A 117,610-nucleotide genomic window follows, 5' to 3' on the forward strand; every position below is an offset into this window, starting at 1 on the left:
TAATATGGTTTATATGGGAGGTCATTTACTAAGAGTCGGACCACACGGCTGAAATCAATAACACAATAGAATATTTTACCAGCACTGATTCACATAAAGACATGTAAATGTGAATAAAATGATCAAATGAATGTTTAATGAACTGTGCTCCACTTTTAACACATTAGAAGCAAAACTTTCTGACGTTTAAACGAAGAAATAACAAATTATGTCAAATAGAAATTCAGATTCAGAGGTGATAAAAACACCTTTAACATACCCAGAGTTTGGTTGTTCAGCAGCAGCAGTGGCTAACGTGAGCTAAACTTTAGCTCCATGGAGCTGATACCAGGGAGGCGTTTCACTAACTGTACGACTGTGTTTCCTGTACGACGTTCATCATCAAGTAATTAAATACCTTTTTTTTTTTTTAGCTCGGCCAACTTTACTTGAATGTTTCCATTTTAGACATTAGACAGAAATATTGTATCTTTAGAAAAACAAACAAACACTTGTGTTGCAGAGCTTTGGTTTTTATCCTGTGACCCCTTGGAGGGTCCCGACCCACCGGACTGAAAACCAAACTGTATATAAAGGCCTTAAAAGTAGCTCACAGACAAATAATAATATAATAAGTCGTGATAATATATCTGTCACAGACGACTTCAACAACCTTTTCTTTTGAGGTACATTTTGCTGATAATACTTGAGTAAAATTTTGAGTACAGAACATTCCTTCTAATGGAGTATTTTTACTCTGTTGTACTGGTACTTTGAGTAACAGAGTAATCTTCCACCACTTTACCAACACGATATGGTTCCACTGAAAGAAAACCTGATTATACTGAATTGTTGTATTCCTCCAGTTGTAGTACTAATGGAACTTAAAAGTTGCTGCAAAACTGCACTTCACTGTATAACATCACAAAGCTGTTTATGGGTTTTTTGGGGAGGTTCTGCTGATCCAGATCAGGCTCTAAGGACAGATGTGAAGGCCAGATGTGTTTTAATGCACCACAGTGTTGAACACTTGTGTGATGATGCCACATTCAGTGAAAACACGCACACAGAGACTTCGTTCAGATGCCTAACGAGCATCTATGAGGCGTCTGGGACTGTTATCATGAATCTGCAGGACTGTCTGACAGACAGCACCAATCACCGGCCACCTGATGTGAACAGCATTTGAGTGTGTGTGTGTGTGTGTGTGTGTGTGTGTGTGTGTGTGTGTGTGTGTGTGTGTGTGTGTGTGTGTGTGTGTGTGTGTGTGTGTGTGTGTGTGTGTGTGTAAGTCAGTGAGGTTATTATGGGTTGAATCTGACTTCAGAAGTGCTTTAAACTTATGCATACACCAGCTCTGAACCCCACGCAGAGCTTTTAAATCACTGCTATCACCGTTATGCATTCACCTCCTTCTTGTTAAACAAAGCCATTACTGCAGCTCTTGCTGACTTTTCCCAAACATCACACATGTTCATTGGTAGGCAGCCTCTTTCTTTGATGTACACCCATTAATCCTCATTTAAAAACAGCACAACCAGCTGTTTCACAAGATGCAGAGACGTGCACATTTTTACTCCAGCCCTGCTGCTCGTAGCTGAGCTGATCTTCTCCCCTCAGAGAGACATTTAGATCTGATTCAGCACAACGAGGTTTGAAAGAGCCTTTACTGAATAATGTCAGATCACACCAGGTGATTTTTACACACACAGAGAACATTCGATCAGCACTAATACTGGGTTTGACTCAAATAAACATGTCATTAAGTCATGCTTTATCACCAGTTGCAAAGGTGAAAATGCTAAAATAATATGCCTAATCCCTCAATTGCCCCTTAAATTAGAAATAAACTGATCTTAACGGGACACTACATATGACAGAGCTGCAAAGATAAGCTGATTGATCAATTAGTAGATCATCAGAAAATGTAGCAGCAGCATCAGTTTTGACTATTGATCCTTTGGTTAATTCATTTTCTTAAGCAAAATGGACAAGCATTTGACGGTTTCACCTTCTGTGATGCAACAACGTTTCATTGTTTGATTGAGGAAATAATCAGCAGATTAACACGATATCATATTTTCAAGTCAAATGATCATTTTTAGCTCAATATATTCAGTGTCTCTGGAAAGTTAACTGGAGTTTAAAGCACAGTTTGAACAGTGGGGTTCGCACAATGCTCAGCTGCACAACACGAGTTTGAAATAATGGATCCAGCAGCGGGTCCTGCAGGGCTGAGGAGTTTAACACATTTTAGAAAAACTCTATGCATCCATCACAGCAAGAGACTCTCTGGCAAATTGAGAGAAAGGGAGATTGAGGAGACAGTAATTAGGAGCAGTCAGAGCGGCTTCACACTCTGATAATTTGAAATCTATTTGTGGCACTGATGCATGAATATAATACAATTCTGTCAGTTCTGACACACTGGCAGCTTAAAGCAAAAAGCATTTTACAATTTAGAGGATTAAACCCAAATTCAAGTCATGCATGTATGTTTTGATTAAAGTCGAGCTACTTGTTCAAATCCAGCCTCAGATGCAGTATTAAAGAATGAATCTTAAAAAGTGATATGCAATAAAGTTTTCAAGGGTTTTTAAACGTTGTCTTAATCAAGTGTGATCCTCAAATTATGAATGATATGGCTAATATAGACTCCCAAAGACTTAAGCCGGGGAGGAGTAGAAAATTACCTCGGAGGAAGTATGAGAGGTAATAAAGCAGCTCCTCAACAATAAAGCTCGCTTGTTACTTCTCTAAATCATTAGTCGCTTTCTTATTCGAATGATCAAACTCCACACCTCATCTGGATCACTCCCTCAGCTGCTGAATGAAGCTAATGCTGCACTTGTCCTGAATAAAGTTTGGGATGATTTACACTCGTCATATAATCCTGTGAGTTCCCAGCAGAGCCAAACAAACTGAAACAAGAGTCTTCAGCTCTGTGAGGCAGCTGCCTTCAGCTAAATGCTAATGTCTCTGCATATGAAGCCAATACAGCTGTGGTTGTTTTTTTTAAATCACAAATAAAAGGATGATTAACTTTACTTTCTTAAAAGCTCCACAGACTTAATCCAGAACACAAAGTGCTTGTCAGCAATTGCAATCTGCAACAAATCATTAGATGTGTGAAACTGAGAGTTTTCTCACTCAAACGTTGACTGTGTTCGTTCCTGGCACGATGAATCACAATCAGCAGATATTTGGATTTTCACGAGCAAGGTGCTTCCAACAGTCTGGAGGCTCATCCTGTCTGTGTTTTACCTGGATAGACGTCTGAAAGACAAAGCAAATCCAAATGAATTCATAGTTTCTTCCTCATTTTGCCTCCCGTCTTTGATGGGAGTCAGATCATCTTGAGGTCATTTTTATGTCGTATAAACTGCCAGGTGCTGCGCTCAGGTACAGACGAAGGGCTGCGTGACATCATTTCAGCCAGAAAATTACACTGAAATTTTCGAAGTGACACTTGGTCCCTTCATCCAAAATGTGATTCAGAGAGACGTGTGAAATACTAATAAGCAGAAGGATCGTGGTTTCAGCTCTGCGACAAAAACACTCAAAACAGGGAGGAGATGCATGTCAAGGCTTACATACATGACGCAGACTAGAGGAGATGATACGTTCCCAGACAAACACAGCATGTCTCTGCAGCAGTGCTAACTTACGGGTTGTGACCCTTCCAGAGGTCACAAAGGGTTCGCAGGATTATGAGCAGTAAAAAAAAAGAAGAAGAAGAGAAAACAAAATTACATTAATTATTTTTTGACTTTTCTTGCTTTTTAGCCAGCGGCAGTCTCTATACATCAGCATGTTAGCACTGACACATAACATTTAGCTTGAAGCACAGCTCTGCTGAGCCTCACAGAGCTACTAGCATGGCTACAGCCTGTGTAAAAGACGTATAAAAGATTCATTTTAATGGGTCAAAAGACAAAAAGGTTGCTCTGTAGGACTATAACAGGATGCCCCTTCCCATGAAAACACACATCTCTTTATTTGTCAAAGCTAACAGGTGTTTGACCTGTAGAATGAACTCTCTGTGTCTTTCTTCACACTAATTGGAGGTGACACACATATTTCCATTTTTAGCTCTCGGTTTCATGCTGGGCTGCTTAATTGAGTTTGTTTTGCTCAGGTGGTCATCATCATCAGACTTCAGTGTGACAGGTTTCTGTCCAATCACAATGCAATCAACTCAGCTCATGTGACAAAGGGGTTGTTGAAGGAAGCAGATTTCTGCCTGTGGGCTGAGAATAGTGTCAGTTGCTCTGTGGCCATTTTCAGTCGACACTGCATGTCTTAATCATTTTAAAATGAACACTTTTCCCCAAATTCTGGTCACACTGATAGGTTTATTGCTTTCCAATTATACTCCAAACACAAACAATTTTGTTTTCTCTCACCCACTTGGATCAGGATGGAGAAAGTTGTCTAACTTTCTGTTTTCCTTGCCATTTTCCACCTCGTTCAACATAATATTGTAAAGGATGGCTGTGAGCAAAATTAGTTTTTGGATAATTCATGCTCATCCACATGATTAGAGGAGCTCATAACATTAGTGGAAAAAAAAAAAGATAAGAAAAACTGCTCATGTTTTGAACAGTAATTGTCAAGCTGCTGCTGGGAAAAGAGATAATTAAATTGCAATAACACAGGAACTCTTCACCCCTCCTGACAAGAATATGACAAGAAATTACATGAAGTAGAAGAAATAAAGTAGAAAGTTGTTGTTGTTGTTGTTTCAAACAGTGCATGAATCTCTGATCCAAGTTTACTGAGCGGTCTGAAGGCAAATGTCCTCCACAGAGTCTCCTCAAAGTGTTTTTACTCATTAGCAGACACACACACCTTCCTGATGTTTTCATGTCACTCTCATTGACAGGCATTCCTGTAGCCCCTGATCTGGACCATATCCAACCCCAAAATCAAGTCTTACATAGTCTTAGACCAAGCGAGAACTGGCCAAAATGTCCTCATTCTTGAGGTCCACAGCTGAAATTGGTCTTGTTTTTGTCACTTGTGCAGACTTTTTAATGGAGGCTCCCAACCTTAACCACAACTGCTGCACTATGAGCGTTATCCCAGTCCTTACCAGTAACTGGTAAATCCCTAAAAATGTGACTGAACAGATGTTTAACTCCACAGTGTGACTTGTTTACACATAAAATGACCTTCACTGGAAACTGGTTGTTTCCTTAACCCCTAATTTTCAATGTTTCCTTTCGTTTAGATGGAGGATTGAAACCATGTGGAAAAATTATTTGAGCTCTTGAGATTATTATGCTTAAAAGTCAAAATACCTTCCACTCAATTCTCATTTGTTCAGTAGTATATATCAGACATAGTATCAAATACATGTATTTCTACAGCATTCTGTGTGTCTGACATTTATTTACCGATTTATAAATTTATATGTATTTTCAGAGTCCCGAAGTGTTTTTTGTATCGTGACTTTATTTTAGTGATGGCAATGTCAGTCTAAAAGCTGGTCCACCATTTTGGTCCAGACAGATTAATGTCAACAGCTACTGGACAGCCTGCCATGACATTTTGACATTCATGGACCCCAGCTAGCACCATCATCTGGTCAAATTTTTAATTTATGCAAAAGGTTGGTTTATGACCAAATACCTGCCAAACAAACGCCATTCCCATCAGTCTCAACTGTGTATTGCATTAAGTGCTAATTAGCAAATATTAGCATGTTAACGCAGTAGCCTACATATTAGTTACCTGCTAAATATCAGCATGTTATATTAGCCTTGTCATTTTGAACTTGTCAGCATGCTAACATTGGCATTTAGCTAAAGGTTCTGCGCCTAGCGCCAGTTTGTGCCTCTCTTGTAGCTAACGTTAATTACTAGCATACACTCTGGTTACACAGGCAAAACAAAGATGGCCGCCTGGAAACGTCTCAATAGTTTTTTCAATGGTGTGGCAGAAGACATTTATCATCTAGAGGATAATAGGAGTCTTTGAGGCGTCTGAAAATACCTTCAGGACAGCGGTGAGTTTTCACAACCTTCAGGATTTTTCAAACATTGCCTGTTAATGATCTTTCATAGAAATTCTACCCCTGTGACAACAAATGCTAAGGTAGTAGTAAAATAGTATACTGTCCTGTGTAGCATTATAGCTAATTGGTTTTCGGCTTTTCTTCCAGTTGATTTTTACTTTAGATTCTACAGCCGAACCCTAAAATACACCCAAGCTAAACCTCACCGATCTGAAACTAATTTCTTAAAGAGAAAATGGAAATGATGATTTATCTCTGTCAAGCTATTTGGCCGTTACAAGTCGATGAATACTGTACACTCCCACTGTGCGTGCGTGTGTGTGTGTGTGTGTGTGTGTGTGTGATTGTGTGATTGTGTGTGTGTGTGTGTGTGTGTGTGTGTGTGTGTGATTGTGTGTGTGTCTTCCCTCCCCTTCACGCGGTCCCCTTTCCTCTGGAGCACCGACACGCGACTCCGGCGCGAAGCAGCTCCGCGTCTGTGTTTCTCTCTCCGGTGCTTCGCGCTTTCAGAAACTATACAGCTCTCTTCACATTGCAAAGCTTCCTGTTTATTCCCCCCCCCTTTTTTGTCTTATCTCAGTCTCTCTCATGCCGCCGCTAAGGCGCTGGATTCGGGGCGATTTGTGATCGACCAAGCCGCAGCTCGATGAATATGGCGTGTATCGGGGACGCGGACCCTTTCACCGCTGCGATACCTGCCACCAAAGTTGAACTCACGGTTTCTTGTAGGTGAGTACCGACTGCTGCTGCTTTCCTACACAGTCTGCTACTGTCAAAAATACAAATGGCATGTTTTTATGAGTGAAATTGTTCAGCAGTTTGATATTTGACACCCGGAGGAACTGTGGATTCTCTGCGTTACTACGATTGATGGATGTTGTGGAGATTAAACGCACCAGAAACTCTGTTCGCGCTCGATTTTATTGCCAGTCTAAAGCTTTTTTTTTTTTTTACTATTGATTTTAGTCAAAACTTCTGCATTGTAAGGGTCGACTTTGTAGTCTTTGTCTTTGTAGTGGAAGTTGACTGATAATCCAGAGATTTAAATGAAGAGTTGGAGGGAAATGCAGCCTTTTTGTACGTTTGTTGGCAGCAGTTTGCTCTTGGATGATCGCCAGATGGAGGTCAGAGTTGGCATGTCACAACCCTGATACAGCTGCCACATGCAGAGCTGTGGGAATTTATTGTTTTTGTCACACTAAATAGCCACTTTTAGTTCCTGGTAATGATGTAGGCTCATATTCCACAAATTCAGATCTCTCTCTGAGGATGGATGAAGCACGCATGGACTGTGTTTGGTTCAGATTGTGGCAGCTCTACTACTGAAGCACCATCCTCCTCCGGTCATAATGTAGCACTAATAGCAGACGGGTGTAGTAGATGGAGATGGAATGTAAGGGGCTGGGAGCAAGGGAGGGCGTAATTACTGGATGCTGCAACGGGCTGATGAGATTCACGTACAGTAGTCAGCCCTAATCACATCTTATTTATTTAATTGAATATATTTTCCATATTTATTCATTCTAATTTGAAGTATGTCAATCACTGGCAGCAATCTGTCAGTCTGTCTGTCTATGTTAGATCTCAGATTCTCAATCTCGATTAGTCCATCTACAGAAAATGAATCCACCCATGTTTTGGTGATTGATTTATTGTTTCAGTCATTTTTCAGTCAAACACACAACGATAATCTCTGGTTGCACTCTGGTTGTCTCAAATGTGAGGATTTGCTGCTTGTTTCTGTTGTATTTGACAGTAAACTGCATATATCTGGTTTGTTGATCACTGGATAAACAAAACCTGACATATAAAGTCACCTTAGACTGGAAAACTGTGGTTGTCCGTTTTTTCTGTCTTCTGACATTTCATTGGCTCATTAATCAATTAAACACAAAATAACTGGTAGATGAATCAGTCTGTGCATGCATAACAGTGTTTCCCCTAGAATTTTTTTCAGGCCAGGTGGCACCCACTGGAAAAAACCCTTAACAGACGAGACGCATGGGATGGTGTATTGGCGCAGTTGGATTAAGTCAGGTGGCACAGCAAGCAGTCTGCAATTCTGCAATTATTATATTGGCATTCAAATTTTTGTTCACCCAGACTGTGTTCAAGATCACAAGGAGAGGGTGACTTAATAAAGTGCATTTATTGGATACAAATGGAGCGTGCTTGATTACACATTGGCACTTCAACCACACAGTGTGCATTGTTCTGTGCTGCACTTGATTTTTCTCGCTTTAGAGAAGAACTTCACCAAGGCACTGTGGTAGGGGAATTTCCTACACATAATTGAGATTTTATCAGTTATAAATAATTTAAACATTTAACAAACATTAAACATAGAAGTTTTTTATTTGTTTTATTATAACAGAGTTACATTCATTTGACAATGCCTGTGGAAAAATGACCCCTTAGTGGTTCTAGTGGAAAACTAGCCTATTGTCTGTGTTATTTTCATCATTTTTCATCAGGCCAAAAAAAAAAAAATCAATATGCCAAAAATAAGCCACCTATCCATTCATTCATAAGTCACTAATCATTTACATTTAGGAGTGCCTCTGTGCTGCACAACACGAGTCAACCTGCTTCGTTGGCTAGTAACAATGCAAGTACCGCTGCTGAGAGCGCGGGCATATTTTATGGGATGTTTAAGGTTTGTAGCTAGCCAACTATGGTGCCGCTGAAGAAAAGAAAAAATATCGCGGGCGACAAACAACTGACCCTACATTTACACGTAGCAGGGTATTTTGGAAATGGATATTGTGGCCCCTCCGTTTTCAAAAATAACATCGTGCACACAACATCGTTTTGAAAAATGTTGTCGTTTATATGAACCCGGATAAACACGCTGTCCAGTGTGTAAACGAGAGGCCAATCCGCATGAAATATATGCATCTTCCCTAAGTGTAAACGGGGTCTTAATACACCTTGACTCTGGAGCCAAGGAAGATAGATGAAGGGGGAGTAACAGAGGCAACTCTAAAAAAAATGACAGGTGCAGGTGAGATGGAAGAAAGGGGGGCAGATTGCAGTGGAGAGGGGGGCTGCTCGAGGACCATTACTGCTGCTGACACCTGTCCGATGGGTTCGCTCCAATTGCCAACCCCCTACCGAAAGGTGACCGCGGGCCCGGTCCGACTGGTAACCCAGTCAAAAAAAAGCAAAAAAAACCCAAAAACACAGAACATCTGGCTGGGATCCCGAATGGCTTAATAACCATAAATACAGCACTTGGTTGTTCCACACTCCCCATGGTAAGTTTCCAATTTGTTGTTTAGCTTATATTTTTGTTCTGATTAAGCTTCTTTTTTTTTGGCAAGCAATAGTGATGAAAATAACACAGACAATAGGCTAGTTTTCCACTAGAACCACTAAGGGGTCATTTTTCCACAGGCATTGTCAAATGAATGTAACTCTGTTATAATAAAACGAATAAAAAACTTCTATGTTTAATGTTTGTTAAATGTTTAAATTATTTATAACTGATAAAATCTCAATTATGTGTAGGAAATTCCCCTACCACAGTGCCTTGGTGAAGTTCTTCTCTAAAGCGAGAAAAATCAAGTGCAGCACAGAACAGTGCACACTGTGTGGTTGAAGTGCCAATGTGTAATCAAGCACGTTCCATTTGTATCCAATAAATGCACTTTATTAAGTCACCCTCTCCTTGTGATCTTGAACACAGTCTGGGTGAACAAAAATTTGAATGCCAATATAATAATTGCAGAATTGCAGACTGCTTGCTGTGCCACCTGACTTAATCCAACTGCGCCAATACACCATCCCATGCGTTTCGTCTGTTAAGGGTTTTTTCCAGTGGGTGCCACCTGGCCTGAAAAAAATTCTAGGGGAAACACTGCCTATGATAGTAAATCGTTGTTGAAAGTTCTTTCTTCACCTGGAAACAGCTCACAAAACAATCTCCCCACAAGGTCCATATCAAAGCAGCTCATCAGCTTTCGGTCGTATCTCGTGATCTTCATCAGCAGAGGGAGTTGACTCACTTCTTTTGGACAAAACAATCACTTTGAATATATAAAACTGCAGACTTTATCGACCAAATAATCAGGAAAAGATGAATGGATCAGAAAATTATTTGTTGGTTGTAGCTGTATGTCAGACCGTTCACTGACCTCTGCTGTCCCGCATGTGGAAGCATCTTTGTACTTATTCAGTGAGATTTTTCCTTATTGGTGTAATGTCAGTACAGTATTGGAGACTATTCTATCTGGGATTTTGGATGTCTTCATATTGTAATAGAGCTCAGAGTATGTCTTTACTGGGAAATGCTGCATTACAGTGCATCCACTGATGTATTGAAATCCAAGGCGACCTCTTTAATTTACCAAAGATATTTAGTTTAGTTATGAAACAGAGAAAACGTCCACATATAAAAAGCTTGAACCAGCAAACTTGAAAAATGACTCAAACTAATTATTTTTTTCTACATAGTTGCAGCTTCATTTTCTGTCTATTGACTAATCTATTCTTTGTTTCTTCTGTAAGAGCACCAGTCACCCTAAACTATCATCAGCGATATGATGATTAAAACGCAGTATGTTCTCTTGATGAAAATGTTGAGGTGTATTCAGGAATATTGTGATATTGGATTATTCACTGTCACACAGTTCTATGGGTTTAGCCTCCTGCTGCAGGAGACCAAGCTGCTGTTGCTGTTTCATGGCCGTCTGAGATAAAAGCCGGATAATGGCTCGACAGAAGAATTCAGTCTGTTAATGACCTTAATGATTCTGAGATCAGAGCCTGTGAAGATGTTTCTTCCAAAATGAGGAAGCCACCATCTGGACAAAATAATTGTTCTTTTTGAAATGATGGCATCATGAAAGAAAATCTCTTCGGTTCAGAGTTATGAGTCATCTGTGCTTTTCATACAAATGCTCGTCTTAAACATGCAAACATAATGCGTAAGCTCCGGCTCATGAATAGAGGAACATAGTTAAAGAAAATGGCTGGATGGACGGGCAGTGCAGTGACAAACTGCACTGACATTTCTGTAATGGTTGTAGAGCAGTTTTGAGTCATTTGACCATTGTGTAGTTTTTCCTCCTGGTGTCTTGTCAGCTCTCACAAGGAGGACTGTACATGTTACAGCTCTTTAGCACATACTGTAAACCACCTCTCATCAAACAGAGGACTGAACCAGCTATTGCTATGCAAAGTTGTGGAGTTTCAATGATTTATAATTTGCTCCTTGGATCCTTGAGAATGAGAATTGATGTATAGAATTGACAATTTGTGCAGTGTCTAGCTGCAGTGATTTAAAGGGTCATGTGGACATTGTGTTTGGAGAGACGTTCCTGTTGACTTCACTCAGTGTTCATTTTAAAGCAGCATAGACAAAATCACACTCGCCTCCATGGATTTGTGGTGGCGGCAGAGTTAAGTAAATATCGCGTGAAATGTGCAGAGCTTTCTGTTACTAAGGGTGGGCGAGGAAAAGAAAATCCTGAGAGAAAGCTTTTAAGTTGATCATTAATTATTTTTTTATCAATTGGTCTGCTGATTATTTTCTTGATTAATCGATTATTTGATCTATAAAACATCAGAAAACACTGAAAAATGCCCGTCGACATATCTTAAAGACCAAGGTTCCATATTCAAATGACTTATTTTGTAGGAAAATCAGCAAATTCTCACATTCTAGATGGTGGAACTACAAGAACTTTGTCTTTTTTTTTTTTTGCAAATGATTAATCGATGATTCATCTGATTGTTGTGGCTCAAATATGTGAAGCTTTGAAGCTTCACACGTGTCCATCTTGATCAAAAAAATCTCATTGAGTCATTGAAACATTTGTTCTGAATGCCAGTGCTGTCATGTTTACATCCATAAGATGAGGTTTCCAGTGTTGTTTCCACGATTTTACAGACACATCCATTACTGTCATTTAATTCTTTTAATACAGAGGACAACTGGTTAACACCCTCAGCAGTCTCACCGACACAGAATTTACCAGCCTTGAGCTGGTGGGCTGTGTGATTTTCCCACTTTGGTGTGCATGCATGTTGGCAAAGCTACTGAAGCATTGAGTGTAGATAGATCCTCTCCTTCAGCAAAAGCCCTCCTTCACTCAATAAATCCAAACCATCGCCGCGCTCATCACGTGTGTAGCCAAGCAGAGGAAGTGACAGATTGATTAACTCAAGTCCAATATTGTGCACCAGTGAGAAGAAAATCCCTCAGTCTGCTGCAACAGTGTGTAGCTGTTTGACTGATGAGTGCCTATCAATCCTGATCACATAGCCTTGATGACACACGCGCACAGATGGAGTTTAGTCAGTGTTTCCCACACGTTCATTTATTTGTGGCGGCCCACCACGAATAAATTTTAGCCGCCACAAATACATTTTTCTGCTTTTGACTCGACCTCGCCTCCGGACTGTTTGCTTTGAGAATGACGCGTGTCGTTACAATTCTGGCGCACTGGGTGGCGGTATGCATTATAAAGGCCCCTACACATGATCAGCGGTAAAAACGCTTTGCGCCGGCTGTCCCATTGTTTCCCTACGGAGAGAGTGCTGGCGCCCGACTAGCGGCACCGCTACCCTCGGTGTGGCGCTCAAAGTTCAAATTACTTGAACTTTGACCTCGTTTGCTGCTGACCTTTCAAAGCGCAACCAATAAGATAACAGCTCCAGGCAGCATTTACGAACTACCGTTAAGCTAAATACAATGCTAACGTTAGCTTAGCTGTTTGTGTACGTTTGCTATTCTAGGCAGACGCAGTGACTACTGTGACTACTACTACTACTACTACGCTACTGCAAGGGCCTTCTTTTGCGACAAACTCAGTTAATTTACAAACAATGATTAGCTTTCCAGAGTGAAAGGTACTTGCGTTGCCTAGAAACAGTGAATTACTCGCACTTGTTGATGACGTATACCTGAGCTCCGCCGCCTCCGCTCAGCGCCTCTGCGCCCTACCTGGCGGTGAGCGAAGAGCAAATTTCTAATCATGTGAAGGCCCCTTAATGCCGCCTATAAATTAATAAGACGCAGAAGAAAAAGTCGTGGTGGAAGAGGCCTGGCTCGAACGACGAAGGTAAGACGTGCCAGTACAAAGTGGTCAAATAAGCCCAAAAGTGCTCTGAACAACTCTAACTCATTATGTTATATCAGCCTGTGTCTGTATCATACCTGGAAGCTGAGACATGTGCAGAGACATTAACTGTTAGTGTATGTTAGCCGACAGGCATCAGAGCTGCTGCCGTAATCTTAATCTCTGCTCATTAGTAATTAACTTGGATGTTCACCCCTTTACACAGATGAGTATAGAAAAATGTTTTCTAAAGAATGTTTAGAGAAGACAACAGCAAAACACAGGGTCAGTGGTTTTGACCCTGAGTGGCTAAACATGCCTCAATTTAAATCCTGGCTGTATCACACTATGTATATCTATTAATCTTAACACCCCGGACCACACCACCACAAATAGATCCTTGATCTGTGGGAAACACTGTTAGTTATGTGCATGGATATTAAGCAGCGAGCCGGGCGGGCCTTGAACGAGCCCTGCGGATGGCCCGTCCTTGAGGAATGTTTGTGCACAAAGACGTCTGCGTCCCCGTCAGGGTGGCTGTCATCTGATCTGAGCGGTCCACAGCGGAGAGATAACCGTGACCTTTTGGCACAAAAGGTAGGAAGTGTATCCTGTCGAAGAATTGACGTGTTGTGATGTGGCTGTATTGAAGCTGGACGCTGACCTGCTGAGAGGCCGGTCGATGTGTCACAGCCGATGTTGCACTTTCCATGAGGAAGGTGAAGAAAGAGACAGAAAGACTTGTTGGAGCAGAGAGGGAATCCTGTTTACATGTTTCTTCTGTTTCAGCACTGTACACAAACAGCCAGCATCATTGCAACATAAAGCAGCTTTTTCAGACACACACAAACAAAATACTTACACCTGCAGTGTCTGAATGCTAAAAAAAGCCTTGAAATAAGGCTACAGCTTACAATTCTATAGGTTTTATGATTATTTCATCGTCCATTGTCCCTAAAATGTCAAAAATGCCAGTTGAAAGTTCGCAAAGTTTATAGTTTACAGAACGCTGGGAATTTGTCCTTCTGTCCAACCTCCAGTCTGAAATGCATAAAATATTTAATTCACAATTATAAAAAATGTCAGAAAATCTCGTTTTCGAAGCTGGACAAACGCAATGTTTAGCATTTCTGCTTGAGAATGAACTTGAACAATGGCAGTTAATGAAGTAAAAATCAATGGCAGTGCTTCTTGCCAACACTGCTGATTTGACCCCAGGACCCTGAGATCTGAAAACAACCACGCACACTGCACCAGTATCAACGTGGACTGTCTCATTTCTCTGCAGACGTGATCAAACACTGACTGTGCTGTGCTGTCGATCGATTAAAGTATTTAATCGCGATTAATCGCAAATTGATCGCACATTTTTATCCATTCTAAACGTCCCATTAATTATCATTTTAATACTGTTATCAACATGGAAAAGTGGATAGGCTTGCTTTGTGCAAATTATTTTTAATTGAAAACAACATGTAGTTTTTATTTCACACTAACATTCTCACTTTGAGCAGTCATTCATATTTGAATAAATCCAAAATCACACAATTTAACACTGTCAATAAACAGATGACAAAAAAATAAATACGTGGTTACAAAAAAGCCCCTTCAACAACCCTTTCTAAGGGATCAAAACAGGGTGATCCAAAATAACTTTCCTTTCTTAAGTTTCCTTTGAACATACAAGCAGTCAGACTATAATGCTCTTCAGTTTATTCACCAGAGGCTGATCAATGCAGCCTCTTATTTCTCTCCAGAAAGAATGAACATTACTTGGCTATGGCTGCAATAAGCTTGTTCTTAGTTGTGGTATCCATACACCTCTGTCAAAAGCCATCCATTGTCGCCTGGTTTTGACAAGGAGGTGGCGGAGAATTCGCATTCGCCGTGTGTTTGGCCATCAAGTGGTATTTCAGACTGGATGTGCTACGTTGATAATTCAGTTCACACCGACAATACACACAGATAACTTTGGTTTTGTCAGTCGATCCATCTGGCAACTTTTTGAAACTAAACTTTCCATTCAGAATCTTATTCGCATCCATTTCGGCGTTTCGCGCTTGACATCCACACAAACCGGTAGCCTACACTTTGACAGCTAGTGAGCAGGCAAGACCAAACACGTGCGTGGGCCGTGTCTATTGTTTTGTTTCCGGTTTACAACCGGATCCTGTAGTTTTTCTTATAGCCCTCTTTGCATAGCGCAATATTTTTGACAGCACTAGTTTAGATATGTTTATTGTTTACAGGAACAACTTACTGCTTTATTATTGACATTGACATGAAAATTATTTGTATGATTCTGCCATTTGAGATCCATGAGTGCATTGTAGAGAAGAGCAAATGAGCAGCATATTCATGGTCAAATGAACATGGGACTAAAATGATTTAAAGAAACATGAGTGAATTCAGAAGCAGTGTGGCTCTGTAGCTTTGGACACTGTTGTAATGAAGTGCAAAAAATCCTCCAGATACAGATTGTTTATGTAATTTATCACTTGTGCAATTGATTTATTGTTCTCTGTCTTTCTTTTTTTGCTCTATTGTTTCATACGATTCCATTTTTCCTATTAATTACCAGTTAGATCTACTGACTATTAACTAAAACTGAAGGTGTGACTTCATGTAAAAAAAACGACAAAATGAATTGAAAGCACGCCTGCTTCCCCTCCACCTATCCTTCTCAGTGTTGCTTCATCTTGTAGCTTTGCTGCTAAAGTGTAGTGGTTGTTTTTGCGAATCCTCCTTCATTTTGGTGAGCATAAACCTACAGATCATGTGGTGGGTCCACACCACAGGAGGCCCAGTGGGGGTCACGCAGAGCGGCTGCTTTAATGAGTTGCCGTAACTAAGGCACCAGCCAGCCACAGTAGCTTCACCTGGTTGCCTCTGAGATCGGACGTGGCTCCAGCACATTACTAACCAGCTCACCTCCTGCCCCCTCTGCTCCTCTGCTTTCATCTTTTGCATAGCCACTTTCCTCCATCTCTGTGATAGCTGTGGACAGATCTGAAGCCATTCTCTTGATTAGTAGTGTTTGATGTCCCTCTGCAGAGCACAATATGTGATTTTAATGCAGTTGGTGTGCTCTGAGCTAAAAATATTCCAGTAATTTTAGATTTCCTTAGCAAGCTGTAATCACAGTTTAACATCCAGCTTTATTGTTCATATACAGTATGTTACTGTTATTCATGTGAGGGAGTGTGTTTAGAAAATGTGCTCTTGCAGTGGTTGCAGTTGTATTTTATTGTTTGAGAAAAGTTGATGTGGTTGATCAAGGTACAGATTGTATTAATGCTCGCTGGAACTGGTCAGCTGATGATATTTTCACTGCAAAACAATGATGTGTGGAACAACTTTGCAGATGTGACACTGGACAATCTGTCTTGGTCGCAAGTTTTACCAATACATACACAGTTTTTTGCCTCTTCAATCTTTTGGCAGATCAGTTATTAAAATGTTGCTGCAGTAAATTACTTTAAATCCCAGTCAGTTTCCTAAGATTTCCAAAGCACATGATGCTGTGTGTGAAATGATGAAAGTAAAATCTAATCCTAGTTCTGCAGCCTAGAAAAATAGCACCTTAGTCCTAATTATGTCACTCAATGAAAGTGTGCTATGTGTCCTCCATAGGGCTGGGCGATATGGCTGAAAACTTTATTGCGATATAAGTGTTTTATATTGGTCGATATCGATAATTATTGATATTTTTTATGACCTATTTAAAATAAGGACCGGGAGAAAAATACATTCAATTTAAACATTTTTATTTTAAATGTAACCGTCCTCTGATTATAATCCCCTCAGCTATCAAGGCAGAAAGGAAAGGAAATGTCAACACAACCATGGAAAACACTCAAATAATGAATGTAAAAAAAGTGTAAAAATGTAAACAGAGAGAAATAAAATGTTTTCAGATATGTGCAGTGTTTTGGAAACATAGCAGAAACTGAGGTGGACTTGACTGAACTATAAAACCAGCCTAGACATATGAACAACTTTAGTCACTCTTCTTACTCTAAACATACATGAACTATTCAATTATATTTTATTTTTTATCGACGATTTCTTCGCTCGCTGCAGCGCTCACTTTCTATTTCTCATTTCATCTCGCGAAGCATCAAACACGAGACAACAAGATGGTGCAACCGAACTTGATACTGTTACATGATTGGCGTGTTAGCGTGTCTCTCTCACTGATTAGCGATTACTCCCTACGTTACTCAGTTACCTGAGAGCGAGTGCCTTTGTTCATGCAACCAACCTCGCTATGCAACTTCAGGTTTCTTCCGATGAAGAAAAAAAAATTTATCAAATGTTTTATCGAACGCATTTTTTATTGATATTGATGACGTGTCTATCGCGAGACATATCGTTCTATCGCCCAGCCCTAGTCTTCCAAGTACCTTTTTCAAAGGTAACAAAAATCTATGATACTATCAAACAGTCTGGGGAAAAAGCTCCATCTAACCTTCACCCAGGACTGGTAGGGAAATGCTGGTAACATGGTTTGGCTATATCAAGCAAAATAGTCACAATATAGAAGGCATGTACACTTATTAAGCTTTCTCTTGTAAATCTAATGTAGCCTCATTTTAAATGTCTACAATGGCACTGCGTTTGATTAATATGTCTTCAAAGTAGTTCTTGAGTGACAGAGTGCTGCTGCTGTTGGAATTTATGAAGTGATAAGTCTCTGATCAGACTTCTAAAATGAAAAGTACCTGCCAGAATGAAAAACCTGAAGTCTTCTGAGACGTTAATGGCAATGGATGAACCTACACAGATATTGTTTAATTAAATTACAGCTATTTAATGAAATACTTTGAATAACTCCTGGCTTGTAATGTAATTGCAGTAGTCAGTATTTTCAGAGCTTTCAAGGGTCATGAATGGGATTCTTCAGAGGAAGTAACAAGAATTCAAGTAGAGATATAGCTTTAGAAAGCTCAATTCATAATCTTAAAAGTTGGTGGTCAGAATGGAGGAGGAAGGTTTGATGCCATTGATAGGGATGAATGAAGCAGCATTAAATGTTGTGCAGTAAGAGTTTTGCTCCCACAGTCATGTTGCACGAGTCTGTTGTTCCCGAGTTGCTTCAGCAGTCATTCTACAGTAATTCTGTTGTCAAAGAGACAGGGTCTGCTGATGTTGTGTCTTTCTGTCAGTGAAAAAGGTTTCCTTTAATTCATTATGCACATCACTTTCCTCTGAGCACACATACACCCTGAGACTCTGAGAAGATTGTTGAGAGTTAAGAGAGTGTCTCATGTGCTTCAAAGGTGGATTGATCAGAGCAGCTCAATTGACCTTATTGATCTGGTGTTACCTTCCCAGCAGGACGAGCTTGTGCTGTTCATTACTGTGCCTTCACAGAGTAGACCTCTTTGTTAGGGTCACAGACTGCCACTGCACTAACAGAAGGCAAACTTGCACATTGGCTGGAAGGCTAAATGTCTAGGTAGTGGACTTTGGTGCGTGACGGGAGTGAGCGCCCACGCTACAATCCGGACCTGTCTGACCTCTAGAAGCAAGAAGCTGAGGAGGTTTTCCTGCTGAGAAAGTTTCCTCGCTTTTTGTGCTCCTGTGGAGTCAAGTGAATGGATGCTGTTACAAACACTGATGGGGTTAATGCTTCCAATCCCACCAGAGCCACCCAGGCTAAAAATGTAGGCACTCACATCTTTCTCATAGCATGTGTTAGGTTAGCTGGAGGAAGCTCAATGCCTGAAAATTCTCATGGAAAATGTTAAGGATTGATATACTGTATACTCATCCACTGAAATTAAAAACAACAACTTAATTGTTGGGAACTCACCATTTAGCATTAGTCATTTAGTGTACACAAACAGGAGACTTGGGGAAAAGCTAATATTTATTTGCATCACCTGAGGAACAGAAGTCAAACCTTCACTGTCCTTTTAACTCGGTTTTGGTCTCCACCAACTAGGATAATATCTGGTCATTCAGCAGCTTTGTAAAATAAAACATGAAAGTGGTGTGCTGTAAAACCAAAACAATGAGCTGAAAGCTGCTAAAACCTAAAGGTAGAGATGAGGGGAATTGCAGATTTCAGTGATTGTCTCGATTTCACATTAGACATAATCATTCAACCCATTGTTAATACAAGAATATTGATTAGTGCTTTAAAGGACTGTGGTTATTTTGGATGTTTTACATTATTTATTATTTATTTAAAGTACCACAGTTGTTTTAGATTATGTCTCATTTTCAATTATTTACATCAAACTACTTAAAGATACGGGACAACTACATACACATTTTGGACAGAGGACAGATGATTTGGAAGAAGAGAGGAGGCCATTTTCATAAAAACAAGGTGTAGTGGCAAAAACCGTTTTGGGTTTTCCTTTACCCTCTAAATCCTGTTTCCTAAAAGTTTGTGCCACAAGGAGAAAGCAGGTGATGCAGTGTCAGACTCGCAGCTTGTGTCCTAAAAGAATCCACTGTGAAAGTTTGACTGTTGATTGTTGTCGGTCATTTATTGTAAATTAAAGAAAATACAACATAAAGATGCAAATGTTTTAAAGATTGTGTATTGTTTCTATGGCAAGTAGGGCTGGGCGATATGGCTGAAAACTCACGATATAAATGTTTCATATTGGTCGATATCGATAATTATTGATATTTTTTATGACTTATTTAAAATAAGGAGCGGGAGAAAAATACATTCAATTTAAACATTTTTATTTTAAATGTAACCGTCCTCTGATTATAATCCCCTCAGCTATCAAGGCAGAAAGGAAAGGAAATGTCAACACAACCATGGAAAACACTCAAATATTAAATGTAAAAAAAAAAAAAAAACCTGAGAACTTTTTTTCTGCAGGTTTAGTGCAGAAAGTTCACAAGCTGATTCACCTTCTGCTGAATAAAATGTTTTCAGATATGTGCAGTGTTTTGGAAACATAGCAGAAGGTGGACTTGACTGAACTATAAAACCAGCCTAGACATATGAACAACTTTAGTCACTCTTCTTACTCTAAACATATATGAACTATTCAATTATATTTTTATTGCGAGTGTGTTTAAGAAAAAAAAAAAAAAGCACGTGTAAGAGATGTTCATAACCTGGCTTCTCCTCAGTGCTCAGTGAAGCATGTCTTTAGCTATATGATATGCCGCTGCCTCCGTTACGCCTTCGTGCCTTTTAGATGATTTGTCATCAGGCACTGAAGCTGATACCTCTGCATGGCGGTCTGCTGCTTGTGTGGTGGTGCTGCGGTTGGCGGACGATGGCGAATACAGCTGCGCTCCAAAGAGTGAGCGCAGCTAAGGTGGTTAAATAAGTTTGTGGTTTTACCGGTCTTGGTGGGGACAACAGTCTTGCATAAGTTACAGACCACATTGGTCTAACTACAGTCCGACTTATGAAATCCAAAAAACTCCATACCGGCGAGCTGACTTTCCCTGTTTTATCGACAATTTCTTCGCTCGCTGCAGCGCTCACTTTCTATTTCTTCATCTCACTCCTCGCGGAGCATCAAACACAAGACAACGAGATGGCGCAACCGAACTTGATAATGTAACATGATTGGCTTGTTAGTGTGTCACTCCCACTGATCAGCGATTACTCCCCACGTTACTCAGTTACCTGAGAGCGAGTGCCTTTGTTCAGGCAACCAACCTCGCTTCGCCACTTCAGGTTTCTTCCGACGAAGAAAAAAAAATAATCGAATGTTTTATCGGACGCATTTTTTATTGATATTGATGACGTGTCTATCGCGAGACATATCGCTATTGTTTTTATCGCCCAGCCCTAATGCCAAGACAAAGAGAACAGGCCGCAGCAGGTTTCAGCCCAAGCCACACAGCACGTTCACTCCATACACAGACCAGGCGGTCAATAACGGTATCTGCTTGCCCGCTTTCTCCCCGTCATGCTCTACCAGCAGCCATTTAAAGGGTGGCACCATCATCACCTGTGGAGGATGCACACTCACAAACTCCCACAGATACAACAAATGAAGTAAATAATGTACAACATTAAAACTTTAAATGCGGCTCCTACACAAGGAAACCTTCCTTCAACAGAGGAGGAGGTCTACGTCACCACATATCCCCTACCTACCACACCATCCTTTAATCGCTTCCCAAGAGGTTTAAGAACTTTTCACTGATGGCCTTGTGGCAGTGTTAACAACTGCTGTTCACACAGCCAATCACAACCAATGACCACACAGAGGTTAAATACCTGGGACCCCACCAGCCAGTCAGAACTGTTTCTACAACCAAGTCCAGCTGTGATTCAAACCTCTTTGGATAACCGTGACCTGGATCACTGAGAATCACAAACTACATGTGCTTTGCAACGTTAGCGCACGTGTGTGTGTGTGTGTGTGTGTGTGTGTGTGTGTGTGTGTGTGTGTGTGTGTGTGTGTGTGTGTGTGTGTGTGTGTGTGTGTGTGTGCGAGCAATTTACAGATATACAGTTTGGGGAGGGGAGATATTGGAGTGACTGGGTGCCCCAAGCAATGCCGGTTTCATGCCTTGCTCAAAGGCACCACTTACGCTACCAGTCCAGCCTGTCCTGTCAGCGCTGGATTTGAACCAGCCTCCCTCCGCGTGCCTCACAGCAAGAAAGTTGCTGGTTCAATCCCCGGGCGGGGCCTTTCTATGTGAAGTTTGCATGTTCTTTCCGTGCATGCGTGGGTTCTCTCCGGGTACTCCGGCTTCCTCCCACAGACCAAAAATATGCTAATTAGGTTAATTGGTGATTCTAAAATTGCCCCTAGGTGTGAGTGTGAGTGTGAGCGTGAATGGTTGTCTGTCCAGGGTGGCGGTATAGAAAATGGATGGATGGATGGATGGATGTCCTTGATCTTTACTTTGGATGCACCACCTTCTCTTTGTCTGATATCTGCTTTAACATTCTAAATAAAAATGAGAAAATAACAACAAACCATTTAAAACTCGTCTACAGTCACGCTCCTGTGATGAAATCCTATTTCCTCCTTTTTGTGTTGCAAACCTCCAAAGGCAATGAAATGTTCCCTTTTTTTCCTCAAGAATACATCTTGTTTCATCTCAATTGCTCCCACAGATGGAAGTCCCCCGTCTCCCTTCCTCACATACAGGTATTTAAAGCTCCAGCTGCCATGTTTAGGTGGCTGTGATGTAACTGGTGGGATTTCAAATGTAATTCTGGTGTCGAGGAGGGACCGCTCTCGTAAATGTTTGATGAATGACGAGGCACTCTGCTCAGACCGCCCAGACGTTTCCCGGGCTGCCCGTGGTGGAAAGGGCTTTTTAAAGAACCGCCGTCTCTATCAGGGCCAGGTGGAAGCCCGAGGGTGCACATGAATCAGAGGGAAGTTACCATATCGGTAGAAGTGTGTGGCGTTCTGCCAGCACTCACTCACACACACACACACACACACACACACACACACACACACACACACACACACACACACACACACACACACACACACACACACACACACACACACACACACAGAGTTTCCTGTCTTTCATACGCTCCTTGTACCTTTTTTTCCCTTCTTTCCTCTGCTGGATCTCATTCCCTTCCTCCACTCATACTCCTCTGGGAGCCAACAGAGTACAGTATTGCTTTTTGCTGGACAGTTATGCCATTTGGCAGGTGAAGTCAGCCACTTCTCACTCCTACACAATCTCTCAGACTTGGCGCCAGTCATAAACACAGCCCCGATATGACAAGGCCGGATTCCATCGCTTATTATCATTTATTTAAGGTCTCAAAGCTGGGGAAAGGCCGGTAGGCGTGCCCTGACAGCGAGGCAGCAGAGCGTGGCGTTTTACCATCTGGGCCACACTGGGATCAGCACAACACGAGTGCCTGATCTAGATACATCACTAGCCATCAACGGCTTCAAGACACTCGCTGCTTGTCTTACAGGACAGCACGGGCGACAGAACGCTTGCCCTGCAGCTAGCATGATAGCAGGAGCTCTCTGTCAGCAGAGAGCAGTATGGACGAAGTCATGCTGCTACTGTTATTGCAGCTTAAAGTCAAGCTCTCCACAAAATCTCCCTTTAAGAATCAAAATTGCATCCTGTGGGCTTGGACAGTGGCTGTAAATGGTTTGTTGTGGCTCTTAACTGCATGAAGCACAAAGACTCAATACGGCTGTGAAGAAAACCCGATGTTACGCTGGCTTTGCTCGTTCACGCTGAACCAAATAACACTGGCGTAACACAGCTGGAGCGCTGGCGTTCTGGAATCACGCATGTCTAGGGTGTTGAGTGTGTGTCCCACCCTACCACCTCACCCTTTCTATACAGACAGTGATTCGGCTATTTTACGCCCCTGCTACTGGTTTCAAGGTGTGACAACATTGCACCCCCCACCCCATTTTATACAGAAGGGCGGGAGTATTCCTGCCTTGAACAGGCTGTGTAGAAGGGGCTATTGGATTCAAATAGTGAAATCAAATATAAACGTGTCAGACGTCATCTGCAGCATAATTTGTTTATTTGATTTCCATCAGCACGTGCAGTATGATCCAAACTCTCATCTATTGACCAGAATATGGCTAAATTCATACTGTAACTTCTGTCTAATCATCATCAGCCTTCGTCAGGTTGGGTGAGGACTATCCGTATTCTAATGAAATGTTAGGGACATATGTGCCATAAAAGCATCTTTTTGTTCGAATGCTCCATATAGTGTGTGTGTGTGTGTGTTCACTTCACCAGGACCTCTTGTGGCCACGCACAGTATGAATGTGGTTGGAAGTTGAACCGTTTGTAATCATGACCGCATGAAGGTGGGAAAATGTTCACGTGAATCATTCCTGTAAAAGTCATTTCTAACAGTCATTTTGGAAGATAATGACAAATGTCACATTTTGTTTTTGAGTTTGGAGGACTTGTAAAATGTTCCATCTGCAAACTTTACACTTCGTCCCGGTGGCGGCTGTTCCAAAGCAACTGTCCTTCATACTCTGCAGCAGCCCTGTCTCCCAGAAATTCTATTTATGTACAACTAAGTAGTTATAATTAGTATACTGAGGAAATGTAAAAATGTTGATAGTGAACATATGTTTACTGACAATGTGTTTCATTTGTTTTCCACCAAAATAGGCAGTCTTGCAAGGCACTGTCCACTCGCAGTGACTACAGCATAATCCTGCTTTTTCATGGTTACATTTAGGCACTGACAGCACCTGGTTAAAGAGTAAGATCATGGTCTGTTTTAGCCGCAGTGACTTGAGACATGAGCTTTCTGGTAACATTTAATCAAAATCACCATCTTTCCCTAAACTTAACCACAGTCTGGACACAAAAAGAAACGTTGGATCTTAAAATCAGCGTTAACGCAATTATGAACACAAATTAGTTGTATATGAATGAACTTCCAAGGACAAAGGGTTGTACTGTATTGTTTTAAACTTACAAATTTGAAGATGAATCAGATTGAAGGAATTTAAGTTTTTACATGTTTTCTTATTGTGTCCACTTGATCTGTCTTCTGATTTAAAATGTCAGTTAATAGAGTTATATACCTTTTGTAAAATACTTTCAGCAGCTCCTCCACAGTAGATTTTGAGTCATGTATGCCTGCTGATGGCCAATGCACTCATATTATTTAGCCTTTCGGGGTTAGCTCTATAAAAGCTTTATGGGGTTTTAATGTAGGATTTGGCAGGAGTACAAAACTGAGTGAGTGAGTGAAGGGTTCGCTTCAGCCCCTTTGGGTGTTGTCAGCCTTGTCTTTGTCCTCCGAGCCACCTCCTACTGAGACCTGGACACTGTAAGCAAATGACACACAGTTAAAACCACAAAGCTCCAGCGCTGACGTAGCAGCCGGGTTTCCCTTTTCTGGGCCGGAGCTGCTTCTTGGTTTCTTTCTTGTCGGGTTTGGGCAGCTGTGAGTTCTTGGCTTTGTTTGCATATTTAATTCTGTCAGAGCTGTTTAACCGTGGAGCACCGCAGTGGAGCCGAGCATCTGCTCTGTGATGGGACTCTTTGGCGCATTTATCCCTCCCCCTGCAAAGAGCAAAGACTGGAGTGTCATGTAAGTTTGATGGCAGCCTCCACTGTTGTTGCTAGCACCCAGGGAGTGCAAAAAAGTGAAAAATAGGTCCTCTCCTCTGCTGTTTTTCTGTACGTTTGAAATATAAATGGACTCCACTTTAAGCTCAATTTTATAGTCTGTTTAATGTTGCTGCCTCAATGACTTGATGAAATGGCTTTTGTTAATCAAGTCAGTGGAGGATTACGCTTAAACAAGTTGTCTGGGTTAGTGAGGGGGCTAATTAGTCAAGGTTTTGTGTTTTAATAACTTTCTAACTCTACTTTCTCTGTTGAAGTGGGAGCTTAATTTTTATTTCAATGTGTCTCTTTGCTTTCCTGTTTTTCAGAAACCTGCTGGACAGAGACACGTTCTCCAAGTCTGATCCAAGTAAGCTGTTCTCCCATTAAACACACACACACACACACACACACACACACACGCAAACACACACACACACACACACACACACACACACGCAAACACACACACACACACAGACACGTGCACATTAAATTCTGCAGACAAATGGAAAAATCCACAGACAAACATCCACCACATGCAGGCTGATTTAAACTGTATAAACACAGGCTTGCATGCACTGCTCATGGACAAACACTCACTCACACACACACACACACACACACTCACACACTCACACACACACACACACACACGAGCTGTGCCTCGCCTGTGTGAATCAGTAGACATTTGCATATGTCAGGGGTCATATTCATCACTGTTTTCTGCTCCCAACGTGAGTGAGGGGAACCAGATCATCCTCACACACAAACCAGCCAGTTCCCTCCTGCAGATTAAAGGACACTCACACGCACACGCACACGCACACACACACACACACACACACACACACACACACACACACACACACACACACACACACACACACACACACACACACACAGGTTCACACATACACACTCCTCATTCCCTTGACAGCAGGGGTTCAATTTGGCAACTGGTCCAGTGGTTTTTAAAGGTCCAGTGTGCTATCTAGCAGCAGTGTGCCTGATAGGGAAATGTGTTGGATTGGAGATGTTTTCTCCTTGTAAAGGTGCAAACTGAGTTCTCATTTTAGAGAACGCTTTTGTGTCTAGCTAACATGTCAACACCAAGGCCGGGTATCACCACCTAATTCTTTTCTGATACAGACTGAAATGCATCTGTCGCACCGCAGATTGAACGCTGTCAAACACCAAAAGCTGGAATTTAATGGCTTATGAATCCTGTGAATGACCATCTACAGTATGTGCATCACGCAAGTCATGAACGATGGCAGGCTACGATTGGTTGATTTTTGGTATGATTGCTAAATCTGACTCAGAGTCCATCTCAAAAAGCAAACATATTGTACAGTCTGACCCCTCTATTATTCTTTTGCCAGTCATTTCTGATTTAAATGAGACCAATTTTAGACTTTTTTATCAAAGCAAACTACAGCTGCTTTTTAGGGTTTATATTCCTCAAATTAGTTTTAAAATGTATTATTCAGTTATTGGTATTATTCAGTTATTGGTACCAGATCTGTGGTATCTTACCAGCATGACTGTTGAGAAGGAATCCCTGCCTGACTCAGTGCTGAGAAAATGTCTTCTCACACTCACGTACACGGGCACACGTGCACAGACAAGCTGGAAGCCTGTAAAGTAGTTCCTTGCTGTTTTCATCTGTCGTGCATGCTTTGTTTTCTGTAACAGACTGTGACAGTCCTGTCTGTTAAAAGCTCCCTCTCTAAAAATAAACATGATGGGAGGAAAGTAGTCAGTTACGATGGAATGATAAAGTTGAAACATATGGGGTTTTTTGCCCTCCATCCAGGGTTTGGTTAGCACGCATTCTTTTCAGCATCACCTTGCTTCATTCCCTAAATATTCACCACCTGGGTGCTGTGTGTGAACCCATCGTTGTTTTTAACGTTGGTCAGTGCATGTGAACACATAATTGATGAGCTCCCAGAACTGCGGATTGGACCTTTAAGTGTCAGACAGTGGAAGAGGAGGATGAGCATCCCTGCCCACCCCAACATTTATGCAAGGAGGCACTTGTGCTGCGTCCATGCCTCTGCTCTGCTGACAGCACTGGCCCCAGTCACACAGCATTAGACCGCCTCAGCAGAGCCACACACACACAAAAAGTGCACACATCCAGGCCTCAGGCAGGCTCATGCACCATATTCATATTAGCTTATAAAGCTGGACAACAATCCAGCGTTTCTGTTTTTTGCATGTTAGTGTGTATTTTAGACGTGGTGCAGGAATATGGATGCGCTTTGATCAATGTGCTTCAGCAGAATGGAAAAGGGCATTTAGCAGACAGGAACATTATCAAAGTGCACGCCGTCAGTGTCTCCTACATTCAAAACAGAGTTGGTGTTATTTTCGAGCTCCCTCCCTCATCATCAGCCTGATGAATAGCTGAAAGTGCGCCGGTACGGATGGCGAGGATGCATCGCTATTTGCAGGCGCGTGATTGATGTATCACTTTCCCGCCCGCTCACAAGCGCAGAGACCATGTGTCATCCCGTGCCTCATTGCAAGATTAAAGGATGACTATATATTCAACCAGCTGAGCCCAGGTTCACGTTGCACCATCCACAACGCAACATATACACCATCCAGACTGACAGTCCGCCAAAACATGACAAGTTTGAGCGCTCTGCCGCTGCACCAGACGCCGGGTAATTAGGGTGTTTGTTCTTGTGTTTGTGCTCAAAAACAGTGTGACATTTTCAGCAATGATTTGGAAAAAACAGCAGTTTACTACAGAATGCTAGTCATAATGTTGTGTAACCCGGGCTCAGCACAAGTTTCTTTCTAAAACAACAAATGTCAGTTTTTGTGGAAGAAAAACAAATTGATCAGATCGGCCCTGTGATGAATTTCACTCACAGTCACAACTGTTAATGAATTCATGATTGAATGAGTCATGTCACCTCATCAGCTGGTGATAGCTCATACATTAACTCTGGCATAAATTTAATTCATTAATTTGGTTATGAATGATAATGCATCTACCTCAGAGGAAGGTGTTGCCTTCCTAATCAGATGTGACAAGACAGATTAATGTGAATTACTGTCTTCATCCCTAAAGCTTGTCACAGTTTGTTTTTTTTTTAATGGTTTTACACAAACAGCAGCCATGAGCAGCATCAAGTCAGAAATAATGTTCTGTTTATTATGACCGTGTTTTTTTACTGTACTGTTTGCAATGTAAAGGTCATAAATCCATCAGTTAGACATGGCCATTCAGTTTACATGACCTTTGTCATGTCTGCGAGAATGCCACCGCAGTCCCAACGTCAAAACACACCCATATTCCTTCAAATACTCAAATACTTTTTAATGTAAATATGGAGGAATTTTCAGTGCTGCTGCTGCTGTCACTAGGTAACACCATAGATACGATCTGGAGTAACGCAGAGCCTAATGGCTTTACCAGCCTCTTACAGACCACAGTATTAATTGGTTGATGAAGCGTTACCTGAACCCCAGTCCCTTCATTTAAGTTAAAGCAATAGTTTGGCATTTGTGGAAATACACTCATTCACTTTCTTGCTGAGATTTAGAGGAGAAGATCGATACTGCTCTTATATCTTTGTGGTAAATATGAAGGTGCTGCCAGCAGCCAATTAATGCTTAAGCTCAGCACAAAGACTGAAAGCAGGACGAAATAGCTGTGGCTCTGTCAACATCTGCCTACCAGCAGCACTAAATCTCACTAATTAGCATTTTCTATCTGGTTTAATCCAGACAATAAAGAAAGTCTGGAAATATAACTGGCTCTCCAGTATCTCTGGGACTCTTTCCTGGCCAGGCGCAGCTGACTTCCAGTCGTCTTTTATCTCTGTGGGGTTTCCAGGCAACTCTTTTTTTTTTTCAGTTTAGAGTCTTTAGTCTCATTAAATGACACTTGGCCAATGACACACATTGGTTGTTGTTGGAATCAATCCTGCTAACTTCATCCAAAAGTCTGTAACCACTGAGCCCAACCAGCTCCACATGGATCCCCTTGGCCCCCATGGATGGCTACCAGCCAGGCAGACCATCTTAGTGGTTACTTAGCACTCAACAAGAGCTAAAAGGCTCATGTCTGGGTTTGTTTTTTTTCTTTAGTGCTTTCATATGACCAGATAGGAGACGGATGGGGAGAGATTGTTGTCGTGGCCTTTTAGAGTTGCCACTGTTGTTCAGGTGGAATGGGCTGGAAACAGGTTGCTCTGCCTCCCTTCATGAGGTGTGTTTTAAAAATTATTCCCAACGGATGGTCCTCAGATTACAGCGACAGATTACTACAACAACAACAACGACCATGCAAAACACATAGGGGTAAATATCATTTCAGAAAAATAATAAGAGAGAATTATTCAGTGCATTCATTGTCTATGTTACTGTGCTTGTTTTAGATTTGTCATTACTAGCTAAATTCAAAATAGCAATGAACTAAATCAGGTTGCACCATAAATCTTAAGAAATATCTTATTGCTAATGCTATTCAAAACGTTAGTGATGAGTAAATCTGCAGTGCCATCCAATCAAATGTTATGAAAACAGGAACTAATTGTAGCATCCCAAACTGTAACACAAGTCTCAGGGGCCAGTCTGTACACAAACTTCTAGTCCTTTGTAAATGTACGTTTGCATTTGTGTGGGTATGGGAAATATCCTATAATGCTAACTGCAACTATTAATCCATCTAGTTAGTTATTACTTTATTACTAACAGTGTTACAGTTTATTCTGTTACTGTATGTCACAGTCAGTAGTGAGGACATGCAAGTATCAGAGCAGCAGCAAATGTAGAGTTTGTGCTTCTTGCTGTAGATTTTCTTTTTGCACACAGCTTTTGACGGCATCGATTCATTCTGCACCTGCATCTTTACTTGAGCATCGTTTGTTATGATGCTCCAGAGTACTGTGTTAAACTAATAAACACAATTTTTCTACTACAGACAATGTCAAACCTTAGAGATGCTGAGCTACTCATTTCCACACCTCTCACACTACCTCACAAGAAATTAAATATTTGTTATATGACAATGTAATTATTGCAGTTATTAAAATAAATAACTCCTTTGTGAGGATTACAAATTCATCTTCCCAAAAGTAATCTATTCCTGCCCCGTTTTTTTTTTCTGTTCATCTATTGCAGTCAGAATATACTGAATCAACATTATCAATAACAAGTATTGCACATTATTGCATCGTCAAATCTTGTACCCAGAAGTCTGTCTGCTGCAGATGAGACTTGGGAATTGGGTTACTGCAGCTCTCTTTGAAGGGCTCGGTTAGGAGTGGCCTCGCACGCCAATGAGTGCAGTGCATTCTGGTTGTTGTGGGTTCTCTCCCTTTTGAGCTAAAGGGAATACCGCAGCCCTTTTTCTCCTTTCTGCTGCAGAGACAGACCAGTTTTATGGAAGGGCCATCTTTCCAGTGCTGAGGGGGAAATATTGGCAAATGTCAGAGACTTATTTGCTCATTTAGTCATGGTTGTGTAATTTGAAGTACCAATCTTAAATCTTTTGATTTTGATCAAGTCTAAATGTAGCTAACTGCAGTACACTGTATTAGCAAGCTAACCTTGGCTTTGTCAGTTGGTCAAGGTAATAGTTAAGATAAGATAAGATAAGATAAGATAAGATAAGATAACACTTTATTAATCCCCCTAGGGGAAATGAAATTGTTAGATGCATCAGCAAAAGCAGCAGAAATAATAAAAGGAGACATAGACGGGAATTAAAAAAAAAAAAAAAAATAGAAAACAAAAAATCAACCATGTGTACAAGAAAAGGCGGGAGTCAGGGGTGGACTGGGACAAAAAATCGGCCCTGGCATTTTGGACCAGACCGGCCCACCACATTAAATGTGTACCAACTGTGCAACTCTTTAAAACCACGTACCTTAAGCCATGTAGTGAGTGGACACATTAAATACTTCCAAAAAGTGTAATTCATTAACACTTAGGGTGGGCGGTAATCCAGTAATAAGGTATCCCGCAGTGTCTTAGAATAGCAACGGTATCAGTTTCATTACCGCCATTAAAAAAATGCTGCGCATATAGGTCTGTAGGGGCCTAACATAATTGTAGCATTGTCATAATGAAAATGAAGTCCACTCCGTTCAGTTTTTTGTGTTTTCGTTACATGCGCATATAATTTCTTGGGGTATGAATTATGTTTCGTTTGGGTGCAAATGCTTGGTAGAAGCTTTTAGCTGAGTTTCTCCCCGTCATTCTGGTATGCTACAAGTTAGGACTGGTGCTTCTTCGCTTGAGCATTGACCGTCTGAACTGCGCGCATGTTGCCCTGCAAAGTGATTTCTCATTAGTCACGGTAATACCGTATACCCCGGGAAAATGTGGGGAAGGTTTGATGGTATCAAAATTTGGATACTGGCCAACTCTATTAACACTACAAAAAAGTATACTCCACCACTCCATCACAGTAATGGATCTTTAAGCAGAATTCATCCTGCTGGGTGTACCTATGTGTTTCAGGGAGGAAGAAAAGAGAAAGAATAGAGATGAGAAATGATGGATCAGATGTTAACTCTTCCAAGAGTAGTATTCAATAAATTGTGAACCTACCCAGTCCAAAAGGATGAATGTAGCTGAACTCCTGAATGAACTTTGAACTCTGTGTATGTATGTGTGTGTGTGAGAGAGAGAGAGAGAGAGAGAGAGAGAGAGAGAGAGAGAGAGAGAGAGATTTAATTATTGGTCAATCTTCAAGATAAAAATAGCAGTGTAGAAACTGAAAATTTAAGAGGGATGACACATGAATGCGGGTGAGAGAAAGAGAAATAAGAGACATGGTTGATTGGTCTGATTATCAGTTTTCCAGACAAAGCAGTGCTGAATAAATAAGGCCTGTGAACTTGGGCAAATCCTTAAAAAAGAAGACAACATCCTGTATGTGTGTGACAGATAGAAAGAGAGTGAGAGGATCATCTGTGTCTCTTGCATTACATTAACTGTGAACTTACCAAGGAAAAGGGATGCAAGTGATGTCATCCCCTAAAGGACTCAAAGGACTAAAGGACTAAAAACAAACAAGTGAAGGCATCCTGTGTGTGTGTGTGTGTGTGTGTGTGCACGCGCGTGTGTGTGTGCGCGCGCGCGCGTGTGTGTGTGTGTGTGTGCGTGCGTGTGTGTGAGAGAGAGAGACAGAGAGAGAGAGAATAGTCATTCACTCTCAGTAGTCAATAGCGCATTTGGTAGCGTTGGCTTGAAGAGCCAGCTTCTTCTTGTCTCCAATTCCTCTGCGCCTCCTTTTCGTTTTCTCTCCAGAAATGAGCCCCGTCAAGTGTCAGTGAAGAACATAACCTATGTGTTGAGGGCCCTGTCGGTGGTTATCAACAAACTCTTGCACTGACTTTTTTTTTTTTCTTGCCGAATGCATTATGCCCGCAGGACCAAAGCGAAAGGGGTTGGTGTTTAACGATGTGACTGGGCCAGCCCAATGTCACCTGGGCCGCTGATCAACTGTCTGGTATTATGGGCTAGTCAGAGCAATATTTAAAATAAAAAAAGTGGCCGACTATCGGCCCAAATAGCACGTTGGCCCACCGGGACAATGCCTGCTGTGCCAGATGGTCAGTCTGTCCCTGGCGGGAGTATCAAGAAATAGTATTGCCAATGGGAAAAAGATTGAAAATTGCACATGGTTTAAGTACATTCAGGTGGTTTAAGCTATATAGTGATAACTTGGTAAAAGGACTGTGTTTGTATAACGCTTTTCCAGTCTGCCGACCACTCGAAGTGCTTTCCACAACACAAATGTGCCTTTACCCACTCACACATCACACACACATCAGGAGCAATTTGGGGTTCAGTATCTTGCCCAAGGATACTTCGACATGTAGGCTGCCGAGGCCGGTGATCGAACCGCTGACCTTCTGCTAAAAAGATGAACCTCAGCCACCTCACTCATCTCTACATAGAGACTCATTTCTGTGGTTCCACACATTTGAATTATTTAATCAATCTTTGTTCATCTATTTTTATCCAATTTTCACAGCTGCCATGTGACATATCTCTTTTGGGTTTAGTGATGTGTAGACCTTAAATACTTCTTGTACATTACAGGCAACCTATGAACTGCTGGTCTGAGCGGTTTTTGATTTTTACTACACAATCAAGTTTATATATTACCTTTATTTAATCAGGTAACCCTAACCCTCTCACTGAGATCACACATATGTCTTACATTAGCATTCCCATCACTACTCACTTCAACATTTCACCAGTTAAACAGATGTCTAAGTGTTTGGTCTCAGGGGTTTTCAGAGTTGTGAGTCGCTGCCATGTGACAGATGTGTATGAATACAGTAAAGGCTGCTGGAATGCAAATGAAATGTCATTTTAGTGCCAGCTGATTGCCTCCCTGTGTTTTCACCAGTGGTCCGTCATCAAAAACACTCCAAGACTCCCTCGGACGGAGATGCTCGAATGTCAATAAGGAGGACTTTTCTCCACCCACGCAAACACTCACTCACCCCGTCCCCGTCCTCCCCCTCCCTCTGTCCTCTCCCCCTCTCTTGGAAATATCATCATGCTGCAAGGCAAAGTTCCCGTGACATTTAATTAGGGAGTTTTCCTCTCATGTTGGGTCTGGGGAAAGAACACGCTGTCAGCTGACTTCTCATCGTGGTTTGTTCACTGTTAAGTACTCTTCAATCAATCTAAGCCTCTCCTCTTTCTCCCCCTCCTCTTTCTAATTCAACAGTTTGTGTGCTGTACACTCAAGGAATTGCCAACAGGGAATGGAGAGAGGTGAGTACAGGAGTGGGGTGGTGGGTGGATCATTAATAACCACTGAATGCTTCCAAGCACTTTAAATGGCAGCAATGCAGCATTTCAGAGAGTCACATTGAAGGAATATAATGATTTTTTTGGAGGTTGGCCTATGAGGCAGCTCACACTCTCTGTTAAATGATAAAACGGTGGGAAGTAATGCTGTTTCTGTCCTCTGAAGTGCTAGTTTAAGCCTATTGGATCAATGTGTTTTGAACTTAAAACATTTAGCGCTCTTCTTGTTCTATTTACTAGCTTCGTGCTGAACATCTTAACCATCACATGCAGGCATTTGTTTTCAGGAAGTGCAGGAATGTTTAATGAAATTGCTGAATCACTCCTGCGGCGTTCATGTTAAAATGTTTGTGTGACGAAAATAGAGCAGGTCTGACTATCCTCAGGTCGCTTTCGGATCAGGGTTAGGGCTACAGAAGGGATTTGTAAGCACGGCTGATATGCAGATTGCGAATTATGGCAGTTTCCTGTTTGACAAACAATTGTCATTAGTAATTTACAGATTCATGTGTGACTTGTGCAGGGTTTTAGCATGATCGTGCATGGGTCACAAGCCTCACACTGCAGCTTGAGTGTTGCACATTTTGTGCAACCTTTTTCTGGTTTTGCAATGATCCGTTTCAGATGTGGGACCCCTGAAGTTCTAGTAACCTGCTGGCATGCTTAGCCAGGATCAATCACTCAGATTGGCCAACTTTCATCCTTTAAGTAACTAAGTGTGCATGTCAAATGATCACAAACCATATCAGCCCTCCAAAGCTGCAGTGCTGCAGTTGTTTATTGTAATGGGACAAAACTGTAAAATTTGGCCTGAGATTGGTGTTGGGAGGAATACCATGCCGTCACCTACATCAGCACACACAGTGGCAATTTTTGGAGGTTTCAGTCTCAGCGCTGAATTATAAGACTTCACTCAACTTTCCATGTCAGCTTCAGGTGAACTTCAGCATGGTTTTGGACCTTTGGCATTTAGCATATTGATGTGTTTTTGAGCCTTTTTGTCACACTTAAACATATTCATATTTTGTTGCTAAGTGGTTCTTTAAACATTGTGATTACATTTTCTCATTTCTCCACCAGTTTGGCAGGACAGAAGTCATAGACAACACCCTCAACCCTGACTTCGTCCGCAAATTCATCCTGGACTACTTCTTTGAGGAGAGGCAGAATCTGCGCTTTGACCTGTGAGTTGGCTTATGCGTGTCAGTGTGTGTGGGTTTGTTTTTGTGTATATCGTGTGTGTTGTGCAGGCGTGGGTGAGAGTTCTGCTGTGTGTAGAGCAAGGCTGAGTTAAAACTGAAATATTCATGGTCTGCTCAGAGGGAGACGTAAATCGTCTCCCCGTTAAATAAAAGACAAGTTTTCATGCTGCTTTTTCACCAGCATTTCCGTCTGAATTGGTCCCATTCATAATCTGCTCTGAGACAAAATAGGGCCAGCTGCACACAGCCAGTGTGGTCATTTACAGTAAAGTTTGTTCTCAGAGTAGTATGTTAATGAGATTTCAAATCCTGCAAAGGTCAATTCATTTAAAGTGATCAAGCCTCTGAACTTCTACCTCAGTCAATTTTATTATGTTTTTAGAAGATGTGCTTTTCATCAAACATTTTTCATCATTATGAATTTGAATCATGTTTCAGGATGCAGTGCAGAAAAACAGCCCTCATGAAAGTAACAAATGACCTCCTTTTGACAGCAGATGCAGCCGATTGCTCGCTCTTAATCCTTTTAGACCTAAGTGCGGCTTTTGACACAGTTGATCATACAATTTTAATTGACTGCCTTAAGCGCTGGGTGGGTATCTCTGGGTCTGCACAGAGCTTTTTCAGATCTTACTGCTCGAATAGAGCCTGGTCCTTTAAAACGGGAGATTCTAACGGGAGTTACCGCAGCAGACAACACACGTCTGGGGTTCCTCAGAGCTCATTTTGAGGTCCCATCATGCTTTTCATTTTGTAGTATCGTTTGTCAGCATAATTTGCGACATGTGTTTTCATTACTATTCAGAAGATTCCCTTTTGTATGGATGCATGTATGAGTTGGTGTTGTAGGAGGTAACGCAAAGTCATACAACAATTCAACAGATGATATATCCAGAGTTGGATGTTCCTTTAACCCACACAATGACCTGTAAAATGCTTGGAAAAGTTTGTGAACTGAAATCACAGTCATGTTAATCTGGCTTTTGAGGGTCACTCTATACTTTTGACTTATTAACTTTAAAAGATCATAATTTGGTGGAAAAGGCTCGGCTCTTTGACAGAGCTCTAAAGGAATCTGAGGAGCAGCAGAGTGTGAAGTCCACCTTAATAAAGACATGAATCTTAAATCTTAGTTAAATCAACAATACCAAAATGCACAGTTTTTGCCCGTTGCATGAACACTTTTTGCAAAACTTGACTCACTGTGTCAAAACTCTGCACACAAGCAAACAAAGACACAACACTGGGAAATAAAGTATTCACATCTATGTCAAACTGAAACTATGCTATCAAAACCTAACAATCCTTTGTCAACATGTCACTCTGATGACAAAATGATACAAACTTCCATCATACAAATACACTTTCAGATTAACAGCAACAAACTAGTGTACTTCATATAAAACAGGGCAGTCTTTCATTTTCACTGTTTTTATTCAGTACTGTACATTACGGTACTGTACTTTGCTGTACAGTACATGCAGTAAAGAGAAAATAAAACAAAAATAACCCTTAACCCCCCCCCCAACACACAGGTACCTCCTGGCCCTCTCTGGATGTATCTATGTGGTACTGATGCAATGGTACATGTTCAGCTATCACTGGATTTCATCAATACTGTATTGTAAATATAAAGGACTGTAACACTTTCCTGTACATATTCATGCTGAAGTCCTTTGACCCTGATACTGTTCCTCAAACGTTCTCTCAAATGGGACCCTATACAATTGCTTTATGGTGATGTTGTGCTTTACCAAGATGCGTCTGATAGTGGTAATGCTTACTTGATTTATGTTGATGAAAACAAGTTTTTGTTGCTGCAGCGGGTGGAGACGGATTGCATTGTTTGCTCTGACTATTTCTACAATGGCAAGTTCCTGCTGTTGGGTGAACATGCTTTGCGTCCACCCCCAGAAGGTCTTCTAGCCATTCTGTAGGAAAATGCAACCACGAATTGTTATTGGTTTGATTATTTTTTACAGTGATGTATACTGGGCTACTGGGCTCCTGTGCATGCGTGGGTTCTCTCCGGGCACTCCGGCTTCCTCCCACAGACCAAAAACATGCTCATTAGGTTGATTGGTGACTCTAAATTGCCCCTAGGTGTGAGTGTGAGTGTGAATGGTGTGTGAATGTGCCCTGCGATCGGCTGGCGACCGGTCCAGGGTGTACCCCGCCTCTCGCCCGTTGACAGCCGAGATAGGCTCTGGCCCCACCGCGACCCCGAAAGGGATAAGCGGCGTAGAAAATGGATGGATGTATGTATACTGTACTTTGTATATACCATACACAGTACTGAAACAGCTCAATATAATCACTGCATGTTTCACAAAACTTTGCTGTATTTGCAGTACTGTACTGTAGATTGTACACAGTACTGTAACATCTCAGTGGTACAGTATCATGTACTATACTGTACTGTATCACAGAACTACCAATTTTTGTTGCAAAAGGAGCATTAGCCAACTATTGCTTAGCTGAGGCCATTTGTGGCTGGTTGGTGTTCAGTTTTGTAAGTAAGTATTTTCAGGTGTGTGTCAAAGTATCTCCAATTACCCAATGTGTTTTATATTTTGAATGGATGTGTTTTCCCTGAGATTTCATTTATCTAAAGTGCAAAGCAGCACTTTTGTTTAGGGTATGGTTACGCTGTGTTCAAGGTATAGTAACAAAAACTTCAAGTTTTGTTACTTTGGTCTAAGCATGTGTCAGTAGTGTTCAAGCAATGGCAAAAACTGTAAGTGGAAGTAATGAAGACGAGCTGTTACCAAGCTCTTTTTGACATGAAATCACTGAATTTGTCTCATTGGCCAGAAAGTAAGTGAGCCTATGATGTGATTGTGACATACAATTAGAAAGCTGCCCTCATTGTTTCATTGGGTTCAGGTGTTTTGTGCTTGACATATTTCCCCATGAAGTCTGGGTGTGCAGCAAAAAAGGATTTATCGTAGCTGATAATAGAATATTTACATACATGTTCTCTTTTCCACATCAGATGTGAAAAAGTCACATTTCCTCATGTAGCCCCTAAAAGTTGAGCTGTCCAAGTAATTATGATAATCTGGATTTTTCTCTATTGTGTTCCAGCCTCACACATATTCACTGTATTTTCCTCTTGATAGCTCATGAAATATGGAATGACTCTTTTGTTTGTTTACTTGTTGGCCTGTCAGCAGGCCCTCATGCTGCTTACGAGCTGTGGGAGGTTACAGTGAAGGTCAAGGAGAAAGTTAGCTGTGTGTGTGTGTGTGTGTGTGTGTGTGTGTGTGTGTGTGTGTGTGTGTGTGTGTGTGTGTGTGTGTGTGCGTGAACATGTGTATGTGTGCAAGTATTGCATTGTAATTAAGTTGTATATAAAATCTGTAGTCTGTGTCAGATAGAGTGTGTGTGTATGTTTAAGCAGGAAAGCACGTGTGTTCAGGTTTGTGTTTGTACTTTTAGGGAAGTACCATGTGTGTATATTGAGATATATTTGTATGCGTGTGTGTGTGGGTGTATGGATGTGAGCATGTGTGTTTGGACATTTGTTTTTCATGGCCATGTGTATGTGTGTATGTGCACTTTCATTTCTGTGTATGTGAACATGCCTGTTCAGCTTATGTGTGCTTCTATAAAGTGAAATAATTGGAGTGATGTTTTGTATATGTGAGTTTGTTTGTGTGTATGTGCATGTGTTTTTATTGTGTGTGTGTGTGTGTGTGCATGTGTGTTTTCCAATCTGTGGGTATATTTCTGTGTGCTAAAGCAATATAGTACAATATAGTATATAGTACTTTGCCAGAGTATCATGCAAGATGCTAAACATTGATGAGCAGTGGAGGGTGATGGAGTCTGTGTGTGTGTGTGTGTGTGTGTGTGTGTGTGTGTGTGTGTGTGTGTGTGTGTGTGTGTGTGTGTGTGTTTGTGCATTTATCTGTGTGTGTGTGTGTGTGTGTGTGTGTGTGTGTTTGTGCATTTATCTGTGTGTGTGTGTGTGTGTGTGTGTGTGTGTGTGTGTATGTGTGTGTGTGTGTGTTTGTGCATTTATCTGTGTGTGTGTGTGTGTGTGTGTGTGTGTGTGTGTTTGTGCATTTATCTGTGTGTGTGTGTGTGTGTGTGTGTGTGTGTGTGTGTGTGTTTGTGCATTTATCTGTGTGTGTGTGTGTGTGTGTGTGTGTGTGTGTGTGTGTGTGTGTGTGTGTGCGTGCGTGTGCGCAGCCTGGCTGACCTGCAGGCCTCGTTGTGAGTGGGTGAGCATCAGGCCTTGTACTTGTCCTCTGGGCTGAGGGTTCTACGATCACTCGCAGTGAGGACATGGCTTGCCCCAGCCCGCACACACACTCACACACACACACACACACACACACACACACACACACACACACGCACGCCCGCGCGCGCACACACACACACACACACACACACACACACACACACACACACACACACAAAATGCCTTAAATCATACACACACTGGCTCACACACAGACACCACGCTACTCAGGCATTATTTTGCGCTCATGTTGAGCTGTAACACGCACACATACATTCACACTTTTCTCATCGCATGAACCAGTGGTTACTCCTCCTCAGCCTCTGTCCTGAGGTATGGAAGTCGTTTTTCACTGTGCCTCCTATAGCCCTTCATTACCTCCACCTCCTTCACTTCCTCTCAGCCCTTCACATTCCTTCAGGACATCCATACAGCCAGACAGCACCGAGCTCCCTGCAAACTGCCAGTATAGCTGCTGTTGAACCATCCCACACTCTCTTTACCAGAAGACCCCCAAGCCATGACACACTTTGCTTCCTCTGCTGCTATCTGTGCCTGGAAATCCTGTTAACCCTCATCTCACTGCTGGCCATGTTCAGTGCTCTTTTTTTCCTTTTTTTTAGGGGGGGGGGGGGGGGGGTGATTGAAACTTGAGATGCTCACTGAAGCCAGTGGAAGCCCTCCGGGTGGATGGGTGTCTAATCAAGGGTGGCAGATTGGATCAGAACTCAAAAAATGAATTGAAATATGCTCCCAAAATGAGTAAAAAGAAGAATACTATTCATAGCTTTTTTAACTTTGAGGATAGCTATTCGAGAATCAATTCGTATGAGAACAGATTTCAAATGTAAAGGAACCTTGAATTTATTAAGGAACATTTACTCTCACATATGAATTCTTTGGAAATAAAGTATATGTTGCTGCTTATATACATGTACTTTGTAGTGTCTGTAATAATAATAATAATAATAATAACAATAATGTAATGTTATAGAAGGATTAGTATTTCCTGTAGTGTTATTGCAGTATGAGTCACGATCATAACACAATATTGAGAATCTTGCATTTTTCTTTGTTATATGGAGTCACATAATACCTCTTCATTTCAATTATTCCGCTGTAGCCTGTTTCACCATATTTAGTTTTTTTGCTTGCCAAAATAACAAACCACAAATAGAACCTGGAATCAATAAGAACCAAAATCAATAAGCAAAATCAGGAACAATGAACTCCAAACCCAGTACCTAGCCATAATTCACTGGGATTACAAGAACGACAGAGACGAAAATGGGTTTAATATGTTTTAAGCATCATATTTTAGTCATGTCAAATGTAAATGAGCCATCAATCAATTGTTGGGTTCATTTACATTTGAGTTGATGAAAATCTACTCATTGTATATCAGATCAGATTCAGTCAGTCAGATCTGAATTTTTTTTCTATTTTTTCTATTTCATGTAGGTACTCATCACATTGCCCTCATTTGGCAGATGTTTTTATCCAAGGTGACAAAATAAGGTGAATCAAACCCCCAAAGACACAGCTACATAACTTAAAAATTCCTTTTATAGCCATATTTTTGGTAAAATACCATGTTCAGGATCACTGAATGTGCGCTAATAAAACATCTCACATGAGTCGCTATGAAGGCTTTGTGAAGGCGTCACGAAGCTGTTAAAAACCGGAGCTCAAGTGTCAGTGCGCTGTCGTCTGTTGTTTGCCCGCCTCTCCGGCCCGTTTGTTTGTGTGCCATCGTTAGTCATCATCGCTCAGTTCAAACAGAGCTCTGAGCAGCCGCTCCCCCCGTAAGACCGACAGTGCAGGACCGAGAGAAATCCTGTCTGGCCCAGTGCCGATGCAGAGTGATCTCATCCACACACACACACACACACACACACACACACACACACACACACACACACACACACACACACACACACACACACACACACACACACACACACACAGTCGCACAAAGCAAATGTGCACTCATGAGGCGCCATGGGACATCGCTCCTGCACACACTCTCATGTGGGTTTGTAGGTGTGTGTGTGTGTGTGTGTGTGTGTGTGCAAGTGAACATGTGCAGCCAAATCATCATACATACATCAGTAGTATGTTTTTCTTCCCTCCTCTCTCTCTCTCTCTCTCTCTCTCTCTCTCTCTCGCTCTCTCTCTCTCTCTTGCTGGCTGTCTCTCTCTCTCTCTCTCTCTCTCTCTCTCTCTCTCTCTCTCTCTCTCTCTCTCTTGCTGGCTGTCTCTCTCTCATTATTAAATGAGATTAAATGAATCATTTATGAACATTTGGGACTGACAGAGGCAAGGGGCGAATAGAACATGAAGCGCACCTGTGCATTTTGCCGACGGCGGGTTGCATAACAGCAGCGTGTTTCCTTGCTCTTATGGAATTACATTAGTAACGGTGCTGTATTGGAGGCCCTCACCCCCTCCCATAGTGACACACAGCGTCACCCAATTGTGTCAGCAGGCGCCTTATCGTACATGGCACGCTGCCGTAGAAAGAAATGCTCAGGTTCTCCCATTTACACTCGGCTGCATGCTGCTGCACACATACCCCATGCACATATTGACATACACCTGAGACACCCTAGGAAGGTGACAGGTTATGGGGAGTAAATAAAGCTGGATGAATTGCTCCCCGGGGAGGCGAGTGGATCACATGGTTTGCATGATGTAGCTGTTGTTTATGGTTTTTGATTAATGCTCCTGCAAAGGAAGGAAGGGTATGCCAGTGAGAGAGAAGCTATGATTGTTGAATCAGATCTAACAGTGCTGTCAGCTCAAAGTTGTAGCATCTACAAAATTACAGGCATATATCGACTTTTTTAAAACAGGAGAAGATTTTGTATGAAACTGCTTAAACTCAGACATGCAGGCTGCATCGATGACATGCATCATTCTTTTAAACTTAGCAAAGACATACAAGCAATCAAGACTCTTATCACTCCGCCCGGGTCAAATGCAATTTAAAATGAGATGCATCCAACATATCTACCAGCTATCCTGTCACAATGAGAATCACAGTCCACTTAATTGGCGAAGTATGTTGACACGTACAGGGAATTTGACTCCGCTTGTCAGCAGCTATCAGTTTGCTTTGACACAGTGCTAAGAGCAAATGCACAGTCAGAAGCAAGTGTAACACTACAGAGACAGCAGGGTTAAACAAAGTTAAGCAGACATAAACATATAGGTGTTATGAATAAGCAAGTAGGTATGAAAATAGATAAACAACAACACGATCACATACAGTAATCGTGTATCTTTATACTATACAGGTGGCAGTGGTACCGGAAACATGCATGTCCAGCACTGGGGCCTGGTTGTGCTGTTCTAAAAATATATGCAGTGCGCTGCTATAGACATGCTCAGACTTATGCTGCACACATACATTGTTGGAATAACCACCCAGATGACCTCGCTTGTTGACCTACATCCCCCCTTTCCATGCAGCAGGGGCAGAGGGGTTGTTTAGGTGTTAATCTAACCTGCCTGACTTATTGATCCCTTATTGACTGAGGTTTGTGTAAGTTACAATCAATGATCCTGACCATGGCTCTGAAATATCAGTAGTGTAATTGTGCTGGTTATTGATAAATCAATGCTGCTGTCCATGGTGCCGAAATAACAGATTGACTTGTAATTGCGCCTTTTCCCCTCAGTCCTGCCCTTCTGTCAGTTTAGTCTTGGATCTATAATACTGTCGAAATCTGCTGTAAATACTCAATTATATACTGTGTTGTAGCCTACATACTCGATAGAGCGATGTCACCTTCATGTTCAGTGACAAATAGCAACATGTAGAGCGAGAGGATCATATAGACACACTGCTGCCTGTAGTATTTTTATAGTATTTCTGTGATCTCACTGAATACACCTGCAGACCAAACCACAAACTGTTAGAGGGGGGACATGATGGCAGATAGAGTTTTTACTGCAGGGTTAGGGTCAGTGTTAAGTTGGGTTAAGGTTTGCCCTCACTTTCAAAATGAACCATCCATCTATCCATCCACCCATGCATTCATCCATCCACCCACGCATTCATCCATCCACTTTTGTCTCCACTGTCATTTTATTACAGTGTCATATTAGTGCAATATTTCAAATATTTTATTTCTCACTGACAGATAAAACGATAACGATATGTCTTGTAATAGACACGTAATCAATATCAATAAAAAATAAAAAAAAACATTCAGTAGTTTTTTTTTCTTCATCGGAAGAAACCTGAAGTGGCGAAGCGAGGTTGGTTGCATGAACAAAGGCACTCGCTCTCAGGTAACTGAGCAACGTGGGGAGTAATCGCTAATCAGTGAGAGAGACACGCTAACACGCCAATCATGTAACATTATCAAGTTCGGTTGCGCCATCTCGTTGTCTCGTGTTTGATTCTTCGCGAGGAGTGAGATGAAGAAATAGAAAGTGAGCGCTACAGCGAGCGAAGAAATTGTCGATAAAACAGGGAAAGTCAGCTCGCCGGTATGGAGCGCAGCCGTATTCGCCATCGTCCGCCAACCGCAGCACCACCACACAAGCAGCAGACCACCATGCAGAGGTATCTGCTTCAGTGCCTGATGACAAATCATCTAAAAGGCACGAAGACGTAACGGAGGCAGCGGCATATCATATAGCTACAAAACACTGCACATATTTGAAAACATTTTATTCAGCAGAAGGTGAATCAGCTTGTGAACTTTCTGCACTAAACTTGCAGAAAAAAAGTTCTCAGGTTTCTCTCTGTTTACATTTTTACACTTTTTTTACATTCATTATTTGAGTGTTTTCCATGCTTGTGTTGACATTTCCTTTCCTCTCTGCCTTGATAGCTGAGGGGATTATAATCAGAGGAAGGTTACATTTAAAATAAAAATGTTTAAATTGAATGTATTTTTCTCCTGGTCCTTATTTAAAAAGGTCTTTAAAAATATCAATAATTATCGATATTGACCGATATGAAACACTTATATTGTGATAGAGTTTTCAGCCATATCACCCAGCCCTACTGACAGATCTACTTTACTCTTTTATCAGTCTTGTTCTTGTTGTATATTTTGTATAAAACTTAAACCGCCAAGAGTTGCCGTTGTGCTCAGGAACAGCTGCTGCTTAAACATCACTACTTAAAATTGGGAAATGGAAGATTTGTTGGGCAAAGTGTTTCGATTCCCAGCTGACAGCCGTTAATGACACTGGGGCCAGCGATATTGTTGCACCCTCTTGCATGAAATCGCATCAGTAAAGCTTTTGGTGCCACAGTCACAAGCCTCCTTTAAACCTCAACAGCTTCTTTGCAGTGATCAGCGGAGAAGTGCCTTGCATTAATAGCAGAGACGAGCTTTGGTCAAAGACTGCTAATTTTGTTTTCTGGCAGCCTTTCAGCCACAGACCTGCTTTCAGCCTATCACAGCCCCCGCTCTGATGTGTCATCTCTTCTCTTCTCTGCAGGTATGATTTAGACTGCAAGAGCGACAACCTCTCTAAACACGTGAGTGTCTCCTTCACCTCAGCTGTTCAACAATCAGTCATGCATTCATGGAAATATTATAAATATTATACAGCCAAATGTTTACCCTTCCAGTACAATAGCAGCCTGATTTGAATGGGAATGCTGGAAGTAAAAGGCATAACAGGAACAAAGCAGTCATGTTGGCATTTAAACTTTGTGACCCGTATCAAAGGCATTCAGAGGGTTTTCACACCTCAGAAATGCTTCTGACCTGCTTGCTTTTACTGTTTGTTAGCAGTGCTCAAATTAACAAAATGATTATGATGTTTTGTAATTTTCTTAATATATATATTTTTTTGCAGTGATAGGATTTATAGAAGGAACATAGCAAATATTCTACACACTTATTGGCCTGTATTGACAATTATATATTAATAATTACATTAGTACATTTTAATAGAAAATGCTCACAGCACAGTTTCCATTGACAAAACATCCACCCCTACTGTCACAGAGGATCTTTCATCATCTTTCAGTCTTGTTTTCAAGGTTTAAACACACCTTGACCAGATATGTGTAAATGCAAGGGCTATGCTCTAAGGGGTGGGTGTGTGTGTGTGTGTGTGTGTGTGTGTGTGTGTGTGTGTGTGTATGTATATATATATACACACACACACTAGTGCTGTCAATCGATTAAAATATTTAATCTCAATTAATCGCATGAATGTCATAAATAACTCGTGAATAATCGCACATTTTTATCTATTCTAAATGTCCCTTGAATTATCATTTTAATATTCTTATCAACATGGAAAAGTGGATAGGCTTGCTTTGTGCAAATGTTTTTTTATTGAAAACAACAACATGTAGTTTTTATTTCACACTAACATTCTCACTTTGAGCAGTCATTCACATTTAAAGCAAAATCCCTTTCTAAGGGATCAAAACACGGTGATCCAAAATAAAGTTACAAAGTGCACATCATTGTAAACTAGGACTCAGGCTATAGTGCAGTTAAACCATGGCTTAAACTTTCCTTTCTTCAGTTTCCTTTGAACATAATAGCATCCATACACCTCTGTCAAAAGCCATCCATTGTTGCCTAGTTTTGACAAGGAGGCGGCAGAGAATTCGCGTGTGTTTGGCCATCAAGTGGTATTTCAGACTGGATGTACTACGTTGATAATTCAGTTCACACCAACAATACGTGAACACAGATAGCTTTGGTTTTGTCAGTCGACCCATCTGGCAACTTTTTGAAACTAAACTCCATTCAGAATCTTGTTCACATCCATTTCGGTGTTTGGCGCTTGACATCCACACAAACCGGTAGCCTACAGCAGGCAAGACCAAACACGTGCGCAGGGCGTGCCTATTGTTTTGTTTCTGGTTTACAATCGGATCCTGTAGTTTTTCTTACGTTACTAGCAGTGGCCACAGCTTATAAAAAACTACAAGTTCACTAGGTCACAAAGAGCGTTAATCTTGCGATAAAAAAAATGATGCCATTAAAATTGATTTGCGTTAATGCAATATTTTAGACAGCATTAATATATACGATGATATGATGTATTATACCATTTCTGTCCACTCATCAATCAAGGGAGCCTCAGGTTATGGTTGTTATGCCCCCCCCAATGCATCACAATAATACCTTTCCTTGGCCGTATATTGAATCTTTTATGCATCAGATTAGGGGACAGTTCACTCACAGAAGAAACAGCGTCTCCACAGTGGATTTGCTCTGTCCGAGAGGTGTTTGACTTGTCTTGTATCAGAAACAGTGGCTTGAGGGTGGATCTCTAACTCCTTCTACCTTGCAGAATAAGCAGATTTTCACCAGCAGTAGAGAAACTAAGGATAAAAAAAAACATTTTGTCGCTTTGGGCATCCAGCACTGCTTTCAAGAGGCAGAGCTCATTAAAATGATCAAATGGAAGATGGGAAAGATCATCTCCAATTTGACGGTCTTTTCCAAGTGTAACATGCATAAATGTTAGTGGCAAGCTGTCAGCTGATGGGCTTCAACAAAGAGATGAGATCATATCAGCTTTGTCATTCCTGGTCAGACGTCTGTTTGGTTCTGCTTCTGCTCATTCTCATGAGGATTCAGGTTTTGCAAACATGCTGCCACTTGATGATGACTTGACTGATAATGGAGTGCTAGATTAAGTTACTCACACCTCTTTTCATCCAGCCTCTCCTGGTCCAGCTCTATAATCATTTCAAACCTATAACTTCAGATTTCACTGCCCTGCAGCTCCATCATTCACTTTCAGTTCAAACAGAAGCTCCAACAGCCCCCTCCCCGCTCCAGTTCTGTCCATAAATCCAGGCTCCATCTCCACCCTGAGCCTATCCTTCCTATTAACCGGCTTCATACTCATTGCCAACTGCAGGCGGAGTTCTTTTCCTCAGCCCCAACCCCGCCATGCCCGCGGCCTTCTACTGAGAGCGCTGAGCAATGTGAGCGCAGCAACTCACTCTCAGCATGAGGGCTGAGGATGCTTGGATGCGTCCTGTCGTGGCTGTGGATGTGTGGGATTAGAGATCCGGCACGCAGTGATGGCTCCATTGTCCGGGAACGCTCCATCCCCTGTCGCATGGCTTTAAATAACAGAAAGTGGAAGCAAAGAAAAAAACACACACGAGTACAGTATCTCTCCTGGCAGCTCCAGTGGCGCCGTTGGAGGATGCCTCCTTCCTCCCATCACAGCAGATGTTTTTCCTGTGCCATATGGTTTGCATACCTTGAGCAGATATGGCTGCAGGCGAAGATGTGCAGAGATGGAGCATACAGCGAAATCTAATTAAGGGCTGGGTATCGTGTTTCTTGGTAGATGAAGTGGATGATGCTTTTTCATCCTGACAGACGCTTGTCACGGCCGTGTGAACAAGTCTGTACTTTACTCCCACTTCTCTTTGTGGTAAAATACACCAATATCCTTCTTACAAACAGTCATCTCATTTCAAAGTCTTTATTTATTATTTAAACGCCACGATGAGCAAGTGAATCCAGGCAGGGAAATAGCTTCTTTGTTTGCAGGCAGTAATTAAGTTAACTGGCTGTATGTTCCCTCACAACTATTTGAGCGCAGTCAGGATTTTACTGCAAACATTTATTCCCCTAAATGTGCTGTGTTTGTTAGGGATGTCCCAATCACGTTTTTTTGCCCCCGAGTCCAAGTCATTTGATTTTGAGTATCTGCTGATACCGAGTCCCAATCCGATACTCCGACGCGAATGAATGGACTTCGCTTTTATTTCTGATAATGGACACCTCGAAGGGCATTATCCCGCTTATACCATGGTCACTTACGAAAGAAATAAATATTAAATCAATTATTAATATGTTAATGTTGTTTTTTACCGTTAAAATCGTAAGTTTTTCACAAGAAGCGGCTGAGTGGACTACTTAATATCTCTCGTTGTGACGCGTTGCCAAGGTAACCGGCTCTGGCCACAGAACCTGCAGCTCGGTCGGCGCAGCTGTTATATTAGACCTAATCAGTGGAGGGAAGTGAGATGATTGCTTAACGTTATGTTACGTGATACAAAGTATCATTTCAGAGGGCAAGTGCACCTCTTACCGCTTGTGTGTGTCCTCTACTGTCTTGCCATTGTGATAAATAAACTGTGAAACAACGTATGTTAACGTATGTTCTGAGTTTCTGTTGCCACGGTTACCAACTAGCGTTTGAGCCAGCGCAATAATTTAGAACAATCAGGCTATTTGACCGGAACTTTTTTATAGGTGTCCACAACACTTTTTAACGGACTCCCTGCAGCCAATCAGAATCTAGTATTCACCCAGACCATGGTATAAAGACTCAGTAGTCCAGTATTAAAACAAATTGCTGCTTAACTCAAAATAGGCATCAAAATATCAAATGCAAACAAATGAGCAAATAAAAGTGACTGTTATCAAGTATCCTAAGGCCAGTATTGTGCGTTTTGGACCTGCACTCCTAACTCATATTCTCAGTGCAGTGTATTGTAAACTGCAGTGCAGTGTATTGAGGTGTCGTATCAAGTTTGTGGTGTTAAAAGCAGCTTTGTCCTTCCCACCTCTCGAGATCCTGAGCTTCAAAACAAACTGCTGCGTGCTACGGCGTCTGTCAGACACAGACCCGGCCTGTAAATGTTGGTAGTTAATAATATTTTATTCTCATTTATTTTTGATCACTATCCACTATCCTATATATTTTAAATGTGATTAAAAATAACAATAAATATACATGTATATATAGGGCTGGGCGATATGGCTGAAAACTCTATTGCGATATGTTTTATATTGGTCGATATCGATAATTATTGATATTTTTATGACCTATTTAAAATAAGGACCGGGAGAAAAATACATTCAATTTAAACTTTTTAAATTTTTATTTTAAATGTAACCGTCCTCTGATTATAATCCCCTCAGCTATCAAGGCAGAAAGGAAAGGAAATGTCAACACAACCATGGAAAACACTCAAATAATAAATGTAAAAAAAAATGTAAAAATGTAAACAGAGAAACCTGAGAACTTTTTTTCTGCAGGTTTATTCACCCTCTGGTGAATAAAATGTTTTCAAATATGTGCAGTGTTTTGGAAACATAGCAGAAACTGAGGTAGACTTGACATCAGTAACATACAAACAAACAAACAAACATGATAGACAGCACAGTAACACTGACTGAACTATAAAACCAGCTTAGACATATGAACAACTTTAGTCACTCTTCTTACTCTAAACATACATGAACTATTCAATTCTATTTTTATTGCAAGTGTGTTAAAAAAAAAAAAAAAGAAAAAGCACGTGTAAGAGATGTTTGTAACCTGGCTTCTCCTCAGAGCTCAGTGAAGCATGTCTTTAGCTGTATGATATGCCGCTGCTTCCGTTACGTCTTCGTGCCTTTTAGATGATTTGTCATCAGGCACTGAAGCAGATACCTCTGCATGGTGGTCTGCTGCTTGTGTGGTGGGGCTGCGGTTGGCGGACGATGGCGAATACAGCTGCGCTCCAAAGAGTGAGCGTGGTTAAGGTGGTTAAACAAGTTTGTGGTTTTACCGGTCTTAGTGGGGACGACAGTCTTGCATAAGTTACAGACCACATTGGTCTGACTACGGTCCGACTTATAAAATCCAAAAAACTCCAGACTGGCGAGCTGACTTTCCCTGTTTTATCGACAATTTCTTCGCTCGCTGCAGCGCTCACTTTCTATTTCTTCATCTCACTCCTCGCGGAGCAACAAACATGTGACAATGACACGGCGCAACCGAACTTGATAATGTAACATGACTGGCGTGTTAGCGTGTCTCTCTCACTGATTAGCGATTACTCCCTACGTTGCTCAGTTACCTGAGAGCGAGTGCCTTTGTTCATGCAACCAACCTCGCTTCACAACTTCAGGTTTCTTCCGATGAAGAAAAAAAAAATTATCGAATGCTTTATTGAACGCATTTTATATTGATATTGATTACGTGTCTATCGCGAGACATATCGCTATCGTTCTATCGGCCCAGCCCTATGTATATATATTATTTATCCGATACCTGATGAGGACATAACATCCGATCCGAGTGAGTCTGCAGTTATGCGATCGGCCCATATTTCCGATCACATAATCGGATCGGGACAACCCTAGTGTTTGTGACATTTTCCTCTGTGCTCAACTGTTCAGAGTTGTGGGTCAAAAACGAGGCCTGACTGCCCGAGCAGAGAGTGATTCCCAACCTGTGGTTCAAGGCCCCTTCAAGGATGTGACATGATGCTCCATACAATTCATTTTTTCAGGATCTTCTCTAATCTTAAGCTTTTTCCTTGTGAAATACTCTGAAATGGGAAAAACACCCTTAGATTGAACTATGAGCAGCTTATATGCAAACGACATGCATCCTGTAATGAGAGGAAGTAACAGGAATTGCTTCTTTTAGGGGATTACAAGCCCAAAGAGCCTTTGTTAGAAAACTCTAGTATATACTGTATCAAAACTGGTAGTATTCTGACACTTTTGTCTATTATTGGAGTTTGCTTTAACAGCTACAGTGATTTCCAAATGCCCGCGTTGTGTGTTTTGGTCAGTCGACTCACACGCTTCATTCACATCTGATCTGTATTCGGATACTTCGTTCGGATAGTAAACGATCCCATCTTGCCTTTGCGTTTACACCTGGTGCTTTTTATATTTTCTTGTTATCCTAATTGAGATCAGATCTCTGTCCTCTGGAGGTGTATAATTTTAGGTGGAGGTGAATCAGAGCCAGACTCCCTTAAAAAAGCTTGAGTTGTATCCTTGGATACACGCCCCCTCTTTTTAATTAGCATATCTAATACATGAAGTTGTTGCTGTCTTTCTATTAAAAGTATTGTGTTAGTGTGTACTATTGTGTTGCAGTGCAGGCATGTAGGCTCCTCTATGACTGGTTAAATGAAATGCCTTATTGACAGCAGATCATTTCCTATTCTATGTCATGGATTTCCCATCTGTATTGCTTTCATTTTTCATGCAGTTCTGTCGAATAGCACATCTTTTGGTGCATCAAGGCACAGAATAGATGTGTAATCAGTAATTAGAGACGTGTCTCTTTCAGACTTCTTGCTTCCTCGTTCCAACCTATATTTTATTTTAGTTTAAAGCAAAGCAAAAAGAAATCATTTGTGAATCCTTTTTGACATATAATCAACTGAAATCAGCAGAGATGATATATTTTTAATGTCTGAGCTCATCAGCTTCACTGATTTTTGCAAATATCTGCTTATTCTGAATCTGATGCAGCAACAGGTAAACAGGTTGACTGGCAACAGGTGATAGCATCATGATTGGGTATGAAAGGGGCATCCTGGAAAAGCTCAGTGGGTCACAACCGAGGATGGAGAGAGGTTCACCACTTTGTGAACACATGATTGGATGAAGGAGATTCATACATGAGCTCAGGAACACTTTGTAAAACCTATAGTTGGTAGTAATGTTTTGTCATAATTGATAAAATATGAAAATCAACAAATGGTGGAATTTCCTTGTAACTGGCTGCAGCACTCGGAAGCTTTCACTTTAAGAACAAAGACATGGACGTGGTGTGTACATTAGAGGCAGAATGAGCAGAACGACTGTGATCTTTTTTACTTGGAGATACCCTCCCGACCTTTTCTTCTTGCCACCACTGAGCCTGTTAAACTGGCGCCTCAGCCTCTAGCCTTAGACTTCTGAGCTGGGCTCCGGCTGCTAGCTAGCAGCGCAGTTCTTCTGCAAAGGCCAGAGCGTTTTTGTCATCTCTTTTTGTTTCGAGACTGGACTGGGGGAGAAATTTACTCAGCACCGGCAAAGATCTTTGGAGCAGCTTTCTGCCCGCCGGACTCGATACGGCTCATCTGTCAAGCACATTTACATACACACACACACACACACACACACACACACACACACACACACACACACACACACACACACACACACACACACACACATACACACACACACACACACACACACACACATTCACACACGTGCACGCATGCACAGTCTGGTCCGTGCGTGAACAGTCATTCTTTGTTGCAAAGAGACGTTCATACTCCCTTCCCTCGTTCTGCTTTGCTCTTCTTGCTGGCCAAGGGCTCCTCCTCCCCAAACTGAAGCCTCTCTTGTGGTCACCAGACAGTGATCAACAAGGACACGGGATTTTCTGCACACTGGGCTGAAAAAAGAGAGGGGAAGCCGTTCAGTGCCAAAAATATGACCTTTAATGTGCTTCATTTGTTTCAACACAAACACTGAATTAGCTGAGGAAGAACTTAAAATTCTTTACAACCTATTTACTCCGCGTGCAAAGCTCAAATTATGTGCAGAAAACCATGAAATATAGTTTTGCCTGTTTTTGTTTTAATTAAACAGCTTTGCCTTCGTTTTTCCACTAGTCCCTGCTGATCTGTGCGATGGCTGTTTGTTCTGTCAGACTGGAGAAAGTAAATTACAGATCTGGCTTTGTCTCTTGTGTCTTGATGGACAAAGATATTATACAAAATGGAAGGAGGACTGCAACCAAAGATTCCTTTCAGTAACACTTTATCTGCTGATTCAGTTCTCAGTCAATTAATCATTTTGTTTGTCAGAAAATTGTGAATATTGCTCATTTATAATCCCTCAGAGCCCATGATGGCTGTTCGATGATTGATTGTTTTACATTTGACAATGTAGAATCAGAGGATGTTTGGCACTTTCACCTGAAAAATGACTGAATAGATGAATATCATAAACAAAAAAATGTCAGTGAGAAAAAATGGTGCTGTGAAATAAAAACTTCAGTTAATGAAAGTGAAATAAAACTGCTGGAACTGATTAAAAAAGTGACTTTTTGAGCCTTATTGTGAGAATAAGTCACATTGTGTCTTAGATTATTGGTTGGTTATATATGTGTATTTCATATTCTGTATTATTTATATATATATATGAAGCACTTTGAGTGTCCATATTGGTAAACTGTTTTTATTCTAGCATGCAAAATGACAACATATCAGGAACATTCTCTTCAACAGATCTGCTTTTCCTCCTCTAAATCTTCTTCATATGTTTACATGTGTGTCTTCCTCACCTGCAGGACTTCCTGGGCCAGGCGTTCTGTACGCTAGGTGAGATCGTTGGCTCCCTGGGAAGCCGCTTGGAGAAACCTTTGATGTAAGTAGTGCACATTGCACACCAACAAACAAACAAACACACCCACTGCTATTTTAATGAGACACTCCTAACATGAAGGGCAAACGGCTTGTATTGAGAGAACCGCCATCATAAGGTGCTACAGAAAGCTTTTGGGATGCATTTTGATTTGAGATTCTGTCCCATTCAGGGGTGTGAATTGAAAATCAGCATGTTATTTTAAGATCTCTTGCCGCTGTTTGTCTTTGAAGCGAAGCAAAGCAGGGGCATGAAAATGAGCCAAGATGCTGATGAAAGCGTACACTGTCTCCATCAGCCAAATGAGATGAATAGTTAAACAGCAGCAGGCCTAATGACAGAGTGTAAACATGTTGAGATGGTAAACAGCGTGTAGTGAAAAGGGACAGTTCACCCAAAGGGAAGATGTCAGTGGTGAGCTCCCAGCTCATATTCTGGTGGAGTCTAAACTGATCTGAAGCCTCAACTCAAGCCAGAAGAAATAATCAGGGATATCTTCATCTGAATAAACGTCTGATTTCTTGATTCGACCTGTATCCAGTTTATGAAAGATTTCACATTTGCTGCCCTTGGTGTGTTTGGTCTTAGCTTGCGGACATCTTCCAGTGCACAGGAAGTGCAGCTGCTCAGTCTGCCCATGTTTCCAATCACTCTAATATGAACGTTATGCTATGAATGTTGATAACATTCCCTGTCTTGTTTCAAGAGTGGCGTTTCACCGAACCTTTGCGAGTCCTTAACCCAGCAAACAACCTTAACGTAAATGTCAACGTTCAGCACTGCAGCGCTGAGCGTTTGCTGCTGGGTCAATCCATAGGTGAGAACTTTCCTTTATTTTATCCATTGCAGTTTTCACTTCTGGCCCTCCATCTTGAATTTAACATCACATGACTGCAAACAGCCTATTGCTCTCTTAGTAGTCAAAGTTATTGCTGGCAGTTCACACCGAGGGGGGATGTTTTTCTCTGAGAGCCATCAAAGGCTCGTCACAAGACCTGGACCCAGTGAAGTCAAAAAGAAACCAGTCCTTTATCATGGCCATGGCATTGATAAACTGTGGGACTGTCTCCGTGTATTATCCCAGCGGCTCTGTCCCTGTCCTCTCACACACAGAAGAACTGCAGTGTCTTCTTGAGCTCACTGAAGAGAACAATTCGTTTTTGTTTTTACTTCCAGAGGTCACGAGCCATCAGTACTCTGACCCTGGCCTAATCCCCCGACACACACTGGACCAGCGTGTCCAGTGTGTGTGACTGTGTCTGCATCCATGACTGTCTGTCTGTCTCTGTCAGTGTGTGTGTGTGTGTGTGTGTGTGTGTGTGCGCGCGTGCGTGTGTGTGTGTGTGTGTGTGTGTGTGTGTGTGTGTGTGGCAGAATCAATGAGAAGTTGCAACTGACTGGGCCTGCTGAAGAATGACACACAAGAAATATGATGTAAGAATGTGTTGCTGTCGCCGAGTTATGTAATCTGCCTGCAGTCATCCACTCGGATCTGTGTGTGTGTGTATGTGTGCATATACTGTACCTGCGTGTTTTATCTTTACCTGTCTTTAAGATACTGCTTGTGTGTGTTTGTAAGTTTGTACAGCCACGTGTGTGCGTGTGTGCGTGTGTGTGTGTGTGTGTGTGTGTGTGTACTCAGCTGCCTGCTGAGACAGAAAAAAAAGTCAGAAGCATCACACTCCTCCTCCCCCTCCTCCTCCTCCTCCTCAGTCGAGTGGAGGCAAATCACAAAACAAGGAGCGACAGAGACAACTACGATGACAATACGCTCTGAACAGCCTCATTATTGGATTCAGTCACGTTTTGTGTCTGATGCCACACTAGGGCTGGGCCGATAGCGATATGTCTCGCGATAGACACGTCATCAATATCAATATAAATTGCGTTCGATAAAACATTTGATAATTTTTTTTTTCTTCATCGGAAGAAACCAGAAGTTGTGAAGCGAGGTTGGTTGCATGAACAAAGGCACTTGCTCTCAGGTAACTGAGCAACGTAGGGAGTAATCGCTAATCAGTGAGAGAGACACGCTAACACGCCAATCATGTAACATTATCAAGTTCGGTTGCACCATCTCGTTGTCTCGTGTTTGATGCTCTGCGAGGAGTGAGATGAAGAAATAGAAACTTGTTTAACCACCTTAGCTGCGCTCACTCTTTGGAGCGCAGCTGTATTCGCCAACGTCCGCCAACCGCAGCACCACCGCACAAGCAGCTGACCACCATGCAGAGGTATCTGCTTCAGTGCCTGATGACAAATCATCTAAAAGGCACAAAGACGTAACAGAGGCAGCGGCATATCATATAGCTAAAGACATGCTTCACTGAGCACTGAGGAGAAGCCAGGTTATAAACATCTCTTACACGTGCTTTTTTTTTTTTTTCTTAAACACACTCGCAATAAAAATAGAATTGAATAGTTCATGTATGTTTAGAGTAAGAAGAGTGACTAAAGTTGTTCATATGTCTAAGCTGGTTTTATAGTTCAGTCAGTGTTACTGTGCTGTCTATCATGTTTGTTTGTTTGTTTGTATGTTACTGATGTCAAGTCTACCTCAGTTTCTGCTATGTTTCCAAAACACTGCACATATTTGAAAACATTTTATTCACCAGAGGGTGAATAAACCTGCAGAAAAAAAGTTCTCAGGTTTCTCTCTGTTTACATTCTTACACTTTTTTTACATTCATTATTTGAGTGTTTTCCATGGTTGTGTTTTCATGGTTCCTTTCCTTTCTGCCTTGATAGCTGAGGGGATTATAATCAGAGGACGGTTACATTTAAAATAAAAAGTTTAAATTGAATGTATTTTTCTCCCGGTCCTTATTTTAAATAGGTCATAAAAATATCAATAATTATCGATATCGACCAATATAAAACACTTATATCGCAATAGAGTTTTCAGCCATATTGCCCAGCCCTATGCCACACTAACCAAAGTATCAGGCTGCCCAGGATCCTTATCCTGCTCAAATTTAGGACTTTTTAAATGGTTTTCTCACCATTGTGACACAGCATTTTTGTTATTTTCTCATGAACTATCATCCATATTTGAACAGAAATTGTACCTTATGTATGCTAAGATTGTCTATTTCAACCTTACGGCCTGACAAAAGATTGATGATTCTGCAAAACCCAGAATTATTTTTGACACTGACAGCCTTTTAGCGTTTTTCATTTGCAACTTCCATTTCTTAAATGATCTGTTTCTGCAGTATTTGCACATCATGCTGGGGTTAAGACATGGAAAGACTGTTATTAGAAAAAGCAAAAATAGACATTAATTGCCATCAGTTTCTCCACACGTGTTCCTGTGGAGTCTCTCTGCCGTTACTGGACAGCTCTCAGCCAAATGAAATAATCTCTCCCCTTCCCCGTTCCGAGTCAGGCCCGGGGTCCGTGGCATTCATTGGGTCTATTTTTAGTGGTCAGCCTCCCTTGGCTTTAATGGCTGAATGTTACGCTTCGTCAGCTCGGGATGTAAACAAACATTGCAGCTGAAATGTCACTGGATGCGGTTACATTACTCTGATGTTATTTTTTTTTGAAGGTTTTCATTCAGCACTCATTAATATTCATTTAGACAATCAGGCGATGAATGTGAGCGAGACTGTGAAGGAGAGGAGTTTGATTCGGGGTCTGTGGGGTCTCTGCTGATGCAGATTTGAGCTTTTAACCACAGAATAATCCTCCATTTGCATAGAGCTTCACTGTTTACTGTTGATATAAAGAAAAAGAGACAAACACAGGTGCTTTAACTGGATAGAGTAAAATCAAGGGCTGTGCCGAAAAGTTCAGTATTTTCATTCACAGTGTTGGCAGTCGAATTCTGAATCAGCATCACCAACATTCATTCAAGCAGCTTTGCTTTTTTTTTCAAGTCTATTCATTCTGTTCAAACCCAGTATTCATGCACAGTTACAGATAAACATTAGGGTACGCTGATATTATTAGATTATGCCATTTGTGGAAGAGAGTTGTGGCTGGTTGGACTGTTTCCAGCTCATGCTACTCGGTGTCCAACAACGCCACAGTGTTGTAAAGTCCAAAAGCCAACATTTATTGAAAAAAATAATACATGGCTGTAGTTATTTCTGAAATCCACAACATGTTTTTTTTTATCCAGCAAATATTTCTGCTTCAGTGCATATTTGTTTAACCATTCAAACGCAACGTGAAGGCAGGCATGCATCTGTGTTAATGGGGCGGTCCAGCAGCAATAAGCCTGCGGGCACCATTATTATTTCATCATTATTATATGCCTTTATTGGATTAGCCTGCTGCCTACATGCATTTATGTCGACCAAACCGACAAGTTACATTAGTTAAAGAAGGCTGATTTCATAAAAGAAGACGTAAACATCAAGAAGTCATGATGTGTGTATAAACTGTACAAAGAGTTGTTTGAATGATACAAACCATTGTGGAGTATGTACAGTAGAATTCATGTAAGTCTGACACACAGTATACAGTGTAAACAGAAGCTAGTATGTACTGTTAACAAAAGAAAGAAGCTTTGAAAGTGTTTAAATATTCTTTAAGTAGTTAAATGGCTCAATCCAGTTTACATGGAGCACTGAGTATTAGTAAACAGGGTTTTATTGTGCACATAGTTGTGACAAGAGCAAAGTTTTTCATTTTCAGAATGAGATTTTTCCCGTAACTCTGCGGGTTCAAACTCATTGTCCAACGTGTCACACAAGGCTGCTCGCATGTTATATTAATGGGAATAGTTTTTTTTATTTTTTCTAGTGGGATCCCTGGAAAGAAATGTGGCACCATCATCGTGAGAGCAGAAGAGCTGACCAACTGCAGGGTGAGGGTCCGCTTGGTTCCCCTGATGAGGTTCTGGTTCTCTTTCCTGAGAGATGAGTGTGACCCCTCTGGTATAATAATAGTAACAATGATAATGATAATATATTTTTTCCATAAATATCATTAAACTGTCTAATTAAACACACGACTGCTACAGTTTATGAGGCTCACCAATGCAAAACTAATGCAGTCCAGATGGATACATCAGCCCTGCAATAAATCCTTCCTTCAGCCATTTATATCAACGAGGGTGGACAGAATATTAGGAACACCTCTCAGTGTAACTTCACTGCCTCCAATGCACATAGAATTCAACAACACCTCAACATTATGACCTTCATGGAGGAAGGATTTATTGCAGGACTGTTCTATTAGACTGCATTAGAGCAAGCCAGGTGTACCTAATAAACTGGCAAATAAAGTGTACACGTGCATACTGTCCAGATGTGTTGTCTTAATGCTTTCCTGACACTGTGTTACTTTAAGACTGTTCCAAAGACTTTATTTGTTAAACACCAGCAATGTGGCTTCAATTACAGAACAAAGTGTATTATCTTAAAGCGTAGTTTCTAAAAAAATCACCATACTGCTGCAAGCATCAAACACAGAACAAGTAATGTTCGCTGTAACAGATGTGTAGTAACGTTTGCACAAAGGAGGTCTGGTTTTTCTGTCCGTGGGCTCCACTGTTTGACACTGTTGTCAGGGCTTCAGTTGGACTGTAATGAGCCAGACGGTGTCTCGGTCTATTTGAGTCCCTTCATTTCAAAGGGAAAGCAAAACATCAACTCAAACATTTGGACAGAAATAAATAGAGCAGCTATTTCTAGCAAAGTACCTCGCCATCCTGGGCCCGTTTTGTGGTTTGCTTATGCTTTTGCCACCTGTAGACGCATCACTTCACAACAAGATGTTTCTGGTGAAGCTGCAGTGAAATGAGGTCAAAACATCAAGCGGTGAAAATGTGGTGCTCTGATCTGTCACTGTGCACCAAGTTAAGACGCTGAAAAGAGACACACATTTCTCTTCTGGTCATGTACAAAATGCCAGAATGTGTTGCAGCCGTCAGAGAAGTTGGCAAAGTTTAGCTTTTCTGCTCGTTTGTTTTCCATCGACGCACTGTAGATGCATGACCACATACATTTCTCTGTGTGCTTAAATCAACTTAATGACAACACTTAATCCTGCAGTCTGTTTTCTGTCAGCTCCCAGAACTCAGCGGGTGAGAATACCAACATTTCTACAAATAGAAGTAATATTGAAAGTACGACAGTCTGACATTTTAGTGAGAATACAGAAAGCAGATCGGCTTGTAAAATCTGAATTATTCTCAAAATTGCGTCTGCGTGCCATTTCTTTAAGACCTGAAGCTGTGTGAAGTCTATATTTCGCTTCCATTTTTGCCTTCCAGGAATCGGTGATGCTGCAGTTCTGTGGCAACAAGCTGGATAAGAAGGACTTCTTTGGAAAATCAGATCCCTTCCTTGTCTTCTACCGCAGTAACGAAGACGGCTCGTAAGTTGACAAGTGGCTTCCTGGTATTTGTGGACATCAATTTGTTGAATTAACAAAAGCATCTATCCATGTTGCATGCACAAGAGCACACATTCACAGTACGTGAAGATGCCTGAAATGCATATAGACTCTCAAGTGTGATTTTTCATGCTCCAAAAAGCTCCTATACAAGGATATAAGGTCTAAACTGCCTGTGTGAGGTTACGTAACTCTTGGTGCTTTATATTTGACTTACTGTATGCAGTAATATAATAATAGGACGGAGTTGACAAGAGGGAAGTAAAGGGAGAAAGGATGGATGAGCTGAAGTAAAGTGAAAACCGTGTGTGGAGGTCGCAGTTTCTTTTGCCCCGCAGATGCTTTTATTCAAGTCGACTTCAGTGTCTTAGTTAAGACACACGTCCTCTTTTTGTGCAGCTGGGTATTTACTGTTGAAGCCTAAATGTTCGACCGCGGGGTGTAACAGCAGCGCGCCGTGGCTACAAAGAGCCAGACAAAGAAAAAAGAACAGGAATTGGTTATTTCAGCCAAAGATCATCCTAAATGAAATACACTTAAGATTACAAATCTCGCATAAAGCAGTTTGCTGCTTTATGAACTCTGAACTTATTTCTCGTTAGCAACACAGTTTTGATGATAAACATACATAGTTCGACCAAAAATGAACAGCTCAGCTGGACTTTAAAGTAGATTTGAGATGTGTTCACATCTTTCGTATGTCTCACAGGTACACCATCTGCCACAAAACAGAGGTGGTGAAGAACACTTTGGATCCGGTGTGGCAGGCTTTTAAAATTCCTGTCAGGGCGCTGTGTAACGGAGACTACGACAGGTACAGACGAACCCTCCAACAGAAACAATTCACTGACACACTAGTACAAAGTGAAAAACACACAACCAGCACTGTGTGATTCGAATTCAGATTCAGATGAATTGTATTTAATTTTACACCGGTATGCTGATAACGACCTTCAGAAACCTGCTCTTTAACCCCCCTCTCTGTGTTACGTCCTCTCGTCCACTCAGGACCCCGGCCTTCCAGGGACCAGTTGCTGGCTTTATCAGCAGAAAGACTGTAAATCAGTGGTGCTAATTGGTTTTTTAATGGGATTCCGCTCTCCTGCCCTCGTCCCTCTTCTCTTTCCCTACAGGAGCATTAAGGTGGAGGTGTACGACTGGGACAGAGATGGAGGGTGAGGCAACAATGCTCTTTTCTTTTGTGCTCAAGCTGAGGCTGTCACGCCAACACTCCAGTCAATGTTATGATGCTCCATCCCTCTATACAGTGTTATCATTTTATTGGCATCCAGCTGTGAGAGGAACCCCACATACATTTGCATCAAGGCCCAGGGGCAGAGTAAATCTGGTCTCTAACCGTGAGCCATACAGTGCACCGCGCTGGCTCTGTTATGTATTTATTTCTGCATGAGTCCTACAAGCCATTCTAAGATACAACGACAGTTTTCACCTGACGGCACTGACATTTTTTGCTTCTAAAAAAGTGAAAATACAGGAACATGTGTGCAAAGTGGGTGAGGTCATTTGGGATATTAGTCACAGATCACACTCCAAAATGTTTGTCCTCATGCACCCTCTTGTTTTTTGCTGTCAGAGCAGATACTGCGCGTGAATATCATCACAGAGCCTCACGTTCGACAGCAACGCTCCCTGCTGCTTTAAATATACATTAACTATTAATGCTGCTTGAATGGTCTCTTGACTTCACAGAGTCTGTTGGGGGGTAAAGATGGTGTTTATCTTCTGAAGCAAGGGAATTCTCAGGATTCATGCACATGGTTTGCTTCTCATTGATCATTTCATAGGGCTTTTTTTTTTTGCATTTCAAAGGCGTTTTGCCCTGAGCTCATGCATTTCTGACCCTGATTCCTACTGTTTATCTCCAGGAAATTATGAAATCAGCTGCTACGCCCACACCTCCGGTTACCAGGGAGGTTGTTAGTGATTCTTTTTACAATCTGAATACATTACAGCCAAATGACTCAAATCTGTTGAATCTGTTGAGGCTGAAAGTCCCCTTTATTGTGGAGTCTGAGCTGTTTCTTCTGACACTGCTTCACTGCGGTGGGTGTTTTCAGTTGTGACCGTGTGTTTGTCTTTACAGCCACGACTTTATTGGCGAGTTCAGCACCAGCTACAGAGAAATGTCCAGAAGCCAGTCACAGTTCCACATCTACGAGGTGATGCTCTTCACACACACACAGCTGTGGTCCCATCACTTCTGGGGACATTACATAGACACTCATTTCCTGTAGACTTACCCTGACTAAAACCACAGCCGCTGCTTGCTTAACCCCAACCCTAACCCAAACCTAACCCTTACCCTCACCTTAACCTCAGCCTAACCCAACCTTGAGCTCAACCCATCTCCAACCTAAAATTTAACAGTTTATATTGCATGAACTTGTGTTTTGTCCCCATAAGGACGGCACATCCCCACAGTGTTCTCATAGAGAAATGAAAAAAACACATATTATTAAGTTAAATTAATAAAATAAGCAAAATACATTTTAAATGCAGCACAAATGGTACCATACAGCAAAAGGCTGTTCTCACAAAGATCAGTGCAGCTTGAGTTCAAAGTTGAACAGGTGTGAACTTTTGGCTGCCCACACAGTACAGTGTATAACATCGTCCTCGTCCTTCGCCATCCTTGTGTCTCCAGTTCACCTTGTGTTTCTTGACCTTGGAGGTGCATCACAGGCAGCATTAAAGACTGAGGAAGACTAAATGCATACATCAGACCTTGGCAGAGGACTGATCCTTTGCTTGTACAGATCTCCGTGTTAATTTACAGCACATGGCCTTGCTCTTGTCAGTTAAAATGTACACACACGCATACTCAGACACAAAATCAATGCTCCACTTGATTTTAAATTCATTTAGAGTCGACATTTTAGAGAAACTTCCACAAGGACAGCTGCTTCTATCCAATTTGAACCCCATTGGGAATGCATCACCACTTCATACTTATTCAGCATTTTTATTGTATGGGAGGGTCGACAAAAAAATCCTTCCTTTCTGGTCTGTATTTTGATTCAAGTCATTCCACATGGTGGAATATGTCAGCACACATACCCTGACTCTAGTAATTAGTTAAGATGCTGTGCAATATTTGCTGTTAGCTCGCCCGTTCCTCAAGAGACCGTCTCTTGCTTTGAATGCTGACTTCACTGACCGCTCCGTTAGCTTCTACACCAGCTGCAAGTGAGCAAAAATAAATAAAACCTTGAAGGTCAAGATTCAGCAGAGGTGCTCATGAAGCACCACCTGAATCACTCACTGCAGGCGGGCAGGTGGCGTCACATCTGATGACAGCCCGTCAGACCCATGTCGCCTGGGCCTTTCTGTGTTTCCAGACTCCCTCAAACCGCTTTTTTGATTATTCTCCTCTTTTTTTGGCAAAAATGCTGAAAAATCTGAGGTACAGATTGTAGACAAACAGGTGAAGCTTACATGTGAGGTCTGACTGTAATTGGTTGACATATCTGTAAATATCTCCTTACCAGGACTGACATTATAAAAAATAAAAGTCTGTTCTCATAATGTGGGAAAATGAAGGGATGTCAGCATTTTCTGAGCCGTTTGAGCTTTCTAATGGTTTCAATAAAGCTCGGTTGGAAGCCATGGTTAGTGATAATAATGTGAACAGAGGAACTAATTCCCTAAATAAACTGAATGGAATGTGGTGATAAAAATGCTGCGTTGTCAAATGTATTAAAAAAGCTTTTTTTATTTTATTTTGCTGAATAGAGTCTAAATGAATTGAACGAAGATGAAGACGTGAGTCAGGATCTGTCCCTATTGTATCAGCCTGTGCTCACTGAGACACAATTAAGTGGATTAAAGCTCATGTTTTTCCACAGGTGCTGAATCCAAAGAAAAAAGGGAAGAAGAAGAAAAAGTACCAAAACTCAGGAACGGTGAGTCAACAGTTTGTGAAACTTTCAGACAGCGATGTCTGAAGCACAGGTGAAGACAGTGTCGGTAAAACAGGAACCTTAAATTTTCTCAGCCTCTTCCAACACATTATGTTCACAATATGTGCTTTCAGGTTTTCTAGCTGAATCGCTGCAGTGTCACATTCAACTGCTTTATTTAGACTTGTCTGCTTGTCGACATCTTCCCGTGACTGTAAATCTTAATGGCAAAGTCATATTTGGTGCCACACATACATCCATACTGTACAGTTTGGAAGTGAAAAATCACAGCCTTCATTTAAAGCTGGACTCCCGCTGCGCTGATACAGCAGCTGGAAGCTTCAGGTTCAACACGTGTGAGCTGCTTTTTGATCACTGATTACTTGCTTGTGGTGTTGTCTTGCATTTGCGTCAAAAAGTATGACTAATACCTTTATTTTTTTAGTTTAAATAGTTTCAATAATGTGCTCCCATGGTGCATTTTCCAAAGAAAAAGTTTCGGCATATAGTGGACATATAGAAAGCCCAGGGCCGGGTAGTACTGATTGGTCTCTGGGTCAGTCATTCTGTGGGGGGCTGTGTGCACTGTACTTCAAGGCAACAAGGAGCCAACAGCAAGTTTGTGCTCTGAACAAATTTGTGTCTGACAGGAATGAATCTGTTTTTATCGTCACAGAATTAGAAACGTATCCTCATTGGTTTAATCTGAGAATCATTATCAGACTCTGTCCGTGCTGTGAACATGATTCTTGTCTGATTCCCATCATTTTCTGGCTGTCAGGTCACCCTCCTGTCCTGCCTGGTGGACACCGAGCTCTCCTTCCTGGACTACATCCGAGGCGGGTAAGTTCCCAGCAAATGGCGGCGCATGATTCTGCAGAGATTAAGAACCAGCATTAGTCTCATCATTAAACCCAGAGTCACCTGCAGTTGCGATGCAGTGTAGAGTCTGCTGAGAGCATTACCGAGTCACACTTATCTCTTAGCTCCAACATTGAGACAAACAGCTGCTGATAACCCGCCGCTTAATTTCTCGCCGCTGCGTGCTTTGAAACATGCTGTGGTATAATCTAGCATGATTGATGATTCCACGTTACTCCTGATGTGATTTATTCTCTCTTGTAGGACTCAGATTAATTTCACAGTGGCAATTGATTTCACAGCATCAAATGGTAAGTGTTTTAAAGCTTCGCTCTTATCAGTGAGATCCGTTAAGTGTGTCGGACAGATAAAACGCTGGTGGTTAACGCTCAGATCTTTATTTGATGTGAACTCATAAGTGATTGCTTATAAGTCCATTTTAATTTACTTATTCTTCATTTACTTTTACTTATTTGACACTTAACCCTCATGAAGGCAAAGCAGCTGAAAGTTGGCCAGTTTGAACATTATCTCTTACTTGAACATCTGAGCTCAGTTTGATGTGGAGCTACAGTTTGTGCCTCAGTATAGATGCAAAGTCATCACACCCATATTTTTTAAATTACATTTCCAATTCACCTTGTAGTCAGTGTTTATGAAGCCCCACAGATACACGGCCGCACATCTGTCAGTGACAGCAGTTTAATGACAAACAAACAAACAAAAGGAGCAATTCTGCACTGAAGACTTTGTCACACATGAGTGATGTTCTCATTTTGGTAAGAGATGATTCAGTAAGTTAATATATGTAACACGATTATGGAGATATCATTATATCACAGGAGAAATAAGGGCTTTCTTTACTGCCTTCAGATCCTGATCTTTGACAATAATAGTCATATTATGCATGTAATGTCATTATTTCTGTTTTTTGTTGGCAACGCTGAAGTTTTTCTTTGTGCCCAAGTTTCTCATATCATAACAGAAACTACAGCAACGGCCTCATCTCTGTTATGATAATGCACAAAGCAGCCCATTAAAATGTACTGCACATTAAAAGACAAGGTGTTCTGAAAACTTCAAGTATTGTCTGCGTATCCAAAGCCTGATGCATCTTTTTCCTCTGTGCCGCAAAGCTCCATTGTTGTCCAAAAAGACCTTAAAACAAACATCATAGAGCCAAAACTAGTTCCTAACAAACACACTCTCTAAAAACTAAAGCACCCTGCTGTTTCAGGGAATTATTGAGACTTTTTAAAAATGGAACTACATATTTCTGAGGCTTTTTTAAGGTTCACATCTTAAGAAAGAACTGATGGAGTTGGGGCTAAAAGCAACAGAGGCAAACTAAACAGTGTGGTTACAGCTTTGGATTTACTTTCATGTATTCATCTTCATCTGTTTTCATTTCTCTGAGACAAACTGAAGCTTCTTCTCACCCTTTTAATTATTCTTTTTATTTTATTCATCAGGAGCAGCTTCTTGCATTTATGGAGGGCTTTTTTTTGCAAATCCAAAAGTTTTAATTAGACAGCTCTGCATTATTTTGGAGTAATTACATATTTACTGAGTTCATTCATTTGTGACCATGAGAGAGAAGATCTTGGAGGCTCAGCAGATCTCTCTCGCTCATCACTTTATTAGCATGGTTGCTAAATTGCAACTGCTTCATGTTACTCAGCAGTGCTGAAATATTGTGGTTCCTCACACTAGCCACTCAGATTTGAGGCAACCAGTGAGATTATTTCTGCCTCCAGTGCAGCTGTGCCTTGGAGAAATGTTTGTGTAACTAAAACTCCAGTCTGCGTTTTAACCCCCTTCCACCCACTCGCCTCCCTTTTATTTTAATATGACTCACAGCCCAGGGGGAGCAGGCATAATTACAGTTTGATGCTGATGTGTGTTTTACTGTGTTGAACCATTCGGGTCCCAGGCAACCCGTCGCAGCCCACCTCGCTCCATTACATGAGCCCATACCAGCTGAATGACTATGCCATGGCGCTGCGGGCTGTCGGAGAGATCATCCAGGACTATGACAGTGACAAGATGTTTCCTGCACTGGGCTTTGGTGCTAAGCTTCCCCCAGACGGACGGGTCTCGCATGAGTTTGCCCTGGTGAGGAGACTGACTTCTTTTTCCCATCATTTGCATCAAGCAAACGTCCAGCCATGCACTTGTCTTTATACATTTGTCCATCTAAACATACATAATACTGTGTGAACAGTTGAATTTATCTGTGCTTCCATTTCTCCACATAAAACCTACATACATACATACAAACATCTGCTTGTTCATTTACATTGACATGGCCTCCACCAGGTTATTTACAGCTTACAAATCTATTGCTTTACAGCACAAAGCAGCATGGTGGCGCTGTTCTTCCAGTGCTAACAATGCTAAAACCTTTCAAAATGTGTGGAACAATGAAACGTGAATCTACAGCCACGCTAGCAGCTCTGCAAGCCTGTGCATGCTCATAGCTTTGTTTTGAGCTAATGCTTACGTCAGCACGCTAACATATTCAAAATGTCATAACATGCTGATGTTTAGCAGGTTCGCCATGGTCACCGTTTTAGTTTAGTATGTTAGTATGCTAACATTTGCTAGTTAGCACTGTACACAAAGCCCAGGTGAGGCTGTTGAATGAATGTCATTTGTTTTTTCAGATATTTGGTCATAAATAAAAGTATTGGACCAATCAAAAGGAGTCAGAAGAATACATTATCTAGGAACTATTAATGTCTGTCCAGAATTTTGCATTCAGTAGATGTGGAGTTATTTGACTGGCGCTAAATGAAACATCAGGAAGTTATTTGGATTTCTTCTATGGGACACATAAAGTTTCATTGCAATCCATCCAACAGTTGTTAAGGTATTGTCTCAGTAGACAAAATCTTTAGAAATAAAGTTTTCCCATGTGACATGAGGCAGCAGGGCTGATGTGAAATGTGGTGCTAATTTTGAGCACAAAGATTAAGACTGGCAGTATAAAAAAATTGGCCTGTTCTCAAACTGCTGCTGAATATTTGGCACTGACAATAAATCTTTTAATGGCCTTCATGCCAGCCGGAGGAGCTTGTCTGTCACAGTCAGACAAAGACAGCTTTGCCTGAGCAAGATATAAACATAAAGTTATACAAAAACTAAGTAAAAAAAAAAAAAGAAACTCTGTAAAAGTAAACTCAAGACACAGCATAAATCCAGGCATTGTCATACACAGAGAACAGGCCACAGTGTATTGGTGGGTGGTGAACTGTCCAAAAACATGAACAAGTTCAGCCAACCAGCCTGTGGTGCTGGAAGTCTAATGAGCTGGTGGTTTTCTGACTGTAAATAAGACAAAGTTTTTTCTGCATACTGCCAGTCTGCTAAGTCCTACTCTTAAGTAACAAAGAAGAAATTCTACATAAGTACAGCAGTTATATTCATAATCTAACGGATGGAAATGATGCACACACAAGGATGTGTAAATAACCTGGATTATCCGTGCTCTCCATTCAACACTGTCGGCATTCAGACATCCGTCCATCCATACCACTCTGCCAATGTCAAGCGCTCCGGGGCTCTAGACGTCCTGACCACTCCTTGGCTGCCCATAATCCTCTCTCTGGTCTACTGTCACTTCCAGATGTTGCTCCAGAGGCGTTTACTGCCATTACAGCTGCTCAGTGTTGGGTAACAGCCTCCCCAGAGGCACCAAACCTTCAGACAAGGCACATATGCATTAATCTAACCATTAAGGATTTAACTCAGTCGGCTCTTAGAGTGCTGCAGCTGTGCAGCCGCAGTGGGAGAAAGCCACCACTGAATCCGACATAATCATGCAAGCTCCATTTACAAAGCAAAGGAGTCTCATGTGCACTGTTAGCACTTGTGGGCAACCAAGCAGAGTTCATCAAGATGGTTTCATACTGAGATAATTAGAAAGCAGCAGACATATGGGTAGCTTAAATAATGCATTGTTTGTGAATTTCTTTGGATATCTTAAACCCAGTCAGCCACACATTAATTTTAATATTTCTCAAAGGGTTGCAGAGGTACAGAAACACTGCAGCAACTCTGGTTCAAGGTCTTAAAATGAGAATTTACTTAAGAAGCGTGTGGAGCAGCTTCTCTTAGATAAAGCCTTTCTCAGACATATTACCGTCATGCTTTGTCTTCTTGGAACTCTGCTGCGAACAAACCTCTCTCTCTCTCTCTCTCTCTCTCTCTCTCTCTCTCTCTCTCTCTCTCTCTCTCTCTCTCTCTCTCTCTCTCTTCTGCCTCCTCATGCGCAGTTAAAAATGTAAGATTTCTTGCCTCAGGATTTTCTTTACTGAAATGCTGCAGGAATTAAGCTGTTGACACTTTCCTAAAAAATGTAGCACATGTTTATTATAAGATTGGATTTTACATCCTCAAGGACCTGCACCCCCTAGTGCCTCTTACATTAGGTAATAATTTTTGAAAAGATTGGAGCATTTTTGATGTTTTGGCCCCAGAGTGGCCATTTTCACTGTCTCCAAGTATGCATGCAATCCTGTTATTAGGAAATTTGCAGCCAAAACATGCCTGTTTTGAAAATAAAATGTAATTCCAACCCAGCCTTTTTCCCATAAAGGGATATAAAATCCACAAATATGTTATATTTGTTTTCTCCTTCAGGGTGGCGCCATTTTTATTAATCCTTTTAGCTTTTCACTCAAAAGAAACTATGTTCAATGCAATTTAACTTTGATGCATAGTGTTCAAGTGTGTGTGGGTCTCCACTGCACCACAGAGACGTAATGTAAGCATTTTATTCTAATTGTCCTTGAATATCTTTAGCGCATTTTTCAAATTATTAGCTGGCTGACAGGAAATCAATGGCGGTGTAAACTAATCTGGTGCTGCAGTGAGCACCTGAAGTCTGCTTTTTCTTAGAGTTCCTGAAATGACATAAAGGCACAGTCAGACTCGTAGACAACAGAGCGGGATCGTTGTCTTTTATGTTGCCTCAATGCACGAGAAGAAGAACTCACCGCCTGCATCTTCAGCTTGGAATAATGTGACAAAGTGAGGTTAAAAAAGGCTTTTTTTGTATGTGTGTGTGCAGCCATTTGAATTATGTTGCAGCAGCTGTTAAGAGACATCTAATACAAACATGCACACCCCCCTTTAAACTTTACTCATTAATGCAGTAGAAAAATGATGGCCATCATTAATTTAAATCACTTTATGGGATACTAAAAACTTCCTGCCTTTGTGCCTTTTGAGAAATATCTTCATTTCTTTATTATATATAACTGAATGATCAATCCCAGTTGCAGAATTTCTGAAATTATATTCTTTTTATTTATTTTTTAAATATTTATTGGTTTCAGTCTTGAATGAATATATTACAGTACTCCTACCAGGAAGCCGACCCGCACGTCAGATGCAGTATAGTGTTGGCTCACTGGCATGGTTATACCCAAGCTACCGTGAGAGCCAGCTCATAAAGAGAGGAAGTTATGACGCCGTTTAGGTATCTCCCCTTCTTCTCCAACACAAATCTAATTAAAGCCACAAGCTGCCCACAAGCATTTTTCAAAAAGTCCAGACAGTTGAAAGTCTCCTAATCTTTACAGCTGGACGTTAAAGCTCCCATTGCTCCTTTTGAGTTGTTCACCAGATGATCTAACAGCAATTTTACAGACATTTCAGTCATTTTCCAGCACGCTGATCAATGCTTTTGTCTTTCTGTTGTGTGCAGAATGGTAATCCACAGAACCCTTACTGCAGCGGTATCGAGGGGGTGATGGAGGCCTATTACCAGAGTCTCAAATCTGTGCGTCTCTACGGACCCACCCACTTCTCCCCTGTTATTAACCATGTGGCCAGGTAGGTCCACTGTAATCACAGCCGGGGATGTGAAACATGTAGGCGAACATACGTACAAATGTCATGGAGCACAATGCCACCACGAAATCTACAGTTCTGCTGGAGGAATTCCTTTAAGATCAAATGGCTTCAGTCAGTTTCCAGCCATGTGTGTTGGCTGCTGTGCAGTGATCTGTGAAGCAAAGGGAGGAGATGAACATGAATGTGTAATAGCTCTGTCACCTGCAGTAAGAGGGATCAGTACTTGCCTGGTGGTTTGGACACAACCATGAACCGGCAGCCAGTCTGCACGATGACTGATGGGATGCCTTCAGGTGCAGGACAAAGCTACAAGAAAATTAGAAAGGCTGAAAATCTCCATGCACAGTGGAAGAAACACTGCTGTGAATGTCAGTAACGAAATTGCAGTAATAAATTATACATGCAAAAAGCTTAATAATAAACACGTCAACCAGAAACTGTCAGCAGCTCTTGTCCCATTTACGCAAACAACCACTGATAAAGAATAACGTGTTGTGTTGTAGTACAGTATTTTCTGGCTTCCACCTGACGTTCCCTATTGCCAGATCTTGTCTCATGATACTCCTCAACACTGACTGTAACAAGCACTTTTCCCACCTTTCATCATCGGCTTTCAAATCCCATCTCCCCCTCTCTCTCTGCTGTCCGCCCACTCGGCCTGAGAATAGCTCCATTGTTCAGCGCTCACTTGTGACTAAAGCCCAGGAAGGCATGGTTAAAGAAAGAGTGACACCGAGCCACGTCAAAGTCTAAATTGTCTGACTGTTTGTATGTGAGGCTGTTGTTAACCTATACTCTCAAAATATGGTCCTGTGACATCACTTCAAGCGTTTCAGCCTGGTTTATGTAAGAGAAAAAACTGCTCCAGGTGTTAATTCAGACGTGACTCAGAGGTGTATCAGTATAAGTCCATTAAAAGCAGAAGCCGTGCTATTTGCAGAGATAGATTGTTTCCCCTTGTGGAATAAATGTCATGGATGCACGCTGTGTCAGTATTCTTCATGAGATTTAATAGCTTCCTGTATATTCTGTATGGCGTTATTGTAATTTGGTTGGCTTTACAGTCTTGTGCTTTACACATAACACCCTCCAGGCCCCGTCTCATTGGACCCTCCATTCGAATCCGGAAAAACTCTCCAAATAAATCTTTGATGGAGAAAATAAAGGGAGAAACCTCAGGAGGAATCCCTCTCACAGGATGGACAGACATGCAGTAGATGTCTGGTGCTCAGAATAGACCATGCAGTAAAATGACAGTATGGGCTGAGGCTGGGATGAGGATGACAACATTACAGAAAGACTCAAACATGTATGATGAATGAAGGCTTCAAATAGACCTGAGCCATGTGACCTCCAGACCGGACAAAGCAGTTCACAGCTGACTACAAGAGCTTTTGATAGATATCGGATGAGACAGTTTTGAACCCATAGTGATTATTAAAACCTAAAACCTTCTCATTTTAACAATCAATAACAAGAAAAACAAACATTTTTCATTTTACATGACAAACATTATTAGCACTGATGCTCACACTGTGATTGGATCATTTGACCTCGATGAAATAAGATTGTTTTTAGTGATCGCTGGGGGGTAATAGCCTGATATTGGATATTATGTAATAAGGTAATTGCAGCAGGACCAGATGTACTTTGAGACAGAGCTGAGTTCTCCAGGAAGTTCAAGTTGGTGGACTTGAGTGAGGCAGATGGAAACTTCTTGTCCCTGATATGAGTCGAGCTCTGGAAACACTGAATCCTGCGCTTCCCTTAATGTAACTCAACAGCATTGTTTTGTTAAATCCTCCTGGAGAGCCTTTAAACTCAGGGTCTCTGTTAAAAGTGCTCCATGATGGTGACCTTGTCTGTCTGCCTCTCTCTCTCCATCTCTCACCGTGTCAGGTATGCGTCAGCAGTGACAGACGGCTCGCAGTACTTCATCCTGCTCATCATCTCTGACGGCGTGATCACAGACATGGCGCAGACCAAGGAGTCCATCGTCAATGTACAGTACCAGATTTACACTCTATGAACTGTGTTTTATTGTTCAAACTTTATCATGGAGTACACAAACAATGGTTTAACAAAGATAATTCACATTACTGTGAACAGCAGCGGTTCATGTACTACACGCTCAGACTCATTTAGATAATTGACTGTAAGACATGTGAGGACCCCGAGACATTCAGCTGTGATTAAGCCGCTGATGGAGATCCTAATGAACCAATAAACAATAATGAAAGGGAGAGCATGAGAAGCAGTTCTCTTTCTTTCACTCTTCACTCAGGCGGGAGGAGGTGGGGTCGGCAGATCACCGCCCCCCTTCCACCTCCACGGCTCTAATAATGCTGCTCTCTAATCAGACTTGATGTGTTTTTTTCAAACGTTTGGATCCTCAGTCGTCCGCGCTCACCGCCCTGCCTCTCCTCCCCCCACGCCCCCATGTGATGTAATGTTATTATAAAGTAAAATTTCAAGTAATTATTTACTAGCCCGTGGAGGATCCATGCCCCTCATATCTCAAGCAATTTGGGCGTCCATCTAATAACCGCAGGAAGTTATGAAACCCTGAAAAACCTTCATTCATCATTCATCACTTGAACTGTACTATGCTGTCCCACTCGGCAGAGATTTAATAAACAATATTGCGATGCCGGGCAGGGGTTCAGCTGCAGCTCAGGGCAGGGGGAGATGTAAATGGACTCATTTTTAAGCTGTCAAGCTTTGGGAGATTTAGACAAAGTTGTAGATGCATGAAATTAGAAGAATCCAGAACTGGCTGTGATGAAACGGGCTGCAGAGGGCAGATGGGATTGGCTGAGCCGCGCCTGTCTGAACAATGGCATTGAATTTTGCTATTGAGCTTCTGTTCTGTAGACTGTTAGCTTACATTTAGTAATTCAGGGGGTTGTTTCACTGACAGTCTGCAGCGTTTCAGATAGCAGGATGGTGAAAAGGCCCAACGCAGCTTCTTCTCTGCCTTTGATTTGCCTATTCTGTCTCCTTCCACCTTTTCCAGGCCGCGTCTCTGCCTATGTCAATTATAATAGTCGGGGTTGGACCAGCGGAGTTTGACGGTAAGCAGTGTGAAGATCACGCGTGTGTGTGTGTGTGTGTCTGTGTGTCTGTGTGTGTGTGTGTGTGTATGCTTTTGTGTGCGTGTGTTTATTTGCATGCGGTAATCCTTCCGCTTCATTCTCCTTCCTATCTTGCCTCCCACATGGTTCAGCCCTTCCTTGTGAGGCTCCTGTCTTCCTCTCTCCTTCGTTCTCCTTCCCCTTAATCCTCCACCTCCTCCACCATTGAATCTGAGTTTAAGTGGATGTGAAAAATCTCATTTGTCAGGCCAGAGGTGGTGCTTTTCCTTTTAATGGACGATGGCCTCGGTTCTCACCTCTCCTGTGTTTTCATGTTTACAATCCGCGCAGCAGTGAAAACAAGCTCTCTCACGATCAGCAGTTAGCCTGCAAAGTCTGCGGGAGTCTGATTACCACGCTCATGGAGTCAGTGTGCACGGTTGCATGATGTCCCTGTGGTGCACATTGCTGGCTGTGCTCGCACATATTCCAGCACGTTTCCTCCATGCGCTCGGTTGTTTGCAGCTGGCTTCACGCGCAGCGACGCGAAGTCTGCACTCATGCCATGTTTGGCATACCGACACCCATCGGCACGCTAACAGCTTCAGCAGATAAAAACACACAAACCATGCGTCATGTCGGCTCGCCGTAGCTTTGACATGGTGTATGGCGTCTCCTGACAGGGCCTGACCGATGTGCTTCCCTCCTCAGAAATGATCGAGCTGGACGGGGACGAGGAGAGGATCTCATCCCAAGGACGATATGCTGAGAGGGACATCGTTCAGGTACGAACATGGCTGACTGGCCGTGAGTGTGTTCGCTCAGCGGAGTGTCCTCAAAGGAATGTTGGATTTATGATTAAGGGGGAAAGGTCACGGTGCTTGACCCTCTGCTGTGCTCCGATTCTCAGTCTACCATTTTTCTGTCTCCTTCCACTGTCTGCCTCCTCTAAACTGTATTCACCTTTTCCTCTGTGTCCTTTTCATCCTGCACTTTTCTTTCTCTTACCTAATATTTCATCTAACGTCTCCTCTCTCCTCTCCTCTCCTCTCATCTTATATCCTCTCCTCTCCTTGTTTTTTCTTCTCTGCTCTCCTTTATCTCCTCTAATTGATTCTTCTCCTCTCTTTGTTCCTTTCCTTTTCTCTCCTTGTTTCTTCTCTTCTCTTCTCTTCTCTTCTCTTCTCTTCTCTTCTCTTCTCTTCTCTTCTCTTCTCTTCTCTTCTCATTTCCTTTCATTTTGTCTCTCTTGTTGTCTCTTGTTTCCTCTTCTGTGCTCTCATCATCTCCTCTCATTGATTCTTCTCCTTCCCTCATTTCCTTTCCTTTTCTCTCGTTTCTTCTTCTCTGCTCTCCTCATCTCCTCTCATTGATTCTTCTCCTCCCCTCATTTCCTTTCCTTTTCTCTCCTTTTTATCTCTTCTCCACTCACCTCCTTCTTTCTTCTTCTCTGCTCTCCTCATCTCCTCTAACTGATTCTTCTCCTCTTCTTGCCTCCTTTCCTTTTCTCTCCTTGTTTCCTCTGCTCTGCTCTCCTCATCTCCTCTCATTGATTCTTCTCCTCCGCTCATTTGCTTTCCTTTTCTCTCCCTCTTTCTTTCCTTCTCCACTCCCCCCCTTGTTTCCTCTCCTCTCCTTTCCTCTCACTGATTCCTCTCCTCTCCTTGTCTCCTCTCTTCTCCACAGTTCGTTCCTTTCAGAGACTACATTGACCGGCGGGGAAACCACATCCTCAGCATGGCTCGCCTGGCTAAGGAAGTGCTGGCTGAAATCCCAGACCAGTTCCTGTCCTACATGAGGACCCGGGGGATCAAACCAGGCCCCTTGCCACCTCCTTATACCCCCTGTCCACCACCGGCCATCCACCCCCTCCTCACCAGACGGGTAAGCCGAATCTAAAGGCCGAGGTTGCACAGACGCCAGCCGGCCGACTCTGCTGGTCTCTCCTCTCTTTTCTCTGCTTCTTCTTCTTCCTGCTCTTCACTGGAAGCTTTTGAGCACACGGCGCTCTCTCATGTTGCATTTCCAAGAACGTTTGGCCATGAGTGTGACGCAGGCAACCCCGAGTGGGACGCTTCCACCTTTTAGAAGAAGGGACTTTTTCTCAGTGTGTGAAGGTGGAGGCTTGAAGGGTTGCAGTGGGGGTCCAAGACTGCCGGCCTACACCAGGAAGAGCGAGCGAGGCAGAAATTGACCGCTCACAGCTGTCAGACTGAAAGGGTCCGACCTGGAGGCCCTTTTTGAAACACTGTTCATCTGTTTGCTATCTCTATTTCCACTTCCTCTATCACAAAATCTTGACTCTCAATATTTACAGGAAATGTTTACAAAATTGAGGACTGGCGTGGAGATCTTTTTCAGGAGGAAATTTATACCGATCAATGTGAAAACCTTTCAGATTCCTATTTTTCGGCTGCAGAAACTGGAGGTTGTGACTTTGTACAAAAACATTTGGGCCCTGGTGCCACCTTCTTCAGTACCAAGCGTGGTTTTTTTTTTTTTTTTTTTTGATAAATGGAGCATGTGCTAGCATGGAGCATGCACTGTGGTCTTGCACTCAGGGCTTTGTCCCTCCGACACAAACCCCCTCCCCACCACCACCACCACCACTGCCATGTTCCATTAAGAGCACACCCGTCACACACCCGAAATCTTCCCGCGCTCCTCCACCGTCTGCTCTGTCCGCCCGCCTTGACTCAAAGGAAGCTGCGCTCCTTGGGAGTCCGGTCAAATGAAATGCAGCAGGGACTCGAACCCGCCTTACTCTTTTGTCAGATAACACTCACAGGCGCTGTGTCCACCGTGGGTTCTGGAAATGTGTATCTCCAAGCCCAGAAGTCAAAAACACACATCTCACTACCGGACCGGACTGTGTGTGACATTTCATTACTTTCATTGAGTAACATTGAGGCATTTTTCTGTTTGTTTTACGTCTCTCTACCTCTCACTTTGTTCGGTATTGCCAAAAAAGATGTTTAAATAACAAAGTGTTGGCGTGTCAGTGATTTTCGGTAAGTCTGTAGAGTTCACAGTTTTACTTTTCTCACAAAGGATTCATGAAATATTTGCCAAACCGTAGGTTGACAATTATAGCACTTTGGTAGCTATCAGATCAGGTGACTTACACGTCTGTGCTAGAAACACACTGTGAATATGTGCACAGAAGTCAGTTAAACAACAGACCAAAACACAAATATGCTTTTCTTTTAGCAGCTGCCCGTACAGCTCCAGACAGTAATGGCTGTGAGCACAGTTTTAAGTTCAGGGTTGTCCAACAGCATCGTAACAGTAAAAGTTAAGACCAGTAAGAATCAGCAGCCCGGGACGTTTAGTAGCATGTGGCTAATCGTTAGGAATTAAAGGAACAGTCACCAGAAACAGTGTTTTCAGTATCAAACTCACCCTCTGAAGCCTTTAACGGAGGCTCTGAATGCTTTGTAGTTCTGTTCTCAGCTTAGATTCACAGCACTTACAATGATGCCGGCAGCATCTTCCCTGTGTCCACATCAGCTCACTGCCTTTTTTAGAGATTCAAACCGGTCTGAAGGTCACGGGCGGCCTTTTCCCCAGATGGAAAAACAACCTAGTCCATCAGACTGGAATTAAGGAAGAGGCAGAGCCAAAAAAAAACTATGACAGAGACAGAGAAATCACCTAATTGGCAAAATATAGAGGAAATGTGGGGGAAATTACACACATGCATTTTCTTTGCAATGATCAGGATATTTTATGGCTTAACAATAAACTTGATTGTCCAAACTTCAGTTGGAATTTATGAATTGTAAATTACCCCATGTATCTTTTTCTCCAGTTTTAATATCTGCACATATGTGGAGCTGGGCTTTATATGAAATCCACACTGCTGTACAGATTGTTGTCAGTAGACTTTCAGCATATTTCTTTGATGGATGTTAAAAAAGTTAAAGTCCCCGTAAACCCATTTTCTCAATCATCCTCTTACTATGAGCAATAGGGAACTACAAGAACACAATTCTTTTAGCTGTTTTGATTATTTGGCCTGAGAGATAACCACACCCACGCAGTCCTGAGCTTTTAAGCGCTGAATTGAATAACAAAGGGAAATCAAAATGGCAGTGCTGTCTGATTCGCAACTGTTGTGAATCCACGCTAACCACAGCTGCTCTCCTCTGCAAAGGAGCGATCTCCAAACCGTCCAGAGCTTACAGGTGGTGAGTAATTTAATGTAAATACTCAGAGCCCAGAACAGGTAATTGCACTGTCACTTTCAACCGAGCCAAGTTTCTGAAAACGTTACAGTGTGACACAAAGCTAAGCACAAACTCAGAAAAGCTACAGCCACTGTATCCAGAGGCCCCTTTGACTCTTAACGTACATGTGTGAAGAGCAGTGTTTATACATTTTACTCTGTATCTGCATACTGCAAACTGTAGATCCCATCAGTCCTTTTAGGGCCCTATTCAGTCAAGGAATCAATGTAAGAGAAGGTTTACAACATTTTTCTAAACTTACGCCTCAAAAATCATCATATACTTCTCAGCTGATGAACGTCTACCTATAAACTGCTTGTGAAACATTTTCTTAGACATTTATACACTGTACAAATTTCTGCCTTTTTTGTGTATTGGTCAATATACATTATGTGTAATGCTGCTTCTTTACTGCTGATATAAGTATTCATTTTATACTGAGGCCTGTAATCATATTTAAATCATGACTAACAGGCCTTATTCATGTTTATACATAAGTTATTCATATTTAAATTATGAATGACAGGCCTGTATTTTTTTATAAGCGAATGGTTAGATAATAATGTATATTTCGTGTGTGCAAGATGTTTAGAAGAAGGTCTGCTTATCAAGTATACACCGTAGCAACATTTCTCTGCCAAATTCGACATATTGTTAAGCGTAGCATCTCCTTGTTGGCTGAGACTCATTGAAACAAAGCTGGTTATTCAGTTTGACTGAATAGGGTCCCTCAGTGTGGGGACAGGTGGTCTGATAGATTTTGTACTCTTCTGTATTGTCCTTTCATCACGGGGACGTCAAATTGCACAATGTAGCACTCAAGGTCTCAAGTCTGGTGTTGGACTGGAGCAGCACCAGACTGAACCAGATGAGATCAGGCAGGAACAGTCTTTTGTATATCTCTATTTATTCTGTATATACTGTATGTATGTTTGGTGGAGAGTTGACTTGCAGCGAACTGCCGGTACTCTGTGACTCTCCTCCTGAAACACAAGGCGGGGCCTTTCATTTATTTATCACGACACGATGTCAACTTCATCTCACACCCACACTCTCATATATACTGTACATCCAGTACATGTACTTGTGTAGGAAACATGCATGACACTTACATAACAAGGTGAGGGTGGAGTTAAGATTTCTTGCTTGTTTTCTCAGAGAAACAGTGGTTTCAGAGACTTGATGTTTATCTCAGTATCAGCACCAGCACCTTTACAGGCTGCGTTTCTCCACCTTTTCCGTCATGTAATTACAGTTTTAGGTCCAGGATCATCCATGATGTCAAGCTCATATGGAAATGCCTAAATTACATATTTAATCTTCAGTGTCAAGAGCATCAGGCCAACTCTGTATGGGTTATATTATAGAAACTAAAAAGCAGTTGGTGAGCAAAGATCTTCTCAAAGATCTTTGCTTATTCTACACATTTTCAATTGTTGTAATACACATCTTGTTTGAACATTTAAATCTGCATCTGGATCCAGATGTTCATCAAATTAAATCATCAATTTTGCCAGTGACGGCCGTCGCTAGCAGACATTAGAAGCTGTAGCTAGCTAATTAAGCTAACATCAGCTCCAAGAGTCGCCTCTGATTTTGGCACAACCTTTTCATGATTCCAGCTTACTTGTTTTGAAATATTGTAAACGGGGTCTTAAATATGCACATCCATGATATAATGCTAAAAGACTCCAAGCTAACGGGTCCCAGACAAAAAGTTAGCATCCTCACCGGTTGAAGATTCGTCTTGTCTTGCAGTGCAGAGCTAGTAAATGCAAGAAAAATGGAGGATCAAACCGTTAATTTTGTTGCAATCCTAAAAGCTAACTGGTGTATCTGCAGGTGTGTCGTTGTCTTGGGTGAGGTTGGTGGCAGTTTCTCAAGTGTGAACTTCTCCAAATCTGATAGTAACTTATAATCCCATAAATCAATGCACTTGTAGACCATATAAGTACTGAGTCGTTACTGCTGCCAGTTACTAGCCAGTTGCTTGCTGGTGCAGCTAAAGATTGCAGCTCCGATAAACGTTTACACCTTTCTTACACTTTGCTCTTGTTTGTGGTTTCGGAAAGGCTCAGAAAGCCTCTTCACATGCAGGCTATCGCTCTTGCAACTTGCACACCACTTCAGCATGTGCAGAAATCCAAAGCTTAACAGTCCTGATGTGCCAAGCTGCAGTTGCTAAACCATGATTGGACAATTGCTGCTCTGGGAAGGGGTGTAACAAACACTACGTCACAAAAGCTACTTGGCAGGATACCACATTATTGTATGATGCACAATATAGACGTGACAGCATGAAGATCCTTTCTTTAGCATGCACGGATTTGCCCTCAGGAAGAGGAAATGGATGGTGTTTGCTTTGGACCCTAGTGGAGTTGGAAGTCTTAACATCTGCCGATGTGTTTGTCACGTGTGCAATGTGTGAAATCACTGTTCCTCTGAGGCTGCGGCAGTGTAGGAGTGACAATCAAAAGCATTTATTGTGCAGAAGACTTAAAGGTGGAAAGAGGCCCTGAGCTGCCGGTGGACGTACAAGCTTTAATGAAGTAGGCTTACACCTCGCTGCCTCCACCGCTCATCGTTGCATCCGTGTTACAGTACTCTGCCAAGGCGGGATCATGTCAGCATGCCAGGCCATATGAACACCCACGTAATCTTCACACATACAACATGAAAGTTGTTTACTGTACCTTATGATATTAACAAAGTGGTTTAATTGAATGCCTGTGATGAATATCCTGTTTTCTTCTGATGTTTTTTATAGCATGCATTAAGTTTGCATGTGTAGGTTTTTTCTAACAGAGATGCATCAGTGGGTTTAAACAAAATTGTAATATAACATCTTTACGTGTTATTTTTGAGTATTTCAGACAACTTTTTTGCCTTAAAAATCTCACTGATCAATCTTGGAATTGTGCAATGCCTTCAGATGTTTCTTTTGAAGATGGATTTTTCCTCTCTGGTTTGTTTTTCTTTGCTTTTTCTTTTTGGTACGTTCATGCACGGCCACTCATCAGGCTCATCTCAGTGTTGCCCTCTCAGACTCAGTGGCTGAAGCGATGTGGATAACACACAGCCATGTTTAAAGCTACAACAGGTCTGTATTCTGTCATAAACTGGAACAACTCATATGCCCAAATTCATTAATCCAACTGTTCTTCTTCATCAGCGCTCATTTTGGATCTCAAAGGAGTGATTCATGGCTTCTGCATGATGCTTGCGATGACACTAAAAGACCAATCAAAAATTATTTGTCCATTAATACATAATATTTACTTAAAATCAGTTCTTAAAGTTATTGATATTACAAGACAGCACAGGTTTTGCTGTTCTAATAGGAAATATGGAAGCCACTAAAGATTGATTTAAGATGACTTTCTGTAAGAATTGAAGTCTTTAAATAAATGTTCATGTCAAATCTCTTTCGTTGTTTGTGGTGTTTGTCTGTGTGCTCAGGATGTCGTGACACATTTGTTCATGTGTTGATTGTTAAACTGTATCATGAACAGGTTCATCTGCATGGCGAGCTGCGTCTCTTGTTGCAGATGCTGTCCATGTTGATAGGCACTGGTCCTGGTTGGTAATGTCAATAAAGTCTTTTCAAAGACAGCCAGCACACTGGAATAGATGTACTTCACACCATTACACCTTTAAAGCATGGATTTCAGGATCTGATATGTAATAATGGGGTGACGGGCTGTCCCATTCCAAACACTCATCTAAATGTGGTGGAGCAATTTGATGACAAACCCTGTGTGTCTTTTTCAGCCTCTGCATTTTAAAATCTATAGCAAGCCAGACAGCTGTTTAAAGAATAAGGCTATTTTTTCTTGCCATCAACACCTGCCATTAAAATACCAAAATAAACAGCATGTGTGTCTGAATACATTTCCCTGTCCTGTTTGTGGCACAGAATACATAAACCTTTAATAACAGCTCACAAATGCAGTACATCATTTGCTTCCTAATCCTTCAGTGGTCTGTTCAGTTGGTCTGATTATCTGGACTGATGAAAAATCCACTCCAGGATGTAAATAATGGAGGCCGGCCACACACTCCACTATGAGCCTGAATATGTGGCTCATCTCTAAGCAATACATACAGCATTTGTAAATTATGAGAGTTATTGTTATTAAAATGCCTTGCCTGTAGTGTAAACTCACACATCATGGCATTTATTTCACTCTTATAGGAGGACTTTGTGGCAATGAGTTTGGTTGATGATTCTTACAGGGAGCCTGTGGGAGCTAACTTATTGGCAAATAGCAAGCTGCAAAACCTGAATGTTTTATTTTCCTCCGCCACTGAAAAAGAAGGAATTGTTGACTAGACAGTTTTTTGCGTACTTTTTAGTTGCTTTTTTGTATTAATGATTTACCTCGTGGGGCTGTGTGTGGCCCGGAGCCTCCCCACCTCTGAATTAGTGCATTTAGGCTGATTTAGAATAGGTGTGCACATAAAACAATTCTGCTCGGTGCGAAACACCATTTAATTACCTTTGGCTGCTGGGGAGAGCAACAACATGCAGCAAAGTAAACAGATGTGAGTTTAAAACATTTCCTGACTGTTAGTGAAAGCTTTGTATCTCAGAAATCTCAGAGTTTGAGGAAGTAATAAAAGTGGGACTATATTTAGCCTCACATGGACTGTCTGGTTCATCCAAAGGGTTTTGAAGCCTGCACATGACAACAGCAGTCAGATGTTGGTGGAAGTGCTGTCATTTACTGTACTGAGACGCTTCTCACTCACACTGAGCCATCTGGAGTTTACGGTTGAAGGATTCCTCAAAGCCCTTTTACTTTTTAAGTTATATGACACCGACATTCTTTGTGCAATCACATTTTATGGAACCTGCTTCATTATTTAGCACTTTGTGGAGCATCGAGAGTACACAGCTTTTCTGGAACAAAAATGAAAGAACATCATGGTACATCATGGTATCTGCTTCATGGCGCAGCAAATCAGACCTTCACATCCATAAAAATCTGTGTGCTGTATTATTTGGCCTGGTAAGAGATGCAGAGGCGATTATTGTGAGTGTAGTAACCTCCTGCCTTTATAAATACACAGTTCTCTATTAAATCGGAGGCATTTTTGGTTTATTATATGGCACAGATGTTACACGCTTAAAGAATAGCAGCAAAACAATTGGTTGATGCTGTTGGGAAGTGATCTAACATGCCAAGAACGTGGGCTGCTTTGTAACAAGTGACAGTGTGATAATTACAGCCAGTAGACTTTTCTCTCGTCCTCAATCGAACCCCGTCCAAGATTTTAATGAGTGCTCATCGCGAGCGGCTCTTTGTGTTTATCTGCATATGACTTTTAACTTCATATTGACTTATTATATTATCACGGTTACCTCCCACTTGAAGCTATAATGAGAAACTTTAATTGGCACTCTAGCACCCCCACCACCCACCCACACACACACAGACCAAAAATGGTAGGAAATCACAACCAAATAAACTACTGCAGAGAGTGGGCATCTGCTGGTAGGGAGGCTAATGTTGCATTAAAACCTGTTAAAGAAATACAACCTACATAGACACAGTACTATAGAAAAGCTGTTCTATGAAGATGGGTTTTAAAATGAGCCAGAGTTGAGTCAGTACAGTAAAACCTTGATCACCTTCAGTTTTTATTGTGGACATTTAAAGACCCAAACTGGCAAATCTGAGAGGCCTGTTAGGACACTAAAGGTGGGGTGAGCCATACAGAGCAAACTGCCAGCAGGCCATGAGGAGATGTTCACTGAATATGACAAAAAGTGCATTGAATTCGAACGGTTGGCCCCACTTCAAGGGGTCAGAAGTTGAGTTAGACACTCAGGCAGAAGGCCATTCATGTATGTGATTAACAGAAGTTTCAGAGGATTTCTAAAAGGTTGGCATCCAGTGCAATGAAGCCATAATTGGGTGATGTGTGAAAAACGCATTTGTTCTGGTCAGTGGTCTGAATTTTGTACCATTTGCTTTACAGACAAGTAAGCAAGGCATTGCAGTAATGGAGGTGTGACAGTATGAAAGCACATCATCTTCTCTGTAATGCTGAAAGGCTGAATTGGTTTTTGAATCTGTTTTTCTCCAAATTCTTGGTATTCCGTAGTTGATAAAACATTACTGGACTGATGTGTTCACAGCCAACGATCAGGACGTCAGAATTAGATTTCCATCCAAAGCTATGAAAGCTCACTTTCTGAGGTCAGTAGGTCTGACTCAGAGACATATCTCTGTATCATCTGCATATACAGCATATAAAGAGATATTGTGGTTGTGAATGGCCTGTTGGGGTGGCATGTAGAGTCAGTAGAACTGCTCCCTCTTCATTGAGAAGATTGATATGGCTTTCGTGTTTGTATACTAAATATGAAGCTAAGGCCAGCAGACGGTTAGCTTAGCTTATATGGTAACAAACAAAGCACATCTTGTCATCACAGTGAGTTTGCAACCAGCAGAGTATTTGGGAAGTCACTGCAACGGCCAAAAAATCGTCCAGCAAGCACAGCTTGTCAGGTAACCTCTTAATTATTGAAATGTAGAAGTGTTGATATCTGTATTTTTTGACTTTGGCAGCGCCAGGCTGGCTGTTTCTGCTAAGCTAAGCTAATCGTCTCCAGCCTGTGGTGTTATCATTAACAGGCTGGTATGAGAGTGGTATTGATCTTCTCATCTAACTCAGCAGGAAAAGAAACAGTCATATTTCCCAAATGTCAAATGATCCCTTTAATAAGAATGGTGTGATTGATGGTATCAAACAGTAGTAACACGAGCAGTAAAAAATACTGATTCAGCTAAGCTAATTTATCTTGCAATTACTCACAATTAAATAAAGGCAGAAAATAAAGATGCATTTTTCTCATAAAACAGATCATTTAGTTTCTTTTTTTTGCAGAGCTCCATCTGACCCAACTTCATCTTATTTGACACAAAAAATTGACTTTTTAATACGCCCCTCTCGGGGAATCACGCGTCCTAGCTTTCCTCTCTACAGGGACTGCCTGCATTGAGCACTGAGACTCTAAAGCAATAAAGCAGACTTGAACAAGCTCAGCATGAATCTAATATCACTTGAGCCGACGTGAGGAGCTGCCTGAGTCTCCGAGCTGTGGTTTCTGCCAGTTTTATTTCCCCCGCTCCCCCTTATAAGCTCATCAGCTACGAGATTCCCACATGCTGAAATAGGTGGTGATGAGTAATGGAATAAGGAATAGTATGTAAAAATTTGATGACATGCACCTCAAAAAGCCCGCAGCCAGCACACAAACAGACACCATCCCTGCAGAAGGCAGCGTCTGTCCACTCGCCTCAGAAAGTACAGGGACAGAAACGTCGTGGCAAGTACAAGAAGCAGTCCGAGGATGAATATGAAACATCTCTCCTGCTATTCTTAGCAGTGAACAGGCTAGTGTTGCTAAAAATAACCAGATCGTTTTGTGCCAGCCGTTCTATTTTTAGCCGAGCTGAGGCCTCCCTGGGCTGCTGAGGCTTTTTCTTAGACTATTACGTAATAAATAAATCTTAAGGCGTGATGCAGATGCAGATTCAGAATGAAGTGTTCCTTCATATGTGACTGAGAAATCTGTGTTACAATGCACAGGGCAGGATTTGAAAGGTTTGGAAAGGCATCAGTTTCCACTCCCTAGCTCAGATGACTGACATGGAGGGAAAGGTAATGAGTTAGTCTTCGGGGAGGCATGTCATAACGGCATTAAAGAGGAAAAAAAACGCTGATTTTCAGCATTGAAATATGAGCCTTGGGACAGTTTTCAGTCACTGCTCATTCCCATATAGTGTGAAACAAGTCAACAGAGCCCCTTCACTCTCTGCATCTGTGATGGCGCACAGATGTACAGCTCCATCAGCGCTCAATTGGCTGAAATGGAAAATGTAAATGTGACAACGCCATGGAGGATTTTCTGGAGACGTGGCTCCTTTTCAGGTTTTACATAATCCTTTGTCAGATCAGTGTAAACGCGGGGATGCATGTTTTTAACCAAGTCGATGTGAATGGGAAATGCTATCAACACAGCAGCATAACGAAAAATGGAACGTCGAGTTCTGAATTCATTCATCTGACTGAGGTTTGTTGATGTTTGCAAGCCTGTTTTTAAGCAGTCTTTTGACTGAAATGAAGAATTTTCAATCAATGTTTTTATCTTAATGATGAATGTAACATGTGTAACATGAAAAGAGTCCATATGGGCTGAAAGCCAAGACCCAGCCCATAAGCTCTGCTTTCAGGCCCGGCCTGACTTAGCCCACCAGGTGCTGCTAAATTTGAGACCAGCACAGAGGCTAAGATTTGTTATGTCTTCTCAAATAAAGAGTGCAGATCTGTGGGAGGTGTGTCTGAGTCAGCAGTCAGTTAAATAGTTTTTTTAATCATTGAAAATCACTGCAACTACAAACAGTCCTTGACAATACAGTCATAAATGTACACAAAATACTTAGGATACTGAGTCCAGTAGCAGCAGCTAACAAACAACTAGCAGCTACCGAACAAAAAGCAGGACACCGATTGCAGTCATCTATCAGCCTGTGACACTGAACCATCTCAATATAATAAACTGTCCGCTTTACTGGTCAGTGGATCAGCTTTGGTCAGTACTGGCAGGATGAATGTGGATGGTAAAGCAAAGCATTGGGTCACGTGCAGGAACAGGTTCAGGCAAGTTCTTCTCCAAAAAAATCAAAACACATTTAAATGGCTTTAAAACACCACCAAGTTGACTTTGAGTTCAACATTTTATCAACAACTTCAACATTAACTGACGATATGTAAATTGAAAGGGATGCAAGTCCTGTCGACACCAAATATCTCACTTCTACTCTGATTTAAGGATCTCTGAGCTCAAGATGTGGTTCTCCAGCACAGACACAGACCAGGATCCCACATGAAACCTTATACAACCACAGCAAACAAGCTCAGACAATAACGCTACCCAAAAGGTCCAAAATGAAATGAGTGGCTGGTGAAGACAGTAAGTTGGCTGCCATCTAAAGAGACAGAGATTTGTCTCAGGAGTTGGTGGACCATAACGGAGCTAAATCACAAGGAAACATCACATTAACTGTAACTTGATAAGCCGATGGTACGTCAGGACTGTCCCCTCGTGGTCCAAGTGACCAGAAACACTGTTAGCAGCGTGTTTCCTGTTTTTATCGTCCATGTTGCTGTATTTGACTTATTCAAGTTGATAACTGGATAAACATAAGTATGAGATATCATCTGGGCTCATTCAACATCTAAATTTCCAAAATATCAGCATTCTATGTCTTCTTCTTGCCCTCAACAGTGTCAACCAATATTTAGTATTCAATACAAGAGGCAGGGACAGCATTTGTGGGATAAATAGACGGGAAAGTTCAGCCGCATGTCACAGCGCATTTTAAATCAGATGTCTGACTCTTAGGTTTTCAGCAGCAGGGGAACTGTCACTTCCTCGCTCTCAACCTGCTCTCATTATGTCTTGTTATTCTGTTGTAGACGAAACAGGATAAGGCGAAAAAAAATTGGTTCCCATATACTGAGCGTGCAGAACACACTGGACATCCCGGGCTGATATCTGGCAGTGTAATCGAATCGGAGGAAAGATCTTTTCCTTACAAAGGGAGTCACAGGTGACCGACTTCTCGCTGCCATCTGACTGCCAGACAGGCCAGGAAGAGGCGTCACGTGAGCGAGCTCAGCGTGCTCAGGTGACCGATGTAAACCATCAAGCACTCCGAAACAACACGGCTGCAAAGTCATCTTTCATCTCCTGCACTGACAGAAAATATGAAAAAAAAAAAAACAACACAGATCCAGAAGAAAGACAAATAGAAATTCTAAAATAAATTGTTTCTGAGCATATATTCTGTGTGCAAAATGAGATGAACAAGTGAGCAATAAATGATTAATGGTCAATTTACTGGTGGGCCTCTGAAATATTGAGAGAGAGCTCAGCCATGAAATGCAATGTAAATGGATCTATTTATAGAGTCGCAGAGGAAGTCATGTGGAGCAGGCGAGTCGGGGGCGCCTTGTTCATATAGCTTTTAGAGGCAAATGAGGGGGGGCACACACTGCAATTTCCATGTAAAGCCACTTTTCACGCTGACATTAAACTTTTAGACACATGCAGTGCGAATAGTTATAAATGATTTCCATGCTGAGAAAGACGGAAAGCCCTAGTTCAACTCCCACGCCTATTGACCTCCCACTTTGTCTCATGGGATTGTTTGGGAGTGAAAAGGAAGGGAAGTGACAAGTTAAAACCTCTTTTTATTCATTCTGAGAGGAGAAGGGAGGGTTAGGCGGCGTGTCACAGCAGCTGATGGGATGCCCATTCTGGTGTCAGTCAGCGGATATCAGGATGAAAACCTGAACGCTCTGTGGCCATCAGATCCTGTTCACACCACTGAGGGAAGACCAAGAGTTGATCTGGTTCTTATCACTCCTTTAGTGCTTTGTTGAGGACTTGAAGTTGGTGTAGTGGTCACTTGTTTGCAATTTGGTTATTACAAGAATATGTGGTGAAGCTTCCTGTTACTTTCTTTTGTTTTTGTCTATGAAATGTCAGAATGGTGGAAAATGTTGTTTCCCAAGGTGCTATTTCCAAACGTTTTTGTTTGATTAACAGCCCCAAACCCAAAGATATTCACTTCAAAATGATATAAAGCAAAGAAAAGCAACATACTCACTTTTAAGAAGCTGCCACCAGCAAATGTTTGTTATTTCTGCTTGAAAGTGACTCAGATGAATAATCAAAACAGTTGCTGATTAATTCTGTTGGTCATATCATGGTTAAACTGACCAATCCTTTCAGCTCTGGTCTTCTGTAAGTGGCTCCCCTCTCACTCGTACTCGCCACTGATCAAGGCGAAAACCTCACTGGGTAATCAGTAATTTAAGATTCAGGGTAATTCCAGCATGCTTAATATGATGTCATTCACTGTAGATTTAATGGGATGTAGTGTTACTGTATGGTGCCCTGTAATAGAAGTTTGGTATTGCGCTGCCATCTACTGGCTGCTGTGCCCACATGCAAATGTTTGTAAATCTCTCACTATGATTGACCTCATACACACAAAAAGGTATGTTGATCATCTCAGCCCAGAACCACAAGCATTACTCTGCTCTTATAGCAGCCTCCACTCTTCTGGTTTCAGCCTGTCGGGATTTGCTCCAATTCAACCACAAGAGCATCAGTGAGGTTGAACGCTGATGTTGAGCGATGAGGTCTGGCTCACAGTCTGTGTTCCACTTCATCCCGAAGGTGCTTGATGGGATTATTCTTCCAAAGCAAACACATGTTAACACACATGTTAATTGCTGTGAATGAAGCATCACTTCTTGATTGAACTGCACCTGCAAACTGTGACATGGGCTCATGAGTCGGCCGTGAAAGTTCAGTGATGAGTTCAGATCTAAGGATGCTTTTGCATATCATCACATTTAAATGGTTTCTCATGTTGTGGAGTGTAATCTTTGGATGCTTCACCCACAGAAACAGCATGTAAGATCATGCAGTTTGTTCAGTTAACAATCCTAAATTTATGGGCTGTTCCACTGAAGCAGAGCCAAAACGCTTCCATCGCCTTCACGGCTGCAGTCCTGCACAAACTGTGATGACAGAGTGAGGAATCACTTGTATTGTTACAGAGTAAATAGTTCACTTAAGTACGGGAAAACAGGGGAAACTATCACAGCTGCAACTGGGCAGACAGATAAAATACAACTTAATCGGCAAGTTTTTCACTCAAAATAGCTTTTTTCCAGACAGGAGAGCTGTTTATCAGCTGTGTCAGATAACTCTCCTGTATGGGAACAGTCCACCTGTCGTCTAGTAAGAGACTAGAAAAACTGATGCTGGCACACTTGTGGCCTCCAAACCGGTCCGGACACACAGTTGAGATGAAAGGCTTCTGGCTGCTGTTGGTGCTCGTGGCTGTGGCCAAAGCTGAGAAGGTCTTCACTGGGTGAGTTCACCTGTTCACACTGCAAGAAGACGTCTTTACTGCAGTGTTTGGCCATCCTCCTAGCTTTGTGTTTGCTCTGTCTGGCTCTGAGGTCGACAAAAAAAATCTTGTTTTAACGAGCAAGTTGCTCTGATGCTGGCTGTCATCTTTGCAGCTGCAGTATACACATTTAAAAAGAAAATATGTTGAAGGTGAAGTCAGTTCAGGATGTTTCTGGAATTAGAAAGTTCATTTTCTCACTAAATACATCACTGTTGTACCAGAATAATAATAATCTTCTGTGTGATTAATTGCTTGTCATACGTTTTGGTAAACAGCGATTAAAACCCTCCTGTGGCTGAACACTGAACAGTAGACTGTCATGAACAGGAGCGTCAACTGAAAACTAGAGTGTGAATAATAATGTTCAGGAAATGAATTTCTTCCAGAGATCAGGTCATCAGGATCAATGTGCAGACGGAGGAGCAGATCCGACTCCTGCAGGCTCTGCAGGCTCAGGAGGAGTGGGAGGTACACACACACACACAAACATGGCATTTCACATACAGCACAAACTGCTGCCTTCAGGTTCACGTTTCTCAGCTGCTTGAGCCAAACGGCTTCTCATGATCGTCCAAGAAGTACAAAAGGCAAATCAAGTTCGACCCGAAAATGATCCACTTGAGAGCTCGTGTGGGCTGAAGGTTAACAGTCATCTCCACGTCAGGAAGTCAGAAACTCACAAACTCACAAACTCCTATTTTATTCTGTTTACTCAGAATCTCCTGCTGCTCCTCTGAGGCATCAAATTTTAGAAAACATTTATTTTGGTTTAGATTCATATTGGGATTTTTTGTTGGAATATAAATCACGCAGATCAGACTCAGAAGGAATTTGACACCATTGTACTCGATGTACTTGCATAGACAAACAGACTTCTGAGTGTTCACGCTCTCCTGTCCGATCCCAGCTGGACTTCTGGCTCGACCCGGTCTCCACCGAGCTCCCGGTCGACGTCCGAGTGCCCCGCTCCAGTTTGAGCCCTGTGATGGAGTACCTGGGTGCCCACAGCATCACCTATTCTGTCATTATCAACAACCTTCAGGTGCGTCACCCTCCAGCTCCCTCACCACCTGATCAGCGCTCTAATGTCCGTGACAGTTTTAATTAGATTTGGAAAGTGAAATGACAACAGCACTGAATTTTAGCTCTCCTGCACGTCACATTCAGGAGGTTCTCGATGAGGAGAAAGCCGAGATGCAGAGGAGCCAGATGAGGGAGCGCAGCACCAGGAGCTTCAACTTTGGAGCCTTTCATCGTCTGGAGACAGTGAGCTGTTCATGCAAACACACACAGTACATCATGAGATACGAGCTCATCTGAGCTTCGTCTGATAACTCTTTTAATCAGAGGCTCATTCCAGGCAGTGCTGTCTGCTGTAAAGTCTAACATAAATACAGGCCTTTCTTCAACGACTCAGTCTTGTTTAGGTTTTTTGAAGATTCGAAAGTAAACTTTTTGCCACATTTGTCTGTAATACTTGACTCGTCGTGCAGATCTACAGCTGGATGGACACTCTGGTGGCCCAGCACCCAAACCTGGTCACCAAGCAGGAAATTGGGAGATCGTATGAGAACAGGCCCATGTATGTGCTCAAGGTAGGACAGCATGCTTCTACCTGCTTGTACTGTATGTGCATGATGTGTTTTTGCACTGTAAGAAATGCACTGCTTCATAAATGTGTATTTTTTACATTAATAGGTAAAACCCATACATATCTTATAGTTCTCTTAATTTCCCCCTTCATGAGCACCTTCAAAGGATGGATAAAAGATATACTTGCACTGTTATCACACTTACGAGTTTTCCTGCTGTTGACATTGTGTTCAGTTCAGCACTGGAGGAAACAAGCGTCCTGCTATCTGGATCGACACAGGGATCCACTCCAGAGAATGGGTGTCTCAGGCTACCGGAGTGTGGACGGCTAACAAGGTGCGACATTTCAGCCAGACCAGAATCTGACTGACTCACCTGAAATATGCTACATTCCCCCCAGAGGAAGGACCCTGCTCACAAAACGCTCTGGGAACTTTGTTTTTTGGCTTTAGGAACATTTTCTCAACGTTCCAACGTTCTCTAGATGTTGAAACAGCAAGTTTCACATTATTGTTTGGTTCCCAGAATGTTCTGGGAGTGTTAGTTGAATGTTCCAAGAAGGTTACTTGAACATTTCCCCTTAATGTAAAGTTTTTCTGACATATTGTTAAGTTCCCTGAATGTTGTGGGAAGGTTAGTGTTATGTTTGAGGAAGGTTAGTTGAACCTTCACTAAATGTTAGAACTGCAGGTTTTCTGACGTAAAACCAAAACATTGACCAAAAACATTTGCACAACATTCTTGTAAACGTTGTGGGAAAGTTACCAAATAGAAACCTCTAAGGAACGTTCTGGGAATGTTATTGGAACGTTTTGTGATAGCTGGGTAAGAGCTATCAGAAGTAAAGATGACTGAGGTGCATTGGGAAGTTGGCTATTTGTGGATCAACAAAATGTGTTAATCGACCGCCTTCGTGCATTGAACCTCACGTTTCTTCCTTTCTTATAAATAATCTTAAAATTTCCTCTTCTGCTGTTACAGACATTGTTTTGTCTGTTTTGAGAATCAGAATCATCACTGCAACATCAACGCCTTGTGTTCTTGCTTAGATTGCCTCTGATTATGGTACCGACGCCTCCCTGACCTCCCTTCTGAACACCATGGACATTTACATGCTGATCCTGGCCAACCCTGACGGCTACGCATACACCCACACCAACGTATGTCGCCAGCATTCAGTGGAAAATGCTGGACTAACCTGCCATATATTAGCTCTTATTGCTGTTACTGTTTTAATGTGACAGTGTTATCTTCGCTTGACTTGTGTGAACTGTGTGATGCACAGAACCGTATGTGGCGTAAGACCCGCTCCAAGAACCCAGGCTCGGCGTGCCGTGGAGTCGATCCCAACAGGAACTGGGATGCAGGCTTTGGCGGTCAGTATAGAAAAGACAGTGAATGCTTCTCATTAACTTTATTTAGTTTTTTGTTCTACAATCAGACAGGAAGGGCAGCTGTTGGCACAGGTGCTAACACTGTCGCCTCACAGCTAGAAGGTCCCGGTTTGAATCCCACTGTGGGCCCTGGTGGCATGTCTTCCACCATGCCCTCAGTGCCTGCTGCTCGAAGAAAAAGAGACCTTTCTGTGTGGAGTTTGCATGTTCTCCCCGTGTTCACCCGGGGTTCCCTCCTTAAATATACCCCCACTAAAAACATGCAAGAAGATCATCACCTGGCCAATGGTGACAACAAGGAACTGGTCCCTGGGCGCCGGTTGGCTGGCAGCGCACCGCTCCTGGTCCGGCGCGGAGGAAGGACGGACCAAGGATGGGTTAAAGGCGGAGAAAAATTTTAACATATGCATGCCGTGTGTAGTTTCCCCTCCCTTACTTCGCATGTTGTGTGTTAAAAAATGTGACTAATGAAGGATTTCTTCTTCTTCTTCTTCTTTGTCTTTTCCAGATACAGATATAGAAATTACCCATCACATTAATCAATACAATACAGCCAGCTGCATGTACATGTGCATGCATGTAATAACACGTATGTGAGCCCTCGTCCATTGTCCTGTCATGTCTCACACATGTGTTTTCATTTTAATGTCCCCTCCAGGCCCTGGTGCCAGTAAGAGCCCCTGCTCTGATTCCTACCACGGCCCCTCTGCCCACTCTGAGATTGAGGTGAAAAACGTGGTGGACCTGATCCAGAGCCACGGCAACTTCAAGTCCTTCATCTCCGTCCATGCCTACTCCCAGCTGCTCATGTACCCCTACGGCTACTCTTGTGGGAACGTGGCTGATCAGCCTGAGCTGGTAAGGAAGGAAGGAAGGAAGGCGCACGGCAAATTAAATCTAACACCTTCCTCCACCGCCTCATGAAACTGCCTGCAAAGTAGTTCTCACACAGCAGAGTAAAACCACAGAGGCTGCTAAATTTTCTCTTAATAAATGTCACCAAAAGATGAAAGATGCAGCGAGTACAACCTGACTCGAAACATCGCCTTCAATAACTTTAATTATTAAAAAAAAGCAATATCTTGCCTTTTGACAGCCTTGGATTATCTACTTAAATTTTTAGCGCTGAAAATTTAAATAATTTGCTCTAGGATGGAAGAATTGACCAATAAAAAACTCATCACTGCCACCACAAATGATCTCCCTTAACTCAGCCGGAAATCCTCTTTTTTTCAGCGACACTGCTTGAAATCGTGCATGTTAACAGTGAGAAGCAGCCTCATGAACCCACAGTCATGCAGTTACTCAGATCTAACAAAGGCTGTATAAATAAAATTGAGTTGACTTGTAAATTCTGCAAAAGGTTGCACAGGTCCTTGAATGTGTCTTCTTTGTTGATCCCTATAGGACTCTGTTGGCAGAGCAGCGGTGCAGAAACTCACTTCTCTCTATGGTACCAGATACAAGGTTGGAAGCATCTGCAACATCATCTGTGAGTAACTCTTTGTCCAATGCAACATCATAATGTGCTTATGTAAAACACTGAAAAGCAGCTGATATATTGTATTAGTAGAGCTTCTGCTAACACACCTCTTCCTCTTCCTCTTCCTCTCAGATCAAGCCAGTGGCGGCAGCATTGACTGGTCTTACAACCTGGGCATCAAGTACTCCTTCGCCTTTGAGCTGAGGGACACCGGTCGCTATGGTTTCATCCTGCCAGCCAATCAGATCATCCCCACAGCCTCCGAGACGTGGCTGGCTCTGAAACACATCATGGAGCATGTCCGCGACCATCCTTACTGATGGCTTTGACCAAGGATAAGATTCAAAAGGAATTAACTCAGCTGGCAGAACTACTTTCTCATCACTCCATGCTGGTGTTCTGGTGTTTGACATCTTACTTCAATATTGACCAATAAAGTCATGAAGATCCTGTTTGTCTGTCTGTGTTTCAGGACTGCTTTTTGTCTTTTTGTATTCTTGTTACACACAGAAGGTCGACCTGTGGATGAAGGGTTTGTGACACCTGAAGTTTGACACCGGTGTCACAACTGACTTTAAGTCAAATCTGACACCAGATAGTCTCATTTATTAGAGACTTGTCAAGATGCACAGAAATACTGAATTCGATGCTTGGCTTGTAATTACTTTTTGGATTTTCTATGCCAAAATTGACTATTTTTTTTAAATCCATTAAAATATTCTGTGGAAAAGCTGCATAAACTCTCAGTTCTTAAATCAGTACTGTTGCTTGCTCAGACTTGACTTTTGGTCCAAAATTAGTAAAGAAACCTGCTTAGTGGGGGTTTCTACAGACTTAAGACTTGAATGAGACTTCAAATATATTTTTTCAGGAGAGTTCAGTGGATGGTTTAGTGTGAGGGCCATTGGGACTTTTTAAAACTACTAATTGTATTTTACCTCAGAAACAGGAAATAAATGCAACTGAAATTCTCTTTAGGAGCTGTTTAGGGGTGATAAACTTGTCTCGCGCTTCCCGCCTCACGACATCCTGCCTGCCTTAGTTCAGTGACCTCGCCTCTGATATGTAAATTAGCAACCTGACTGCCATGGTAAGACGGATTATAATGGTGTATCTGAAAGAGCTTCACGTAAAAAACTTCAAGTCGTGGCGAGGGGATCAAGTTATCGGTCCGTTCATGCCATTTAGTTGTATAATTGGCACAAATGGCTCTGGTAAGCGAATTTTTTACACTTAACTTCCTGAGCACGCTATCAAGCTAACTTAGCTGTTAATGCTACTAGCTTAGATGAACGACATTAAACTAGCTTTAATATTCTTGGGCAAGGGTTTGCTTGGTCGATCTTTTTTTTTTTTTTTTTTACACATCTCTTATGAAGAGGATTAACTTTATATAAACCACTTAATGTCAGAGTACGTTAAAACCACATAGTGTCATTACTTTGCATACAAAATCTTCGTGAATGGGTCTTACTTTTGATATTACACGGCTGTTGGCTAACGTTAACTTAAATGTTAACCCAATGCCTCAAACCCATCGCTTTATTCAAGAGTTGTTGAGTTTTGCTGAAGACGCTCGATTAAATCACACCAGGCAAATCCAATGTGATGGACGCCCTGAGCTTTGCCATGGGGGAGCGGACTGCCTCTCTCCGGGTGAAGAACCTCAGAGACCTGATACACGGAGCCCACATCGGGCAGCCGGTGGGCGACACCGCCAGCGTTGCCATGTTGTTTGGCGACTTCGAAAACGTGGAGGCTGTCTTCTCCCGGACCATCACAGGTCAGTTAATGACTGCAGTCTGTACACATTATACACATTTTATAGTTGGGTTAATTGATGAGGAAGCCACCACTCCTGTTATTTTGGCCCTAGGTGACACATCTGCATATCACATCAATGATGGAGTCGTCACTCTGGCGAAGTACACTGAGGAGCTGGAGAGGATTGGCATTGTGACCAAAGCCCGAAACTGTGTGGTGTTTCAGGTAAACCCTGTTTGAGAAATCAGTGTATATTTGAATTAGTGCTGTCAAAAAATATCGCGTCATTAACGCAAATCATTTTTAACGGTGTCATCTTTTATCGCGAGATTAACGCTTTTTGTGACCTAGAGAACTTGTAGTTCTTTTTATAAGCTGTGGCCACCATAGATATACAAAGGCTAGATGACTCTCCCGCGCTGCTGGCCAATGGAGTCGAACGTCTTGCCACAGGCAGCTCGTTCACTCATTACATTGTGTTGTCATGATACATGTACTTTTGAAATAACCATAACTTGCTCAATTTTCTACCGATTTTCAAACGGTTTGGATTCATATGAACATCAGAGATGTAGTTATGACACTGCATACTTATGAATAATTATAACCATGGGCTTTCATATGAAAATAACATTAAACAGATAGGTGCAATGAATACACACGCACAAGGTATTTATGTTAAATCAATATTTATATAGGCTACTAAAACTCAGCGTACAGAATGGTAACATGAGAGATTTGATATATATATATATAATTGATATACAATGAAATTACCCAACTTAAGATTTCACTATACACATACACAGGGCATAGCAGAGAGAGAGAGAGAACTTCAAACGAACACAAACACCCTTCAGCCTAAATCTACAGTACATCTATACCTAAGTAATAAAAGTACAAGCTCCTGTGAAACAAAATTTTTAAAAAAAGACACAAAAAAAACATAGCTTGGCTAATACCCTTTGAAAAGGATTGTTTTGTTAAGCTTTTGGCGCATGTTGTTACTCTGTAAGCTAAGTGTAGTCATTTTGGCGATGTGGTGCATCCTTAGCTTAAAAAACAGGGACACAACTAATGTCAGCAGCGTATGGTGGTCACTGTGCCACACTGTGTGTTGCCGATGTGCTCCCCGAACAAAAACACATCGTCTGAGCCTATCCTCTTCCGTACAATGTACACAACCTCTAGCAGTTTGATGGGCTGTGATCATCTGGAACTTGCTGATGCCTGGCGAATGACCCACTCTGCTGCCCTGGCTGTGCCTTCACTGTGCCTTCTGATAGAATCACCAGACCTCTATTGCTTTTTAGAATCAGCAGGTGGTAGCTCTGGTCCTTGATGGCAGATGCAGCGTCTGTCACCAGGCTGACATGGCAGAAATCACAGGACAGCTTCTTCAGAGCCTGTCACACACCAAATCCTGAATTCATGAAACATATTCTAAAAAGCCTTGGGTCATCAACAATTTTGCAATACTATTATGTCATAGCCCCACTATTCCTGTATAACAGGACCTGTATTGTATACATCCACTAAGTAACTAATGATTATCCTAAATAAAAAGTGTAGGCTACCGGTTTGTGTGGATGTCAAGCGCGAAATGCCGAAATGGTGGGAACAAGATTCTGAATGGAAAGTTTAGTTTCAAAAAGTTGCCAGATGGGTCGGCTCACAAAACCAAAGTTATCTGTGTGTATTGTTGGTGTGAACTGAGTTATCACCATAGTACATCCAGTCTAAAATACCACTTGATGGCCAAACACACGGCGCATGTGAATTCTCCGCCGCCTCCTTGTCAAAACTAGGCGACAATGGATGGCTTTCGACAGAGGTGTATGGATGCTTTTATGTTCAAAGGAAACTGAAGAAAGGAAAGTTTAAGCCATGGTTTAACTGCACTATAGCCTGAGTCCTAGTTTACAATGATGTGCACTTTGTAACTTTATTTTGGATCACCGTGTTTTGATCCCTTAGAAAGGGTTGTTGAAGGGGCTTTTTTGTAAGTATTTATTTTTTTGTCGTCAGTTTATAGACAGTGTTAAATTGTGTGAGATTGGATTTATTCAAATGTGAATGACTGCTCAAAGTGAGAATGTTAGTGTGAAATAAAGCATAGCACATTTTTATCTATTCTAAATGTCCCTTGAATTATCATTTTAATATTCTTATCAACATGGAAAAGTGGATAGGCTTGCTTTGTGCAAATGTTTTTTATTGAAAACAACAACGTGTAGTTTTTATTTCACACTAACATTCTCACTTTGAGCAGTCATTCACATTTGAATGAATCAAATCTCACACAATTTAACACTGTCAATAAACAGATGACAAAAAAATAAATACGTGGTTACAAAAAAGCCCCTTCAACAACCCTTTCTAAGGGATCAAAACAGGGTGATACAAGATAAAGTTACAAAGTGCACATCATTGTAAACTAGGACTCAGGCTATAGAGCAGTTAAACCATGGCTTAAACTTTCCTTTCTTAAGTTTCCTTTGAACATACAAGCAGTCAGACTATAATGCTCTTCAGTTTATTCACCAGAGGCTGATCAATGCAGCCTCTTATTTCTCTCCAGAAAGAATGAACATTAACAGTTACCTAAAAGGTAAGCCAGGAGGCGGCGGAGAATTTGCATTCACCGTGTGTTTGGCCATCAAGTGGTATTTCAGACTGGATGTGCTACGTTGATAATTCAGTTCACACCAACAATACACACAGATAACTTTGGTCTTGTCAGTCGACCCATCTGGCAACTTTTGAAACTAAACTTTCCATTCAGAATCTTGTTCGCTTCCATTTCAGCGTTCCGCGCTTGACATCCACACAAACTGGTAGCCTACTTTTTTACAGCTAGCGAGCAGGCAAGACCAAACACGTGCGTGGGGCGTGCCTATTGTTTTGTTTCCAGTTTACAATCGAATCCTGTAGTTTTTCTAAGATTATTACCAGTGGCCACAGCTTATAAAAAACTACAAGTTCACTAGGTCACAAAGAAGAAAAAAAACGACGCCGGTAAAATTGATTTGCGTTAACACAATATTTTTCACAGCACTAGTAATAATAACTTACAAACAAGACTATTACTCATTATGCCCCTCACCAGGGGGCAGTGGAGTCCATAGCTTTGAAGGACCCAAAGGAGAGAACCAAGATGTTCGAGTGCATCAGTCAGTCGAGAGACTGTGCTACAGAGTATGATAAGAAGAAAAGGGCCATGCTGAAGGCCAAAGAGGACACTCAGTTTCATTTCAACAAGAAGAAATCGGCTGCTGTTGAGAAGAAACAGGTGTCTCAGGAAAAAATAGAGGTAATGTCACATAAAAGGAAGAACATAATCTTTCTGTCCACCCATCTACAGTGGCTTGTTCAATCCCTGCCTGGGCCCTTTGCTGCATACCATCCCCTGTCTCTCCCCAGCTTCCCTTGTCCCTCTCTTTACAGCTGTTACTATCATGATAAAGCAGTTACTGTTACAGACTCGTAGTGTAGAATACAGCTGTAATGGTCACCGTGAATCAATTTGCTAATCTTTTAAAACTTTGCTCTTAATTGACTTTCCTTCCTGTAATGTAGTTTACTGTTGGCCTTCCTTCTGGGGCCAGAGAGCAGCAGAATTAATTTTATGGTGTCACTGATATATGTGTACTGTCAGGAATGGCATCATGGACTGTTAAGCATCAACTGGACTGTGATTTGTTGGCTGTAGTTTCTCTTGAGCTTTACTGTCCATTGATTGACTGGACTCCCACTTTTCCAGGCCCAGAGGTACCAGGCGCTGGTGAACAACCTTCACCAAAGCCGCCTGCAGCTGAGCCTGGCTGAGCTCTACCAAAATGAGAAGGGCATGATCACCCTCAGCAACACCCTAAGGGAGAAACAGCAGGCTGCAGCTGCTAAGAACAATAAACTGGTGAATGGAGAGCAGATAGTAAAAGCCTGCAGGAAGGAACATGGACGCTTCACCAGAGAGCAGCAGCATGTAGAGAAGGAGATCCGGTGTGTGTTTGTCTGTGTGTGCGCGCGCAGGCTTGTGTATGTGTGTATTTCATTTTTAGTAGAAGTTTTAATGGAATGTGTAACAGTATAAAGTATTTGCTTTTCACATCGGGGGAATAACTATTAGTATGATTTGAAAATTATAACTATGGAAATAAAATATGTTATACAAATTTTAACCAGTACATCAGAAAATACACTGAAGTATAGCTAATGGAGTAGTAAAAGCTCATTAAATTTGTCACCCACCAGCCCTTAAGTTTCTCCTTGTACTAATGTTTAAAAGGCAAGCCTCAGATGATTGCATCTGTTTAGCTTGATGGAACTGGCATTTAATATAAATGTGCAGTAAGTCTACAGTTAAGTAGAATTCACCTTGACCTCCTCTGACTCTGTCACTTAGTGCCCAGGAGCGTATCCAGTCCCAGTGCCGGTCCCAGTACATCAAAGCCAAGGTAAACAGCTCCCATCACATGAAGAAGGCTGAGGAAGTCCGTGGTTCCCTGAGGAGGGGTCAGAAACTGATGGCTATTAAAGAGCAGGAGCTGGCAGAGGCACGGCAGGAGATCACTGAGCTAGAGAGAACCTGGAGCATCTATGAAAAGCAGGTACAAGAGAGGGGAGCATCCCGGGGGAGAGACGTCAAGCTGGATGAGGATCAGGTGAGTGTGTGTCAAACAACACCTCCTCCTTTTCCATTCAGACAAACGGAAAGTCAGTTAACATGGTACATAAACCCACTGCACTGCATGTGAGGGTCTACAGTACATTATACATGGACACTGTGTACAGTACATCAATGTATGTATGTATGTATGTATCATTTTCTCTCCAAAAAGTAGGAATCAGTTATACAGCCGTACACGAAACATTAAAAATTAAGTAAAATGGCTCCAAACAAATTTCATGGAAAAGCAAGGACACTCTTTGGACAGCTCATCGGCAGAGTTACACTGATTCTTTTAGGCCACACTTAAATTCATATAATGTCCAAATACACTCCTGATCAAAATTTTAAGACAAGTCGAAAAATTGCAAGAATTTACATTTTGCACTGCTGGATCCTAAGAAGGTTCTAAATAGAGTGAGAAATGGGAGTGAGACAAAAAAAATTTGAGTAAGCAATTTATTACAAACAAGTATTAAACTGAAATTGGCTGTTCATCAGCTGATCAAAAGTTTAAGATCATGTCTCAAAAAAACCCCAAAAACCCCTAAAATAGAAATAAAATTTTCAGAAAAGGACTCAGTGATGAGTAGCTGCGCCATTGTTGTTAATCACCTCAAAAATTTGCTTCAGCATGCTTGATGCTAGTGTTTCCAGGTGGCTAGTGGGAATGTTGCTCCAAGTGGTGAAGATGGCTTCACGGAGGACATCCACTGTTTGGAACTGGTGTCCATTTTTGTAAACTTCCCTTGCCATCCAACCCCAAATGTTCTCAATTGGATTTAGATCAGGGGAACACGCAGGATGGTCCAAAAGAGTGATGTTATTTCTCTGGAAGAAGTCCTTTGTCAGGCGGGCATTGTGAACTGCAGCGTTGTCCTGTTGAAAAACCCAGTCATTACCACACAGACGATGGCCTTCAGTCATGAGGGATGCCCCCTGCAACATCTCCACAGAGCCAACTGCCATTAGACACCTCTGCACAACCCGAAGCTACATTGTTCCATTGAAGGAAAAAGCCCTCCAGATCATGATGGGGCCCCCTCCACTGTGCCATGTAGAAAACATCTCAGGAGGGATCTCCTTGTCATGCCAGTAACATTGGAAGCCATCAGGACCGTCAAGGTTAAATTTTTTCTCATCAGAGAATAAAACTTTCTTCCACCTTTCAATGTCCCATGTTTGGTGCTCTCATGCAAACTCCAAACAGGCAATTTTGTGCCGTTGAAGGAGACGACGCCTTTGAAGACGTTTTTTGTTCTTAAAACCCTTCTCTTGCAGATGCCGTCTGATGGTTATGGGACTGCAGTTGGCACCAGTGACAAGCTTAATTTGGGCCGAGGATTGTCCTGTGTTTTGACGGACTGTCTTACTGCGTCCAACCTCAGCAGTAATGGCACACTGCGAGAGGCCTTGCTTATGCAGCTCAACAGTCCGACCGCGTTCAAAGAGAGAAAGCTTTTTTGCCCTTGCCATCAGGAGGTCATGATAGTGTGGATACCTGACAGAAAATGACACAGAATTCACATTTTTGCGAAGATTTGGGCTTTTAAATGCTGTGGTCTTAAACTTTTGATCAGGGGATGAATAGCCTATTTCAGGTTAATACTTGTTTGTAATAAATTGCTTACTCAGTTTTTTTTTGTCTCACTACCATTTCTTCTTTTTGCATTTTGAAGCTCTACTTAGAACCTTCTTAAGATCCAACAGTGCAAAATGTAAATTCTTGCAATTTTTCAACTGGTCTTAAAATTTTGATCAGGAGTTTAAATATTAGAGGTTTGTGGATAACTCAAACTCAAACTCAAATTCAACAAACTCTGAATATCCACTGCTTATCTTGCAACTACTGTACTATTAAGCTGAGGCAAAATTGTGCATGCCACTCGGTTGCTGACAGCCATGAATCAGACAACAATAAAAATCAATCAATGTTAAATCCCAATTTTGCACACGCTACCTAACTGCATATACCTCTAAATGACACGGGACAAAGTGACATTGTCCTAACACCCTCAGTTTGGGTTTGTGTGTGTTTCTGCTACAGCTACAGCGATACAAAGAGCTGAAGGAGCTGGCTCGAAAGCGGGGGGCCGTCCTCAGACAGCAGGCAGAGAAGCTGCACTGGGAGGTGAGAGCGGACTGCGAGAAGATGTTTTTTGATCAGCGCAAAAAGAAGGAAGCGGAGGTACTGTCAGTGACACACTACTGGATTTGTGATTAATATATCCTTAAATCAGCATTAACTGATTTCTTTGGCAATTTGGGGGCAGCATAAACAAGTTGTGGACATAACATTGACATATCATAACCAACTCCTCAGGGAAATCTCTGTCTCTTTAGCAGCTAAACGCTAAAGCTAAATGTTCACCAGCTAGATTCTAATTTTATCTGTCTGCCATTTGCTGCTGAGCAGGCAGTGTACAGAGTTTTCTCGCTGAAGCCGAAAACAGCACCATAAGTGGAGAGAGTGAACCAAAACAATGAAGTTGTGGGAAGGGCAGCTAAACAAGTAGCTGAAATGAGTGTGATATGTTGTTACTGTAAAAACTTTATTTCCTATATATAGTTACTGCATTGGAACACCATCTGTTGTAGGCTGCTATCAGAAACAACCAGACTCAGCTGGAAGATTTGATAAGCAGGGCAGAGAAACTAGAGGAGTACACCAAGAACTGCAGGTATGTCATGTGCACCCCTTATTCTGTATGGCTGTACAGTGTAATGCCAGTCAGTAAAAAACTCAATTACCAGTTGCAAATTGTATACTTTAAAATCAGGATGTAACATCAAAGAAGGAAACTGAGTTACTGCCTGTTTCAGCTCGTCCCTTGAAGAGTTCCGTAAGCAAGAAGAAAGCCTCGGTGCGGAGCTGCAACAAGGCCGCCAGCGCACTGAGGAGGTGAACCAGGAGCTGGGACAGGTGCTGGAGGAGCTGAGGAATGCACGCCTGGACAGCCAGGAGAGCAGACGCCAGCTGCAACGCAAAGAGATGCTCGAGAAGCTCCGCAGACTCAACCCTGAGACTGTGGTAAGAGATAGACAAGCATAATGAGATGGGATGACTGCAAGAAAGCAGTGAGAGGCAGAAGATGTGTTTAAGGAATTTGGTCCTCTTGTCAAATTAAAAAACACTACAGCCAACAAGGCTATCTAACTAAACTCAATCGGTGCTGAAAACAACAAAAAGAGCTAAAATAAGTCTTCTGTGGTATAAGCACAAAGGCAATCTTAAGACTATATAGTCTTTGGTAAATGTCACTTGACCTGTAGGAAGTTTTTGTTTTCTTTTTTTTTTTTTCTTTTCATTTATTTTTCCTTCCTGTATCAGTATGGACGCCTGTCTGACTTGTGCAGCCCCATCCATAAGAAGTACCAGGTGGCTGTCACCAGGGTGTTTGGCCGCTACATGAACGCCTTAGTAGTGACCTCAGAGAAAGTGGCCCGAGACTGTATCAATTTCTTAAAGGAGGAGCAAGCTGAGCCGGAGACCTTCCTGCCCATTGATTACTTGGATGTGAGTTCAAACTGAATCAAGCCATGACCTTTCTAGATGGTTAAAAATGTACGTTTACTAAGAAGATGAAGTTGTGTTAATAACCATATCTGCTGTGCCCAGGTGAGTCCTTTGAATGAGCGACTGAGGGAGGTGCCAGGTGCCAAGTTGGTTGTTGATGTTGTACAGATTAATGCAGCTGCAGGTATTGCTCAGCTGAGGAGAGTGGTGCAGTTTGTCTGTGGCAACGCCTTGGTGTGTGAAACCATGAAAGAAGCCAGGAGCGTGGCCTTTGACAGGCAGGAGCGCATGAAGGTGAGCTTGATCCTTAATGACAGACACTGGAGTCAGGATCAGTTTAATCATGTTTTTCTTCTATGAGTGCGTGCATAGCCCTCTGCTTGCATGTTATCACAACCACAGTAAAGCACACAATGCAAAATCCACGTTGTGACACCGGTCAATTTCTCTCTTGATGTGCAGAAAAATGGTAACAAAATAGTTTTAACATATTACACGAGAAGGATAACAACAGTACAACAGTACAGCTAACCACAGTCAAAGACTCATGTGCTCCCAAGGCTTCATAGCTTCAGCTACATTATCTAACAAGCACAGGCAGCATGTTTAACCTTTAAGCAATCAGAAACGTAACACAATGAAACTGTGGAGTTGCTTATTCTAAACAAATCAAATTCATTTATTTTTCTGTTGTATAAATGGTTCTAACAAATTCTCCTTCTCAAATTATTAGGAGCACTGTAGGTAGTGTTGACAAAGGTTCCATACAGCTTCCTAAAGAAAAAATATAATTGTGGCTGTCACTGACTGAAATCAGTTTAAATATTTGGGGTAAAAATCCAAACTGTAAACAGCAATGTGACTGAAATGAAACAACACTATAAATCGTGTGGGCCCATCTAGTATTAGAACCTACGGCCTTGAACTTACTTAACGACTGACATGTTGTCCTTTACTCCAGCAAACGTGTGATCAGATTTGTTTTCTGCAGACAGTATCTCTGGACGGGACACTGTTTGCTCAGTCAGGTGTGATCTCTGGAGGCTCCAGTGACCTGCGGACCAAAGCTCGTTGCTGGGACATGAAGGCCATGATGCTGCTGAAGGAACGCAAGGACCAGCTGACAGCAGAGCTGCGTGTGAGTCAACACACAAAATGTCAAATCTTTTAGGAAAACCATACAATGTAAAATTCAAAGTAAAGTAAATTTCCTTCCCTCTCTATATGTTTGTGGTTTTAACAAGCATTATGTGTTGGCATATACAGTAAATACTCTATTTTTATTGCTGAGTAATTTTTACACAAATTACTGTTTAAGATTGAATAGTTTATTCTCAATTAACTTTCACTGTCTGTTTTGGTCCTGAGGTAGGATTTGATGAGACTGAAGCGAAAGGAGTCAGACCTGAAACAGATTATTGCTCAGGCTCAGGGTGCAAAGACCCGCCTCAAATACTCCACAACTGAGCTGCAAAATCTTCAGAAGGAAAACTTCCTGAAATGCCAAACGGTAGAGCCACAGAACAGAGTTTTGACTTTCTCAAATGTAATACCATAATTGACACTGTGTTCTTTGATTATTTGATTTAAGTGTGTCAGATATACAGATATATTGCATTGTGGTGACACAGGAATGGACAGGTACTGACACAGTTTTTGAGTACTTACTCTGTCTTTTCATGTCCTGCTAATTGTTTTCAGGAGATTTCTCGGATAGAGAGTGAATTAGCAAACCTGCACTTTCAGATCCAGGTGCAGGAGGAGAGTTTGGAGGTAAAGAATGCAGAGATGACGAAGATCAGGGGCCAGATTGACCAGGTACTGTCTGCACACCATCATCAAGCCAGTCAGTTTTATGTCTTTTGCTGAAATTTAGTTTCACTTGTTTGGCATGTCGTCATCATTTTCAGTGTCTAAATGTCTGCTAAAGCTGCTGGTAGACAAACTTCATTACTCCTGTTAGCGATTGTCAAATGTCTGGCTGCATGTTTTTAACAGTGTTGATGCTCTGTGTTCAGATGGAAGACCTGGTGTTTTCTGACTTCTGTGCCGACATCGGTGTGGACAGCATTAGAGAGTATGAACAGGAGCATCTGAAACAGCAGACAGAGCTTGACAAGAAGCGGTACGACAACCATAGCATCAGCATCTTCATTTCTATATGTGCTAAACTTAACCAGCAAAATCAGTGATGAATGAATGATAAAGATGATAGTTCTGTTTTTTGGGATTGTATGAAGTACTTATCTGTAGTCAGTGTATTATCTACCGTAGATGGCTGTTGGCACCCAGTTTGGAAAAGCAGTGGCAGTACCAGTATAGGAAGCTAAGCAATGTATTACTCTATACTGGCTGCAGCCACAAAAGACATTTTATCTACTTGAACAAAGGCCCATCTAAAAAATTAATGTCAATTTAAGTGTACGCTCCTTCTCCTACAGTGTTTTTAAATGCGTTTAGTCACAGTAGCTCTCGATGGCAAAACGTATTGGCTCAGCCAGGCTCCAGGTATCGAACTACTTCTTTAAAGCACCTCGCCTTCCACCACTGATTGGCAGCATATGTGTCTTAATCATAAAGCACGCCAACTGGGTGATGGCATCAGAGTGCATCACATTGTGTGTGTATGCAAATTATCTGCTAAAACGACGTGCATAACCACTGACACTCCTAATTTGTATGCATGTTAAGGTGTACATACTGCAGCACATACTGTTTTACATCCTAAACACCTTGATATGTCTCCTTTAAGGCTGGAGTTTGAGAGTCAGTACGCTCGCTTGAATGCACATCAGGAGTACGAACAAAACCAACTGGAGCAGCAGAAGAAGAAGCTCCACAAGATGGAGGAAACCATCGACAATGAGGAGAGAATCATGGCCGAGCAGAGGAAGGTAGTCATGTCAGGCATTCATTTTGTTATTCCAGATGTAGTTCGTGACTATTAGACTGCCTCCTGTAATATGGGTAAAAGGTGTCCAGAATTACAGGTTTGGTAACTACAAATATTTATCACTAATCTTCTCTTGGAATATAGATTTTTTTCCAGTTGAGATTTAAAAATAAGCTTGTATTTAAGGCTATTTCCGGACACATTGCAGCTGATGTGAAATTAAACCTTTCAGCGATCGCAGGCATTTTCAGTCTGATGTTTCCATTCCCCCTCAGGATGAGGAGAAGCTGCTGGTAGCACTGGAAGATGGTCAGAACAAACTGCTGGACCTGAAGAACCTGCTGCTGTCGAAGAAGAGCCATGTGGCTGCTGCCAAAGCTGAGCTGGACCAGAAAACCCAAAGCGTCCAAGAGATCAACAAGTAACGCTATGACTAATACTGCAGTGCAGTTGTCACTCTGACTGTGCTGTTGTGCTATTATTATTGACAACAAAGCAGCCTCTCTTAGAGGGTTTCACATGTCAGGGTGTTCAAAATGGTGCCGCTCCACCTGCCCTGGAAGATTTCAGTGTCCCAGACAAATGGGAGAAATTCCTGTCAAATATTATCAGTGCTTATGGATACTCTTGTCAAATGTTTTGTGTCCAAGTGACTAAGAGGGACAACAACTTTTGAAATTGGTCCATTACTGTTTGGTCTGAAACAGCTGCTTAATCTCTCTCATCAAAGCCACCAGACTCAATTTACAGAAACAGTAATTTTATCCACATAAAACATGCTTCATTCAAACTTGACAGAAACAACATAAAACTCAATAAGAACGTTTACATTTGTTTTGTGTAGTCACCACCATCTCTGGTTTGATCGAAATCATTAGGAGCTTACCACTGCAATGTGATGAATTTCTAGTTTAAACAGGACATTGGTGAGTTTTTTTCTGGTGTTCCACGAACTAACTGTCAAAATATTATGATTTTTAAGAATGTCTAGATTTCTTATGACCAAAGTGATAAAATACAGCAAGAAAAGATGCCAAATTTCCTCTTCCTTTCAGAGAGTTGGTGAAGCTTCAGCGGGAGGTGATGACCGCAGAGACGGCCTTGGAGCAGCAACGCCTTGCCAAACACAACTTACTGCTGGCCTGCAAGATCCAGAATCTACCCATCCCTCTGCTGTCAGGAAGCCTGGATGAAATCAGTGAGGTGCAGGTAGGATGGAGAGACATGCAGATGCCACTTTTGACAATTGACTGTTCTTTGTCTCCTCTGAATTACCATTTCAGCACCAGTCCTGCACAATTTCTTGGGAAAAAAGAACGTAATAAAAGAAACCTCCACATTAGTGTAATGAAGACTGAGAGCTTGTACTCCTACTTTGAGAAACTAATGAAGGAATGAAACTGCTGGAATCACTTTTGTGTCAGTCTAACGTGATGACTGATTCTTCTGGTTTGTGCAGCCGGACACAGAATCTGAAAGCACTTCAGCCACCATGGACATCTATGAGAGAGAGGCACAGCTACTCATAGACTACTCTGGAGTGGAGGCAGGACTCAGGGTGAGACATGAAGCCTCAGCAGCGCCAGAATTTTCTCTTATTGTTTTTCATTTGTGTTCACGTTCATTTGTGTGAGTCTGCAGGCAGAGGAAGAGGTAGGGGCCTACCTGGAGAGGCTGAAGGAGTCACTTTCCTCCACAGAGGGAGTGCTGCATCGCACCACTGCCCCCAACCTGAAAGCTATGGAGAAGATGAGGGAGGTGAATGCCAAGTTACAGGGAGTGACAGAAGGTATTTTGTTGTTCAGTGTAGCTAACAAGTTTTTAATTTCAAAATGAAGCTTGATTGGTGAAATGGGTCTGCTATAATACATCACAGTTTATATATTCATTCATTCATAACTAAAGTATGTGGACTGCTGTTCACCTTTGGTTCCTGTCTCTCACTAAGCCTTTGAGGCCAGCACCAGAGCAGCCAGGAATTGCAGCCAGGAGTTCGAGCAGGTCAAATCCCAGCGCTTCCACCTCTTCAGCCAGTGCTTTGACCATGTGTCTGTTGTGATCGATCAGATCTATAAAAGGATATGCAGGAACAGCAGCGCTCAGGTGAAGCAACAAAGCCTCAACCAGAGAAACGCACTCACAAGTCTATCTTTTTTTAATTGTGTAAAAGTCCATTTGAGTCATTTTTCTTGTCTCCGCCACTGTCGTGTTTGTAAAAAATTAGCTTAACATCAGCTTTACTCGACAGACTTAAACATTTTCAGCCCAGTAACCAGCCGGTTGGGTTAGTTTGCACTTCAGGGTGTTTACAGTTTGTGTGCTGTATATATAAATTTAAAGTGGCAATCTGGAAGATTTCAGTCTTCGTTGATTTGCTTACACCTGCAGTAATTGTTTGCTTTGCATACAACATTTTTTCAGGGAATGTCGCCACAGATACTGGGTATGTAATACTGCAAATATGTAAATATTACAGTACTTTCATCAGTGGGCTGGAAGCCATATCACCATTATGTTACCTCCTTTGGCAATAGTGACTTATAAGATACTTATTTAAGGGCCCAGTGTGTAAGATTTTGTAGCACCTAGCAGTGAGGTTAACTAACAAGAACAAGATGCCTTCAATGACAAGATCCAATAAATTAAATTAAAACAGACTCATATGTGCTCCAGGCCATTCTGAGTGCAGAGAATCCAGACGAGCCGTACCTCGGTGGCATCAACTACAGCTGCGTGGCACCGGGGAAGCGCTTCATGTCCATGGACAATCTGTCGGGTGGAGAAAAGGCCGTTGCTGCCCTGGCACTGGTGTTTGCCATCCAGAGGTACCACTGGGCTGACACTCAAACCCTGAAACAGACCAGATTACACTACATCAGATTATAGTCGGAAACTGGGTGTAAAAGTAGATGATTCCAGCATTAAGAGAAATTAAACACTCACAATAATAAAAATGTCATGAATGTAATAGCACCGGATAGCAGCGACAACTGATATAATGATGCTTCTTTAATGACAGATTTGACATATCACCACCGCCCTATTCCCAAAATCATTTAACAAAGTCTGTTAGACGTAAATTCAGCTGGACAGCTGGATCACTCATAGCTATAAAAACAAACCTCAGCACATAAACATAAATTGCTGATATAGCACAGCTGTTGACACACCATGAAATATTTTTCCAAAACGACTTTTTTTTCTGGGAGGGAGACTCGGGGTACTTAGCTTGAGTTTAGAAACTCCTGAGTGGACTAATTAAGTCAAGGCTATGTAATTTGAAGAGCCTGTTGACCCTCTCATCTTTCACAACTTGACGTGTTGTGAACTCTCTGTAAAGAGATACCTGATTTCCGTCCATCGTCACTGCTTCTTTCTTATTTTCTTTTGAGCTGAATCTATGATCTTGAAGAGTTTTTTATCTCTTTTGACTGATACGACTTTCCATCTGAAGCACTTCATCGTTTCATAATTTTTAATGGCTACCGCTCTGACGTTTGACCCTCTTTGCTGGTTTACTGTGTCTGTGCTGTTTGGCTCGGTGGTGTTTGTGTCACTTCTTCCAGCTTCCGCCCTGCTCCCTTCCTCATCTTGGATGAGGTGGATGCAGCCCTGGACAACAGTAATATTGGCAAGGTGAGATTCCAGCTGCATTAAGGCTTTAAGTTTAAATCTGCAGCAGAGTTTAGTTTAAAGTTTAAATGTCAACAGTTGACACGTTAGAGCTCTTTGGCTTTTGTTTGAGATTAAAATGCCTCAGTACCATGTAGTTTGTGTGTGTTCAACTGTGCACTATTATCCTGTCATCTTATTTGTTACAGATCATATTTATGCATACCTTGTCTGGGTTTTTTGTTTTGTCTAGGTGACCAGTTTCATCAGAGAGGAGACCAGGGAGAACGCGCAGATCATTGTCATCTCCCTGAAGGAGCAGTTTTTCTCCAAGAGTGACGCCTTGCTGGGAGTCTACTCTGATGTAACAATCTTTTAGAACAAGTCGGAGAACTATTCATGCCAGTATGTCATGATGCTGCGGTCACTATGGTGTTTTCTTCTCCACAGTTTGCTGAATGCATGTTCAGCCGCATGCTGACCCTGGACCTGCGACCCTACCCTCTGGCTGAGGAGGATGGTGAGAAAGAGCCGGACAAAGACAGGACAGGGCTCGCGTAGCCTCGAATCACCTGAATGAAGCCTGTGCCTCTGGGTGTGCAGGCAAAGCTGTTAACCAAATGTTGATTCCTGTGTTCCATTGTAGACTGTTTAATATTTAAATTGATTTTACTCAAAAGATTTTTGTTGTTCTTGGGAGCGGTTTCCAGGGTAGTTAGCATTTGACTGGATTTATATCTATCTACATGTGAAAGGTCTTGAAAGTTTTGTCAATAGCAGGACCCACAGAGATGGTGTTAAATACAGCAGTGCTGCTCCTCAAATGGTTAAATGGCAAATACAACAGCATTAAAGGAGAACTGTTCAGGTTTCTCAAACGATGATTCTTGTTTATCTCTTTTGGACGTTCCATGTTATTGAAGATGATGAATGTTGCTTTAGTACTTGTTTGTATTTGTTTCTTGAGTTGTTTTGTACTCAACTGATGCTTGTCAGTGTGATTTGTGTCCTGTTCATTAAATATGCAGAGTTCATCATCCTGTATGCTTTGTTACTGAGTGTATCATTTCTAGAGGTCTCCATTGGCCACAAAGGGGCACAATTACACCAGAAATATCAAAGTTTTGCCGACCTGAAGGCCATGATTCACACCTCCTTAGTTCCTTTTATAGTTTCACACCATTAGTTTTAGCTTTTCGTGTTTTTATTTACATTTGTCTACCAAAAAAATGCTAAAAATAGATGCAGAAGTTAAACTTCGCTGATGCTGTCTTGCTTATATTAGACCTCGGTAGCAGTAGGCGGCGGTAACGAACTCTGGACAATCACAAACATCCCCGTGATCAGTATTTACGGAAGTGTTGCCTCTGACGTCAAGTCGTGGTATCGGGTCATTCAGTTAGCATCTCATGTCGATGTTAAAGCACGTTAACTCCTCAAACGATGCTCGGTATCACTTACTGTCAAGATAGGAATTGGGACTTAACTTGAAAGGAACGTCTGGTAGCCGGTTGGCTCATTAAACACGGGCCTTTTGAGACGTTGTTAGCTTGTTGCCAACGTTAGCTTTTACTCGGTGACATTGCAGAACGCTGACACAAATTTTCAATTTCCCTCTCGTGGACATGGTTGTCTGGCGTCAGCTTTGGTGTGTTTTGTAGTCATATGAAGATGTGCGGACGGTTTATCCGTTCTTTAAATTCTATGGCTGCAGTTTCTGGAAGCGTTGACATAAACTAACGGGTAGCTAGCTAACCGACTGTTAGCACTATGGGAGCCGAACAGAGTGGAGATGCGGACCACAAACACTCCGATTACAGTTCATCGGGTGAGTAAGACTGTGTACCCATGTGGACTTATTAGTTTTAATTCTTTAATCAGTTTTCATAAACGTAAACCAAAATAAAGTTAGAATGTTGTGTTCCAGTTGCCATCTGTATGTTCAGTAGCATCATTTTCAGATACAGTGGTGCAGGAAGAGCTCACATCCTTCACTTACAGTAACAGACCAAAATGAAAAAATGCTGAAGTACAGGTGCTGCACTCAGGTGACATAAGAACAGACGTGTTAACAGCAAAATGTGTTCAATATTAGGAGTATTGCTATTACTTATCTATCAACATGAGCTTTTTAAAGACGTATAGTCTCTCTGAAATGCAATGGAGTAGCATTTATTCAGTAATGTGCAATGGAAATCTCCTCTAATCTTAACTCCAGTACTTGAGTTAATGTACTTGTACTATCAAATGTTATGTGCATCATTGGAGGAAGTATAGCTGGATTCACTGTAAAGTATTTACTGAATATAATCTTGAAACGTTTATAAACACATCCCATGATTTGACGCCTTTGCGTTATGAACTAAGTCTGTTGATTTCATGGTAATGGTTTATTTTTTGCAGTGGTGCCTTCTCCAGCAAAGCAGAAGGCAAAAATGGATGACATTGTGGTTGTGGCTCAGGGGACCCAGTCAATGCGAAACATCCACAATGACCCAGATGTCATAAAGCTTCAAGAAATACCCACTTTTCAGCCGCTTTTGAAAGGTAATTCTTATGTGTCTCAGCTGCTGACATGGATTTTGACTGGATCTTTAAGAAACCATTAATGAGGACAGACAGTAGCTACATCTAACATGTCTGTTTTAGATAAACAGTGGCGATCACACACATACAAAATGAACTTTCACAGGCCTAAGATTAAACACACTAACTAAAAGCAGAAGTCTGACAAAATTATCTGCACAGTGCACTAATAGCTTCCAAGAAATGAAAAAATATTTCAGTGTTTTGATCTTTGCACTAAGTGTTGACATACCATTTTTTGAGATTGAAGTGTTGCCCTGTTAAATTAGATTTATTCAGAGGAATCAGCACATTGTGTAGATATTTTATCTGACCACTACCATTTCAGTTTCCACATGAAGATATTGAGACTTTCATCTTTTTTCAACCATTCTGAAATTCTGTGCACTCAGGCTAATCGCTGCAACCCATTAATGCTGTATTAGAAGTTGGATAATGAGCCAAGTTTCCTGTGTAGGCGCACTTCTGAAATAGCAGGAGGGTAGTTCTGTCAGATCTTGTGCAAAGCTAATTACAATAATTACCAAGTGTTACGCTGTTGTCAAGTGTTACTCTGTTCCAGCATGTCCGTGTAAGTCACTCGCTCTTCACACTCCACAGGAGTGCTGAGCGGCCAGACGTCACCCAGCAGTGTGTGTCTTGAAAGACTGGATGCTGCCCAGGTTCTGCAGCTCTGCATCCGATACCAGGACCACCTGCACCAGTGTGCCGAGGCCGTGGCCTTCGACCAGAACGCACTGGTCAAGAGGATCAAAGAGGTAAAAATACCGTAGAGTGCATGAGACATTTAGCACACAGGGTGTCTTACTTTTCAGTTCCAAAACAACCATATTAAATATTGTGTTCAACCACCGGTATGAGCATATTTTTGTCAGCAGCAGCAGATATCTTAATATCAGATTAAGATGTAAGAGGTTGAGAATTTGTTCTGTCTTTTGTATCACTGTAAATTTAATATGTTTCAGTTCTATTTTTTTGTCAATTTTCTGACAAAACGATTGACTAATTGAAAAAAGTCACTATTAGGATGATCAAGCTATATTCTAAAGGCAAGAAAGCTGACAAATGTGCAAGACTTCATACGGTTATTGAGACTTAATTTTTCTAACATGTGAAAAGAGTATTTCTGTTTCTGTTTATTTAATAAAGACGGTTGAATCTGGGAACAGCACTGCTGAAACTTTACACATTGACGAGGCAGTTGGTTTTGTCCCAATTGTTTTATGCGTCAATCTCACTTAAATTTGCAAACTTGTGCTGCATGTTTTATATATGTTCTACTCTTTTAAATGATATTCATGTATTAGTGCTGAAGCAGTTTTCCAAGCTGTTTTTCTCTGTTTTACTTTGAGATGATTCAAAGTGTCACCAAAAGTCAAACACTGTGTCTCTCAAGTGCCTGTCTCTTTCCAGATGGACTTGTCAGTGGAAACGCTGTTCAGCATAATGCAGGAGCGCCAGAAACGTTATGCCAAGTACGCTGAGCAGATCCAGAAAGTCAACGAGATGTCCATGATCCTGAGACGCATCCAGATGGGCATCGACCAGACGGTGCCGCTGATGGAGCGCCTCAACAACATGCTGCCTGAGAGCGAGCGCCTCGAGCCCTTCAGCATGAGGCCTGATGGGGATTCTGCCACCAAGTAGCCTCCTTTAAGCCAACCTAGCTGCTGCTTCTTATCCGAGTCTCCATCCAGTCCTCTGTCCAGGATGAAGCACAGGTCTGTCCGGCTGTAGGGATACTCAGTCTCTGTGGGTACAAAGAGGCTTAACCCATTATAGTCTTGTTTTCATAGCAGAGGTCTAAATTTGTGAGACTGCTCTTGTCAGGTCTTTGGGTCATGATCACTTCTTTTTATTCTTTTAATTAATTGATTATAAAGTCTAATAATTAATGCAGGAAGTTTTACTGAACACTCATGAAGCATTGTTCTTACTGCACCGCACTTCTCAGCAGTCACACATTCATACCTGAGTTTAACCACAACCTTCTGCTACGGGCCGCTGAGCAGCTCCACCTGCCAGCTTATGAAGTGCTGTGATCAAATGTACCCAGCAGAGCAGCAGCAGAGGCCCTGGACATTATCACTTATTCTTTTGCTGCTGGGAATCAAACTGGCAATCTTCCCGGGACGGGCCTTCTTTACTTATCTAAAGGCAGGGGAGGGACAAACTCTTTAGACTGAGTCAGAATGAACTCCATATGCTCCAGAACTTGTCCTGCAGATGTGTCGCAGGTTTTAGAGACTCAAACAGCTGCGAGCAACTTCAAAGTGTCTCATGATCCCGCCGCTGTGGAGGTTTGTGCACACCTCCCAAAATATCAAAGCAGCTCAAGAGCCAGCCATCTTGCACATTACAAATACGTGCTTATGGTTATGGTATTCATCCCGCTCCCACGCCATATGCCTCGCTCACTGCCTGGAGATCCCTTCTACGAACTGCTTGCATGCAGATCAACAGCTTTTAACTGTTTGAACAATGTCAGTGTATCATTTCAGAACATTATGATGAAGAGGCTCACGGAGAGGACCAAGGATTCTTGCCATTGGATTATGAAAAGTGACTGGATGCACTGCCCATTGGAACTAAATGAGAAACTTCTTTGTGGAAGTAGACGGCCTCCATTTTCTCATGAACTTGTGGACTTCAGTTTTGTGATGAGAGAAATTTAATTTATTTGGATGAGTTTGCGCTAGCAGTTGTGCCAAACCTGTTAGCATGCAAAAGAGCAAATGAAGTGAAACAAAGGACTGAACAGAGACACTGATGCTTCAGTTTTTCAGCAGATCGGCACAGAAAACGGTTGCAGATGTGGACAGAAAAGTTGTCTGACCGAACGAGCTGTCCGATCTCTGCGCCGCAGCATTAACTCAGCTTGTCATAGTGATCGCCAAACAACACACATACCAAAGATTCACAAGCTCCTCAGTAATAAGTGGCACTTTAGAAACGGTCGTATCTCTTTGAGGACAGTGATCATGTTAATTTCTCTGAATCTTTGCTTCTGCATCAGACGAGTCTCAGAAGGTCAATTCGCCAAAATGGTAAAATGAAAAACCTCTAGAGGGATCCGCCTGCATTGATAGTTTTGGTCTTGACAAATCTGTCTATGAAATTTCTGCTGCCACAGTTCGGTTTTATTTCTGATGCTTAAAGCGATGAAGAGTCACATTAATCAACAGCACCGTCTCTGAAGAATGGTCATGTCCCTGTTTCTTGGGATAATCCATTAAACACCTTTCAACAATAATATAGACTATTGGTTCTAGAGAAGTGAGCGGGACATTGTGTCTGGAACACTGAATGATTTTTGAAACTTTTCAATGCTTCATTCATATTGGTTTATTTGGTGGCAGCAGAAATGTCAGAGCTGGATATCTTAAAACTTGTGCAAATGAAATCAAAGCTGTTTGCATGACTTTATATCACTAAAGCTAACTGAGATTTTTTTTTTCCATAATTGGGTTGAAGGAACACTTTAGCTACCTAATCACTGGTCCGTTTTCTGTGTGCTAATAAAAAACTAGACAAAAAAGGGGAAAATTGTCATTATTTGCAGTGACGTTTCACTGCGGGCTTGTGTATGGACACTAGGTGGCGCCAGAGAAAGTGTCTGCAGCATTTTGACACATATTTTAAGGTTTTAAAGTCCTAACTCAAGGGAAAATGTTTTCGTCTGTGGCCCCCCCAACCCTAACCAGCTCACTGTAACCTAAACAGTCCGTGAAGTGTCACACTCTGCTGTGTTCAGAGCTGCAGTGATTGAAAGAAAGTGAACTGACAACTACTATATTTTGATAATTGATTAATCGTTTGAGTCACTTTAATGCAAACATGCCAAATACCTGCTGGCCCCCACTTCAACTGTATGAGCATTCACTGTTTGTCGCATAAGATAATAAATGAAGTATTTTAATTTTGGACTGTTGGTCAAATCAAGTAGTTGGATGTCACTTTGAGCTCTGTACCTTTCATGTAAGATATTAATCAAGAACATAATCAGCAGATTCATTGACAGGGAAAGTAATTGGTAATCGCAGCCCAACATCACCTGTGACAGCGTTAGCATGTCACAGCAAACCAGCAGTCATCATTAGCTGGAGCACAAATCCATATTTAACAAGGTTTTAATCCCGTCATTTTGATGTTTAGAACTTATTTCTTCTGCTTTGGTGTATTTGGCCAGTCGTCAAAGCGTCTGCGGCACGTTTTTTACGCCAGCAGTGTCACAGAAGCTCAGAGTCCAGCTGTGTTGCTCGGTGATTACAACACGTGTCTATCAAATGAATCAGAATTCGTTAAAGGCATTAA

At 41.8% G+C, this 117,610-nt stretch overlaps 4 protein-coding genes across 4 annotated transcripts; all 4 read left to right on the forward strand.

Moving 5' to 3' along the window:
- The first annotated feature begins 6,421 nt into the window (after nt 1–6,421).
- LOC139337404 (copine-8-like) lies at nt 6,422–75,582 on the forward strand. The gene is made up of 20 exons (XM_070971949.1): nt 6,422–6,727; nt 25,431–25,471; nt 33,824–33,870; nt 34,987–35,090; nt 44,827–44,866; nt 53,410–53,486; nt 58,236–58,299; nt 59,710–59,813; nt 60,541–60,645; nt 60,965–61,006; nt 61,936–62,011; nt 63,698–63,754; nt 64,533–64,594; nt 64,877–64,923; nt 66,546–66,727; nt 70,326–70,453; nt 72,374–72,476; nt 73,491–73,548; nt 74,260–74,333; nt 75,235–75,582. The coding sequence occupies exons 1-20, from the start codon at nt 6,645–6,647 to the stop codon at nt 75,445–75,447; spliced, it is 1,707 nt and encodes a 568-aa protein (XP_070828050.1). The 5' UTR covers nt 6,422–6,644; the 3' UTR covers nt 75,448–75,582.
- Nucleotides 75,583–89,678: 14,096 nt separating this feature from the next.
- Nucleotides 89,679–94,575, forward strand: cpa4 (carboxypeptidase A4). Its single transcript, XM_070972377.1, has 11 exons — nt 89,679–89,743; nt 90,172–90,253; nt 90,693–90,827; nt 90,953–91,051; nt 91,279–91,380; nt 91,613–91,714; nt 92,428–92,538; nt 92,664–92,754; nt 93,431–93,630; nt 94,180–94,264; nt 94,388–94,575. Exons 1-11 carry the CDS (start codon nt 89,679–89,681, stop codon nt 94,573–94,575), a joined length of 1,260 nt encoding a protein of 419 aa, XP_070828478.1.
- A 785-nt stretch (nt 94,576–95,360) lies between these two features.
- smc1b (structural maintenance of chromosomes 1B) lies at nt 95,361–111,271 on the forward strand. The gene is made up of 25 exons (XM_070971802.1): nt 95,361–95,469; nt 95,850–96,038; nt 96,132–96,244; nt 99,129–99,332; nt 99,783–100,021; nt 100,425–100,683; nt 102,736–102,876; nt 103,287–103,369; nt 103,512–103,719; nt 104,020–104,205; nt 104,308–104,499; nt 105,197–105,343; nt 105,578–105,715; nt 105,907–106,023; nt 106,224–106,330; nt 106,958–107,099; nt 107,374–107,519; nt 108,154–108,307; nt 108,558–108,655; nt 108,730–108,887; nt 109,047–109,201; nt 109,772–109,923; nt 110,665–110,734; nt 110,964–111,074; nt 111,161–111,271. Exons 1-25 carry the CDS (start codon nt 95,361–95,363, stop codon nt 111,269–111,271), a joined length of 3,729 nt encoding a protein of 1,242 aa, XP_070827903.1.
- A 780-nt stretch (nt 111,272–112,051) lies between these two features.
- borcs5 (BLOC-1 related complex subunit 5) lies at nt 112,052–117,213 on the forward strand. Its single transcript, XM_070973148.1, has 4 exons — nt 112,052–112,538; nt 113,114–113,257; nt 113,897–114,054; nt 114,710–117,213. Exons 1-4 carry the CDS (start codon nt 112,481–112,483, stop codon nt 114,941–114,943), a joined length of 594 nt encoding a protein of 197 aa, XP_070829249.1. The 5' UTR covers nt 112,052–112,480; the 3' UTR covers nt 114,944–117,213.
- Nucleotides 117,214–117,610: the final 397 nt, after the last annotated feature.

Source organism: Chaetodon trifascialis, chromosome 10, assembly GCF_039877785.1.
Source record: "Chaetodon trifascialis isolate fChaTrf1 chromosome 10, fChaTrf1.hap1, whole genome shotgun sequence".
Taxonomy (NCBI): domain Eukaryota; kingdom Metazoa; phylum Chordata; class Actinopteri; order Chaetodontiformes; family Chaetodontidae; genus Chaetodon; species Chaetodon trifascialis.

Bases quoted from the DNA above. Each gene is read 5' to 3' on its own strand.
- LOC139337404 (XM_070971949.1), top strand. From the start codon at position 6,645: ATGAATATGGCGTGTATCGGGGACGCGGACCCTTTCACCGCTGCGATA. The intron at 35,091-44,826 runs GTGAGTTGGCTT...TCTTCTCTGCAG, and splicing joins CAGAATCTGCGCTTTGACCT to GTATGATTTAGACTGCAAGA. The intron at 53,487-58,235 runs GTAAGTAGTGCA...TATTTTTTCTAG, and splicing joins CGCTTGGAGAAACCTTTGAT to TGGGATCCCTGGAAAGAAAT.
- cpa4 (XM_070972377.1), top strand. From the start codon at position 89,679: ATGAAAGGCTTCTGGCTGCTGTTGGTGCTCGTGGCTGTGGCCAAAGCT. The intron at 89,744-90,171 runs GTGAGTTCACCT...AATTTCTTCCAG, and splicing joins GCTGAGAAGGTCTTCACTGG to AGATCAGGTCATCAGGATCA. The intron at 93,631-94,179 runs GTAAGGAAGGAA...TGATCCCTATAG, and splicing joins TGGCTGATCAGCCTGAGCTG to GACTCTGTTGGCAGAGCAGC.
- smc1b (XM_070971802.1), top strand. From the start codon at position 95,361: ATGGTGTATCTGAAAGAGCTTCACGTAAAAAACTTCAAGTCGTGGCGA. The intron at 107,100-107,373 runs GTAGTCATGTCA...ATTCCCCCTCAG, and splicing joins TCATGGCCGAGCAGAGGAAG to GATGAGGAGAAGCTGCTGGT. The intron at 108,888-109,046 runs GTATTTTGTTGT...TCTCTCACTAAG, and splicing joins GTTACAGGGAGTGACAGAAG to CCTTTGAGGCCAGCACCAGA.
- borcs5 (XM_070973148.1), top strand. From the start codon at position 112,481: ATGGGAGCCGAACAGAGTGGAGATGCGGACCACAAACACTCCGATTAC. The intron at 112,539-113,113 runs GTGAGTAAGACT...TATTTTTTGCAG, and splicing joins CTCCGATTACAGTTCATCGG to TGGTGCCTTCTCCAGCAAAG. The intron at 113,258-113,896 runs GTAATTCTTATG...CACACTCCACAG, and splicing joins TTTTCAGCCGCTTTTGAAAG to GAGTGCTGAGCGGCCAGACG.